The sequence below is a fragment of the Elgaria multicarinata genome, chromosome 12, assembly GCF_023053635.1.
Source record: "Elgaria multicarinata webbii isolate HBS135686 ecotype San Diego chromosome 12, rElgMul1.1.pri, whole genome shotgun sequence".
In the NCBI taxonomy this organism is placed as follows: Eukaryota; Metazoa; Chordata; class Lepidosauria; order Squamata; family Anguidae; genus Elgaria; species Elgaria multicarinata.
In genome coordinates, this window is record NC_086182.1 from 2533942 (window position 1) to 2676925 (window position 142984).

Here is a 142984-nt window from a genome sequence, read left to right on the forward strand (position 1 = left end):
TGGTCAAAATGGATTCCAGGCCAGTATTTATTTATTTATTTATTTATTTATTTATTTAATTACATTTTATATACCGCCCCACAGCCGAAGCTCTCTGGGCGGTTTACAACATTTAAAAATAGTAAACATTAAAAGTATACAATTTAAAAACACACACACACACACACATAAAAACAGTATAAAAACAACAGTATCCATTTAAAAACAACAATTGTGGGGTCCATTAAAAACAAACTTAACGTTGTTAAATGCTGTTAAAATGCTGTTAAAAATGCCTGGGAGAAGAGAAAAGTCTTGACCTGGCGCCGAAAAGATAACAATGTTGGCGCCAGGCGAGCCTCATCGGGGAGATCATTCCACAGTCGGGGGGCCACCACTGAAAAGGCCCTCTCCCTTGTTGCCATCCTCCGAGCTTCCCTTGGAGTAGACACTCGGAGGAGGACCTTAGATGTTGAGCGCAGTGTACGGGTAGGTTCATGCCGGGAGAGGCGTTCCATCAGGTATTGTGGTCCCAAGCCAGTATACAGTAATTCATATATTTAGGTTTGAGGCAAAGTACTTTACTTTGTGAAGTGTGAACTAAATAAGATCATGTGGCTGGACAAAGAAACTTTAGGTCCTCACCACCACCGTCCCTCCCTCATTCCCACAGCAGACCCACATACCAGACTCTTGCTGCATGAGCTGCTTCTGCTGTTCCTGGTCTCAAAACACCTTCCAGTTGGGTGCACCGGAATTGCTTTCCCCACCCCCACCGCCCCTCTACTCTGCGGGCCTGAGGAGGCCAGTCATCCCCTAGCTTGTCATTGAGGGTCCCTTGCCCAAGGGCTTCCGAAACCTGGAACTGGCACGGTGGCCTGGCAGGAATCCTGGGCGCTGAAGCCTCCTGCTTGCTATACCCCACCTTCAGGGGCCCTTAGTTGGCAAACTAAGACCAGTTCCCCAGCAGAGACTTTCGAGCACTTGCTCAGATACCTCTACTGTCCATTTTTGTACGCCCTTCCTGAGCACTGGCAAGCTGTACTACTCCTTGATGGCATGGTTTTCCTAACGTTTAAAGAATTTCTTCGTCTCTCGTACAGTAGTCTTAAATGTTTGAAATGGTTTGCTTTTATATTAAAATTAGTCTTTCCATATATATATATATATATATATATATATATATATATATAGAACATTGTTAGCATTATCTGCACCTCTGTCCTAAATGTGTTGTTTTTTATTTTTAAATTGGGCTCCTTCAATGTTTCCTGCAATGGTTTCTCCTTCCAGAGCTTTTATTAATTTCCTTTACTCTCTTTTGAGAACTGATCATTTAGAGATGTGCAACTGTTCTTCTCATAACTCATTTGCAGAAGTCAAGACCCATTGACTTACCCAAAGAAGCCCCAGGGAAGTGCGTATTGGACCACTGGCCAAATCCAGCCCTCCTGGGGACCCCATCCAGCCCCTGAGGGTACCCTGGATGCCTCCAAGTAGGAGCGGAACCACTGCAATGTAGTACCTCCCACTCACAACTCAGCCAGTCATCCCAGAAGGATACCATGGTCGATGGTATCAAAAGGTGCAGAGAGACCAAGGTGAATCAACAGTCACACTCCCCCTGTGACATTGGTCATCATACAGGGCAACCAAGGCTGTTTCTGTGCCAAAACCAGGCCTGAAACCCAACTGAAATGGATCCCCATAATCAGTCTCATCCAAGAGTGCCTGGAGCTGTCAAGGACCTTGCCCAGGAATGGAACATTTGCTACTGGCCTGTAGTTATTAAGATTTTCTGGGCCCGTGGAAGATTTCTTCAGGAGTGGTCTCACTACTGCCTCTTTCAGGCAGCCTGGGACCACTCCCTCTCACAGAGAGGCATTAATCACGTCCCAGGCCCAACCAGTTGTTCCATCCCTGCTAGCTTTTATTAGCCAAGAGGGGCAAGGATCCAATACGGAGGTGGTCGCACGAACCTGTCCAAGCACCTTGTCAACATCTTTGAGCTGTACCAACTGAAGCTCATCCAAGAATACTGGACAGGACTGTGCTCTAGATACTTCGCCTGATTCATGTGCCATAACACTGGAGACCAGGTCTTAATGGAAGCAGGAGATTTTATTCTGGAAGTGCCTAGCGAATAGATTACAGTGGGCCTCAGATGGTTCTGCAATATCCTTGGGGCCAGCATGTAGTAGCCCCTGAACAACTCTGAAAAGCTCCGCTGTGCAGCAGATTGATGATTCAATAGTGGCAGCAAAATAGGTTTTTTGCCGCCCTCACTGCCCCCGAATATGCCTTTCCATAGGCACTCACCAGTGTTTGGCTGTATCCACTAGGAGTTCGTCTCCACCTGCCCTCAAGCTGTCTCCTATTTTGTTTCATCGCTCTCAGCTCTGGGGTATACCATGGAGTTGTAGGAGCTCTACGCAGGAGAGAGTGCTCAGGAGTAATTGTGTCAACCGCCCGTATCATTTCCGCATTGCACAGATCAACCAGGGTTTTGACAGGAGTGCCTGCCCTATCAGCGGGAAATCTGCCCAGAGCCCTTTGGAAACCATCTGGATCCATTAGTCTCTGGGGGCGGACCACCTTAATGGGCCCCCCACCCTTGCAGAGGGGAAAAGCTGCTATAAGTCTAAGCCTCAGCAGGGTTAAAAGACAGGACACCAAATGTAAAAGACAGGACACCAAAGACAAAAGAATTAGGAGGGTGGGGAGACTGAATGAATAGTAGAGTTGGAAGGGGCCTATAAGGCCATCGAGTCCAACCCCCAACGAAGGGGGAGCGGGGCGGGGCGGGGGGCAAGCAAGACTCCGGCCCCAGTTCTGACGGGTTCTTTCTGGCAGGGAGGGGCGAGACCATGGGTCTCCCCTGCAGGGGCTCCCCCTCCGGGGTCCAGGCTGGTCTCCCCTTGGGGGAGGGTCTGCAGCCCCCGCCCCGCCCTGCCGTGGCCCGATGGCGGAGGCCCGCAGTCCCGGCGGGGCACCGTCAGCGGGAGCTGCCCGTCGCCGTCTCCTCCGGCCGCCGCCTGAGTCCAGGGCGGCCTCCTGCGGGCCGGGCTGCGAAGGGAGCGACGCTGCCCGGGAGAGCCTGGCCGCAGCGCTCCAGGCTGGCAGGCGCCCTGCCTCGGCCGAGCGCTCCTCCGACGGCGCCGCCGCCGCCTCGTCTGCCGCAGCGGCCCCCGGAGCAGCGGGACGTGCCCGAGACGAAGCCGGCGCGTCGCAGCCCGAGAGCGGCTCGCCGGCTTTGGGCGGCTGGCAGCAGGGGCCGTCAGGCAAAGGGACCATTGCGTCATTCCCCCCCCCCCCCCACTGCAGCAGGCCGCCGCCGGAGAGCCCGAGGCAGCCACGATGCCGCCGCCGCCGCCGCCGCCGCCGCCCCGGCCACTTGCTGTTGGGGCAGTCTACCGGAGGGGGGCGCTCGGGGCACGCAGGGAGCCGCCCTTTTGTCGCCGGAACGGGCCCGCCGCTCGCGCAGGTGGCTGCCTCCGCCTCCCGCCCAGCAGCATCCCCGCGACGCGCAGCCCCGCGCAGCTTCCCCGCCCCGCGTGGGTCTCTCCGGGGTGCCTTCCTTGATCGGTGCGCGGAGGAGGGACGGGGCCGGCAGAGGCGTGGAGCAGCCCGGTCACGAGCCATGCGGGGGGCGAGAGGCGCCTCCGCGCTGCCGCTGCTGCTGCGGCTGCCTTGACTGCCGAGCGAGGAGGGACCGGCGGGCGGATCTCGCTGCAGCGGAAGGGAAGCCGCTCCTGGAAGATGCTCTAAGGGTAAGGAGGGATTTCGGGCAGCCTTTACAGGCTTCACATAAGCAAGGCGGCCCGGCGGCCTCTATATTCTTCTTCTTCTTCTTCTTCATCATCATCACCATCATCACCATCATCATCATCATCGTCAGGCCCAGATTGTGGGTTGAATATTTGCACCCCACCACCACCACCGCATTTTGCAGCAAAATATACCTTTGTAGTGCAGGTGTGGGTTCATAAGAGCACCTACGATGCATTAGTGGTGGGATTCTGTTGTTGTTTGTTGTTATTGTTTTCAAATCTGGAAGAAGAATAGATGTTTTTGTACTCCTCTGCATGGTTTCCACCAAACCTGTGTTTTGCAACAGTTGAAAAATGACCACGGTCACCCAGAAAACCGGGTGCTGCAACATGGCAGGAAAATAGAATTAACTTTGGTTATTCCAAAGATGTATGCATATCTGTGCATATCTGTGTATCCATCTATAAACCAAAATATTCCGATCTAGTTTGGATGCTGTAGAAATTCCATGGTGTTTGATCCCTGGGAATTCCTCTTGTTCCCTAAGCAGCTATTCATGCCTAGATGCTTAGCAATAGAGCAAGCTCTTTTCTGTGTGCTTTGAAGTCACTGAAAATGTGGCTGGCTTTTGAATGTGCATTCTGTGCCATCCAAAAGATCTATAACCTCTTTGGTGGCCTCCTCTACCTGCATCCCGGGAAGGAGGACGGTGTCTGCAGGCCGCTCCTTGGTCCCACTTAGCCTGGGCCTGGCCTCCTCTCTCCTGAATATTCATCCCTTTCTTTTGTCTTCTTCCTCTCTAAGCAACACATCCTCTGTGACCAGAAGGGCTGCATGCATTGGCTCACCCTCTCATCCCAGCTTCTCCCCTCCTAGGAGATGTTATGAGTCACAGTCCCTCCCTGCAAGTTAACCTGAACATGCTCAGTACACCAAAGATGTTTTCCCTCATTCCTGAGCTTCACTTTCAAAACAAGCCAATTTCTCTTCCCTGGGGTAGCTGCACCTGGTGGTTGTTATTGTCATCATAATTGTTGTCAGTGCTCAGATTACAGGGGGCCCAGGTCCCCCTACCTTTCATGATGGGCCCCCTCAGATACTGTTTCCAGAATGTTCTTGGGGGTGCTTCGTGCCCCCCATCTCCACCATCTCCCTCTGTGGCTAAGAGCCTGGCTGAGTAGGACAGTCTGGTCTCCACCTCCACATGGCTCTGTTTACTCTGGCACCCCTGTGGTTAGGGGTGGGAAGGGAAGAAGGGTGCCTGCCCAGCCCCAGCCCCCAGCTACTGTTTTCAGAAGGCTATGGGAAAGGCATGATATGACTAAAATTGGAAATGACTCCAGTGGTGGGGCTTGTTGGTTTTAAAGGAGGCTTCCTCTACCTCCTCTCACCCTGGAAATTTAAGCACCTATTCCCCCCCCCCCTCCTCTATATAGCACCATGGCACTTTTCAGAGTAACAGAAGCAAACAAGGGAAGCCTCTGCCCCAAGGAATTTACATTGGAAGGGCCAAACTAGATAGGATGCTAAATGCGTTACGTCAAGTGGCATCTTATTAATGGCTGTTGCAGGTGGTCCCCAACAGTCTTTGGATCATGGCACAAGAGGAGAGGAGTTAACCCTTTCCTTCCCCCATCATGGCTCTAATGCTGCCCCCCCCCCCGGCTGCTTCCAGTTTTGGACAATTCTCTCTCCTTCTGTGGAAGTCAGTGACTGAGAAGTAATCATCACCAGTAAAGGCACAATAAATTATTTGTTATTTCAATTAATAAAAACATATGTTTAAAGGCATTCAAAAGGGAGCCATCATACAACAGTAGAAACTGGTAGGAGAGCATTTAGATCGTGATGATGATGATGATGACAAATAATATCATGGAGCACTGCCATGTTCTGCTTCCTCAGGTGCTGCTCCTACGCCCCACTTGGTGAGACTCTGGGACTGAGCACTCAGCAGTTTTATTAGATGACCCCAAATTCTATATGATGAGATGTTTTTCTTCCTCTTTCTCCATTCACACCACACATAATTGTGCAAATGTCATTCACAGGGGCTCTCAAACTTTCTACCCCCAGGGCCCCCTTGAGGGTGTGTGTGTGTGAGAGAGAGAGGGGAGGGGAGGGAGGGAGAGAGAATAACTGAAGCCCTCCAGGCCTCCCAAAATGGTAGTACAGGGGCAGAGCCGGTCACAAAATGGCAGCTGATGGAGATGGAGTTTGCCATTATCAGCTGATGGTTACTATTATAATTTTACCTCTTTGGAAATTGCTAAGTTCTTTGCCACAGTGATTTCTTTGTGGCAGGGTGTTCCACAAATCAGCTTTCTTCAACTTAAATACAGGCATTAACTCTGGAAGTATCATGACTCCCCATTTCAGGATCCTAAATTAAGGACTTTTTATTTCATATTGTTTTCTTCCTTCCCCTACATGCCTCCCAAATTATTCTTATTCATCTCCTGTTATTTCTTCTCCCCTTCTCCTCTCACACTTGTAACTTCCCACCAGCACACACACGCACACAGCTGGTTTCTTTCATCCCTCCCTGCTGCTGGAGGTATTGGGTGGGCTGCAGCACCGTGGGCCGGGACCCTCACTGGTGGTTTCCAGCCCATGGTTTGAGAAATGCTGCTCTGTCATGTTTACTGACTTGCCTTTACCACTCCAAACGTTGAAACTTTGCCTTACAGTCATTATCTGATCCTTTTCCAGCTCTGGGGAGGAGGGCTTTTTAGGTTGTCATGATGTGTATTACTCACTTTGGAATGTGGTAAGCCAGCCTCACTCCATTTCGGGGATCCTCTTGGTCGTTCTTCTGAGTGGGGCTCTGGGCGCCTGCCCTGACGCTGCTGCTCCATTCCCCCTTTGAATCGGTGAACGTTCAGTGTGTTCTATGGTACAATCTGACTCCGCCCCCACACACACTTCAAACTTGTAAATCTCCCGCAAGAACTGCCTTGATAAGGTCATGGCTTTGGGAAGCCAGGAATGGAATGGATTGGATGTGGATGTCTGAGGGCAGGATTGTGCACTACAGCTACCTGTGACTGGTCAAGCACTGTCCCTGGGGCAGAAGTGAGCTCATCAGGTCCCGTGGGGACTGCTCCGTAATAAACGTGTCAAAGAGCACAGCCGTGGTGACTTATCCTGGACTGAAAGAGAGGCAGGATGGCACCTCGTGCTTTCATAAAGGCTGCCATCCATGCTGGCTCCCATTTTTTGTGAGCCATTGGGCAACACCCCCTCCAATGGTGAGTGTACCTTCTCACCACCATGGTCAGCAGCTCCTCCTCATCCTCTTTCCTGTTTGGGTTCCCATGTGCTGGCTTGACAGGCCCCTGCTGCTCCGCCTTCTCACTGCCACTCTTGTCTGGGCCAGAGCAAGAGGCAGGTGGACAAGCAGGCCTGCCACGGTGGAGAGGAGGAGCCACTCCTGGGGGGTTTTGTCAGTGGGCCTCTCCTGGGGTGGGGCCCCTCAGCAAGTGCCCGACCACAATGACCCTTGATACGCGCCTGGCAGTCCTGTACTCAGTTGCTTTTGGATAAATGTGCATTGGATCAGGCTGCAAGCCTTAATTGTATTCAGTATTTTTAATTGCCACCCCACTCAACTTATAATCCGTTTACTGTATTACCACCCCCTGCTTCAAAATCCAGTGTAGGGGAGGATAAATGAATCCAGCTTATAGCAGGTGAGAAGAACTTTCAGCAATGTGTAGTGGTTAGGGGAGCCAGTGGTCACACCGCCAGATCCATCATCCCTGATGGGAAAGCAGGCGTGGCCTTAGAAAGAGTGGCCCTTTTTCCTTCTATGAAGCGGCGTTAGGATGACCGCTTTGTCTTCAGCTTCTTGGTGTTGGCCCCGGGATTGCACAGAGCAACTTCCTGTGAGGACTGAGGGCTGTTGTTGTGTCGCAACGCCAACATCTGTGTCCACCTGGACCTCTTCTAACTGATTGAATTGCTCTCTTGAAATTGTCAAGAACATTTTTCTGGCTTCCCTCACCTGGCCAGGCCAGCTCCATTTTTTGTCTTGTATGCCATAGACTCCTATTTAGACGATTTCCTCCTTTTCTCTCTCCTGACTTGTCCCTTTTCCCTGAATAAATATTTCTTTATCTCGAAAAGCTTGTCTTAATTGCCTCCTTCGCTATTGTAGGCTTTATGTTCCAATGCCCTACATGGCATAGAAAAGCTGCATCTCGGTTTCCATGGTTATGTCTGGTTTTAAATTCTAGTTGATCCAAGAATGTAATAAACAAGTTTCCAGAATAGTCAGTCAGACAGGTGTCGCTTCTTGCTGCTGCTTTTAAGGTGTGGCTTCTTTATCATGTGCAGTTGCTTGATCCTTTTTATCAAATAACAGAATGAGAATAGAAGTAGAGATCAGTGAATCCTCTGAGGCTCTCCTTGGCTTGGCACAGTGAAAAGGAGAGAGAAAGTCCCAGGATGTAAAAAATAATAATGTTTTATTCCTTCTTGGTTTTTATTCCTTCTTGGCTGCAGATTTTTCTAGGTTTTCCAGAAAAAAATCTGGAAACCAAGAAAAAAATCCCTAGTCACTCCATGCATCAAGTGTCATAAACACCGCCCCTTCCCTTCCCTTCCCCCATCATTGGTGGGAATCCGGCCTGTTCTGGATGGGATTGCACTCCCTCTGAAGGGCCAGATTTGCAGCTTAGGGATGTTCTTGGAGCCAGCATTGCCCCAGGAGGGTCAGATCAGGTGCTGTTGTGTCCAGGGCCAGGCGTGCCTTTGTTCAGCTTCAGCTGGTGTACGAGCTGCATCTCTTCCTGGGGAAGGCAGGTCCAGCCACAGCGATCAATTCCATGGCTTAACCACCTTTCAGTTAGACTGCTGTTATGCACTTTATGTGGACTGCCCTTGGGAAGCATCCAGAAACTACAGCTATGGCAAAATGCAGCAGCCAGACTGTACTCTGGAGTGTGCTTTAGAGACCGTCCTATATCACTGATCTTGAACCAACTGCACTACTTTCCAGTTTGTTTCTGAGCCTGATTCAAAGTGCTGCTTTCACCAATAAAGCCCTACAGTTCTCGGGGCCGAGATATCAGAGAGGCCGCTGTGTCTTTGCCTACAAGCATGCCTATAATCAGTGGTCTTCCTTCCTGTTGTATGTCCTACCTCCAAAACAGACTAGGTTGGTGGGCAGACGAGACAGGGCCTTTTCTGTAGTGGCACCCTAATTTTGGAACTTCTTACTAAATTTTAGACAGCCAGTAAAAACTGCATTGTGTTGCTGGACGTTTGATGGATTTTAATACTGTTCTAGTTTGTTTCAAGAATGTTCTGGTTTGGTTTTTATTCTGTTGTGATTTTATTGTATTGTTGTTTTAAATTGTACATCACTTTGAAGGTCCTAGTGGGACTTATAAAATAATAATAATAATAATAATAATAATAATAATAATGATGATGATGTCTGATTCCATTCCAAGATCTATTTGATCTCACTGCATTAAAAATGTAAAGCTGTAGAATAGTGATTCAAAATTCCTTGAGGTTGGTGGGAAAGTTGAACTTTGATTAAAAATGCATAAAGTTTTTAAAAGGGAAAGTGGGGACAGAGGCTTGGAAAGAGACTGTTTTTCTGACAGAGGGTTATTATGGCTCATTGCTCAACAATCCCACAAAAGCTTTAGGCTGCAGCGCATCCATGCCGTAAGACTAGATCAAGAAAGCGCCATTAATAGCAGAGTAAATAACAAGGAAAATGTGTACCACCATTGCTACACAGGGCGGGTATCTATCTTCATTTCAGTGAACCTGGTAGCTGTCATGGATGTTCAAACTCCATACAGGAATTTGCTCCAAGCCGAAGCCAACGCAGGCGGCGTTCTGGTGCCTTTCTCTCAGCTACATCCGTTTGCTTCATTGCAAAGGTGCTCCTGTCACCATTTCCCAGAACGCCTCCTTGCTTCGGGCAGAACTGTCAATTATTCCTCTAGCCCTGGTTTCCGCTTCACAAAATCAGCAGCACAGTCACAAGAACTTTCACTCAGAGGGGTAAGATGCACACAGGTTGTGTTTGACCTGCTTTAATAAACGTATTGGATCTGAACACTATCACGCTTTCACTGCCAAGTTCGAGAATTGGTATCAGGGCTGTGAGGACCAGCTGGGCCATACAGAAAACTGAAATATCAGGGCTAAAAATTGGGGGTGGGGGGAGGAAGGTACACTGTGGGTCCCATTTCAGACTCCCTCGTGATTCTGCTTCCCTGCTTCTGTATAATACATGAGCTCGTACATCAATATAGAGTGGGAACCTAGGCTAAGGGAATAATGGACATTTCTGCTTGGAGCAAAAAACCATTCCATTATGTGCTAGAGATCTTTTAGAACTGGATTCCTTTGCTATGTGTTTGTACTAAAGCTGTCCTTGTGCAGGGCAGATGCTACCAAACTGCCAGTGTGACAAAACTCCTCATTTGGTGTTGTTTGGGGAGGGATTTCACACCCCTCTTTACATAAGGATTTGGAGACCCGGTCTAAAATAATTTGGGGCTATGCCAGAAGTGATTTGCTGCCACCAGACCCCATGAAACCAGGATGCTGGACTTTTCCAGGGGGTGGGACTTAGAGACCAAGGAGGCTCCGAGGGCCTGATGCGGAATCTGGCCTGTGGGCTGGGGGTTCCACATCCTTCTGTTGTGTCCGGCCTCTGTCCTGGCAAGGGTTTAGTGTTGGGTGCTGGTGAGATCGGGGTTGCATGGTTCTACTGTGGACCAAGGTTTTCGGCAAATCCGGTTTGTCAGAGAGGCAGGAACAAGACAGTGCTACTGGACTGGAACTGGAAGCCAAACAGGCATGTCCATACATTGCTCCAACAGGCAGCAGATCAAGACTGAGCCTATGTAGGGACTCTGCTTCCTTTAGGCTGGTTGGCCCCACCTCCACAATGACTGTGGCCTTTTCTCTTAAAGGTGACTGGTCTGTTTTAGCAGCCTCAGGCTGCTACTAGTAGGGGGTATCTGTGGCATGCTAGCCGCTGCATAGAGGTCCGAGGATGGTAAAGAAACCTCCTCTGGATGTGGGGGGCAGGCAGGGCTGGCGCTGCCATAGAGGCAGCTCAGGTGGCGGCCTAGAGCTCCAAGCAAAGGAGGGCGCCGAACGGCGCGCCCGGAAGCTGCTCTCCTAGAGCGGCTTCCGGGCGCGCTGTTCCGAAGCCGCCGCCCCCCCAACCCCAGCGTCCTGGCTTCGAAGCCAGCGTCCAGCTGGAATCCACTCCTGGATTTGAAGCCAGGACGCTGGGGTTGGGGGGCGGGGCAGCGGCTTCAGAACGGCGCACCTGCCTAGGGCACAAAATAGTCTGGCACCGGCCCTGGGGGCAGGTCCCTGGGATCTTCCTGGGGAACTGGTTCCTGGGAAGGAAGAAACCTTGGGATTCCTTTCTGTACCCCAATCCTCTTCATGAACCATTAATACAAGAGAACGCTCTTCTGAGGACCAGGAGTGGGTTGGACGTGTCTTGTTGGTTTAATCTTTGTACAGTACCTGGAAGAGTTTAGGCTATAAATAATGTTAGCCCCACTTTCTACATGTACAGTCTTTTCAACCTCCCAACGATCCACTCATTACTTGAGTATGTAGGCAGATAGGGTTAGGCCTCATCTAGAGTATTGCATCCAGTTCTGGGCTCCACAATTCAAGAAGGACGCAGACAAGCTGGAGCGTATTCAGAGGAGGGCAACCAGAATGATCAGGGGTCTGGAAACAAAGCCCTATGAGGAGAGACTGAAAGAACTGGGCCTGTTTAGCCTGGAGAAGAGAAGGCTGAGGGGAGACAAGGGAGCACTCTTCAAATACTTGAAAGGTTGTCACACAGAGGAGGGCCAGGATCTCTTCTTGATCAAGTGGGTAGAATAGAGACTGTGTCTGAAAAGCGAATGGGTGTGAGATCAGCAGCTGCCCATCCCCGCTACCAAGGGCACAATGGATTTTTGGCTCATCAGCCTACTCTCAGGGCCAGTTCTAATTTATAGATCACTGGGGTATCAATATGTATCCCAAGTGGTGTTTGTCCATCACAGCCGCCTCTGCCACTCTTAAAATGTCACGTCTGTCTTCACCCTATGGGGCATTTCCACTCCTTCTCCTTTCTGGAAGCAAATGGATATTCTGCAAACATCACCTGCAAACATCTGTACAGATGGGAGGTCTCAGTCTTTCCTGATGAATCAACATTAACAGCTCAGTGGATTTCTCCCCGTGTTTTGACTGGTTCGTGCAGTTGTCAGGATCGGAAGCAGGGGTGGTGATGCGTTCCAGCCATGTCAAAAATGAACAGCCCCACCGTTGATGTGACTGCTACACCCCTTCCATTTGCCCTTTGTCTCCAAAACTCCCAAATTGATTTCCCTGTGCCCCATTGAGCACAATCTCCCACTCCCGCTAATCTGTTTTTATTAGGTCACAATATATGTATCGATTTTTCTTTCTTATATAACTGACATTTCAGAGACAAACTGCAGCTTCACTTGGATGTGTTTGCTATCAAGCAGGGAAAGGGACCGGAGTCAAGGCAGGTCCAAGATGTGTGGGTGCCTGAGGTGGAAACTCCAGATGCCGCCCTTCCCTCAGCCTGGGGAGGGCTCTTGCACAGCTCCCATTCACTTCAGCGGGGCTGGTGCAGAACCTCCTGTGGGAAGGGCCATAGCTAAGTGGTAGAGGCGAGCCCTACTTTGCATGCAGAAGGTTGCAGGTTCAATCCCTGGCATTTCCAGCTGGGGCGGAGAAACTCCTGCCAGAAACCCTAGAGAGCCATCAGTGTTGACCATAATGGGTTAGGTGGACCAAGGGGTGGACTTATTGGACCAGTTCACACAATTGTGGCTGGAGGGAAAAGGCACGGCAGCTTATTTCCCCTGCCACAATGGCTGTTTCCATGCTGGGGGGATTCACATAATTACTCATGGCAGTGCAGATTGTTGTGTCATGCAAACCCATTCTGGGTGGCTTCTTACCATGGGTAACAAGCCACCCCAGAACCATGCAACAGACCATAGTTTCTCTGTAGCTTGTTACCCATGGCAACAAGCCCCCTAGCTGGGTTCGCATGAAAGCTGCACTGCTGAGGGTAATTATGTAAATCCTCCCCTTCCCCAACACACAGCAGTTTGGCCAGGGGAAATAGGCCACTGTGGTTTTATTAGCCACCCTGCAATTGTGCCAACCAGGTCGGTAGCTTCCTGTCTTTCCAGTTGTTTTTGCCACACATCCAAGGTGTTCAACCTGTTCTGGAGGGGGTTGCACTCCCTCTGAAGGAGCGGGTTCGTAGCTTGGGGGTTCTCCTAGAACCATCTCTGTCACTTGAGTCTCAGGTCGCCTCTGTGGCACGGAGCGCCTTCTACCAACTTTGGTGGCCCAGCTACGCCCCTACCTGGACACGGATAGCCTAGCTTCAGTTCTCTATGCTCTGGTAACCTCCAAGTTAGATTGCTGCAACATGCTGTAGGTGGGGCTGCCTTTGAAGACAGTTTGGAAACCGCAGCTTGTGCAGGGCTGGTGCTACCATAGAAGCCACTCAGGCGGCCGCCTAGAGCGCCAAGCTAAGAGGGGCACCGGGCGCAGCGCAGCACTCACGCGCGTTGTTGGCTATGAGCCGGCCCGGCCCGACGATTCAGCTGGACCTGGGCGGGTGAGATGGCGCCCCACGCCCATCCAGCCAATGCGAAGCCAGGGATGGGGTGGCTCCACGTTCGGACTTCTGGAACGCGCCCGGAAGAGAGGGAGAAAGAGAGAGAGAATGTATGGGGTCTTTGAGTGAATGCATGTGTTCAAGTGTGTGTTTGTTTGGAGGGAGTGATGCTGAGTGTGTGTGCTCGCGTGTGTGAGTTGCAGGGGATGATTTGGAGGTGATATTCCTATTAAATAATGCATTTTAGACCCATAGACGTTCCTTTCCAATTTGTTTGCTATAATTGGCATGATGTATTTCTTGCACTTTAAAATAAATTTAGCAGTTTCAAGTTTTGTGCTTCTTATTTTTCCCAGGAAACATATGTTCTTAAAAATCAAAGTTGGCATTTATGTGTGTGTGTGTGAAAGTAGCTCACCTTGCCTAGGGCGCAAAAGAGTCTGGCACCGGCCCTGCCCGTTGCACCCCCGATGATAAGCGTGTCGTCCAAACTCCGCCTCCATATTACTCTCTGTCGGTAAAGGGGCGCCCGCAAGCAAGCAAGCAAGCAAAAGTGCCAGGCTTAACCTATGGAGCCACAGCCAAAGGTGTTGCCAGGGAAGGTCTTGGGAGCTGAAGTCCAGAATGAACCAAAAGGCCAGGGCCGGTGCTACCATAGAGGCCACTCAGGCGGCCGCCTAGAATGCAAAGCTAAGAGGGGCGCCGTGCAGCTCAGCACTCACACATGTTGTTGGCTGTGAGCTGGCCCGGGCCGGCCCGAGGATTCAGCTGGGCCTGGGTGGGCAAGATGGCATCCCACTCAGCTGAAGCGAAGCCAGGCGGGTGGGGTGGGGGTGAGGGCTCCACATTCGGACTTCCGCCCGGAAGCCGCCCTCCCAGAGCTGCTCTAGCCACCCGGAAGCCGCCCTCCCAGAGCCAGGAGGCCGCCGCCAGAAGAAGAAGAAAAAGCATGTGGCGAGCTTGACCCCGGCTCAAGCCAGCCTCTGCCTTACTCCCGAGGAAAGGGCACCAGGTTGCCTCGCCTCTCTCCTCAAACACGATGTCCAGGCAGGCGGGCAAGCGGGACTCTCTCTCCCCTCCCCCAGGAAAGCTAGGGACTTGTGGACTCCTCGCAAGGCAAACTCTCCTGCTTCCCGTTCCTGCGCGCGTTGATCAACGGGACTTGCATCTGAGAAAGCGTTGCACTGGGAGGCACCAGTGCGGCCTGATCCGACTATGCCTCCTTACTTGGAAGCCTTATTCCCCCGAGTAAACGTGCGGAGGGGATTAGGACACCAGGATGCATAGCGGGTTGCGTTCACACGGAAGTAAGTCCCGGTGAATTCCAGATGGCTCAGTCCCAAATCGAAGTGAGCCAGTCCCAGCTCTCCACTCGGTGCACACGTTTGGACTTCCACGCAATTTGGGTGTGTGTGCAAGTACACAAGTACAAGTATTTTGCGCCCTTGCCTTGCCTAGGGCGCAAAATGGTCTGGCACCGGCCCTGAGCTTGTGCAAAATGCAGTGGCCAAATTAATATCAGGAACCAGAAGGTTTGAACATATAAAACCAAATCTGGCCCGCTTGCATTGGCTGCCTGTACATTTCTGAGCCCAATTCAAGGTGGTGGTTTTAACCTATAAAGCCTTACACGGCTCGGGACAACATTACCTGACGGAATGCCTCTCTCGACATGAACCTACCCATACACTACTCTCAACATCTAAGGTCCTCCTCTGGGTGCCTACTCCGAGGGAAGTTTGAAGGATGGCAGCAAGGGAGAGGGGCTTTTCAGTGGTGGCCCCCCAATTATGGAACGATCTCTCTGATGAGGCCTGCCTGGCGCCAACATTGTTAGCTTTTCAGTGCCAGGTCAAGACTTTTCTCCCAGGCATTTAACAGCATATGTTGAATCGATCCTAAATATATCTTTAGGTTTGGCTGAGAGCTCAAAGTTGTTTTTAAATGTATGCTGTCTTTGTATGCTGTCTGTTTTATGTTTTTATGGTTTTAAATTTTATATATCAATTTTTAATGTTTTAATCTCTTTGTAATCTGGCTATGGGGCGGTATATCCTCCTCCTCCAAGTCAAACCTGCTCAACTCTGGTACACAGAATCTGCAGCCTCAGGTGGTAGCTTCTCCTTGCCTCTTAGATGCGCCCTCTCTTTCAGACCCCTGAGGCAATCCACGGTGTCTCCCCCCACCCCTGCAACGCTGAGAGGGCTGACCCAGAAAGAAGCGAGCTAGCAGCAGAGGAGGGGGCTGCCCTGCACCAGGCACCGTCTCCCAGAGAACCGGGCTGGGGCTGTGGGCTGTGTTTACTATCGTGAACTGTCCCTAGCATCTGGAAGGGTTTCTTCGGGTCAGACAGGGCCACACTTACAGCGTTTGAAGGCAGTCAGCCATGTTAGTAGTGCCTTGGCTTTTTTCACAGCCTTCCTCCCCAGCTCCTTTCATGTAAATGGAATAATTGATGGCATACAATCCAGCTGAGCGTGCGCTTGATTTCCAGCCCTGTCCATTTGCTCAGCAGTAAGTATACTGTATACTGTGACTTCGTTCCTTATAAGAAAACACAGGATGCATCTTTAGGGGTTTAAACAGGTGTACGTGAAAAGAACTGAAGTGTGGCCACTCCCTTTTGGCACAGCAGGGCCCCTGCACCTTTCACAGCTGTCTACAAGAGGGAATTTAGCTGACTCCGCTTGTCATTCAGGGGTTAAAATAGGGTGACCCTATGAAAAGGAGGACCGGGCTCCTGTATCTAACAGTTGCATAGAAAAGGGAATTTCAGCAGGTGTTATTGTATGCATATCGCACCTGGTGAAATTTCCTCTTCATCACAACAGTTAAAGCCACAGGAGCTATACTGCAGCTATACTGCAGCTATACTGTGACCAGATTTAAAAAAGGGCAGGGCACCTGCAGCTTTAACTGGTGTGATGAAGAGGGAATTTCACCAGGTTCTCCATATATACAAATGACACCTGCTGAAATTCCCTTTTCAATACAGCTGTTAAAGATACAAGAGCCCTGTCCTCCTTTTCATAGGGTCACCCTAGTTAAAAGGCTGCTTCTTCAGGTGCTCCTGGTCACCCTCTGCTTTGGATAAGGTTGTTGAAGGGGTTTTCTTTTATTTGGAAATACAGATTCTTGGTCCAGTCCTGGGTCTCCAAGACTAGCGAGATGTTGCTGCCTCCAGATATACGAGAACACAGCTGTTTGGAGGATTATTATAACACATCTGGAGGGGGATTACGGGTTGGGGGATCCTTGCTGTAAGTAACTTCAAAAAGGGCTCTTAGAGACTTAACGCGTTATGGTTGCATTAGATTGCTCTAGATGTCAATGTAACAGCAGCCTGCCATGGCGCAATTAGCAGCTGATCACGTTCAGCTCCAGGCCACGGAAAGCTCCACTTGCTGATTTGTCCCCTTGATGAAACCCTTGCAAAAGGGCCAGGATGGGAATTTGGGGGTGGGGGCAGGTTGGCAACCCTGCTCTGCCATCAGTCCCAGGCCAGCCCTAACCCAACCCTGAGCTCCCTTGACAAAGGCTGGCAGATAACGGACTGCTGTTACCGAGTTGCAGCGCTGTGTTTCTTCCTTTGGGCCAGCCTGGTTTGGCAAAGTGGCCAGCTGGGGATAAAGCACACGGCCGGCATGACTCAGCTAAGATGGTTTTGATGCCAATGCCACAGTGACAGACAGGCAGCAAAGCCTTTGGCATTTCCCAAAGGGCTTGGCCAGGGTACCAGTAATGGCTGACAAGTTGCTAAGCTCAAGACACGGACCTTTCCTCCAGGAGGTGCAGCCTAAAGCTTGTCTTTTAGGCTGCCGTAGGGTTGGGTCCAGGTGTAGTTATGCTTAGAGTAGACCCACTGAAATCAATGGAGCAAGTTAGTCACAAGTAATGACTCCCAGTGGTTTAAATCAGTGGTTCCCAAACTTTTTCAGGTCACCACCCCCTTGGTTCCACAAACTCATGCCCAGTACCCACTACCCTACCCTATAAAAATCATTATTCAGTATGGTGGTTTTCAACAACCCACTAAGGAAGATAATAACGATAAAATTCAAACCAGTAACAGTTAATTGAATATTTATTCAAAATCCAAAGCATCCGCCGCAGGCTTGCTGAGGGAGGGAGGGAGCCAGCGTGGCAGGGCACACCGAGCAGGGCATGTCTCTTCATTAGCGTTTTGGTGCTTTTGAATCATTTCAATTCACCGTTAAAAGGACTCTTCTTAAACGGTATTAATACATGTGTGGATTCTTCCCCTATGTGGCTCGGGACCAAACTACCTTCTCCCATAAAAATGTCCTTGGGTTTTAAGACCCTTCTGGCGAGGCGCTTCTCGGAAAAGACCACCTTGAGCGCCCCCCTGCCCCCCTTTGCCTCTTAGCGCCCCCCTGCCGCCCCTTTGCCTCTTACTGCCCCCCTATGCAATCCCACCACCCCCAAGGGGGCGGTACCGCCCACTTTGGGAACCACTGGTTTAAATCCAACCCATCTGTAAAGAACTGGTCACAGGACAGAATTGATGTCTGTAAATAAGTTATAGAAATGTTTTCCTATTTAATGGTGGTGAAGCAGCTTTCCTTCCTGTAGGCCTCTGTGTATCTGAAAGGAGCATCAGGATTGGAAGTTTGCATGCCTGAGAATACATCTGGTGCTTTCAAAGTCCCACCTGTGTTGGCTCATGCGCTGACCAAACGCAACAGCAGACGGTACTCCAGGGCTTTGAGTAGCTTTCTCCTCTTTTCCCCACAACCATTAAAAATGAATGCAGGAACCTTGTTCTCCTTTGCATCTGGCCTCCCTACACATGTGAATCATCTCTTGGTGCCCCAGAGTGTGGCCCTGCATGTTTGAAGCTGCACTCAGAGGCTTTGACACAGATCTTTGGAGAAACTCAGGGCTCTACTGGTCTATATTTAAAGAAGGTTCCAGCCTAGAAGTTCCTCCTTTGCTTGTGTCTCAAGAGAGTGTAGCCTCATCAGACCTTTTCATTACTATAGTCTGAAGTAGAATTGCTTTCCTGTATTTATTTAATTTATTTAAAATATTTCTTGGCCACCTTTCAGGACAGAAGCCCTCCCAAGGTGACCTACAGCAATAAAATTTCTAAAACAGTAGCCACAGTGGAAATAAGAAGTGAAAGTTCCTTGGCCAGCGAAGATAATAAATTGTACTTGATGCTGCAGCGTTCAAATATGCTGTGCTGAAAATGCTGAGTAAGAAGAGAAGATGGAGGCTGCCATGAATAAGATGTCTCCAAATCCCCCCAAGTGGGGTCTCAGTGTTGTCTTGGGGTGTCAGGGGGTGAAGTGGTCTTGGCTCCTTCTGCTTTGACCTGTTGTGAACTCATTGGAAAGTGCTCAGATTACCCTGTACTTGTGCAGTTCCTCTTCATTTCAGCGTGGCTTGTGCAGGAGACCTTCTGAGTGTTTTGTGTGGAACCAATGAGCCTGATAGGTCTGCCTCACATCTGCTTCCTATATTAGTATTCAGCAGGGCCGTCTCTGCCAGGAGAACAGCTCTCAGGCTGTGCAGTGCAGGTCTCGGGCCAACCCTGCCCAGACAGGTACGAGAGCAAGCACTTTTCTTGAGCAATGGATCCATTCACCCAATGATGAATGGGTCCCGCCCCAATAACGTGGTGTCTTTGTTTGGGCTCATTTGTACATCTTGCACAAATGTGTAGGGCAGGAGAATCTGTCCAAAAGGGATAAGGGATATAACTGGGCTTAAATGAAATCATCCAAGTCCCATTTATGTCATGGGTCAGGTCAATATTTATTTATTCATTTATTTATTTAAACACTTATATCCTGCCCTATATCACAGGGATCTCAGGTCAGTGTACAGATAAAATTATATATATAAAATAGAACAATAAATATACATTCTAAAACAAATGAAACCATTAATATGTTAATCTGTTTAGCTACAGCAGTGCTGTGGCATCAGACCATTGCCAGATCATTTGCTGCAGCCTCTGCTGATACACGCTTGCTTTCACACCACTTCTTCCATCGCTGCTTCCTGCTTCGTCCCATTTCATCTGGCCACCCTGGTCTCTTGGCCAGCCTTCCAAGCACTCTCCGATCCCGCCATAGGACAAAGTTACCTCATCTTGACTGAAACACCATGGGGCTTCTTTAGCATTGCCTCTGAGGCCTAAGCTAGACCTAAGGTTTATCCCGGGGTCGTCCCTGCCTGCTCCCAGGATCCCCTGTGTGTCATTTACATGAACAGGGATGACCCCGGGACAATCCTGGGATAAACCTTAGGTCTAGCTAAGGCCAGAGTAGCCCTTTCTTGCCTCAGTTACCAAACCCTTCAAGCTCCTGGAATTAGGAGTGAGCAGTGAAGTGGCCAAGTTTGCTGATGGCGCCAAATTATTTAGGGTGGTTAAACCAAAAAGGGATTGTAAGGAGCTCCAAAAAGATTTCTCCATACTGCAAGAATGGGAAATTCCATGTTGGTCATAACTAGGAAGGGAATTGAGAATAAAATTGCCAACATCATACTGCTGTTATAAAATCTGTGGTGCAACCACAGTTGGAATACTCTGTACAGTTCTGGTCACTGCCGGAAAAAAGGGATATTGTAAAGTTGGAATAAGTACAGAGAAAGGCAACTGAAATGATCAAGGGGCTGGAGCAACTCCCTTATGAGGACAGGTTACAGTGTCTGGGACTTTATAGCTTAGAGAAAAGGTGAGTGAGGGCAGGCATCTCCCACACTAGAGGCCTTCAAGAGGCAGCTGGACTAGCATCTGTCGGGGATGCTTTAGGGTGGATTCCTGCATTGAGCAGGGAGTTGGACTCGATGGCCTTGTAGGCCCCTTCCAACTCTGCTATTCTATGATTCTATGATAGAGGTGTACAAAATTATGTATGATGTGGACAAAATGGTTAGGGAATGGATAGGGAGACTTTCTTCTCCTATAATACAGCCAATTGCATCATCCCATGAAGCTGATTGGTTGGAGATTCAGGACAGACGAAGGAAGGACTTTTTCACACAGCCCAGAGTTAAACTATGGAATTCGCTACAGCAAGATGTGGTGATGGCCACTAACTTGGATGGTTTTAAAAGGGAATTAGACAAATTCGTGGACGATAAGTCTACCAATGGCTACTAGTCTGGAATGGGAGGCAATATGCCTACGTATATTGGTCACTGGTGAACTTGAGCGGGTGAGTGCTGTTAAGCTCCTGTCCTACTGGTGGGCTTTCTATTGGGGCATCTGGTTGTCCACTGTGGGAACAGAATGCCGGACTAGATAGGCCTTTGATCTGATTCAGCAGGGCTCTTCTGATATTCATAAGTTCATTCCCTACCGACACTTCCTTCTGCCTATGTACAGCTGGGACCTTAGCTTTCCAGAACCTCTTTCCTGGCCTCTGCCTGCCCTTGTATGAAGTTTGAGTCCCAGCTAAATGAGACAACCCGTTTCTATCCCAGAAACTGTTATTCTACCATGAGCAACCAGACATTCTGTTTAACTCAGACAAAGAGTGAAGCTTCTTCACCACAAGGGCAATATAAGACAGATTAGAGTAATGGGTTTTTTCACTACTAAAACCTGAATCCCACAAACGTTTGTCTCAGCTGTAGATGTTTAAAGTGGAGTTACTTACTGGCTCAAGTAAGCAAGCTCAGCAATCCTATGCTTGCCACACACAGCATAAATTCATTTCAAGTTTTCATCAGGCTCTGCGTCCCATCTCTTATCTCTCTTTCAGAAAGCTTTTAGCCTGCTGTGTATTAAATTTTGCATAATGAGGCAGGAGAACCCTCTGGGGGCAGAACTGATGGGATTTGCGATAGCCCCTAGGATAAAAGGGGGAGATGCAATATGCATACAGTACATGCTTGAAAGTGAGTGTCATGGAAGAGGAATCTCCAGTAACACAAGCGCTCAGCAAGGTATAAACTAAAAGGGTGCACTTTTTATTGAGTTATGCTCACTGGAAGCCTGGAGGTGTATGTAATAATTCAATTGCCCTGCACTTTGTGTGCAATCGGATATGAAGGAAGGCCCTGCAAGGAGTGGCATCGAGCAGGCTGCTCTTATTCTATCTGATTAAAATATGCCCCATCTGATGGTTCCGTTTCCCTGGCACCGTGCCAGTGGGCTTCAGGGTCTCCTTATTTGCATGAAATGGAGGAGGGTTGCAGCTGCTCCCCTAATCCCTGTCTATATCTTGGCTCTGGTTTCTCCTTTATTAAAGGAAGTCTTGCATCACTAAAGATCTTGGTCGGCTGAAGTCATCTTCAACAACTTCTTTTTCTAACGCTAAAAACACGGAGTGAAGTTAGACAAGAATAAAACAGACAAGATATTGCACTGTGAAGCAATTCATTGTAGCATTTTACACATGTCATGTACGCTCTCTTCATCTGCAGTTATAAAATTAATGCCCGAGAGGAAATACATGAATAACAAGCAGGGTATCCAATTTGCACAACTGTTGTTGTGATGGATGTACTGGTAATGAGCATGGAGCTGCAGACCTTTGTAGAAAAAAAGATGTTGTAGGCTTGAAACATCAGCACTACCAAGACCTTTGCCATCCCATAACAAAGAAGGATATTTTGTTGCACACAATTAAACAGAAATGTTTCTTGTACATTAGAACATCAGAAGAGCCCTGCTGGATCAGACCAAGGGTCCATCTAGTCCAGCACTCTGTTCACACAGTGGCCAACCAGCCATTGGCCAGGGATGAACAAGCAGGACGTGGTGCAACAGCGGTCCTACCCATGTAGGTACACAGTAGCAATGCAGCACCTCAAATCGTGGTTCTTGGGGGGTACCAAGGCATTTGCCATTCCCCTCAAATTATTGTCAGTTCCTGCAAATTTGCACTTCATTTATCAGTTTTCTTGCTTGAAAACCAGGTTTGATAAATTTGGAAAATGAAAGTATTTTCCACAGTGAAAATTATATTTCCAGTACCTAAATGTAAAATAAAATGCACTTCCTAGAAGGTGGTAGGTGAGGTTTATGGAACAGTTCTGTAAAATAGTGCTGCTATACTTTTAAGAGACCACTTTTTGGTTAAGTTTGTTGTGAGTTGTGCGCGCAGGTGGCTGAGCACCTTAGCAAATAGACTGGGATGCCTGCTTTTGACTGATTGTACAGGGCAGCTCCTATGTGTGTGAGTGAATCTGTTTTCATCAGATAATGGCAGGGCATCAACAAAGCAACTCTTAATAGAAATCATTTCCTTGATCTGCAACAGAGACATACAGATGTAGATGAACTAGAAGCAAAAGCTCATTAGCTGGATTTGCAAAGTTTCTTTGCTGCTGTTGTTTACCCTGTGTTTAGTGGAATGGTTTTCTCTAACCATTTTGGTCTACTTTGTATATTAACCTTGTCTCTAATTGATAGATTGCCTTGACAAGCAATCTCTGAAAATGGATGGAATGAATTAAAATTAAATGACTAATTACTTTCAATAAAGCTGACGTAGAAACACTTTGATGGGCAGGAACGATATTCCCTTCTGCTCTCGGGCAGCTCCTGATCATTTCTATAGATTGTGTACAGGAGTGTTGTACACTGTGTTGCAGGAGAACAGTGAATTGTGCCTCAGACCACAATCCATAACATCCGGAGGCAGCTGCCTCATCTCTTCTCCTTTGGGTAGAAGCAGCATACTAGGATCTTGTTACCAAGCAATGAGAGTGTGGTAGTGAGTCAGTCACATTTATATGGAGAAGGGACGTCTCCATGTTGCTTCTCAAGTCTGGTATGGCATTTCCTGAACTGGGAAGTGGTTGAATGAGGGGTTGGAGCTCCTGCTTTCTGAGGGAGGTTCTCAGAAGCTGAAGACCTAGAAGTCTTCCTGTCAGCAGAGAGAGGAGTTGGTCTATGTGGATCATTGTTCTGATCTAGAATGGTCATTCTTTGGTGCACTGTGATTTATTTAATATGGCTTAATAGCACAGCAAGAACATAAGAAGAATTCTGCTGAATCAGACCAAATGTACATCTGGTCCAGCATTCTGTGGCCCTCAGTGGACCCACCACAAGTTCCCAGGAAACCCACAAGCACGGCACAGGGCCAATAGCCCACGTCCGGCTGTATTCCTTGGCATGTAACCTCTGAACATGGCAGTTCCATATAGGTAGCCGCCCCTCCCCACCCCATGAATGGGTCTCATCCCCCTTTCAAGCCCCTTAGGTGAGTGGCCATCACCACATCTTGTGGCTATGGATGAATGATGTGTTCCATGAAGAAGGAGTCGCTTTTGTCTGTCCTGAATCTGTTGCCAATTAATTTTATTGAGTTAGTTCTAGTCCTTAGTCCAGAGGGAGAAAACTTCTCACCATGCATCATTTATAAAATTTCAATCAAAGGTATCGATCAGCAGCAGTTTGCTTTGTGTTTAGTGTATTTCTGTGCACCAATTGCATAGAAAAATGGGCAGGGAGTAGGGTGACCATATGGAAAGGAGGACAGGGCTCCTGTATCATTAACAGTTGCATAGAAAAGGGAATTTCAGCAGGTGTCATTTGTATATATGGGGAACCAAATGAAATTCCCTCTTCATCATAGCAGTTAGAGCTGCAGGAGCTATACTAGAGCGACCAGATTTAAAAGAGGGCAGGGCACCTGCAGCTTTAACTGTTGAGATGAAGAGGAAATTTCACCAGGTTCCCCATATATACAAATGACACCTGCTGAAATTCCCTTTTCAATACAACTGTTAAAGATACAGGAGCCCTGTTCTCCTTTTCATAGGGTCACCCTAGGGTGGGAGTGAGGGGCCAGACCCTCCCCTTCTTGTGCCTGTATTCTGTGTGGGTGGGTGGGGGAAGTGGGGTTCTGCTTATCTCGCCTGTTCACCCTTTTGCCAAAACTGGACACACCCATGCTGTTTCGATGCATTTGTGTCAGTTCCAGGTTCAAACAAAAGAACACCAGAAGAGCCCTGATGCTGGATCAGACCTAGGGTCCACCTAGTGGACACAGTGGCCAACTAGCTGTCAACCAGGGACCCACAAGCAGGACACAGTGTAACGGCACCCTCTCCCTCATGTTCCCCAGAAATTAGTGTACATAGGCTTACGGCCTCTGATACCGGAGGTAGCACATAGCTATCAGAGCTAGTAGCCATTGGAACAGTCATTGTGATGTCTACTTTGTCCCCCAAATAGATCTATATACCCTGAAATATACCTGTAAAAATATAAGCTGCCATATTGTATCCATCCATCACTCTGTGTCTGCTGGAGTAAGGAGGCTCCACGCAGCACTGATTCCTCCTCTGTCTGGCCTGGCAATATATGGATAGTGATCTATTCTGAAGTGTGTGTGTAAAAATGTACCAAGATTCCCTGATGCAGCCTGAGCTATAGCTGAAAGGCATCATGGGAATCAAAAGCAGCAGCACCATTCCCATCCTTGAGCCAAGAGCAACTGGATAAATAAGAGTGTGGTACCCAGGGACAGTGGGGGTGGGGCTGAACTGGGCTGTGTCTGGCAGTGCAAGGAGAGGGCTAGGAGTATTCTGTAAACTGAAGCAGAAAATATGTGTATCTCTTGTTTGCCTCAAGCATCAAAAGTTTGGGCAACACGAGGTTAGTCTATGGGTGTTAGTGTTCCTTTGGCGTGAGGATTAATGTGGATATGATTCTGGTACGGAAGCGAGTGTGCATTTTGAATGGGGATGAATAAAGGTTCACAATCCTTTCCAGCCCCTGTGGCTCTGTCGTATCTCTGGAGATTGGCTCTTGAATCCATGGGCAGGCAGCCTCTCTCGGCCTCTATCAGCTGTCTCCCGCAGATCCAAGGGACTCTTTCAAATGCCAGGATCAATGTGGTGAAAGAAAAGGCCGTTCAAGCGCAAGGCGATGTATCAGAAGGTAATTGTGCCTCTGGAGGCGTGAAACCCACAGGCCTTGCTTTGTGCTTTAAGGCCTCCTGGTGCTGCGACAGCCTCTCCTGTTGAATTGTTACTCCTACGTTACTCTTTTGTTAAACGTGTTGGCACAACAATGTGGCTGACTCCGGAAGATGAGGAGGCAAGGCTATGGGGGCTGATTTGTGTGTGTGTGTCCATCCACGGGAGGAAGGCGCTGCTCAAGAGGTTGTAGCTGCATTCTTACAGAGTTTTAGAACTAGAATGAACCTGCTTCCCAAAATTCTCCTCTGCAGATTTTGATGTTGAATCTTCTTCAGACATTTTCTGAATATCTGAAACTTTGCTGAATATTCACATAATATTTTATATCTTTGTTTTATATCTGCTGATATTTGGTTTTAGTATTTGACAGTACCAATGAGTTTAAAGGATTTGAATTTTGAATTACAATTTTGTATTGAAAATGTGAATTCTGACAAATAGCACAAAATTTGCTGTTTGTTTCAGCTCTGAATAGTAAGAAATTGCATGGACGGAAGGTGCTTGTGCGTGTGTGCGTGCGTGCGCGTGATGCCTGTAGCTTCCACGGCAGTGTGCAGCTAGACTGCAAGCTTCATGTGTCTGCCTATTGGGCAGGTCAGTCCTTGGTACCGAACAGACTTGGACGGACCCTTCAGCTTCAAGCCAAAGGGGCCATTTGGGCAGATTCAGGAAGCAGCGGGTTGCTGGGCAGCCGTCAGGACTCAGGGCAGGGAGCACCCGCTGGGTCTAGCGGCAAGGGCCCTAGAGGGAGGTCGGTGCCATGGGAGATGGGCCTTGCCCCTGGCAGCGGTGGCAGAGAAGGGGGGCTGTGAATTGGAGTGGAGAGTTAGGAGTTATCCAAAGTACCTCACTAGCAGGGGCCTCCCTGGACACTTCTGTCACGTTCAGATATATTTATCATTTGTTATAAATGTACAAACACGTACACAAAAATGCAAAACTACCTTCATAACAAGTATATAAACGCAAAATAGGAAAACTGAGGCAGGCTTTCATATTTGTATCTGAGGCGGAGATTGACAGTTCCCCTTTTCTCCCCTCCCCCGAAAATACTGGAAGGTGAGAAGAAAGAGGCATTGTGTCCTAGATGTATGCTTTGGGGTGGGGCTTCCCTGTTGTCCCTGGCCAATCCAGTTTTGCAAGCTTTGGAAGTACTAGAACACCTGTTTAAGCAGAGGTGACAAGGAAACTAAAAGATGTGTACGAGAAGAGAAATGATCCCTGTGTGTTACCACCTTCAGCATGAAAAAGTATCACCTATATTGAGCTTTGGCTTGAAAGAGTTTCGCTTAAGGCATCAGTCTGCACCTCTTCTAAGTCAGCTCTGTCTCAAAGGTGCAAAAGTAGCTTCCAGGAGCTACGTTATTAAGACTAAACAAAAAGAGTTTCTATGCAGATGCTGTACTTGGCTTCTGGTTTAATCAGCTGCAGGTTGGCACTAATCCATAGCAGGTTCTAAATATAAGTTCCTGAATACATTGGAGTTCTGTTGATGGCTGACAGTGTGAAGATTCACGAACACCACCGTCACATGCACAGAAAAAAGAGACCATGTGCATGAAAATGCTTTTGCTACTCGCTGTTCATGCCGCTGTTTCCATCTCCTTTCTGTTTTGCACATGAAGGAAGAACAGATTGGTTGAGGCATCTTGGTAAATTTTTAATAACTGTCTGGCAAGCAACATGAGGAAAACACAGTTCCAGCCTTCTGCGTATAGAAATCACTCCTTATCCGTGGGTATTTATCAGTATGCCGGTGTCGTCTCCTGCCTCTTTTGGGGTCTGCTGCCTGCTAGCATCCCAGTTCCCACTTACACACCCACCCACCCCACCCCATAAAACCTTGATGATCTCTTTTCATACTTCCCATCTGTGGTCCCATGAACAGGACTGATCTGCTGCTGTTTCAGTAAAGCCCAGGGAAGCTGACAGGAATAAGTGCCTGTAAGAGGCCACCATCTCCCGTGTGCTTTCGAATGTATTTGCTTACTTAAGTCTGGTGAGGTTTTGTCATGCAGTCACCTTGCCTCATTCACAGAATTTTATGGGGGTTCCAGGTAGTGTTCATCTTGTAACCCTCCTGGCTTTCCTCACCATGTCTTCCATCTCTTTTCTTTCCACAAAAAGTTCATTAAGGAAGAAAAGACGGAATGACTTTGAACTGGTAGTACTCGGAGCCCTCCGTCTGGAAGCACCCCCAGTGAGCCTGCCTGGCTTTCTTTGGTAGGCAGGGGTGATGGAGAAATTCCAGCAAGACCAACCACAATTCAGCCTCGCAGGTAGGAACTAGCTGAGTGACACAGAGAAAGGTGATGCAGGCCATGATCCTGAGGCAGAGATTGCCTTATCATGCAACAAGGTGGGGCATGTGGTAGATTGTGGCCATCAGTAATGGCAGAGTGGCAGCCAAGTCCACTTTTAGGGGCCTCAATCTATCAGGGAACATTTATTTATTTGTTTGTTATAAACATTTGTACCCCACCTTCCCATCCAAAATGCTGAAGGCAGCTAACATGATACAACAATAAAATGCAAAGTAATAACAAGATAAGCAAAGGGAGATAAAGGGTTTCAAAAACCAAAAAGCCAGGGATTTAATGTAACAGGTTGGCAGGGCAGGTCTGCTGGAAGGGAAATCTTTCCACAAAGCCAGAAGGTCACCAAAGAGGTGGCAAGGTAGACCTCCCAGCCAAGTGCAATCCAGAGGTTGGCGAGACGTAAAGGAGAACCTCTCCAGAAGAACTGAATGCACAGGCGAGCTCAGATGGGAAGAGGATGTCCTTTAGCCATCCTGTGGCATGGCCGGGTTTGCTGATGTGTCTGTCTGATGACTGCTTGGATGCAGAATGCTGGAATAGATTGACCTTTGATTGATCTAGCAAGGTAGTTCTTATGGTCTGAAGTGAGTACAGAAAGGAAGGCACATTTTCCCTCTTCCTGGTTGAATTGTACTATTAGTTGTCTGGTGATAATATTTTAATGCTCTGCAGTCTCATTTGTTTATATAAAGGGTTAGTCAAGTGTCAGGCTGAATGAATTAAGTTACAAATGAGGTAAAGAATCCCTGAGCAATTAGGGTCTCTTGAATTGCCAGTTTCATCTGGGATGAACAACAATGCAAACAGCAACATCATTATTTCAGGTACTGAATATAATATAAGCACATAGTATTTGATTCAGAGCTGAAATTCTAATTTAACACCACTGAATCCATCTCAGGAATTTCTGATTAAAATATAAGAAGAGCTCCATTGGTTCAATTGGCTGGATGAGGGCCCATAAACTGAAATGGAATCCTGGCAAGACGGAAGCCCTGTAGGTGAGTGGTTCCCGAGCCGGGGAGTGAGGCTCATTGCCTGTTCTGGAGGGGCTGCACCCCCTCTGAAAGATCAGGTTCGTAGTTTGGGGGTACTTCTAAATCCACCTCTGTCGCTGGAGGCCCAAGTGGCCACGGCAGCTCGGAGTGCCTTTTACCAGCTTGGCTGGCTCGCCAGCTAGGGCCTCTCCTGGACAGGGATAGCTTGGCCAAGGTGGGACAGGCATTGGTGACCTCAAGATTGGATTACTGCAATGCTCTCTATGTGGGGCTGCTCTTAAAGCTGCTCTGGAAGCTAGAGGTAGTACAGAATGCCACAGCTCTGCTGTTGTCTGTAGCTGCTCCTTTGCAGCATGTAAACTGCCCAGAGAGCTTCGGCTATTGGGCGGTATAAAAATGCAATAAATAAATAAATCCTCTGCTGAGGGAACTGCACTGGCTGCCTATTTGCTACTGGGCCTGATTTAAGGTTATTGTACTAGTGTACAATACCCTAAACAACTTGGGACCAGGATACCTGAGAGATCACCTTCTCCCCCACTAACCTGCCCGGTCACTGAGGTCATCCGAGGGCATGCTCCTGGTGGTTACACGTGGACCTATCTTCAAATTGGAGTCCACCAGGAGAAAAGCCTTCAGTGTGGTGGCCCCCATCCTATGAAATTCCTTGCCTCTGGAGGTCAGGCAAGCACCAGCTGAAAACGTTGTTCCAGGAAGGCTTCCCTTAATGACCAGCCGCGGTTTATTTTGCACTTTATTTCTTTTAAAAATATATCTTAATGTGTTTTTATTCTGTTTTATTCGATTTTATCTGTTCACAGCTTTGAAATTTTGAATGGGAAGCAGTATATAAATATTGTGAATAAATAAAAGCCAATGCTCTGTAAAGTCCAGCATTCTGCTTTGACATTGGAGCTTGCAAGTAGGGGAGGAAGTCAACAGCCCTCCCCTATTACTGCTTTCTAGCAACATCTGGCACTCCAAGGGCTACTGCCTCTCTTTGAAAAAGTTCTATTTTGCTATAAGGCTGATTGAGTCAAGACTTTAGCATTGCACCAATCATGTGTCATAGGTAGAATGATGCTGTCTGCATTTCACTCGTTGGGAAGCTGAGGTGCACAGAGATTCTTCCGGAAAATGCAGGGCTGGAGAACAGACTCCCTGCTCTTATCACTGTGCCATCATGCCATGGCCTTCCCTTGACAAATACAAAATGCCGGCTGCCTGGGAATCTGCCAGTTTGCCCTGGGGAAGCCATTGCTCTATGAGTGGCAGGCAAAGGAGATGATACAGAGATGGGCTTGCTGGGATCCTTTGCTTGCGTTTCTGATATTGTCTGCAAGACGCAGTCTAAGGAAGTCATGTCGGATATGCTGTGAAGCATCACTGTTGCTTGGTAGCTGATTGACCTATTGCCCAGCTGTGCTGTTGATTTGCCATCAGACAGATGGAAAGTGCTGACCTCCTGTATCACACAGCTTATCTTTCAGTGACCTTATTTCCTTGTGCCAAACCCTTTGCAAGGAACAGTGCCTGTATTGTTCCAAATCTGCTGTTGCACATCTGGAGATTTTAGATGAATTTGGTACTCGCAATATTGCAAACTGGCCAGCCAGATTAGAGTCTGACAGTCATTAAGTTTCTTTTGCAATACAAAATCTATTCATTTTCTCTGCACTGATAGCTCTAGTCATGTGACCCACATAATGTCTTTGTTTTGCTCGTTTGAAGTGCCACTTAAGAACCCTGAAATTATCCACTCCTAACAGAGCAGGGAGGAACAATAACAAGGCACTTCCTCCCTTCAAAAGGTTTTGAGCCAAAATTGAAATAATCCACATAGCCTTGAATAAAAATGCTGCTTGTTCTCAGCAGTTGGGTGATTTTGGATTTTGGACTTAACGGTTTTATGAGCCTCCTCCCCTCCCCTCCCCTCCCCACCCTTGAGATGGCAATGCATATATATGACTTCACTTCATAAGAACATAAGAAGTGTCATGATAGATCAGACCGAGGGTCCATCTAGTCCAACCCTGAGCCAGCCCTACTGCATTTGGGGTTTCTCCTGTTTGTGTGGAACCCTAGACCTCCCACCTCCCAGTCCTGCTATGAAGGTACTACTGCTAAAGTCTCACAGATGGGGTGGGTGGAGGTATGCGGCAGGGTCTTGCTATTTACTGTTTTACTCTGTACAGCACCATGTACACTGATGGTGCTACATAAATAAATAATAATAATAATAATAATAATAATAATAATAATAACCAGCTGATGAGGGACTGTAATTTAGGGTTGAGCAGGCTTTGGGCTTAGAATCAATTGATTTTTATTTTTTTACTAGAACCCTGAGATTCATCAACTAGAGCCAGATGCAAAATAGTGGCTCAGGAAGGTGAACGTATGCTAAGAATTAAGAACAGGGTGCCTTTACGCACATGCTGAGCTCATGGGGATAAATATCTACTCCCAGTTTCCCACCTTTGTTTCAGCAGGGGAAGCCTTTTAGATGTTGCTTTTGTTATTTTATTTATTTATTTATTTATTTTATTACATTTATATACCGCCCCCCAGCCGAAGCTCTCTGGGCAGTTTACAACAATTAAAAATAGTAGACATTAAAAGTATACAAAAAATTTAAAAAACATAAAAACAGTATAAAAACAACAACAGTATCCATTTAAAACAATAATTCTGGGGTCCATTAAAACAAACTTAACGTTATTAAATGCTGTTAAAATGCTGTTAAAATGCTGTTAAAATGCCTGGGAGAAGAGAAAGGTCTTAACCTGGCGCCGAAAAGATAACAACGTTGGCGCCAGGCGAGCCTTATCGGGAAGATCATTCCACAGTCGGGGGGCAACCACTGAGAAGGCCCTCTCCCTTGTTGCCATCCTCCGAGCTTCCCTCGGAGTAGGCACTCGGTTAGTCAGTTGAAAGCCAGAAGGCCTTGCCAATCTACTGCAAATTTCCCCGAGACCTACCAGTAGATCCCAAACTGCCTTCTGCCAGGCCCTGGAACCCATGTGTTGCATTCAAAAGGCCACAAGTTCTATGCTCAGTATTTCCAGGTACAAGGATTTTGGGTACCAGGTCTTGGGAAGACTTTGTAGACCAGCTACTTGACAAAATAGATCATGCTGGACTCATGGTCTGACTCCCTATTACATACTTTCATGTATGAATCATTGATAGTTTGAGACAACCACTGTACAAGAGATGACAGATTCCCTGTTTGGATTTCATTATGGGCTAAGAGGTGTTGATAGAGCACCAGGTTAAAAACAACATCAACCCTGCTGCTGTGTCTTTAGCAGCATCCTGAAATTAAGTAGGCTATCACTGGATCTCTTGACTAGGAAGAGCTTCACCTGCAATTTTGTGTATCAGGCAACTACAGGGCTCTCCCACCCTAGAGGCCTTCAAGAGGCAGCTGGACAACCACCTGTCAGGGATGCTTTAAGGTGGATTCCTGCATTGAGCAGGGGGTTGGATTCAATGGCCTTCTGGGCCATCGAGTCCAACCTACTATCGAGTCCAACTCTACTATTCTATGATTCTATGATTCTACTGTTAAAAGAAAAAACAGCAATGACAAGGCAAAAGAGAAAGAAAAAGAAAGCAAGGGGGTGGCAACTAGGGCTGTGCATGCCCCCCGAACTGCTTCGGATCCCGATCCGGACCTTCCGGATCGGGCCCAATCCAGTTCAGGTTGATCCAGACCCCCAAACCACTCCGGTACCGGATCCGGAGCAAGATCCAGAGGTCCGGATCGATATTTGGACACCATTTTGCCCCCCCTCCCCCCTTACCTGCCTCCGCGGCGAAAGCAGATAAGTGGGAAAGGAGGGACAAAATGGTGTCCAAATAACACCCCCACACACACTTACCTGGCTCCACCACTTGACTGCTGCCCACGCCTAAGGCCGGAAATAGGCCGCTTACCTGGCTCTGAAGCTTCAGAACGGTCCAAATTGATTTGGACCATTCCGAACCACTTCGGGTCGATCCAGACCTCCCACCATCCACTCAGGAGGCCCGGGTCGGCAACTCCACTTCGGGTTCGGGGATCCAAAATGGAATGGAGCACACCCCTAGTGGCAACTAATCCAATGTGATCACTTAGAAATCAAATACATTTTGGTTATCAAGTGGTATCAGCAATTGTTAACCAAGGGCAGGATCAAACCAAAGTCAGGTACTTCTAAGTTGCTTTGAAGTCTATAAGATGCAATGTGCTTGATTTTGCTGGATTGGGCCTTGTGAGAGGGCCTTTAAGAATCCAGTAACCTGAACTAGTCCAGAGTTCATAACCCCTTTTCAGTGAAGCAAACAACTAATTGTATTGCCTTGCTGGTTTCCAGTTAATGGAAGGTCTGTGATTTAGTACCGAGATTCCACTTAAGCCAGAATTTGACCCTAGAACCTCTTCAGGTTGCCAAGGGGTCAGATCTGGAAGAAAGGAAGGTATGCCTCTGAGCATGTTCAAACATCTCTCTCTCTCCATGGAGTAATCGCAGTGCATCCCCCCAAAAAGGCCAGGAGGCAGAAATATGAAATATTTTGGTATCTCCCCCCCCTCACACACACACACTTTTAATTTGTTAATGACCCAGATCTCTTTGGAGACCATTTTTCATCTGAAAAATAATCCCTCTGCCTGCTGCTGCTGGAAATAGGGTGCTTTCTGGGAATGCCTGTCTTAAATGCTGAGTTGCTGGCAAAAATCAGGCAGCATCAGGGAGAAAACAGGGAGATGGAATAATAAGGTTTGAAGAGGTTTATTATAAAGGAGTTCAGTTCTAGGAATTGTGTGTGTGAGAGAGAAACAGAGAGCGAGAACTTCCAAGAAAAATTTAGGCAGTCTTCTGTTGGGAATGCTTTTTAAGTGTAATAAACAGGGCGGGGCAGTGTGTATAAAACAAGCAATTTGTTCCACAGAGCAGCTCAGCTTACAGATGGGCAGAAGCAGCCCTATCATGAAGGTGAGGCACCCCAGTACTTCTGAGTAAACATGGATATGGAAAGACTCAAGCAGCACAGCTCTGTGGTTTGTGGGCAGGGGAAGAGGGGTGTCAGTTTTGTACTTTTGGAACGCCAGGGTGAGAGGTTTCTGTCCCCTCCAAATTTTCCTCCTTGCTCATCCACACAAGAGCCAATTTGGCTATGGGGCCGTATATAAATGTAATAAATAAATAAACCGGAGAGGTAGTAGAAGACATAAGGTTTTGTAGCTTTTCTTTCAGAACAAGTGAGCACATGGAAGCCATGCGCTCTAGGTAAGGTCTAGCTCCAGCAGAGCACATGGCAATGGAAAGAGACACATGATTGATGCTCCATTTAATTGTATTTATTGGTTCCTCTCTCTTGTTTGGCAATTTAGTTAATCCACTTTGAGGCCTGGCTAAAGTGGTCACATCAACTTCAAAAACCAACTGAAGTTTGGTGCCAAGAGTTCAGTCTCTCTGGAGAGGTCAAACAGCAGAAAGTGCAGGGTCAGAGGACCAAAGGGAATGGCAAAATCCGGGTGAGGTGTCATCCCTCCATCTTAAAACAAACACAGAAGAGGGGAAATGGTTTCTTTCATTAAACCAATAAGGGGTTTTAAATGTAAGGTTCTGTGCTGTCACTGACTGGCATCTCTGAAACAAGAGCTGGGGAAAGCAAGATATAAGGTTTTAAAGGAAACAAATAGATATTATTTTATATGGTTTTACACGTTTTTGAAGAGGTGCATCGTTGATTATCTTGTTTGTAAGAGGTTTATTTTTGAGCTGCTTTGAGCCCACCTGAGGAGGGGAAAGTGGGATATAAGTTTTTTAATTCAAAACAAGTCATGGGAAAGTTCATGTTACCATTTTCCACCAATCTACTAAGTTTTGCTCTTCCGGTGCTGCAGAACCAATTTCTGTGTTTTAAAGGGAAAATATCCACTTATACAATCTCTGATTATAGGATGCTCCCAGTGCTACTAATTAGAAGGCATTTGTGCTGCAATTCCATCTTTTTTTCCTTAACAGATTTTCTGCAGTGGGAAAACCTGAAAGTGTTATGAGTGGAAGATGATGTCCCCTGGAACCAATGTAAAATTTCACGAATGAGGCAAGGGGTTGGTGTAATGAAAGGTTTCTCTGGAAACACCCAGCACTCGTTTGTTCTTTTACTTAAATCCTGAGCCAGTGTCCATGATGCATTTACTTATTTAAATGGGGCAGCTGTGTCAGTCTGTAGTATGAAAACACGAAGAGTCTGTGGCACCTTTAAAGGTGTTTTATTATTGAGGCATGAGTTTCATGGGCTGAATTCATTTCGTCAGATGCAGGAATGGATAGAAACAAGATGGAAAAGTCAGTTACAGGCAAGCATTCCATTTACCTGTAGTTCCTCCAAAGGAGATTCCAAAATTAATACATAACTTCCTCCAACTTCCTGCCCCCCCTCCATAGTACTAAAAAGTTAGGGATGATTTTCTGTCCAGCTCCTGATTTTATCAGGGATGAAGGTAGTCTCTGTGTGTAGGTCTGATGGCAGAACTGCATGTGGATTGCACACTTCCCAGCAGCCCCTGTTTGAGAGGGCCGGCGTGTACTGGGATCCTTCCCTTTGGCTTCCTCCCACAAAGGACCTGCAGGAGCCAACAAAACCTTGAAGTCCATGCCTCATTTTCTCAGCAGTCTACAGGCTCCACTGTGCAGTGAACCCTACGCAAAGCTCACTCTCCCCAACACGTCTTCTGTCTCGGGAGCGAGCTTAGAGAGCCAGGTTTGGCCGCGAATGTGTGGTTCATGGCTGAAACCTTTGTGTGATGCAACGGCTTCTCTGGAGCTCATTGTATCTACTTAGATTTGCTTCCTAACCTAGCCTAAGAACTTGGAAAGGTTCATAATAAATCCACTTCTCACTCTAATATTTCTTTTCTTTTAAGTTTCATCTTTAAAATTTCATTTTAAAGGCAGATGAGTAATTATTTTCAAAGTGTCTGTAAAGGAACTAGGGCTAAGGAAAGGACTCATTCCTGCATTGAGCAGGGGGTTGGACTCCATGGCCTTGTAGGCCCCTTCCAACTCTGCTATTCTATGATTCTATGATTCTATATGACTTCTTCACACAAGGCACAATAAACTTGTGGTATTCAGTGCTTTGAGACATTATGATGGCCAGTAGCTTCCAGGCTGTAAAAACAAAACAAAAAATCTTTAGTCAAATTCATGGCAGAAGCAGCAGTGCACAGAAATTGGCCCATGACAGCTAAGTAGAGCCACTGTCCTGCTTCAGAGTAGGCCAAGGTGGGGTAGGTTAAAAGAGCTAGTTTACAAGTCATCTCACGGTCTGGGCCAGCTGGGTGCAGGCAAAGAGCAAGAATCATAGAATCATAGAATAGCAGAGTTGGAAGGGGCCTACAAGGCCATCGAGTCCAACCCCCTGCTCAGTGCAGGAATCCACCCTAAAGCATCCCTGACAGATGCTTGTCCAGGAAAGTGCAACCCACAAACAGGGTCGCAAGGCAGTCCAAGCCAGCAGGGGTCAATCAGAGATGCCAGAGCGAGTTCAAACACAGTCCCAAGGCCGTCCCATGTCTGACACATAAGGTTCCTGTGGAGCATCAAAGATTAGGCAAGCAGGGAACATGCAAGCCACATTCAGAGCTGGTACACAGACATTACAGCAACAATCCCTGCCTAAAATGGAGGTTTATCAGCCTGCGTTCTCAGAGCCCCACTCAAGGCTTAACTGCAATTCTTCTTGCAGAAGCCTTGCTCATGAGAAGGCCTTTACTTCTAAAAGGCCTTCCACTACAAGTGGGCACTCTTTTATCTGGCTACTATTGTAGCCTGCATCTTTAAGTGCTGACCTCTCAGGGACTGAGCTCCCCGCCTTTTAAGGAGGCAGATCTGATGCCATCTCCCCCAAGGTTGCATGGCAGTCTTGTGCATCCTCAGTGTTCTCCAATACCACCTGTTCCTGGGAACATCTGGCTCCAGAGTTTCTAGCTCAGCCTTCCCCAATCTGGTCTGGCCTGTATTTGGGGACGACGACTACTCATGTACGTGAACCAGGGCCAAACATAACCCCTCTCATCCTTCTCCAGTATGTTTCTTCAGTCACATTTAAAATCTCTAAGATGGTAGCTTTTACCTTGTCATATCATCCTGCTTCAGCAGGAGTCAGCATATCGACAGTCTCTTGGGCAGGCACGTCAGGCGTGGGGTCAATTTCAGGCCAAAATTGCTGCTGTTCTTGCTCCTGACACTTTTGTTGACCAGCTAACCATGTCATCTACGACTTGGGATGGCCCCCCTGCGCCATGCCCGCATTCTCGACCTGTGTAAGCGAGTCTTGAAAAAGGGGAACATTGAAAGGTTGTCTTTAATATTTTCATGTTCGATGACAGTCATCCGTTGCCATCAAAATAGCTTCAGCCCAATATCTGATGATGCCATGTAATCCCAAAATACATTTCTCAGATTGCACATCACAGCCATAATGGGTCCAAGAACTGCACTAGCCAGCCCAGCAAGTTGCCCCGTCTGGCCTGTTTCTTAAATGACCATGCTGTGCTCTGATGTGCAGAGAGAATATCGGCTCTCACAGCAAGTGTGGCAATATGTTAGGGTGACCATATGAAAAAGAGGACAGGGCTCCTGTATCTTTAACAGTTGTATTGAAAAGGGAATTTCAGCAGGTGTCATTGGTATATATGGGGAACCTGGTGAAATTTCCTCTTCATCACAACAGTTAAAGCTGCAGGAGCCCTGCCCTCTTTTAAATCTGATCACTCTGGTATAGCTCCTGCACCTTTAACTGTGGTAATGAAGAGGGAATTTCACCAGGTTCCCCATATATACAAATGACACATGCTGAAATTCCCTTTTCTTTGCAACTGTTAAAGATACAGGAGCCCTGTCCTCCTTTTCACATGGTCACCCTACAGTATGTGGCTGCCGTCATCAAGACCAGGCAGCCTGATAATATTCAAGCAGGCCAGAGCAATATTTAAAAGCTGGTGAGAGCAGAAGGCGTCTTCCTAGATGGAGCCCTGATGGGACTACAGTGAGAAAATGAAGAGGCGTCAGCCCAAAGCGGCAATGACTCATGGCCAGGCAAGGGCTGGCTGTGCCTGAATCCAGGCCTGGAAGGCCTCTTCCTAGAGGCCAGCCACAGCGGCCAGAGTGCAGAAGTGATCGCTGTGGTGACCAGGCAAAGCAGGAAGCCAGGTGCTTAGATTATAACAGCCCCAGCCTGCCAATCATCGGGGCTGTTGCTGCTCACCCCTTTCCCCTTCTATGTCTGAGGCCTGAGCACCCACACTCTCAGAACCACCAGGTGCAGCCTGAGGCCATGAGATTCCTGCTTAGACCCCAGGAGTCCCTGAGATGACCGTTGTCCTGCTTCAGAAAAACTCCACGAAAGGCAGCACTGGCTACAACCAGGTCTGCATGTTTGTCCTCTGAACGTTGCCATCTGTGGAAAGGAAGCAAAGTTGCAAATCTTCCCCGCACATAATTTATTCTGGACCTGGTAGTCATTTCCTGGCCACTGGAAATCCAGTTCAGTCCCTGCTCCCCACCCCCACATTTCTCCAGGAATTGCCCACACTCTTGACAACCTTAGAGGCTACTAGCCAGCTCATGGTTGCAGAGGAACAGGCCTAGCCATAAACATGCAGCACAGCAGTCTGCAGGCCTTCCTGATCATTATACACTGTTGGTCCCCCAGGGCTGAAAGAGCAGGAGGAGTCAGGGCAATGGAAGTTGTGTGGGGTAGGTGGGTGGGGGGTGAGACTGGCACAGTGGAAGCCTTTGCCGTCTCATCTCGAGAACTTTCCAGAAGAGACTCGTTGGGTAGCCCTGAGAACAGGTTTGAACTGGTGGCCATCCTGCCAGGCAGATGAAGAGAGCTGTGTGTGGCGTAGCCAGCCAGCCGGCCAGGAAAACGCAGTCCGCCTCTGGAGGAATGTGCACACACAGCTCTGTGTGAAAGGCAGTACAAAACAAAGCATTTGCAGGCACAATTCCTCCTGCCAGTCCTCCATTGTGTGAAACTTTCTAGGGGCTCTGCTGCCTCAAATGGGGTGAGTGGGGGGGGGGGTTTGGCTATCCTGCAATAACCTTGTCTGAAAGTTACATGATTGCTCAACGGGGTGGGTAGGCCTGGCCCATCCTTCCTTCAGAGGAATTTTTATCCCATCCTTCCTCCAGAGTAGCTGATGTAGCTCCTCACTCCTTCCACTTTAGCCTCCATTTTACCACTCTTTGAGGTAGGTTAGGCTGAGAGATGGTGTCTGGTCCTAGACCCTAAGGTTATCCTCAGGGGTCCTTCTCCGCGAGCCCCTGCCAAAGGAAGCGAGGCAGGGGGCTACCAGGAGGAGGGCCTTCTCTGCTGTGGCACCCCGGCTGTGGAATGAGCTCCCTAAGGAGGTTCGCTTGGCACCTACATTATATTCTTTTAGACGCCAGGTGAAGGCCTTTTTATTCTCCCAGTATTTTAACAGTCTATAAATAAATTTTAACCTTGCTGTTTTAAATTTGCATTTTAAATTTGTATTTTTGCATTGCTGCTGTTTTTATCTTGGCTGTGCTTTTATATTGTATTTTATATTATGGTTTTATACTGTTGTTTTGTTTTGAATTGTCTTAATTTTGTGAACCGCCCAGAGAGCTTCAGCTATTGGGTGGTATAGAAATGCAATAAATAAATAAATAAATAAATAGAAATAAATAAGGTCACCCAGCCAGTTTCATTGCCGAAGTGGGGGATTTGAACCTGGGTCTCCCTGGTCTGAGTCTAAGGCCTTTGCTAGACCTACCTTTAAATCTGTGCAGGAGGAGGGGCGAGCCTGCGATTAAGTAGCGCGGGCTGTCACCCCAGTCTAAACATCAGACACGACGGGCTAAAGGAAAGCCCCGCTGCTCCCGCCATTTTTTTTCTTGAAGGGCTGGGTGCTCAAAGTGAGTTTTTTTAAAAAGGTTTCCCTGCTCCCCCCCACCCTGCCCCCGATCTCCCTACCCTCCCACGATCTCCCCCTCTGGCCGCGATCCTGAGGAGCGCTGTGCCCCGTCCGCCGCTTTTTCTGGCTACTCGCGAGTAATTGCGGTAGCCGGGAAAAGCGGCAGAACATCTACACGCCTGCGGTCTCAGGCTCATCCCGAGGCTGCGGGAAATACCGGGCTACAACTGGAGCCCGTTACCCCGGGACAAGGGAGGGTTGACCCCTGCCTGAGCCCGGGATACCCTGTGTGTCATCTGGACGCACAGGGGCAAGCCCGGAGTTCACCCCAGGCTAACCCGTGGTCTAGCAAAGGCCTAACACTCTAACCTAGGGTGACCCTATGAAAAGGAGGACAGGGTTCCTGTATCTTTAACAGTTGCATAGAAAAGGGAATTTCAGCAGATGTCATTTGTATGCATGTTGCACCTGGTGAAATTTCCTCTTCATCACAACAGTTAATGCTGCAGGAGCCCTGCCCTCTTTTAAATCTGATCACTCTGGTATAGCTCCTGCACCTTTAACTGTGGTAATGAAGAGGGAATTTCACCAGGTTCCCCATACTGCAGCTATACTGTGACCAGATTTAAAAGAGGGCAGGGCACCTGCAGCTTTAACTGTTGGATGAAGAGGGAATTTCGCGAGGTTCTCCATATATACAAATGACACCTACTGAAATTCCCTTTTCAATGCAACTGTTAAAGATACAGGAGCCCTGTCCTCCTTTTCATAGGGTCACCCTATCGTCTAACCACTACACTACACTGATTCTTAGAGGGCCAATTGCAGAGGGGCCTTCTAGTCACCACATGGAGCATTTGACAGAGATGATTCTGGCCAAGAACAGGACGTTGCAGCCTCTGTCCCTTAAGTGTACTTGGTTATTCAGCCCAATCTTGTGAAGTGTCTCCTTGCCATTCAGAAAACAAGGGAGTTAATCTCTCATTGCCCCTTTCCATCACAACTGTACGTACCCTGCTCTGGGATCCATGTCTGGGTGAAGGCACGGTTTAGACATTTTAAAATTACATGAATAATAAATCAATCATCTAAGCCAATGGCTAAAAGGCTTCTCTAGCTTCCAACCTACTTTAATCCTACTCAGATCTTTATTTTTAGGTGGATGGTACGTCTGGGTAACTAGGCAACTGGAATGATGCCACTATTTCTTTTAGATTGGGATGTAAACGGAAGCAGTTCCGTTTTGTGAAGGCCGAGAGAACTCTCAATCCAAAGGCAAGGAGCGTTGGAGCCACAGACTGGAGATTCGTTGAAGAAGGAGGTGTTAGATCATATTGTCCAACTTCAGGATCCCCAAGATTGGACACCTGAGGCTCCAGCAGTCCCCCAGCCGTCTACCTAATGCCCTAGAGAGTGACACGAGGACCCGGGATGGGAGTGCAAACGGGAGGGAATACGCTGGAGGGAAAAGCAGCATCCTGTCCTTCCTTGATACGTGTAACTTCCCTTTAAGTCCTTCATCATCCCTTCCTCTTGGGCTTTTCAGATCGAGCCATTTGACTACCCCCAGTGCTGTGTTGGGGGTTTCGTCCTGTATGAAGGACCATCTCCTCCCATAAATATCTGCCTGGACCCTAAGATCATTAAAAATATTGCTTATTTAAAATTGCTTTTAGCGGTCTATATTGTTTTAATTTTTTGTATTAAAATGTTTTAGATGTTTTTATCATGTTGTATTTTTGTATGTTGATGTTTTATAAATGAAATTACAGGTAATAATATCCTGCCCCATCAAATAAAGTGAGGCAGGCAGGTGAAGACCCTTTTTATTCTCCCAGGCATTTTAGGTTCTTCTGTTTTTGTTGCTTTAAATCAATTATTATATTTTTAGCTCTTTACACCACTGCTGGTTTATACTTTGGTTTTATGCTGCATTTTTAAACTTTAAAAGGTTTTATATTGACCCTGACACACTAAGCCATGGTGATTACGCATTTTGAACTAAACATTATGGTTTCTTTGTTTCTTTTTGTTGTGAATATTAACAAAACAGAACAAAAGAAATAGTGAAAAAGAAAAACAAAGAAACACTACATAACAAACATTATGGCTTCCCTTGCTCGGCTTCGTCCATTTTCTTCCGCTGCCCCTTACGCCTGGAACGCTCTTCCAGAACACTTGAGAACTACAAGTTCAATCGCAGCTTTTAAAGCTCAGCTAAAAACTTTCCTTTTTTCTAAAGCTTTTAAAACTTGATTTTGTTCTGACTTTTATACTGTTAGTTTTACTCTACCCTGTGCCTGTTTGGTGCATTCTCTTCCCCTCCTTATTGTTTTATTATGATTTTATTAGAATGTAAGCCTATGCGGCAGGGTTTTGCTATTTTATTGTTTTACTCTGTACATCACAATGTACATTGATGGTGCTATATAAATAAATAAATAATAATAACCAAGACTTAGGGCCTTGCTAGACCTGCCGGCTTACGCCGGCAGGGAGGCGGGGCCGAGGCGCGCTGAAGTTAGCGCGCCTCCCCCAGGCTACCAGACGGCGGACGCGTAGCGACGTCACGTCCCTGCCGGCGTCCGCCATTTTTTTATTATTATTTTAAAGGGGCCGGGTGCGGCCCGAAGAGGGTGGACAAGGTAAGTGGGTTTTTTTTGTTTTTTTTACGGGGGGGGGGGGGGCGAAGGATCACCGGGTGGGTGGCAGGGTGGGTGGCACGGGGGGAGGCCGGGTGCGATCGCGCCGCGCGCCGCCCGAGCTCGGGCAATGCCTGGCATGGGGTGGCATTGCCCGGGCGGCATGCGGCGGATCGCACCTGGCCTCCCCCCGTGCCACCCACCCTGCCACCCACCCTGTGATCCTTCGCCCCCCCCCCCACCGCCGATGTGCCTGGTCCGCGCTGTGCCCGGTCCGCGGCTTTTCGTGGCTCCTCGCGAGTAAGTGAGGAGCCGCGAAAAGCCGCAGAACTCTCCACACTTCCCCCAGCCCCGGCCTGAGGCCGGAGCTGGGGAAAAGGCGCGCCATAAGCGACTTCGCTTATGGCGCGTAAGACCAGGCCTCAGCACGGCCTGTCTCCGGATTCCCGTGTGCGTCATCTGGACGCACAGCAGGGAAGCCGGGACAGAATGCGCGCTAAGGCCTCGTCTAGGAAGGCCCCTGGAGTGTCATGTGAACCATTCCTAACCATGGTGGCTACATAACCACAGCTTAAAAATCCTCATTAACCATGTACTGCCAAAGGGTTAGAAGCCTAACCATGGCTTAGCATGTTGTCTGATAATCTTCTATCCTGTTCATGGGTGTTGTTAGGTCCGGACGCACCAACCCCAAATCTATTTCCCTGTGCCAATGGAACAGGTTTTTTTTCCAGCTTAACTGCCCTGCAGAGGATAATTTTCACGGGGGATTGCAGCGGGGGTGGGAAGTTAATTCTCTCCTTTCCATGTGCTGCGAGAACCCCCCGCCCATCTTTCCCCAGCATGGTAATTCTGCTTGGGGGGAAAGTTTTCATTGGTTTGGGTGCAAATTAATCTAAGAATGTATTTTATTGGAGATCAGCTGGATGAGATATTAATTGGCTGGGTTTGGTGCCTGTGAAATCCTAGTAATTATTTCTACTTGGCTATAAATTAGCATATCCTGATTTTATGCAGGTTTCTGTTCTGTGGGCCTGGGTCCCTAACCTTTTAAGGGCCTAGCAACGACTCAGATCATGGTGCTGCATTTTATGATATTATCTGTTCTAAACTGCTCAGAAAGCTTTGGCTATTGGGCAGCATAGAAATGTAATAAATAAATAAATCGTGCTAACAGCATATGTACAGATATTTCTCTGAAACTGAGAGTGAGAAATTTGCCTTACACTAAACACACACATACAAACACACCTCAAGGATTGTAATTCTGCTCATCAGTCCAGTCTTACAGAGTATGCCTTGCCTGTCCACAGCCCTCCTTGTCAAAGGTGATATCAGAGTAAGGCTGGATTCACACAACACACTAACCCACCCAATGTGGGTTGTTACTGAACTCTGGGTTATTGTGTTGTCTGAATGCAGCACATAGACTGGGTTCACACAACCCACCATGGGTTATTGGGTTGTCTGAACATGACACATTTTTGCAGGGTGGGTTAACATGTTGTCTGAATGCAGTGCATTTTCCACTGGGTGGCTTATTAGCAATGGAGGGTGGTTTATTTTTCCTGAACAAGCCACCTTAAGAACACATGGCTTGTGGGGTTGTTCAGGATGGCTAATGAGCCACACTCTGGAAAATACTGACGTAGCAAAGGAGAAGAAAACAAATCTGACCCGTTGGTCCCCGTACCCCAGGCGTTCTCCTGCAGAAGCTCTGCTGAAGTGGACCGGAGACGTGAAAGAGCCCAAGCTTCACAACAGCACTTTCCAGCAGACTGGACTCTGTGTTGATTCGTGGGATGGGGAGTCCCAAGTGGCGTTTCCACCTCAGGCACCAAAATCATAGGCTAGCCGGGCTACATCTTAGTAATGCAGGAAGAGCTGCTGGGCAGCTGGGCTAGTAAATCCACAACGAGGGCCGCCCAAAAGTGTACTTCCTTGCTATCCCACACATACTTAAAGTAAGTAAACTGTGGCCCAATCAGTTTTTGAATGACCACCTTTGGTTAGAGTTGCTCCCCTGGAGAAGATTCTTTCTTGCCACAGGCAACGGGAAGAGTAGCAGCCTGGAGTCTTGTGTGGGCTCCTTGCTCAATATTCTTCTGCTGAACAGCACCTGAGCTCCCCTGGCTGGAAGTAAGAGCTCCACATGCCCTTGCCTTAGGGCAAGCAAACCTCCAGCCCATGGGATGGATATGCCCAGCGAGCATTCCCCACCTGGCCCACCAGCTTCTTTCCCGGGTTCCCACCCCTTCTACCCAGGCAGAAGGTCCCATCTCTGATCAGCGGCACCCTAACCCTTTCCCCTGCTCAGCCCTGAGAAAGGGAGCCTCTGTCAGCACTGGGCAGGAAAAAGCACCCCTGCTTCCCAGCTGATCTTCACAGGTCAGCTGAGGAGGTGGGTCTGGGAAGTGTGTGTGTGTGAGAGAGAGACACACAGAGAGACAGACAGACAGAGATGTGGGGTGGGGTATATGCCAGCACTGGCCCCGCCCACTGCTGGCATGTGGCCCCTGATGGCCAAAAATGATCCCCCGCCCTTGCCTTGAAATGACATTGCCATCCTGGTTGTAATTACACATTTGTAGCACTAAGGAACAGGAAGAACTGAGAATAGTTGCTGCAATGTGTAATTTACGCTGAGGCTGTCAGCCTGATGGCCTTCCAAAGCTGCAATTGCTCCTGACTCAGGCTGCACCTCGTTCTTCTTTCTGTGATCCTGGATGCGTCTGAAATCCCCCAAGTGCTGCAAAGAGGCATCTTCTGACATTAATTGCCGAATTCCTGGGAGGACGGAGAGGGTTTGGACAATTTGCCATATTGATTGAAAATATTTTCTCAGAGAAACACAAGCATGTATAGCAGAAAGGAAAATACATTAGGATTGAATGCAATTTAATTTCTGACTTTGACCCTCTGGTGCAGCATTTGGGGATAATGGTGTGTGTGGTGTGTGTGTTAGAGGGAAAGGTTGCTGACCTTCAGTACTTGGAGCTTCATGGAGGTCTAAGAGTGGTCCCTGCAGGGTGGAGGACTTCCCTCCACGCGGAAACGCACCACCACCCACCCATCGTAATAGGGATATCTCTAGTAATATTATTAGGGGTTGTGTGTGTGTGTGTGTGTGTGTGTGTGTGTGTGTGTGTGTGTGAGAGAGAGAGAGAGAGAGAGAGAGAGAGAGAGAGGAAAGACTGGAGGAGGGCACCCCTGGGGTATAATGCATCTTGGTGTGTTTTGCACACAGATCCTTATTGAGCTTGACGGGCGGGGGACTCATTATCAGTAGCAGGGGGCAGATTTTGCCCCCACTATGTTATCACCACACAATGCTGTACTTTTCCCTATGGGAATACATGGCAGCCCCACACTCACTCACTCTGTTGGTGCTGTTGTGCTGTACACCGCTTTGAGCATCGGAAAGGTGGCCAATAAATTATGTTAACAAAGGATAATCCATTCATATTGTGTGGCCAGAAGTTGAGAGTTTGGAGCTTCACATCTAATCCCCTCCTCCTCCAAGACTGCTTGCGTTCCATTGCCATGTTAATTTTACCCTTTAGGTATTAGAGAGACGGCCTTCATTTTGCCTTCCCACTTCCTTGCAGGTCCCCCAAAGTCGGCTACCAATCCCAAAATGAGCAGCGAAACCATCCCCGAGGAAGGCTCCTCCCTGCCCACCCAGAGCCAGCATTACTTTGACCGGTTCTCAGAAGATGACCCTGAGTACCTGCGCATCCGGAACATGGCTGCTGATCTGCGCCAGGACTTCAACCTGATGGAACAGAAGAAGAGGGTCACCATGATTCTGCAGAGCCCGGTGAGTGCATCCCACCTTGACGGCAGCTCCCCAGCTGCCAGCTAGCAGCATGGGGCCAGGGTCAGACCTGATGACGGGGTGGTGATGGACAGGGGGAGGCAGCAAGGCAACAGCACCATCTCACGATCGGCAGGGTTCAATGGTGGGGAAGGGCCATCGCTCAGTGGTAGAGCCTCTGCGTGCCAGGCAGAAGGTCCCAGCATCTCCGGGTAGGGCCAGGAAAGACCCGAGCCCCAAATCCTCCGTGAGCTGCTTCCAGTCAGTATCAACAGTAGGATGGACTAAGTAGAAGACAGCTTCCTTTGGGCACTGCACAAGTTCTTAGTCCCGCAGCATTATCTCCTGAAGCAAACCCTTTGTACACCTTGGGATGGTGCTTTTGCAGATGGCTGGGTTAGCATGGCATAACTGAACCAGGAGTACCCCAAAATGGCTCTTTTAAACTTCTTCAAAACACCAATGCCGGTTTCCTAGGAGGCATGGCCAGGGCTGATGGCTGCCCTGCCTCCTTCTGTAATGATGAGTGCGTGGCAATGGCATAAATGGCTGTTGCAGGATTTGGAAGGGCACCAAACAGAAAAGGAAAGAAGTGGAGGACTCCTGCTCTCCCTCTTCCTTGGCTTCTCCTGTCCTATTGCGGCATTTACATCATATAAAGCAGAGGTATGGCAGGAAGGCCCTTGGACAGCACACTGCAAGAGGAGGTGGTGGTTGGTGTCCTCTCCTACAAAGGCAGCTGTTGTCTCAGCAAAGGACTGCAGTCGAGGGAGGCCTGCCAGAGTCTGATCTTCCAGTAGCTCCGCCCCTGCTGGAGGGTGACTGCAGTTCTTAAAGGGCCATTATCTGCTTCTGCTGTCTCATGTCTCTGTGTGGCTGAGGAAGAAGCTGAAGGAGAGTCCTTCTCTGTGTCGGAGATGGATGGGAGGACTTATCTCTTCAGGCTAGGCAGGGATAGAATGGGGTGCCAAGGGCTCCCTCTGAACTGGGGTGAATTTTGACCCATCTGAATCTGAGTCCTCCTTGGGTTGATGCTGGGCCTTGGGAACAGGAGACATGACACGTTCCACATGCCTTTGGTTCCCACATGTCTGCCACAGAAACCCCGCGCATTGCGGAGGATTATGGGGAGCATTACACTGTGCACACAGAATGCCAGGCAGCCTTACTAGTCCTCACTGTTTACCCACATGGACTGGAAATGTGCCCCAGAGCAGGAGCAGGCAGAAGACAGGCTGAGAGATCTCCGAATGATTTGGAATATGTCAGAAAGGGCTTCTGACTCAGTTGCTTAAAAATAACAAGAATAAAAGGCTTTCCCTCACATACTAAATTAGGCTGCTGGAACTAAGAAAGTTTTGGGGAAAGCCAAGAACGTTAGAATCTCCGATGCATGGGAACTCAGATATAGATTGGTGTGAGTAGAAGTGTGTTAGAAGGTGCACTAAAAACAACAAAGAGTATTAGGGCACCCTACAGACTATAAGCTCCATCAGACGAGCGTTTTAGTGCACGCTCATTATTGGGCACTCACGGATTTTCGCGGGTCCCTCTCACGATGTTGCCTGCCTCCCGCATGCCTCCTGCCCCTTCTAGCCTTCTTTGTATGACAAAAAAACACCCCAATAAGTCCGGCTTGTTTTTTGAGATGGAGATTGCCGCTATCCCCTGCTGTGTGCAGGAGAAGAGACGCGATGAAAATGCTCCCTGAATGGGCCATGTGCATTTTTTTTCACTTCTTCTTTCCTCTCCCTTGAGAATGAGGAAGTAATGAGGGACAAACACGCGGGTGGAGAAACGACGGTAAGGAAACGTGATTTTCCTCCATGTGGTGATGCTTTAACAAACACCCTAGTATTGCTAAATTAACTTCTATAGAAAGATAGCCAGTATCACGATTCAATCCAGAGGAGATGGGCTTGAACTTGTAGTTGTAATTCAGTGGGTTCATGCTGGATTCTCCCTTTGAAGTTCTTTTCTCAGGAATGGCCACTTTTCAGGTCTGCAGCAGAGTGTCCTGGGAGGCTGAACATTTCTGAAAATTAAAATGAATACATTGGACATTCTTGAACAAATGAACTTCCAAACAAAGGAACTTGAACAAAGGAACTTCCTGGTCTTTGGGTTTTTTGCTGCAACAGACCAAACATAGCTACCCTTCTGGAAAAGGGGCGCAGTAGGTAATTGTAAAAACCCAAACCAAAGTAGATCCTGTCCACTCATGATCTAGAATACACCCTTTATCCTCATGTGGCTCCACATTGCTGGGAAGATGAGTAATGGTGGACCCATGGTCTTTCGGAGAAGCTGGTCCACCATGAGTGATCTGCAATTCCTTACCTCCCTACCTGCGTGCGTGCGTGCGCACACTCACACACGTTTGGAAACTGCTGATTTATAGTGTTACCTGTTACCTCCTTCTGCTGTTAAGCAGCTGAAGCCCAATGCACTGAGATGGTCCTGCCCTCAGCAGAGCCGGCACGAAATCTGTTCTGTAAGAAGTTCTCAGCAGGAGGGTGGCCAGAAGAGAGGAGGCTCCCTGAGCAGAGGACTACTCAGCTGTGGGAAGCTGGATGATTCACAGTCTCTGCGGTGTTTTCAGTCTTTCAGAGAGGAACTGGAGAGCCTCATCCAAGAGCAAATGAAGAAAGGAAACAACTCCAACATCTGGGCCCTTCGGCAGATTGCAGACTTTATGGCCAGCACGACTCCCTCCGTCTTCCCCACATCGCCCTTGAGTACGTTGGCATCCAGTGAAGATCTGTGGGTCTCTCCCTTGTACTGAAATGTCAGGGGTTCTAAGCAGGTCCTTCCCCCACCCTTTTCCTTGCTTCCATCCCCCCTTCTTCTCTCCTTTCACCCATAAATCTGTGTGAGTCTCACATAAGCACACATGGCCCCACAGCCAGGCCTGGCCACACTCCACCTTTCCTTCTGCCTGGCCTCCCCAGCCCAGCTTTCTCATGGGGTGGGCTCCCTTTTAAATATTGCCTTCATTTCTGTGGATGTATGCATTGCTGTTCTTGATTTCTGTGGATGCATGCAGTGTTCTCCTTAAAGTTGACTATGACTTCCTTGATTTTATGATGTGACACCCACCCACCCACCCCCTCACGAGCCTCCAGGCCTCAATGGGATCCCCACTCCTGGCCCATGGCTGCTCACCCCTGCCACTTCTCCCAGCTGCTTCTGTCTCCTTTGATGTGTTTGGGGGCCAAGGAGGGAGGGTCTTCCTCTTGCTGATGTCTTTGCAACAAGCCCCGCCCAAGTTGCTGTTATTACAATTGTTTCTATCCTGACTTTCAGGATACGAATCCTTCCAAGTCAGCTTGCAGATACATCAGTGGAAACATAGACATCATGTTTGAATACAGCCGTTCTTAAGGATGCTTCCCATGGGGCCATTGATAGTAGAAGGCTAGTAGATAGTCTAGCTGGAGCGGGCCCTGCTGTCTCCTCTGCCGGCTGCCGCCTCTCTCTGTCTCCTGGAATCCTTCCCAGAGATGGACCTGAAGGGAGCGGGGAAAGGCCAGCCGGAGCAGGCCAGCCGAGAGGCAGTGATGGCTAGTCGAGGCAGCAGGCCTTCGGGGTTGGCCCTTCCCATTTTAGGCAGAACATCTCACCCAGGTTCCGTGGCACTGTGATGCTCTGGGGCAATGTGGGTGGGGCACAGCCAAGCGTGGCACGGCAGGGGCTTGGCTAAACATGCTCTTCGCAGCCTCCTCCACTCCGCACACGCTGGCCATGGTTTCCTCTTGTGAGCATGCTTTGCTCATTTGCTCATTCTCTTTCCAGATCTGTTACTGTCCAGTTCTGATACATCTGTGCCACCATTGGGCATGAGAATTGTCTTGCTGGATCAGGCCAAGGAATAGCTCAGGGCTGTCACAAGACCTGGGGGCCTTGGGTGGGGGTGGGGGGTGCGTGCTTCCCAATGTAGTCCATGCCTCTCCCGCCACATTCCACACAAATGACTGAACTACTATCGGGGCTAGGAAGCAGATGCCTGTCGTAGGCTGACCCTACCGGCCTTGGCGCCAGCCACTCGCACCATTTCCTTGACATGGGCAGGGGCAGGACAGCAGTGGAGCGTGCTTGCCCTTGACCCACCTTTGCAGCCCCTAGTTGGGAGAGGGTGTGGAACTGGTGTGTGGGTGGGGGGCTGTGATGAGAGGAGAAGGGGACCTGGATGTCACAGGTGTGTAGGCCACGCCACTGCTGCCTGCCAAGGCGGTGACCCTTGCACGTCAGCTGGAGAGGTGGGGTGGGGATCAGCCCCAGTTCAGGCCTGCTCAGCATTGCATGTCCAGCTGCCACCAGGCAGATGAGAAGGTGACTCTGACACTATCACACAAGATCCTGGAGACCCAAACTAGGAGAGTGACACCGTTGTGTGTGTGTGTGTCTCAGTACTTTATTTTAAAAAATCCAAAGCAGCCTTTGCGAGCTGTGAGTTTAAATGGAAGATATGTATGTGTAAATATATAGGTACACACACACATATATATATATATGTGTGTAAATATATAGCTAACTTTCCCTTGGCAGCTGGTAAAGCTGTGGTTTTGAGTAGAAACAGCAGGAAGAGAAAAGCACGAAGCCGGCCCACTGTTCTCCCACACCAGCAGTGTCCAGAAGTTGCTTTTGGTGTTTTGTAAACACAACAGAACATTGGGGGATAGAAATCACCAGCTGCATGCCTCCTCTGGTTGAGGCCTGACTGTGCCTGAACTGCCCTTAGCAAGAACCCGCCTGTATTCACCAAACCTCCTCCCCACCCCCCAGGATTTTGCACCAGAGTGCAGCAGTTAAAATCTGTGGGTTTTTACACTCCTGCAGGCCTGGAATGATGAACGGCTAGGGGTGAGGTGTTCTCCTAGAGCAAGCGGAGTAGCCGGCTGGCCCAGCTCCAAAGCAGCTTTGCCTTTCTCTCTGTTTCACTCTCTCTTGCAGACCTCTCCACGGTGATGCCCATCAATGACCTCCATGCCACTGACTCTGCGTCCCTGGCCAAAGGAGAGAGGCTCATGCGCTGCAAAGTCGGCAGCGTTTACCGGCTGCTGGAGCTTTACGGCTGGGCTCAGCTCAGCAGCACCTACGTCACGGTGAGGGGTCCCTTCCCTACCTCCCCTGCCTTGCTCAGTGCTAGCTTGGTGCCAGGTCAGAATAAAACCAGACTCCTTGAACTTGGCTTGTTGGTTTGTTTTAAAAAACCCATTCTGCTCCCCTTGGCTCCAGGCAGGCAACTGGCATTAGAACAGGCAGAGTCTGAAAATGACCACTGAATTGGTGGAAGCATTAGGTCGTCATGGGGAAAGCAGGTGGGCCGCCGGCCAGTCCATGGCTGCATTATTGTGGGCATCTTGCTACTAATTCTTGGACGGTGACATGATGCAGGTCAGTACCAGAAGAACCCTGTTGGATCTGACCAAAGGTCCTTTGGCTTTGAGAAACCCACCAGCAGGGCATGAAGACAGTTGCCTGCACCCAACCTGGCTTCCAGAGAATCACCTGTTTCATGGCCCCCTCTAAACCAAAAACAGCGGAGACTGTGGGTTGGACCCACTGAGTTAGTCATGGCTAACTTGTCCCATTGATTTTTGTGGATCGGGCGCCACGCATTAGTAAACCTGGATCCAGCCCTACGTGCATGGCATCGATGGGGGTGGGGTGCCCCACGCCAGGGCTGGAGAGGATGGGAGATGCTGGGCTCTGTTAGCCAGCATCATCGAGCCGGGCTGCCTCCGGTTTAGTCTTCAGGCTGAGGAGGGTCACGTTGGGCAAGCAGCCTGAGCAAATGGCTTCAAGGGCATCTTTTGGGATTCCCTCTTCTCCTTGTGGCTTCCTTCTCTCCTTGGTTTGGGTAGCCGCCAAATGTTTCCCATCATGCCTAGTTCTGGCCTTCGTGCCCGGAGGGAGGAACGTGGCCTCTGCAACACAAGGGGTGAAAACATCAGATCTTTCTTCCTTTCTTTTGCAGCTGAGAGTCAGCAAAGAGCAGGACCATTTCCTGGTTTGCCCTCTGGGCCTTTCCTGCCATGAAGTTACAGCTTCTAGTTTAGTGAGTATAAAGGACTCTTCCATCCATCTTTTGATGAGTTCCCATGTCTCCATTTCCACAAGTGCACACTTGAGGCTTTGGAATCTGTACTGTTTTTACACGTGAGCTGCTGCTGCTGAGGCTTCCCCTTTGGAGAGCGAAACAGCACCTCGTACCATGCTTGGGGCCCCATCCTCCCACCTCTTCCCTTCAGTGACACGCAGGACACTTTGCCTTGATAGAATCACATGGCACAGTCCCACGTGACCATATCACTGGCTGCCCCTGGTAGACAAATGGGCAGTGCACTGACATCCTAATGCAAGGTAATTTGTACCACCAGTTGTGTCGTGGGCTGGGGTGGATGGCAGCCTCGGGTTTCTTGGAACGTGCAGGTCTGCCCTGCGGAAACCCTGCCACGTTTCCATTAGTCTCTGCTTGTTTGTGCCGCAGAGGAAAGGCGTTTGCTGTATTGAGAATGAGCCTCCTGCCCAGCGTAGGTTTTGTATTGGTCTTACTAAAGCCTTTGAAGCCTTGAATGTGGGAAATGACCACTGTGACCAAGCCAGTGGAGCCCTTCACTTAACAAGCCCCTCTCCCTGTTTAGGAGGCATACCCAGATCAGTGACTCACAGAGATGCAACGAGCAGTGCGCCCGAGGGCAGGTTCTGCTGCTGCATGTCTGCACCTGAGTGGAAGCAGGCAAGCCCAGAGGAGTGACTCATACAAGAGGCACCTGCCATGGCACAGGCTCTGAACACCAGACCCGGCCGCAGCTACTCCCTGCTCAAGCCAAGCACCACCGCTTGATACGCCTGAGGCAAGGGATAAAAACCACCTTCCTCCAAACTATGTGGAGAAAGGGGTTTAAAATGGAGAAGGATTTTAATATATATAATAATGCGCTGTGAGTTATATCCGCTTAGGTGAATGATTGTCAGAGTGGGTGTTATATGTGTAAACTTAAGATGATAAATGCCAAACAGACACGTGGGATTTTTGTGGTAGTTAAAAACAAAATAATTAAAATTTATTTTTAAAAGTTCACAAGCTTTGTTTCAAATAAAACCTTTAAAACCTTTTTGAAACCTTTCATCCAATCCTTTTACTCATTCACATACGCACTTTCCTTTTTCTCATACAATCAATCTTGAACTTTCTTTATTCTCAGTATTGATTAATATACATCCACTACGTGCACACCACACTCCAAAGACACCACTCTCTACACTGACCCTCAGATTTCCCAGAACTTAAGTACCCTAAACACAGAGAGCACTAAAGACTTCAAGAGTACCTAAAAGCCTCCCACAATCCCCTCAGTCCTTCCCTTATATATCACTCCTCCCCCTCCCAAGACATTCTAACTCCGCCCACTCAGGCCACAGACTTACAAACTGCAGTCATACATTTGGGAACTGACTTGTGGGGTGTAACGCCACAGCACCTTCCACTGGAGACAGGCCATTCTAGTGGTTGTGAGTTGGACATTCAGTCACAGCAGAGATGATTGGCAGCAGGCAAGCTTAGAGCAGTGACTCATACAGAGAAGCAGCAGGCAGACTCCTCTGTGAGTGGGACTTACAATGGCACAAACGAATTTCTGGCAGCATATGGATGGGTGACCTGCCCCCTCCTCCCCACTGCCAGGCAGTGAAGGAAGCTGCCTTATGAGCATCGCCTTTGCCACGCGACTCATTCTCCATCCATCTAACTGGGGGAGGCCCCCTTCTCGTCCATCTGTATGTCCGCAGCACCCGTTTTCTTTTGCACTGCAGATTAAAGTGAATGTCCTGGGGGAAGTGGTGGAGCAAGGCAGCACCAGCTTCCCGGTGGATGCTCGAGGGTTCAGCCTGCACTCCGCCATCTACGCGGCGAGACCTGACGTGAGATGCATCATCCATCTGCACACCCCAGCCACAGCCGCGGTGAGCAGAGTGCCGTCCATCTCGCTGACAGAGCCTCCCTGCCAGACCACTGGATCGGCCCCGAGGCTGATTTGTAGAAGGGAGGCAGCCCGGCCTCGCCGTTCCCTCGCAGGCACTGCAGGGCCGAGGGAGAGCGGTCAGGGAGGGTCCGGTGGAGCCCACGTTCACCCCATGGGGAGCCACAGGGGAGGCAGGCATCTGACCCGCGTTCAAGCAGAGGTGCCTCTTGAGGTGGTCCAAAGGCCCCCGGCTCTGAGTTTAGGGGAACTCCCTGGCAATGGGAGACCAAGGAGGCAAGAAGGCAGACGGAGCAACGGTAGAAGCAGAACACGGATGTTAAGCAGAAACCACAAAGCAGTGAATGAGGAGGGGCAGAGGAACAGTAACCCAGGGGAGGGGGTGAATCAGAAGGGGTACGGAGGTGTTATGGAAAGGAGCCTCAGACCCATGAATACTGCAGCCCGGGATAAGGCTCCCTGACGCTTGTAGGGAACCCATATAAGGTTAAGCTAGTAGGCCTCAATATGCCAACGCAGCCAATTTTGTTTTACAAGCCCATGATATGTTTCCCCGCCCCCCCTAGTCTTGTACCCATGGAAGGTAGATTCAAACAGCTCCCTAATACTCCATCTCTGCAGTAATGGCCTTTCACGGGGAAGATTTCTTCCCAGCGGCTTCTGTTTCCCACCCAAGATTGAAACACCATCTTGCAGCAAGTTGCCCCCTGCTGAACCCTTCCAAAAGGCCAGGTTATCTTGTGATAAATTGAATCAAAGGAATCCATTCTGAGAGCAGAACTAAAAGATGTAGCCACTCACACGTAGCCCACTCGGAAGAAGTAATCCTGTTTTTGTTGATATTGGCCTACCCTCAAATCACTCCAAATATACATTGCTCCAGCCTGATAACTTTACAATCTTGACCATTTATGGGGCGAAATGTTCTGTGAAACTGGAAAGAACCGTTTCCTTCCCAACGGTCTGGGACGCAGGCCTCCTTTGGGCTGAATCCACTCACTTGGCATCAGAGGCACAGTGCATGGATCACGATGATGACCTTTGCTTCTCCATCCCATCTCTCTCTCTCTCTCTCTCTCTGATCAGGTGTCTGCAATGAAATATGGTCTCTTGCCAATTTCCCATGATGCACTGCTGGCAGGGGACATGGTGTACTTTGACTTCAATGGTGAGATGGAGGAAGAAGCAGACAGAATTGAGTTGCAGAAGTGTCTAGGACCCACCTGCAAGGTTAGGATTGAGAGTTGCTATTCAGGCTGTGATGCCATCTTAGACGGCACCCTGTAGCCCATTGGGCCACCAAATATCTGGGGCTGACTTTGGGATTTAAGACCTCTGAAATGGGGCTTAGGCAAAGTTTTGGAAATCCTTAGACTAGATGCAACATGAGAACAACCGAGAAGCATTTTTAGTACGCCTGCCGTTCGATAGTGTTTGGCCATTTTTATCGCCCTCATCTCCTTGCTGCTCCTTTTGGCAGATCCTAGTGCTGCGGAATCATGGTCTGGTGGCTCTTGGGGACACGGTGGAAGAAGCATTCTACAAGATCTTCCATTTGCAAGCTGCCTGTGAAGTACAGGTGAGCAACAACCTTACTTTTCATCACAATGTATGACGTCATTAGATACAATCATACATAACAAAATGCCCCTACATGTGAAAAGGCTGGTATCATTAATGTGGGAATGCCATCAAAAATGTCCAGTTGTCTCCTCCTACCACCCACCCCTGGTAACATGTAGGAATATTTCCCCATGTTGTGACGTTGTGGGCATGCATTTCCCCACATCGCGTCCCCATTATTTGGTGGGAGGAGGGTTGTGCAAAACGTGATGGCATCACAATCTGCGTCTTCCTCTATATTATGGGAAGTGAGAGGACTCTTTTTGGGAGCACCCCCGTGTCGATTGTATCGTGCAACTTCATCCAAAGACAGGCAGGGTCTTTCTCAGAGTGCCTTATAGGTCACTTCAGTTACTTTTCTTTTACCGAGTGACATTAATAAGTGGTGCTTTCAAAAGGCAGGGGTAAAGCATGTCACTCCAATGGTCTTAAATAAGAAATATCTATTGTGTCAGCTACAGCATGGTTTAATTAACAATAGCTTCTCAGTAGCTTCAACTATAATTATTATCAGGCACACGGGAGGGATGTTTTTATTCTTCACAACATGTAACTAAAGTGTTGCAAGAGGAGCTGGCCTCGTGTAGTTGCACAGAGTGTGAGTTGTGAGGTCCCCTTTAAAATTATTGCTCAGTTGCCCTGAACTTTCGTATTTGTAATATGGGGGGAAGACCAGCTTTTCAATACACAAAAAGTGCTATTTTAGCATCCCCCTCTATAGTGTTTATAGAGGGGGATGTATAGTGTCCTAACTCACCGGGTTCCCAGAAGCCTCTTGCCAAATCTTTTGGCATTTCGTACTGGAAGTTCCTCATAAGGCAGCCGCATCTTGGTCGTTGGAAATGTCCTCCTGGAAACAGACCCTGGAGACAGCCAAGCGGTGTGAAGTGTTCGATGACAGGTGTCAGGATGGGCAAACAAGCCATTTTTGTGATTCTACGGACATGATCTTGAAGTTCAGATCACCTCGCTCCCTGTGTACGATTGTGCTCTCTTTTCATTTACTTTTAATGGTGAAAGCACACATTTTGATGCAGGAAATGCACATTTTTAAGACGTGCACACCCTAATGTGGACTTTCCCCCCATAGACTAAAATGTGAGAATGTGTATTTTTTTTAAAAAATGCACATTTTAAAAAGTGCATATTTTTCTAAAGCCCCCCCCCCCAAAAAGCGTTCACACTCACTTTCATGTCCAGATGTACGACCAAGGCAAATTTAAGTCCAAACCACACCAAAATGAAATTCTCAAGCATGCCTAGACAGGTGTTGAATGTGGGCTCCGCTGTGCCCTCTGCTGGTATTGGTCAGCTACCATATTCTATCAAAGAAGCACGGACACACCTGTGACAAATGGAAACCAGCTGCTATATTCTCTGATACTCTTTTCTTTGCCTGTACAGTCTGTTTACCATTATGTTTCTTTACATTAACCACTACTCTTCAGGGTCCAAAGAACTGGACATAATTGCTAATGCATAATTGCTAATGCAAATCCTTGGTCCACTGAAGCCCATGTATTAGTTGCACATGGGGCTGAACATCTGTTTGCCATTCTTTAGCCCTCCTGATTTACATGTCCCACCTTTGGAGGGGTCGCTCTGTGTTACCTGTTCCCCACAAGAAGACCTTGAACATCACCAGGGCTGGCACCGTAGAATCATAGAATCATAGAATAGTAGAGTTGGAAGGGGCCTATAAGGCCATCGAGTCCAACCCCCTGCTCAATGCAGGAATCCACCCTACACCGTGTTGCATCCTGCTCGGGAACTGGGTCAAGCAAACATTACAACTCTCTGCGCCCTTTGGTAGGGCAGGCACAAAGGGGAGATTTTGTGGTCTCTCCGGACCCTGGAGAAATCCCTGTTTGGAAAAAAGGGTTAAACCCCAACAGCAGCCACTAACAGCTTCAAGCTTGGGTCTGGCACCTGAGTTGCTGGAGAGGGCAGGGCAGAGGCAGGAAGCCATCAGAAGAGTGGCTCTGAGGCCATGCGGAGTTCCTTTCCTTTCCTGTGGTGTGGCTGAAGCCCACTCAGTTGAGGGCAGGCGCCCAGGTCAAGGCAGGTCACGGGCAGCGTTGAACTTTGGCCCTTCTCAGAGGGAGGGGCCCGCAAGCGCAGGATCCCTCGTCCTGCTGGGGCACTTCAGTCTCTGGGAAGCAGGTCACGTTTTTATGGTTAAGTCATCATAGGTGCATGAAGGGTGTGGTTTTCTCCCCCCCCCTTTTTTTTTTAAAAAAAATCCAATCATTCTGATTGTTACATAGGGTGGCCATATGAAAAGGAGGACAGGGCTCCTGTATCTTTAACTGAAAAGGGAATTTCAGCAGGTGTCCTTTGTATATATGGGGAACCTGGTGAAATTCCCTCTTCATCACCACAGTTAAAGCTGCAGGTGCCCTGCCCTCTTTTAAATCTGGCCACTCTAGTATAGCTCCTGCAGCTTTAACTGTGGTGATGAAGAGGGAATTTCACCAGGTTCTCCATATATACAAAGGACACCTGCTGAAATTCCCTTTTCTATGCAACTGTTAAAGATGCAGGAGCCCGGTCCCCCTTTTCATTTGTTGTTGTTTATTCGTTCAGTCGCTTCTGTCTCTTCGTGACTTTATGGACCAGCCCACGCCAGAGCTTTCTGTCGGCCGTTGCCACCCCTAGCTCCCCCAAGGTCAAGTCTGTCATCTCCAGAATATCCTCCCTCCATCTTGCCCTTGGTCGGCCCCTCTTCCTTTTGCCTTCCACTTTCCCTAGCTTCAGCCTCTTCTCCAGGGTATCCTGTCTTCTCATTATGTGGCCAAAGTACGTCAGTTCTGCCTTTAATGCCCTTCCCTAAAGTGAGCAGTCTGGCTCACAAAACAAAACAAGAAAGCAAGGAGCAGCACAGCTTCGTAGAAAATAGACCCAGCTTCTAATTCCTGCAAAATGTGTTTCACCTGATTTTGAAGCTGAACCCCAGAAAAGCCTCAGCCATTGTCTCTTGGGGAGCTTAGAAAAAATGCTATGCACAAGCGCAGCAGGATTTCCCCTCTCTCCTCCTGCCCACCCTTGGCAATCCCCACTCCCCTCTGCAGCGCCGTGGCAGGTGCGACTGGACTGCGTTGGTTCCGCGGAGGGGCCGCAATTGCCGCCTGACTCACTCCCGGGGCTATTGTCCGCCCCTCTGCGCATCAGCCTGCTTCTTCAGCCGGAAGAAACTAGGTCAAGCCACCACGTGCCCAGGCCCAGCGTGGGAGCCCTCTGCAGGTGCAGGGGTGGCGGTGCAGGGCACGCACACCTTCCAGGGCTGCCTCAGTGGTCCTCGAAGGGAACGTGGCTCTCGTGGCATGCCGGCACTCTCCGGCGGGAGCTGCAGCCCGTGGGGCTTCCCGCCAATTTCCTCAGCATTCTCCCCTGCACCTTTGCTTGAGGGATTATTATCCAGATATACTCTCAGTGCTCCGATATTTCCTTGGATAGTCATCAAATCTGATATTCATATTTGACGCCCTGTATTTTACTTCAGTATGTGATATTGGACAGATATCAGTATTTGAAAAGTGATATGTAGCAGCATTTTGTATTAGACAGTTTGGCAGCTGTAGTGCAATAGCATTTCATATTTGACATCCAATGGAATTATGATCTGACAGGAATTTATAGATGACATGCAACGGCATTAGTATTTGACAGCTTATGACGCCTGCTGCCAAACAATCAAGAAATACCAATGAGTCTAAGGGACTCCAATTTCAACATCTAAAATCCAAATTGTGAGTGTGAATTTGAACATTTCAGTGGTGAAGTCAGAAATTATGCAAGGACGCAATCCTGTGGGATGCGCCCTGGGTACTCATACGCCTCCTAACTCACAGGCTTACATGTATCCAGTGCAGAGCAGGAGGCACGTCACGCTCTGCATTCCGGCTAGATGGGTGATTTTTGCCCATCTAGCGGAGGCTTTGGGAAGAGGGAGGGAAGGAGGCTGGGGATCCCTCCTAGCCCCGTGCCATGAAAGGCGTGCCAAGAAATGTTTTTAATAAATAAATGAATGTTGTGAACCTGCTGAGGGGAAGGGTCATTGCTCAGTGGTAGACCACCTGCTTTACGTGCCAAAGGTCCCAGGTTCAATTCAATGTAGGCCATATTGAGCTAAATGGACCAAAGATCTGACCTGTTATAAGTCATCTTCCTATGTTCCTATGATAGAATGGCTGACCTAGGACCAGTTTAGATACATCTGCAGGTTAGCATTCTTCCCTGCTTGGTGTGGGAGCTAGAGCTTGCATCTGGCACATGTGTATGAAATCACATCTGTCCTGGTTACTCTTGAGTGTAGGCCATGTTGTATATAGAATCCTGTCTCTTCATAAAAGGAGAGGGAGCATTGCACAAGTTGAGCCTGGGTGCAGTGCACCTCGGTTACTCCTTCATCACACACAGAGAATGAGGCCTACAATGTTTTGTCGAAATATCAACGAAATACTTTTGAATCGATGTAGGGTGCAATCCTATGGGATGAGCCCAGGCTACTTGTAAGCCTCCGAACGTGGAGGTTTGTGACTATCCAATGCAGACTGGAAGTATCCAATGCAGGACCCATCTAGTGGAGGCTTCGGGGAGGGAAGGAGGCTTGGGACAGCTGGGGATACCTCATAGCCCCACATCTCCAGTCTCCTGCCCTCCCTGCCTCTGGGAATGCCTCCTTTCCCCCATATCCACGCTCCATTCTGCGTGCGTGGAAAGGAAGCAAGGAAACATAATAACCTTATGGCCCCACCCCACCCCGCAACAGGCAGTGTCTAGGAGACATAGGATTGCTCCCCAAATTTCAAATATTTGGGAATATATGTTTCTGTTCTAGTTGTTGCATTCTCTGTTCTTCTGGCTATTCCCCCTAACTGCTAACACTCTATTACAATAGCTGCTGGGATTCTGTGGATTCTGTCTGGCGCTGAGTCCTGTTTGTCACATTTTATGCCTCTGACTGGCCTAGGAATGGATGCTCTTGCTTACAGACGTACCTGTATTTAGGTTGATACTTGCTCCAAGAAAATCCCAAATCCTCCCCAAGAATTTGATTTTCCCTATTCCAATTTAATCATGTAAATGCATAACTTCAAGTAAGCCTGAATATTTTGGAGAAACTTGTTCAACTTACATGAATATGCTACTAAATCTAGTGAAGAAAAGTAGAGGTCTGCTTTTTCCTGTACTCTAACATGGAAATGCCATTAAATGCCTGAAGTAGGTGGGAAACCCCTGTTCTGTTCAGGAAAAATATTACTTTACACAAATGGTCAGCCGGAGCCAGAATCTACTGTCAGAGCACTGACACTGAGGCTGGAAGAGCCATGGGTTTTTAACAGAGGAGTGCAAATATATATATATAATACAATGCTCATCTCTTTTGTCCAACGATCATCGCTGATCAAACAGGGTTTGCAGGGTTTTTTTTAAGCCCTACGAAAAACAGCAAGACCTGTAACAGAGGTGACAGTGGGAGGGGGGTGCAGGCTATGACTGTTCTGTCCACATACCAGCGTGCAACCACACAAGAAAGGCAGTGAGCAGGAGGCCTGGAATGCTGTGTTGTGTTTTCCCCATCTGCTTCTCCAGAACCTCTCTTGTGTTCTGCATCCTCTAGATCTCGGCCTTGTCCAGCGCTGGTGGAGCAGATAATCTCATAGTGCTGGAGCGAGAAAGACACAGGCCCCACGACGTTGGCTCCGTGCGATGGGCTGGCAGCACTTTCGGACCCATGCAGAAGAGCCGCCTGGGAGAGCACGAGTTCGAGGCGCTGATGAGGATGCTGGACAATCTAGTACGTTTGCAAAAAGCCGCCTTTGCAGGTTTCTTGAACATACTGTGTGTTTGTATTCCTTTTGTATTCTCTTTTTGCATCCTTAGCATGCCTTTCGTGGGGCGGAGTTATTCGATCAGATTAGTTTCTGGATCATTTCTGCTAAGTTTAACTATGGATAGTTACAGTTTTATAACTTCAGGCTGCAAAAGAACGTGTCCTCTCCCCCTAAAAAGAAAGAATTAGGCATTTCCAAGCTGCCAGAACTTCTGACAAGCAAGGTCCATTCAGAGATCATATGAATCAACATTGAATGCACAAATCAGATCTGTTAACGGTGAACTCTCAGCAGATTTTAGGGATAGGGAATGGGATGTTCTCTGAGTTATGTACAATGCAATTATATATTTCAGCAACGATGAGGACTAAGGGGTAAATGAAAGCTACGGTTTCCAAAGCTTAAAATCCCATTCCAGGTCATGGATTTTGCATGGGAAAGCTCCCATGCGGAACTGTAGAAAGCAAGCGGACGTAGAGCTTGTCAAGGCGCCTCTTGGATGTGCTTTCAAGGAGAACTCTTTGTCCTTAACAGGGCTACCGGACCGGCTATGCATACCGCTATCCATTTGTCCAGGAGAAGACCAAGCACAAGAGTGAAGTGGAGATCCCTGCCACCGTCACGGCCTTTATCTTTGAAGAGGAGGTGGCTCCCATCTCAACTCTCCGGCAACATGCCCAGAAGCAACAGAAAGAAAAGACCCGTTGGCTAAACACGCCAAACACCTACCTGCGTGTGAATGTCGCTGAGGAAAGCCAAGGCAGCGCAGGCAGCCAGAGAACCAAAACCACAGTAAGGGAAATGCCAGCAGCCATGGCCTCGCGTGCGTGCGTGCGTGCGTGCGTGCGTGCGTGCGTGCGTGCGTGGATCCCTGTCCAGTGCTCCTGCCTAATGGCCCGGTGTTTTCCATTTCAAGAGGAGCAGTGCTTGGGAAGTAGTGGCAAGAGCCCGTTTTGTAACTAGTTCCCCCCTCCCAATTTAATTGCCTGTCATAAAAATTGGGGGCAGCAATAAAACAGGAAGCAGCCAGGTGAGTTAAGCACCTGTGCAAGTTTAGCAACAGGGCAAAGGACCAAGTGCAGGAACTCTCCTTCAGTCCCCCAACGCACCGGCATGAAGGCAGAGCACCAGCAGAGGTGCGAGAGCTGTCCATTGTGTTGCACAGAGTGACACAAACACTACATCTGTTTGTGGGGCAGGAGTTGTGGGTGTTTGTTCAGTGCAAAGAGATCCTGGCAATTAGGGGACGGGTAGTTCCTTTGAGGCCAAGCTCGTGGCCCTGGAGAAGCCGAGGGAGATAAGAGAGAGCGCCCAGGAGGTGAGGGAGATGCCCCACTCCCAGGCCAGCAGCTCCTTTGTCCTCGCTGGAAATGGTGACCCCAAGAAAGGAGGATGACGTTTTGAGGAAGGGAGGGACCATCTTTTTAGAAGGGTCTATTCCTTAGGTGATGAACTAAGATCCTCTTCAGGGGGCGGGGGGTTCCATGGCTTTAAAGGGGGAACATGCACATTCCTGAAGTATGAGCTCATTAATGGCTACTAGTTGTAGTGGCTAGAAATTACCTCCACTAGCCTTTTGCACCAGGCTCCAGTTGGTGGATTCTAGTAAAAAACCAAGTAGACCATGCAAGCCTGAGGTATGCCTAGACTAACAGAGCTGAGTTGTCCATCAGAATTCAGAACTGATAAATTCAGAATTCATCAAAGCTAGTGGGATGCTTTCATGCAGAGATGTAGTACAAGGAAATAATAGCCAGAGACTGCAGGAGGTTTTTTATAGTGGACCCAGCACTCGGCTGGGGCCTCCTCTGGACTTGGAGCACACGCTGGAGCTTGCTGCCTCCTCCTCCTCTCCAGTAGGGCTGAGGAATGGAAGGCCTCAGGATTTAGCATGGGTCCTTCATTGCCTCTGCTCCTGCAGTCCTGGGGGTGGGGGTGGCAGAAGGACCAGAGCAGTGGTGGAGGTTGAGGGACAACAGTGGGGCCCCCAATGTCACAGCCTCCTGGGGCAGGGTGTCATCTGGGGTGGCAGCCTCAGGCCCTCCATCAAGGGTGTTAATTCCCCCATGGTTCCATTCTGAGCTGGGCCCACAGTGAGGTCCTCTTCCTCCTCCTCCTGCTCCTCCTCCTCCTCAGAGGAGACCTTGTCAGGTTTGGGATCCAGGCGCAGGTGAGCCCTGGTTGATATGCAGGGGTTTCTTGGCACACAGCAAACGAGTTCCCTGAAGGTAAAAGTTTGAAATGCTGCTTTAACTCTTTGAAGCCAATTGACATGTTCCAAGTATTGGATGATTCAGAAATGCAGAGAACAACATGATTCTGTTACATGACAATCACCAGGAAATAGCTGATAGGCTTATGACCTCCCTGTATGCTTCCCGTGGTGGTAAATTATACAAGTTGACAATCCAGGATGGGTTTAGTCATCCTTGACCAACACATTGAAAGATCATGTGAGTAACCATTATCATGACGACATCTGTAAAGCCCTTGTGGCTGGTTGTGAAGGAATGAAACTGGTTGCTTCGTGGCTGCTTTCGTTCTTAGTTGCAAAAGGATTGCTTTCTTACCAGACGATTCAAAATGTTAGCCCAGGAAACTAAAACTTAAGGGAGTGGGGAGGAACCCAGCCTTTGTGATGGGAATTTGAAACTTAGCAAAACTCTGCTGCCCTTCTTATTGATTAAGAAGTTCTGAGAGTTAGAATGATGTAGGAGTAATGGGATGGTTGGAGAGTTCAGAAGAGAAAAAAGCTACAAACAGGAAGAAGCCAGGATGGAGAGGGTGCAGAGGACCCTCACTCCAGGGCCAAAAGATGCTGAGCTGAAAGCAAGAAGGATGAAAGCTGCATCAGCAGTGGGATAGGATATGCTGACAGGGATTTCATGGAGAGCAAGGTTATCAGTGGTTGCTTGTCACGATGGCGATATGCTACCTCCGGTATCAGAGCCCATGTGCACTAGTTGCTGGGGAACATGGGTGGGAGAGTGCTGTTCAACCTACGTCCTGCTTGTAGGCTTCGCGTTGGGGCATCTGACTTTGTGAACAAAATGCTGGACAAGATCAGCCTTGGTCGGATCCTGCCTGGCTCTTCTTATATCACTTTATTGCTAGATCTCAGCTAAAGTAGGGACTGGTTTAGATGGATGCATTTTCCCCTGTATTTTTCATATAATAATTTCTCTTACGGATATTTTTTAAAAACTGTTTAAGTGCTGCTTTTCAAACCCTTTTAAAAAATCTACATTTATTGGTCTCATTACTTGATTTTTACCCATGCCTCATTGCCTTACCACACTGTCAGTAAATAAGATAGAGGGGTTAAAAGGCGGTTCTGGTGTAATCAGCAGTGGGGAACCGCAACAAGGCTTAATATAGCTGGTTCGTTTGCCTCCACTCCCCCTTGCGGTGCAGGCTACACTGGGAATTGAGCTGAATTAGTCTGGTGCGCCTGGACTGTTTCCTCAGGACTTATGAAAATGCTGAATTCAGCTTCCTAGCTGGTCCCCATGTCCTTCGGTTCACTCTTAAAGGAAGCCCCCTTTGCCCTTCTTATAACGTCCTCTGTTTTGTCCTCCTGCTACACAGTGGATGAAAGCTGACGAGGTAGAAAAATCCAGTAGTGGAACACCAATCCGAATTGAAAACCCAAACCAATTTGTGCCTCTCTATACGGATCCACAAGAAGTTCTGGAAATGAGGAACAAGGTACTAGGCCTGTTTGAGTCTCTTTGCCTGCTTGCTTCTCTCAGTTGCTCGGGGGGAACTTCCCATCGGAATGGCTGTGCCTGCTCTAGCAGCTTATTTGGGGTTTTATACCAGTTCAGCTGTTGTGGCAACCCTGGGAGCTGTGGCTCGGTGAAAGAGTGCTGAGAATTCCCTCCCCTCACAGAACTACAATTTGGAGAGCTGGTGTGGTGTGGTGTGGTGTGGTGTGGTGTGGTGTGGTGTGGGTGAAGCAGGGAGAGCCATGCTCATGCCCCACCCAGCCATGAAACTCATTCCATTGGTTGGCCAGTCCATCTCTCTCAGCCTGTGCAACCTCACAAGCAGGCTGCCTTTGGAGGAAAGGATGGGATAGAAATATAACTGATAACGATAAATCAAACCAATTCTCTGGAGAGGGGGATTCTTTATGAAGCCAGCTCCACGTCCGTAGGGCAGGTGCATGCCTCTCAGGCCTCCCGTTCTCTGCAGAGACAGCACTGCACCACCCAAGCAGCCGCGGCACACGGCCCTGTGCGTGACGCAAGAGTCGCCCTCTGCGAAAGGACCCCCCCCTCTCAGGCCAAACCCAACTGCTTCATTGCAACTATGGCCACCCCGGGTGACGGCATGGGTTGCTCGTGCAGTCAGGTTGGCCCTTGTTCTCCATCTGGTGATGGGATGCTTCAGCCACAGTCGGACAACTTGTCCTGCCATTAGAGCAAGAAAGAGCAAATGCACTCGTTTTCCTGCTGCTATTTGCTTTCCTCTCTCCCACACTAGAGGCCTTCAAGAGGCAGCTGGACAGCCATCTGTCAGATATGCTTTAGGGTGGATTCCTGCACTGAGCAGGGGGCTGGACTGGATGGCCTTTGTAGGGCCCTACCAACTCTACTATTCTATGATTCTTGATCTGAGAGTGAGTTGCCTACAGGCGGAGAAACACCCAGTTCCCTCTGCCTCTGTGTTTGCAGGCAACAGGCAAGAACAGCTCAACAAGTGCTGCTTATGGCTTTTCAAATGTGTCTCTCTACCCTGATGTTTTGGGGGTTGCATTTTCCACACACTGTTCTTTGCCCAGCTGCATCTTGGAAGGAGGCAGGCAGCTGTCAGGCTGCAGGCAGATGGTGTGCAGAGGCAGGTCTGGGCAACCTCCCCTCAGTGACGAGATGCCCAGAGGGAGGAAGTCAGCAGCCTTGGGAGCCTTTATGCTTGCAGGGGGCACCGGAGTGGCCCTCCCACACCACCTGACTTTCCAGGCCAGGTGGGGCTTGAGCTGTTACGTGACGTGAGTGTCCCTTTGGAAATAGCCTGCAGCTCCAGCCAGATATCACAGTGATGCAGAGCCTGATCCACAGGGCTCCCAATTGAAGGCACGGGGGGACACACACCGCAGCACCTGATAGTCCCCCTGGACGGCACCAAGAGTTTTGAGTGAGGCTCACTCTCCTTCAAGGGGGGCAGCCCCTCCCCACAGACACATTTCTCCCTTCCTTGCAGATTCGTGAGCAAAACCGCCAGGATGTGAAGTCAGCAGGGCCCCAGTCCCAGCTGCTTGCCAGCGTGATCGCGGAGAAAAGCAGAAGCCCGGTACTTCTCATGGCAGGACTCACCAGCAGGGGGAGGCCGGGGTCCGAAGCCCCCTGGGTGGCCAGGAGTCGTGCACCAGCTCTCAGCTGAATCTGCCTCATGGGGCTGTTGGGAGGAGGGATGGAGGGCCACCCCGTGTCTGCGGGCGGGAGGGAGGGAGGGAGGGATACAAATGTCTCCCATTCTTGAAATCAGTGGGTCCAAAGCACCTTCATGCTCCCAGGTTGCCTTGTCTCTGCCCGGGGGGTCCTCCCCCCGCTAACACTGTGCACATCTACCGCTGCAGTCTACTGAGAGCCACTTGGCAGACGGAGAGATGAAAGACGAATCGGGCAAAGAGGTTCCCCCTGAGCCGGAGACACCAAACCCCTTCAGCCAGCTAACAGACCAGGAACTGGAGGAGTATAAGAAAGAGGTGGAGAGAAAGAAGTTGGGTCTTGACGGTGAGTGTCCTGGGACAGGTGCACCTGGCTTGATTGCTACTGAGGACTGGGAACTTGAGAAAACTGGGGGACTGCAGCCAATTTCAGTATTAGCAACTAAATCTCTCCATGAAACAGGGATCACCAGACCTCTGTTGGTAGACCCACCTTGAGTCATCAGCTTATATCGAGGCGAGAAAGCAATATTAGCCATAGAAGGGGTGGTGGTGGAGTGGAGGGGTGGAGAGTCGGGCTCTTGCTGCTGTTGCTGTTTTTAAAGTTGAAGATGGTATGACAGAGCCTTCATTGCCAGCCGGGCACGTTTCCTTTGTCCCGCTCTCGATCAACCAGTCCTGCCCATGTCAGGGCCACAGTGAACATTTGCAAGACCAGTTCAGCCAGAGGCAATGGTAGGGCAAGGAAAAAAGGAGCATGCACACCGCCCGCAACAACCTGCCAAACCGAGGGTCCTTGGGCAGGGTCTCAGCCTCTGCATCACCACTCCGCTCTGGCCCAGGGAGATCAGCCAAGGAGGCCCCTTCCACAGGGAGCCCCAGTTCTGTCTGCCATGGTGAGTGTTCCAGCGCCTTCCGGCAAGCATGACCCGGAGAGCCTCAGCCTCACTGCCCAGCTTGGAAAGGAGCCATACCGAGCCCCAGGTTGCATTTTGGCTCATCACCCAGGGCCCAAACGGTGGAGCCCTGCTCTTGCAGCCATAGGCCAGAGCGAACCAGGTGATCCTCCGACCTCAATGGATGCCTCTGGCTCAGGATTGCTCCCTGGTCTGAGAAGCCCAAAGAGCTGTTTCTGCCTGGAATCACCTGGAATTACCTTTAACCTGGAGCGACAGTTATCCGTCTCTGCCCTTGTATTCCTTTCCTAGCTGCAGGACTTGGATATGCAGGGGAATATTTGTATCATGCTAGTAAGAACGAAACACTGCTAGCATTTAGGGGTGCTTCCAGACAAGGCTTTTACAATGGAATTGCCCTGCCTCATTCATAGAATTTTAGGAGGGTCAAGACAATGAGCTTTTCTACACGCAGGGAAACTCCAGTGCCTTATCGTGGCTTTCATCCTCGCAGTAATCCCACCATTGCGATGTACTCCTTTGCACATGACCACGTAATTTATTCCCTTCTTGGAAAGACCCTATTTGTTTTAATGAGACAGTGCCATCTAGTGGCATAGAGCCCCATCTGGATAATACCACATTACCTTTGGTTTTTTTAAGTGCATGATTTCCAGGGGATAGTGCAGGATGTCATGTAATGGACCCACAAACTTCCATGCATGCTCTAAATAGCTCATTTAGAGAATCTAAAATACTTGGCTTAGCAATGCTAAAAGTGAGAAGGATCTTGGAATTGTGGAAGATCACAAGCTGAATATGAGCCAACAGTGTGATGTGGCTGCAAAAAAAGCAAATGCTATTTCGCGCTGCATTAATAGAAGTATAGCTTCCAAGTCGTGCGAGGTACTGGTTCCTCTCTATTCGGCCCTGGTTAGGCTTCATCTTGAGTATTGTGTCAAGAAGGACGTAGACAAGCTGGAGCGTGTTCAGAGGAGGGCAACCAGGATGATCAGGGGTCTGGAAACAAAGCCCTATGAAGAGAGACTGAAAGAACTGGGCATGTTTAGCCTGGAGAAGAGAAGGCTGAGGGGAGACATGAGAGCACTCTTCAAATACTTAAAAGGTTGTCACACAGAGGAGGGCCAGGATCTCTTCTCTTCAGTAAACATGCTAGTTAGAAATATCAGAGTGTGCCCTGCTTAGACATTTATCACAGATGATTTTGTTTTGTTTTTTGCTATTAATCTTTGTGTCTCTTTCTTCCTTTTGTTTTCTCCCAGGTGAGAAGGACACCAGTCTGGAGGAAGAGGTGACTTCCACTGTTGAATCTACGGTTACCCTCACAGAACAGAGTCCCACAAAGCCTGTGTTAAAAAGCCCACCCATGTCACCCTCCAAGTCTTCAGAAGGTAAGGCAAGCATTTATAGAATCCAGGTGGTCAGTGTATGTATCTACTTCTTGGCACAATTTCTGGAACTCACTGCCACAAGAGGAGGCATGGCCATGGGCTTAGATGGATTGTAATAGGATGAGGAACATCCATTGGGGAGGAGGGGGGGCTCTATCCATAGATGTGAGCCATGACAGCTCAGTGCAACCTCTGTGTTCAGAGACAATGAGAGAGTCTGAGGACCAGGTGCTGGCCACAAACCACAGGGGTAGCTTTCTCCATCAGGGCCTGCTTGTGGGCTTTCCACTGGGGCCTCTGGCTGACCGCTGCTGGAAACACAACGCTGCGCCAGGTGGCCCCATCCAGCAGCCAGGCTCTTCTTACGATGGCCACCTGGCAGAGCTCCAGCAGCCGGTGTCATCGCTTCATAGGGACACACGTTTGATAGAACGTACGGACAGACACGAGGCCGGGGGTGGGCAGCTGCGGAGGGCGGGGTGGTGGCACTGGGTCCCCTCGAACCCTCTGGGGGCTGCACCCCTCTGCCCCGCAGCCACTGCCACAACCGGAAGTGGCTGGCGCCTGCATTCCCAGGCAGCACGAGACAGAGGGGGGCGCACCACGGAGGTCACGAAATACCCCCCTCAGTGGACTACATGTAGCTAGCCCATGTGGTGCACGAAGCCCAACCCTGCGCTAGACAATTAAATGAAATGTTTCTTGGCTGATTGACTAGGAGGTAAAGAGCAAAAGAAGCCACTGTGCCAGGGTCCAGCTGGCACCTCCCCTAGCAATGGCCCACTTCTCTCTATTTTCAGGGGGAACTTGTCACATTTAGGGGCAAACTCCATGTTACGTTGCTGTCTTGCTTAAGGGAGCCCTGGCAGCCCCTGGGCGCAGGGTGGCCGGCATCGCAGGAGGGATGGGAGCAAGTGCTGATAGTTGCTCTCGGCCAGAGTCTCCCTCACGCCTGCTAGCTCTGCACATGCGCACTTCTAGACTCACATTTGTAAAGCAAACCTGGGCCTGGATTGCCAGCCTAGGGGAAAGCCAGCAGACGGAAGGAAGGAAGCCATTGGCGGGGCAAGGGTTAAGCGCTGCCACCCTTTCCCCAGTGCGGATCACCTCGCCTCAAGGGTTCGAGCGAACAGTAGCAAGTAGTGTGTAAGGTGTCGTTTGCCCCTTGGAGAGGGAACTGTGGCACTCGAAAAGGCCCTCGCTGCCCGTGAGACGAACGGGCCTCCGTGTGGCCAGTGGGGGCGGCGTCTGTGCGTGTTTTCCATTGTCTCCTTGTGCCTCATTGTGTTTGGCGTCTTTGTCTCCACCATGTCTCCCTTTCTCTTTCCATGTGTTGCTTTCATCAAAGGAGTTACCTCTGATTCTGAATACTTGTCACTTTAGTAAGTATAGAGAGGCCGTTTCCTCCATTTTCAGCTTCCCACATGGGGCGGGGGGAGGGATACCTCAAGCCAGCTCCGTTTCAGGACGGAGCCAGTCTCTCTGATGGCCCCCCTTTTTTGTGGGAGCTGCGAAACGTTCGCGCCAGATGATCTCAGCCAAGCCACACCGAGGCAGCCCATTGCTCTGGGGCCGCAGAGCCCTCGCTTTGCATGCCGAAAGCCTCCGGCGCTCCAGCTCAAAGGCTCTTGAGCAGCAGGCCTGGGGCAGGTCTCAGCCAGGGACCTGTGGCAAGGGGCTGCTACGTAGACCGTGGCTCAGTGGCCCAGTGGCCATCTCAGTTTGCTTCTGCTTCAGAGCCCTTTTAGTGCTGCTAAGGCATCGTTGTTCACACCTAACTGGAAGCGGAATTAACCAGAGGTTCCACAAGAGCATTTAATCCAGGGCCAGATGATGGCTGCCCTAGAATGTTTCCTCACTTTCCCAGCAACATCATTTTAAAATTTCCTCTGTGGACGGTCGACCCGTGTTGTTGCTTCCTGCAGAGCACAAATGGGAGATGAGTGATGAACAGACTATTAATTGCCCTTGAACGGCCTCTCTTAATTGCCCCAATTGGTGAGGAAGCTTTAATTACTAGTGTCATTTCAGTGGGGGATTCTCCCCCTTTTCGCTATGGTATATTGCTACAAAGAAAATAAAAAGAAAGCTACTTCAAGGGCTCCTCATCACAAGCCTGTAGACAGGGATTGCGGCCGAATTCTGTATTGAACTGGACTGAATACCGGCGTATGATGCGGCTCTGCTCCGTATTAAGACTGCTTGAAATGGATTGATGGAAGCAGCCCCACCACGGAGCCGTGCCGGAATCCTTGCGTAACCATGGGAGCTCCCTGCATCATTTGAAGTGTGCTTATTAGTGCAGTGTCCTTCGCAATATATTGCAAAATGTTTTTGTGATATATTAAATGCAGCATGTTCTAGAAAATCCATGCAAGAGCTGGCACAGAATTGTAGCGAAGAGACCAAGCTATGAACCAGGAAGTCTCTGCTCAAATCTTGCATCTGCGGTAGCGCAGGGTCTGGGCTGCAGAACCTCTTTCAGCCTGAGGGACAAGTTCCATTCTGGAGAAGCGTTTGGTGGGTGGGGTGCATTCCAGTGATGGGCGTGGCCAAAGGGAAAGGGGTGGAGCTAAAGGCAGAGGGGCGGGGCAACATCTCGACATATTTTCGCTTAAAGCTCTTCCCGCCAGTAGCGGAGCCGTAGGTGAGGCACGGCAGCCTTTTAGAACCGGGGTATGGGATGGACGGACTGCACAACAGCCAGGAAACCACCAAAGGGTCAATGGTTGGGGGAACAGGGTAGGGCCGTCTAGGGAACCCCAGCAGGCTGAATTGTGACCCCAGGAAGCCTGGATTTGGCCCCCGGGGTTCTGCACCCCTGCTTAGGTAAACCATGCCTCTTAGCCTCAGCCATGCCCCATCTGCACTGGAGTACTAACCCTACCTTACAGGGTTGCTGAAAACACATTAAACCTGTAGAGCACTGTTTAAGTGGTAAGTGCTATTATTTCCTGTTCTTAATTTTGCTGAATGCATCTTGGTTATCCATCCCTCAGATTATATGCTTTCGTGACCCACCTGTTCAAGCCTGTTCTATATTATATTTTCATCCCATGATGCTAGTTTGATGAGACATACATAGAATCATGGAATAGTAGAGTTGGAAGGGGCCTCTAAGGCCATCAAGTCCAACGCCCTACTCACTGCAGGAATCTGCCTCAAAGTATCCTTGGCAGATGGTTGTCCAGCTGCATCTTGAAGGCCTCTAGTGTGAGAGAGCCCACAACCTCCCTAGGTCATTAGTTCAGCCGGAATCTGGCTTCCTGTAACTTGAGCCCATGATTCTTTCCCATCACAACAACCCTGTGAGGTAGGTTAGGCTGAAAAACAGACCCCAAGATCACCTAGTAAGCTTCCTGCCTGAGCAGAAATTTGATCCCAGATCTCCTCCATGTACATTCACTAGTTGAGCAGCTGTGCCACATTGCTCCCAATGAAACCCCAGACTGTGTCTTAGCAAATTTTCACATTTCACGTCTTTTTCTTTCGGAAAGGTGGGACAAAAACAGACAGTGGCCAAGCGCCCCCCGATCCTGCCACGGGAGACAAGAAGGCTGAGCCCGAGGCGGTGGTGGTGAATGGAAAAGAGGATGACCAGAACATCGAGGAGGTCCTCAGCAAAGGAATCAGCCAGATGACCACCAATACAGACACCGACACCAACAAGGACAAAATGGAGTCAGTCACCAGTGGGCCTGTGTCTCCGGAAGGCTCGCCGTCCAAGTCTCCTTCCAAGAAGAAAAAGAAATTCCGGGCCCCCTCCTTCCTGAAAAAGAGCAAAAAGAAAGAGAAGGCGGAGTCTTGAGCTATCCCACCCCCTGCCTCTTCTCCCCTCTCCTTCTCCTCTTCTTCCTCCTCCTCCTCCTCCTCCTGCTCCACTCGCCTTCCGTTGCTCCCTCGACTCGCGCTGTGAAGTCCTGGGAGCCTTGCGATGGCATCTCTTTGGACAAGGTCGAAAACGAGGGGCTTGAGGGGCTCCGGAATGGCTTTGCTCTTGGAATCCATTTGTTTGGCGATTTGGGAAGACGGCGAGGAGGGCTTTCTGGGAATTTGTAAAAGCTTCCTGCCAACCCAAGGATCCGACCAAGCTGAAGAATGATATCCCGGCTGCCCTGCGCAGTGGAGCGGGGCCTTGTCGCTTCACGTCCATCGCTTCAAATGAGTCTTTCTCACTGCATGAATGCTCCAAGCCATTGAAGTTCCATGGTGGCGTTTGCCATGGGCTGCTTGATGCACACAGGTGGTCACTGTTAGGAATGGTTTTGTATGCTGGGATGGGTGCCAATCAACTCCAACCAAGGAGTCGGAGGCCCCTAGAAGGAGATCTGGACTGGGGTGGTTTTTGGTTTTGGTTTTTTGGTTCTATTCACCGCCGATGGAAATCGCTCTGAACTTCAAAAGCATTTTGCCGCTTTTGCAACAGGGCAGCTGTTGGAGAAGCCTGTGAAATTTCTGAGTCGTGAATCTGACCCGGGGACCGGTCAGGCACCTTGAAGCTCCTTTCTGTGCAGAAGGGTAACACCAAATGTCTTCGGGGAATTGGGTGTTGCAGCGTAAAGCGGCACAGGACTGGCCCCTCCTACATCAGCGGGTCTGGCGTGGACAGAGACGTGGCAGATTATGGGTGCAATTAAAGGTGGCAGGAGGGAAGAGAACAGCTCTCACCCCTGGAGTGCAATCCACTGGAGAGTTCTCCTTAGAAATTCCCATTGAAATGAACATGAGAGAAGCAGGAGCATCACCATGCTCTTGTTTATCTCCCATTCTTTTCAATGGGGCTTGCACAAGGGAACTTCCTGAAGGATTCTGCCATGTATTTATTAGCACTGGGGGATACCACTTGGGTTTTTGGACCAGCCCAGCATCTCAGTCCTGGTCATGATCCAGACCAACAGATGGAGTTATTTTTCTTGCTTTGAGAACCACGTGTTGATTCTGAAATAAAAAAAAACTTAATTTTTTTTATTGTACACCACCCACCGCCACAGCCACCCCCACCCCCCACCCCACATCCCTCCTCAGTGGTAGAGCCCGTGCTTTGCATTCAATGGCTCCAGGCTCATTCCCTGGCATCTCCCTGGGGAAAAGGTCCCCTGGTTCCAGGGCTGAGAAAGGACTTTTCTGGAAGCCTCAGAGAGCTACTGCCAGTCAGAGGAGGGACTTTGGGGCTAGACCTGCCCAGTATCAGACAGCGGCGTAGGTTTGTATGTTCACCATTTGACAACCCAGAGCCCCAGCTGCAGGGCTCCTGCCACCCACTCCCCTTTGAATCTGAAATGCCTCTCTGGCACGCTGCTGTGAAACTGCGTGAATCCCTTCTAGGCTGCCATCAAAAGGAAAATGCATTGCCCCCCATACATACATACACACACACACACACACACACACACACACACACACACACACCCGAAAGGCAGGTGTCAGAGTGGGAAAGAAATAAGATTCTCTAAAGTTCCACCTGCATTACGTTTAAAATATAACTCCATTTCAGTCACGTAAGTGCTATTTTGTTAGTCTGGAATATTAAAAACCCACACACTGCCAATAATATAACTTGTGTAATAGTAATGAATAATACTTATGCTACGATGGAAAACTTACAAAAATAATTTTTCACTTACTGCACTATTAAGGAATATTGTCACACTTAAGGTATTTTCACAAGTGATTATAACATTTGCTGCAACTGTATATTGCTTAAAAGAGCTCTTTGATCGGACTGCATATTCCACGTAGAAGTGGGCCCTCTGCTTTCTCTGTTGCGTTAACGTTGAGAAGTGATGTGATAAAGACTAGAAGTGATTTTAGCATCACCTGTAATAGATGCATGGCTGGAACAGAGACAGGTGTGGGTTTTCAGCTGATGTTAGACCTGCTGGTACTTTCCTTGGCTGTCTGATTGGTTGGCTCCAGGGCAGCACAGGCTGGCTGGGGGACACCCATGGAGGCCATCTGGGGAACTGACCCCCAAACCCCAGACAAAGACATTGGGTGCTCGCTGTTTACCGTAGACAGTCTAGATCAACCTTCCCCAACCTAGCGCCCTCCAGATGGGTTGGACTGTACATTGCTGGCTGGGGGATGCTGGCCGTTAGATCGTCACTATCATTTATTGCGTTTCTATACCGCCCTATAGCCGAACCTCTCTGGGGGGGTTACAACAATTCATAAAAATACAAAATGCAACATAATAAAAATAGTCTAAGATTTTAACACAGAAAAACTAAAACAATGTAAACAGTTAAAAAGAATTTAAATAAACGATGATTTTCTTAATAGATCTGTTCTAAAACAGCCGACATAGATGCCTCATCATATACCATTACATGCCAGGGAGAAGAGGGCGGCCTTTACCTGCCGCTGAAAAGTTGACAGTTGTAGTCCGATTCATCTGGAGGTTGCCGGTTTGGGGAAGGCTGGTCCAGGCATCGCACACATAGACACCGGCACACATCAGGGCCCTAGAGGATCTGGCAGAAGCTGCTTCTGGAGGGATGGTCAGGACTGAGGGGATGTTGGTGAGGGAAGAGGGGAGGGGCTTCGCATTTCCCCCCAACACCAGAACTGACCACCCCCTCCCCGACACACACATGCCCCAGGAGACCAGGAGGAACCCTGCAGGAAGAAAGCAACGTGGGGTGGTTTGGAGCCATCAGATGGGGGAGCAGGGGAGACCGATTTGCTGAGCCTGATCAAACCTGTGTGCAATATTTAGCTTGGTGCTTAACTAGTACTATGGCCATGCAATGGTTTTTCTTTTGAGTAAACAGCAGAAAGCCCAGAAAAGAACATGGGGGGGATTTAACTCTTGCCCCCCTCCAGGTTGTGGCCCCGGTCAAGTACCCGCTCTTTGCATCCATTGAAAAGCACCCCTTCGTACTTCCACAGGCAGGGAGAGGCCTTTTGTTACCCTTCCAAGAGTTAGAAGGGTTTTCAAAAAGGTGACACGTAGCATGATTTAACCTGCAATCCTACATCCACTTACCTGTGAGTAAGCCCCACTGAATGCAATGGTACTTACTTCTGAGTAGGCATGTATAGATTGCACTGTGACTTGGACAATTTGCCTGGCAGAGTGATCCGCTCTCAGTTTCTATGGCTCGCCTTCTCTGTCTTTTACTAGCTAAGGAAGCCCAGTTATGGCCTTTTACTCACTTGACAAACACACTGCCTGCAAATCCCGAAGCCAGCCCTGTTTTATTCTGATGACCTTTCGCTATGCTTTGTGTCGTAGGCCAGAGCTTATGCTAGGCTGCTTTCCCTGTTCGGATCTTCGCCTTACTCCAGAACACAACTGGAGTAATGAAACACAACTGTCCATTGCTGAGCTCATTCTAATTTTAAATTAGGCAGTGAAGAGACCCACACAGCAAAGGCACTCTCACTCGTTTTGAGCACTCGTGGTAGGCAGCCAATGTGGCCCCATATACACTTTCCTTGGTGCTCACCAAGACACCCTCCGCCTCCCAATCTTAATTTAATTTTTCTTACTGGCAGGTGGGATTATTTCAAAGTGAACTGGGAGCTGTACTTGCTGTCATCTTGATATAACATGGAGGCCTCTGGGGAGATGACGTGTCCTTGGTGAGCAGCTAGGCCTACCCATGGCAGCCATTTTCTGATTGTGCCAAGGACAGTTCCTCAAATTTCCAAATGTGCCCCAAAGGTTGCCTAGCCCTGCATTATGTTAATATTTCTCCAGAGTGTACTGATGGTGTACGGTCTGCTCCTGTGCGAGTTTACTGGAAGCAAGTCCCATAGAGAGGATTTTTTTTTAGGCCTAGAAATTAGTCTGATCCAATGAAGTTGATGGCTGGAAGTTCAGCACTGACAAAAGGAAGTTCTTTTTTGCACAGTAGATAATTGACTTATCCCACACGAAGTGTGATGGTGCCCTCTACGTTAGATGGCCTTTTTCAAGGACTGTAGTTCTAATCGCTATGGTAGCTAAAGGGAACCTCCCTGTCCAGAGATTTCTCCAAGTACCACATACTGAGGACACCACTTTCATGTCCTGCTGGTCAATTTCTTATGATGCATCTGGCTGACCACTGCTGGAAGCAGAATGTTGGCTGGACAGGTCCACATTGGCCTCATCCAGCATGGCATGTCTTAACGTTCTTATGAAATGGGACCTACTTTCAAAGTAAACATACAAAAGATTGCAGCTATAGGTTGAATGTCTACATCAAAGTTTTGTTCAAGACACATTGAAATGGGCAAGAACTGCTTACACCGGAGTAGCTCAGGTCTCAAGGGGTCTATACACAGCAATTAACACCCTCTAAATCAGTGGTTCCCAAACTTTTTCAGGTAACCGCCCCCTTGGTTCCACAAACTCATGCCCACTACCCACTACCCTACCCTATAAAAATCAATATTCAGAATAGTGGTTTTCAACGACCCACTAAGGAAGATAATAATGATAAAATTCAAACCAGTAACGGTTAATTGAATATTTATTCAAAATCCAAAGCACCCGCCGCAGGCTTGCTGAGGGAGGGAGGGAAAAGAGAGCGAACGCCTCTGTTTTGCAGCCAGCGTGGCGGGGCACACCGAGCAGGGTATGTCTCTTCATTAGCGTTTTGGTGCTTTTGAATCATTTCAATTCACCGTTAAAAGGACTCTTCTTAAACGGTATTAATACATGTGTGGATTCTTCTCCTATATGGCTCGGGACCAAACTACCTTCTCCCATAAAAATGTCCCTGGGTTTTAAGACCTTCTGGAGAAGCGCTTCTCGGAAAAGACCACCTTGAGCGCCCCCCTGCCCCCCTTTGCCTCTTAGCGCCCCTCCTATGCAATCCCACCGCCCCCAAGGGGGTGGTACCGCCCACTTTGGGAACCACTGCTCTAAAGGGAAACATCTGAACCAGAAAAGAGGCCTTCTTTTCTCCCATCCACACATCGGCAGGCAGGCAGGGGGGCTATCAGTACAGTTGGTGGTAAAATAACCGAGCCCGCTCTTAACTCATTGTAGGAGTGGTTTCATTCTCCTTGTACCTCAAAATGATATTGGTGCTTTGCACAGAGACTCGTTTCTCTTGTAACAAGGACCAAATTCCCTCTTTTTCTCATTGGGAGATAGAGGAGGAGAGGGAATCCAGTGTAGAACACGCAAACAGCAACTTTTATAAATAATAAGTGACTGGAGATGTCCAGCATCTCTGGTTTGTGGTGCTTCTACAGACTAGCTAATTGTATTAAACACTGTTTATTATATACATGTGGTTTACTTCACATGCAGGAGATCCATTTGGGGAGAGGGGGAGGGCTGTTGCATCACTCACTTCCACATACACTTCATGTTTCGGAGCACATTCCTCAGGAGCCATTATATTTCCGGCTAACTCACTGGTCCTACATGCTGGGTGACACCATTGATCAATGAAATGGCCTTAGCTGTGCGTGCCAGACACAGACCTCTTGCTTCATAGAAAGGGGCAGGAGAGTTTGCCTGGCTGACGAGTTGATAAGCTTGCTATAGTTATTACTAGGTATTTTTGAAGGCCCCCAAAATGCTCTTAAATACATTGTTATTTCCTTTCTTTTTTGCAATGTATACCCAGGAACAGACTTTTAAGCCTCACTAAGAAACTTGTCTCTGCTTTTAGTGAAATGGCATCTTCAGACAGCAGATGACAGACAGATCTTACCCTTGGGGGCGTAACAGAGCACATGCTTTGCATGCAAAAAGCCCCAATTTCAATCCCCAGCATCTCCAAGTGGGTCTGTAAAAGACCCCACCTGAACCTTGGAGAGCCATTGCTGCTTGTGAGTGTAGATAATACGGAGCTAGCTGGCCCGATCATCTGTCTAAGGCTGCTTCCTGTGTTCCAAGAGTCAAGGCGAACCCTGGCATATCTTGTGTTCCTTCCATGGGAGCTTGAGCAAGAGAATGTTCCACTGGATTTTATCCCTGACAATTAGTGGGATGACGGACGTCCTTTGGATTCTCTGCCTCTGGCTCCAAAATGTCTTCAACCAGTCCTGCATGCAGCTTAAATGCTTCCATACTGGTTGGAAGCCAATAGCCTTTTCATACAGCTGTTAACCTGACTATTCAATACCCCCCCTGACTGTTTTGTCTTTTTTACTATCATTATTAAATGAAGGTAAAGTGAATGCTGGTAAGAGGCCGTGGAAGGGGTGGGGTGTCTGTCTACAAAAGTGTTTGATGCTGTGCTGCGCACATTTCAAGGAAGGTGTAGGTCCTTTGCTGCAGCACTGGCTGCAATCAATGGTCTAGCAACTGCACTAGCAGAGCTGTAGCTGGCTGTGGCAGGAGCAGGTGCACAATCCGAAGCTGGAGGTCAGTGGAGACTGAGGCCAAGGGACAAGGCTGAAGGTTCAAATGCTGTCCAGGAGGAGCAGACACTGCGGGTTGAACAGGTTCAGAGCAGCAGTAGTGAAAGGGCACCCATAAAGTTCTACATTTCAAAAGGTCCAAAGCTTTCGGGGAGGGCTTGGCAACTGTTCTTTGAATATTGTTGGCAGAGATGTGGAAATGCATAATTTAGGCGTAGTCCTGCATGCATGAGAATCATGTCCTGAAAGAAAGCCCATTGCAGCAAAACAAAAAACATGGAGTCCTGTGGCATCAGCTTTCAATGCACCAGAGTCCACAGGGTCAGATGTATGTATGTATGTATGTATTTGAAGTCTTTTTATGTCACCCCCTCAGCCAACAAGGCTCCCAGAGTGGCTCGTCAATGAAACGAGAGCCGCTGCCCACCAGCTTCCAATCTAAAATGTATGAATTGCTCACACTAACCATATAGATAGGGTGGAGGAAGGAAAACAACATTTACAATGTGTACGGCAACAGACTGCAGTTGCTAAGCCGAGGGGGAATGGTACTCTGTGCATATTCAGATTCCTCCCTCCTTTATTGTCCTATATTACTTTCTATTTGGCTCTTTAAAGAAAGGACAGGAAAAGGTGGTATGAAATGGACTAAAGGGGGAGGGGGGAGCCAGCACCTACAAGGGATTCCCCCCTCCAACTTATACCATTTGGTAGCAGGCTTGTGAACCAAGGAGAAGACACAGCACGGGAAGTGTACAAAACCAAAGTTGGAGGTTCAGGCTAAAGTCTAGCAGCGGGTGCAGCATGAGAACCAGGAACAGGTGACACAACGGTTTGAGACCCAGCTGCATCATAGCTCCCCTGGACCTGGAGTCTCGCTGCTTCCCCGTGTTTCCGCCACTTGCCCTCTAAATAGCGCAATTTCAATACATCATCCCCGAGGCAGAGAATCTGGCCAGAAAGCACAACCCGAAAGACCGCTTGCCTACAACACGTATAGATGTGAGAATCCCAGCTGTGGGCACAAGCCACAATCGTGCAGCCGCATTCCCTTCATTTTGATGGGTGTCTGCCCTGGACCCTTTCCAGATGGGCTGTGCCCCAGTTATCTGGGATGAACAAGCTCTCAAATAATCAAAAATCCTCTGAGTCTTCCTTGTTCTCTTTTTATTTTATGTTTGGAAGAGAATCACTTAAGTTAGTGGGGAACAAAGACCCCCAAGCCTCACTCTGTAATTACACAATATTAACTTAGTAATTATTCATTTATAAGTGTGCATCTGTTCACAGAAGCATTTATTCCATGTAAGCAGCAAGACATAGTAAGCAAGTGTGTAATTATTTTGAAATAACCTATAATTATTGCCATACTTATGCAGCTGATCAATGGGTACTCATTCCCTCAAGAGCAATCGTGATTTTCCTAGGGTGAAACAGTGGCAGAAATGTGATGGAGCTGACCTTTTCCTGGGAGCTGAGAGTGGAGGATGTTGGGGACAAGACATTTCATAATAAGGGGTTATCAGGCAGTCCAATATGGCAAGGCCATGCCTGGTTACTTTGTAAAAAGAGGTATTTTGGCTCTTGCCTCTCCACTGAAGCTCAGAAAAGTAGGAATACCCATCAAAAGTAGGAATGCTTCCTTGTAGCTAACTAGAGCTTAAGGTCAGGGCTGGTGCAACTCCCTTATGAGGAAAGGTTACAACTTTGGGGGCTTTTTAGCTTCAGGATGACGGAGGTGTGTAAAATGATGCCAGGTGTGGAGGATGTAGATAAGGAGTTTGTTTTCTCTCTCTCTCTCTCTCTCTCTCTCTCTCTCTCTCTCTCTCTCTCTCTCTCTCTCTCACACACACACACACACACACACACACACTAGAGCCCAATGGGTTCACCCATGAAGCTGATTGGTGGGAGACTCAGGACAGATGAAAGGACTTCTTCACAAAATGCATAGTTAAACCGTGTAATTCACTACCGCAAGATGTAGTGATGGCCACCAACATGGACAGCTTTAAAAGAGCATTAGACAAATTCATGGAGGCTATAAATGGCTGCTAGTCATGATGGCTATATATATATATACTACCCCCAGTATCAGAGACACAATGCCTTTGAATATCAATTGCTGGGGAACACGAGCAGGAACTCCTCTCCTGCAGTGGGCTTCCCACGGGCAACTTGTCTATTGCAGGAACCAAATGCTGGGCTAGATAAATCTTGCATGGTACTTTCTTAAGCACTTCCCTGACCCTCATTGCCTCCCATATTTCAACCAACCACCAACAATAACCACTTAAATGCTGTCTGAACTTGATGCAGAGGTGGTATAGTTAAAAACATCTTGACTGTTAATCTGGGAGATTGCAAGGGGACAATTGCTGGAGGGAGGCAGTCTTGGAAATAACCAGGCCACAAGCCACAATTAGGTCAGAAAACCAGCACTTTGCCCACCAAGGAGCCAGTGCAGGTAGTTTAGGGACGGTGTACCATACGCTCAGCAAACCCACCCCAGTCAGGAATTCCGAGGTGCTACATGTCTGCATTCAATGTCACATTTCATATTTGCAAAGTGCAATTGCAGAATACACACAACCTTGGGTAAAGACAACCATCTCAACAGTTACATGTAATCTTAGAGTGTGCATATAGTGCAAGGTTCCTGGAACAGCAAGGAAATGGGACAAAAGCAGCCATGAATTTGCTAAAATGATGGTAGATGGCCAATGGAGATACATACAGGTTTGAAATTCCAACTGATCTCAGATCTCACTTTGATTGGTAAAGCTGCATCACACCTTGAAGCAGACATTTCTCACCCTGGGGCTCCCCAGTTCACTCCCTGGGATTTTACCAAGCAGGTCTCAGCAAACCACAAGGCGCTGATGTTAGAGGGAACTCAGATCATAGTTGACACTGGTCCTTAGCAAGGTTGCCCTGGGGATAAACCTGTGTGAAGGGCCCATGAAGCCAAGCTCTAGATCTCTCAGTAGCAAAAGGAGTGGAACTGAGAGTTGCAGAAGTTAGTGAGCAGCACACTCTGGCCGAGACAAGAGGTAAAACACTGCAAGTCTCTTACTTGCCCAGATCAGCCGGAAGCAAATGTAATAATAATAATGCTCTGTGTATCAGTTGGGCTGCTAAAACTTAAATGTCTTGTGTCTGACAATCGTTGCTTCAAAGTGCTATTTAATGTTGCCCTCTGTAAATAAAGCCCCCGTGTTTGGCCTTTGACTGATATTGTGAAGTCTACCTTTGAGGTTCTTCTGAAAATAATCACTCTCTTGCAATGTAAGACTCCTCTTTGCATTACGACACAAACGCCTATATTTTTCTTTCTGTAAGTTGCCATTTTTTTCAATGATTGAGCAAATTAGACTGGCAACTGGTTTGTTAATGGTTGGTTTTCCTTTGCAATTTTATATCTTCCTTTTTGTATTGTACTTTGGTTTTCAATCTTTGAATACTTGCCGTTTTCAAAAGAATTTGATGAGTCCTTCCAAATGGTGCGTTTTGCCACTGTGCTGATGCTGCATGTCTCTACCTACAGACAACTGTATGCGCTCTTCTTCTTGACCTAATGGACCGGATGGTGCTCAGCTGGGTTGTAAAGGTCTAGGCCAAGCAAGATACTACTAAATGTGCAGATCCAAGACTCCTTAAAAAGCTTTTGTCTCCTTTGATTGCTCGGAACACAAAACAAAAATAGCAGATACAAATAAATTTCACCAGAACACTGAAACTGTTTTTGGACAACTCTGTTTTAAAATGAGCCAGCACAAGGGATCTACAAAGCTCAAAAATCAGGGCCAAAAAAATCTGACTGTTTTGAAGCCACCACTAGGAGTGGACTCCATGCTCATTACATTGTTGGTTCTTACGTTATCAGGGTGGGCATGGGCAGGCCTGGTCTACTGAGTTATTTGAAAGGTCTGCACATTTAACCATTGCCTTGTGCTAGGTTAATTGGGGGGGGGGGGACACCAAATATGGGTTCTACTGGAAAATGGGGAACATTTCCAAGCCCTTTTTCCTTGACAATATACTCCATTAAGAATATAAGAGCCATGCTAGAAGAAGTTAAAGGCCTATGTAGTTTCCACACTGGCCAACCAGATGCCCCACTGGGAAGCCCACTAGTAGGATATTAGCGCAACATCATCCCACTCACGTTCCCCAGAAACTGGCATACAGAGGCATACAACCTCTGATGAGGTAATATATAGCCCTTATGGCACAATAACTGGCACTGGGAGGTATACTAGCTCTGAAACTGGAAGTAATATATAGCCATTATGACTAGTAGTCTTTTCCTTCATGAACTGGTCTAATCCCCTTTTTAAAGCCACAAGTTGGTGGCCACCATCACATCTTGTGGTAGTGAATCCCATGGTTTAATTATGTGTTGTATGAAGAAATACTTCCTTTTCTCTATCCTAAATCTATCATTCAGTTTTGTTGGATGATCCCACTGGGATCTAGTATTATGGAAAACAAAGAAAGACCTATCGCTATCCATATTCTCCACACCATGCATGATTTTATACATCTCTTTCATAAACCTCCTATTAAAAGTTCCACCCCTTTGACTCCCCTGCCCCACTTCATAGCAGTTGCCCCTTGATCATTTTGCTTGCCCTTTTCTCAACCTTCTCCAGATCTATAATAAACTCTTTGAGGTGTGTGTCCAGAACTCTACACAGTATTCTAAGGGTAGTTGCACCATAGATTAGTATTAAGGCATTATGATACTGGCAGTTTTTTCTATTTCTTTCCGAAAGATCCCTAACAGAGAAATTGATTTTTTTCACAGCAGGGTTAACAATTTCATCAAGCTATCCAATCAGTCATCAATTCAGGCTTCATCAGTGTATTGTGAAACTAGCATTTTTATCCAGATCTGCATTACTTTACACTTGCTTACCTGGAATCACAATTGCCATTTTGATGTCCATTCTCTCAGTTTGGAGAGTTCCATTTGGACCTGTTTGCAATCCTTTTTTCCTTTAACCACCCTAAATAATTTGGTGCCATCAGCAAACATGGCCACCTCACTTCATCCTAACACCAGGTCATTTATGAACAAGTTAAAAAGGACTAGTTCCAATACAGATCCTTAGGGGCCCCCTCTTTCATCCCTCATTTACAAGCATTGACCGTTTATTTCTACTCTCTGCTTTCTGTTCTTGAACCAATTACTGCTCCGTAAGAGAACTGCTTACCTCTTGATTGCTGCATTTGCTCAGTTTTTGGTCTTTGTCAAAAGCATTTTTAAAGTCCAAGTAAGCAATGTCTACCAGACCACATACTTGTTGACAGAATTACCCTTGCCAAAGCCATATTGATTCTTCTTTAGCAAGACATGTCCCTCCATAATATAGTGTCATATAGAATCATAGCTGGAAGGGGCCTACAAGGCCATCGAGTCCAACCCCCTGCTCAATGCAGGATATGCTTGATCAGTTTGTCTTTAAATAACACTTTCCACCAATTTACTTGGAGCAGATGTTAAACTAACAGCCAGTAATTTCATGAATCACCTTGGTTATATTTTGTGACTTGATGTCTAGATGTCTGTGCATTAGACCATGTGCTTGTGCTATTGGCTCGGCACAGATTTCTAGTTTTGTGCTTGTGGCACACTGCATAATCTGTTTTATAGTAGATTGATAACCATGGCATCATATCATCTGAGTTGGCCTACCTTCTTGAGTCAGAATTCTACCCATGGTTAGCGTAGATTTGGTCTGTTGACCAGGACAGCTGTATGCAACCTACAGCTCCAGCCATTCAAATCTGGCTCTTGTGCCCAGTGAAAGAAGCTGAGCTGTTTTGAAACCTGGGTGAGGGATCCCTGAGAAAAGATCACACAGACAAGAAGGATATAACCATAATAACTGAAAAGCTTAAAAAAGAAACACCCAACAACCAACCCCCCATTTAAAGAGCACTGAATACTTGGAGGCTTCCTTTTGTGCAAGCATGGACAGGATCGGGCTGTACAGCTGCAACCCTAAATGTTGTTGTTTATTCGTTCAGTCGCTTCCGACTCTTCATGACTTCATGGACCAGACCACGCCAGAGCTTTCTGTCGGCCGTCGCCACCCCCAGCTCCCCCAAGGTCAAGTCCGTCACCTCCAGAATATCCTTCATCCATCTTGCCCTTGGTCGGCCCCTCTTCCTTTTGCCTTCCACTTTCCCTAGCATCAGCCTCTTCTCCAGGGTATCCTGTCTTCTCATTATGTGGCCAAAGTACGTCAGTTTTGCCTTTAATACCATTCCCTCAAGTGAGCAGTCTGGCTTGATTTCCTGGAGTATGGACTGGTTTGATCTTCTTGCGGTTCAAGGCACTCTCAGGATTTTCCTCCAACACCACAGTTCAAAAGCATCTATCTTCCTTCGCTCAGCTTTCCTTATGGTCCAGCTCTCGCAGCCATAGGTTCCTACGGGGATTACCATTGCTTTAACTATGCGGCCCTTTGTTGTCAGTGTGGTGTCTCTGCTCTTAACTATTTTATCAAGATTTGTCATTGCTCTCCTCCCAAGAAGTCAACGTCTTCTGATTTCCTGGCTGCAGTCAGCGTGTGCAGTAATCTTTGCGCCCAGAAATACAAAGTCTGTCACTGCCTCCATGTTTTCTCCCTCTATTTGCCAGTTATCAATCAAGCTGGTTGCCATAATCTTGGTTTTTTTGAGTCCGTGGGTTTACTTGTGAGTAAAGGCGCCGGGGCTTGCACTCTCGCTGGTCCCTGGACCCAGTGCGGCTGCAGCCCTGCGCTCGTCTCTCTGAGAGCCAGCCCCACGGGGCTGAGCGGCGTTTACCGGGGAGTAAGGCTGCGTCCCAGGGTCACGGGGTGGGCGCGCAGCGGCCACGATGATCCCTCCTGCCTCTCAAGCGGAGAGCAGCGAGCCGCCAGCAGGAGGCGGGCCCTCGTCGTGCCGCGGCCGGCGATTGGTCAGCCGCAGGCCCTCGGAGAATCAGGGCCGCCCAATCCTAGCCGGTGTGTTCCCAGCCGGAGCGCAAGAGGGGACGGACGAACTCGCCGGAAGTCTCCGGGGGGCGGACGCAGGACGCACTGCGGGAGGCGGCGGCGGCAGCGACGAGATGGGCCGGAGCCGCTCTAGGTCCCCTCCCCGAAGGGGTGAGTATCCCACGGAGCCCCCCTCCCAGCCCCACTGGAGCCACTGAGGAGGCCGGCGAGCGGGCGGGCCTGTGTTCAGATCCTCCCTCAGCCCTGCCGCCCCCTTCCTGCTTCCAGGCCTTTGGCTTCGCCCCTTCCAGAAATTCTGGCCCCAGCGGAGGCGGCCAAGCTGAAGGCCGTGGAGCTGCGCTGGCTCTCGGGGTGGGGAGCAGCATGGGGCAGACTTCTCCAACCGGGTGCCCTCCAGCTGCCTCGGGGGTTGCTGCGACCCCCACCATTCTGTGTGGAATAGTAGTGTGACCCTATGGAAAGGAGGACAGGGCTCCTGTATCTTTAACAGTTGCATAGAAAAGGGAATTTCAGCAGGAGTCATTTGCATGCATGTCGCACCTGGTGAAATTCCCTCTTCATCACAACATTTAAAGCTGCAGGAGCTATACTAGAGTGAGCAGTTTTAAAAGAGGGCAGGGCACCTGCAGCTTTAACTGTTGTGATGAAGAGGGATTTCACCAGGTTCTCCATATATACAAGTGACACCTGCTGAAATTCCCTTTTCAATGCAACTGTTAAAGATACAGGAGCCCTGTCCTCCTTTCCATAGGGTCAGCCTTGGAATAGAGAACACAAGAGGAGCCCTAAAGCGGGATCAGACCAAGGGCCCATGTAGTCCAGCACCCTGTTCACACAGTGGCCAACCAGCTGCTGAGCAGGAACCTACAAGCAGGACAAGGGCACCCATGTTCCCCAGCAACTGGAGAATGTAGGCATACTGCCTCTGATACTGAAGATAGCACATCGCCATCAGTTCTAGGAAATTATCTAACCCCTTTTAAAGCCATCACTGGGGGTAGCGAATAGAGGAAGTGGGCAGAGAGACTTTCCAGCAGGGCAGCACCTGCATTTTGTCTATTGCAGCAAAAAATCACAAAGAGTCTTGATGTACCTTTAAGACAAACACCTTTATCCTGGCATAAGCTTTGGTGGATTGCAGGCATTGCATGACACACCTGATGAAGTGGTCCATGAAAGCTTATGCCAGGAAAATGGTGCTCTTCTTTAACAAGACTCTTGCTTTGCGCCATCTAGCCAATGCAAGTGATTGGCTGAAAATTTAGGACAGATAAAGGGAATGAATTCTTTGTGCTCAAGATGAGGTGATGGTTTTAAAAGGAATTGGACAGATTCATGGCAGATAAGTCCTACCAGAGGCTACTAACTGTAGCAGCTAGATGAATCCACCAAGTCCATGCTTATGGAAAACAGGAGGCTGGACTAGATGGGCCTTTGACCTGATCCAGCAGGGCTCTTATGGGCCTGGTTCAGACAACACACTAAACCGTGCTGCTTAACCACAAAATGGTGAAGGGCATTCCATTAACCATTTTGCGGTTAAGCAGCATAGTTTAGTGTGTTGTCTGAACCAGGCCATGTTCTCTCTCGGCTGGCTTCCCCCACAGCTGATTTGAGATTTTTATTATTTATTTAATTAATTTCTATACTGCCCAATAGCCAAAGCTCTCTGGACCGTTCACAACAATTCAAAGATAATAAAATACAGCATAAAAACACAGTAAGATTATAAGTCATTTAAATGCAGGACCTTGGCACTTCCATAATGGCATTTTCTAGAGCATCATATAAAGGTGACCTTTCTCTCCTCCCTGAATTAAAGCTAACCACTGCCATGATAGTTGAATTATAGGAGATGCAGAGGCATTAGCTACTGTGTTTAGAAGGTTATAAGAGGGCTGTCAGCATGATTTGGCTCAAATTGGAAGGAGTCCGGGGGTGGCCTTTCCTTCCATAACCTGAGTACTGGTTGCCAGCCTCAAATGTTTGTTGCTCTGAGTTTTTTAGATGAAAAGGGTTGAAGGATATAGAATGCAATAAATAATACACTTCCAATGTTGGAAAAAACTGCCTCCCTGCTCCTTCCTTGCATGTACATTGCTTAACTTTATAGCTAAAACACTATCTGGGACCAACTATGTATGCCACTCTAAGTTTCATGGAAGAAGGGTAAGATGAAAACATAGAATCAAAATTGTAATAAATGGAGGAAAACACTATTTCACCTTTTAACTTCCTGTGAAGGCTTAAATATTTTACACAAGAGTTCCATTTGGTTTATAACTATTGTAGTTATTGGTAGCTAGATACAATATATTATTATTAACGAGTTTTATGCTTTAATTAGTAATCAATTGAAAGCTTATTGGTGTAAACTACTCTGGGGAGCTGAGCTTGGAAGTCACATTGGTTTATTTTTGAACCCCTTTGGCTATAGTGGGTTACTGCAAGAGGAATATCCATACTCACAGAAATGCAAGGGGGTTGTAACTAAGCCTGGTTGTTTTGTTTTTTAAAAAAATTCAAGAACGTCGTCGTTCCAGATCCACCTCACGTGAGAGGGAGAGAAGGAGGCGGGAGCGGTCAAGGTCTCGAGAGAGAGACAGGAGGAGAAGTCGTTCCCGTTCCCCACATAGGCGACGATCCAGGTGAGGAGGTGGCATCAGATAGTAGCACTAAGTTTCTGGTTAACCTGTTCTGTAAGTACCATCCTTGTTGAAGGCAGTGTATGTGAGAACCGAGCAGGCTTACTGCTCTTGCTATTAGCAAGGAAAAGATGACGGATTACGAGTGTTTAGCTTTATTCAAAATGTGTCGTCCCCCTAAGCTACAAAAATTCACAAGCAAGTGGACTGCTTTATCTAAGGAAATGATCAGGGTTGTATGAAGGCTCTCCTGTGTTTCCCTGGCAGCTATTTACACTTGAAAGAAAAGATGGAGGGAAGGTCATTTGCCTCTCCCAGCTATGGTTTCCTATAGGATGGGACAGTAGCATCTAGTGTTGGCAGTTAAATTATTTCTGTCCCTTCCTCCTTATGGCAGTTTTAACCCTTTTGACTGCTTTCCCCCCAACCTCCTGCAATAGTTTTGTTGTGGTGTTTGACAATAAAGATAAATACATGTTCAGGGCTAGTGATGGATGGTTTCTAGGCAGCTATAAAATCCTAGATGAATATGCAGGGGAAAGCCATGCCCCTGGGTGTGAGTTGTGAATAAAATAAGCTGAGGGGCTTGCCTTCCCCATAGGACGACACCCATCTTCCTCGTAGATAATTTCCCTTCATTATCCCTGGGCAATGTTTCATAGCGTCCCTGTCCCTATGATCTGTTCTAAACCCTATTTGTGTACTAGATTGTGATTCATCTGAGCAGCAGCTGTTTGGTACCTTTGCTACTGAGCTACTGTACTATTAGTAAATAAATGCTAAATGGCTGTGTCGTGGGATAAAGGGTTCAACTCACATGAGCAAGACCTGGGTTCAAATCCCTGCTCTGCTGTGGTGGTCACTGAGATGACTTTGGGCCAATAGCATATTATGCAGTCTAACCTAGCTCTCAAGGCTATTGTGAGAATAGAACGTGATAACCGAGTATATGCGGCCCCAGGCCCCCTGCTTAAGGGCTGGATACTCATGTGATGGATAAAGTAGTCTGGCCCTTTTCTCACTTGTCACATCCCTATGTAAGAGGAAGAAAAACTAAATAGTTGTGATTCTCGGTGAGGATAAATTGATCTATACTCCTAATATGTGATTATTACTGTTTTTGCATCTCATTTTTAATCCCACCCCCATTATCCCAAAACATGCATGTGCTTCTCTTTTTGTGTGTGTCTTATAAACTGATAAGTGCAGCTCCTAATGTCCTTCACCATCAAAGTAAAACTTGCTCTGATTTGACATTCTAGATCTCCACGGCGGCATAGATCCAGTTCCTCTTCTCCTTCCCGACAGAAAGAAAGGAGGGATGATGAAAAGAAAGAGAACAAAGATGCCAAAGGCAAAGAGCGCCAGATCACAGGTAATAAAAGGGAGTTGCAGTGTTGCAACCCAAGGTGGAAGAAGCCTTGCCATGATGCACCTTGTTAACTTCGGCTCTGTGGTCTGGATTATGCAGATTTACTTAGGGAGAGAGTAGCACTGTGAGAAGGATCCTGTTTTGGGGCAAGGTATATTAGATGGCAATTTTCTGGTTTTATAGGTAGTGCATACCTACCTCTTTTATTGAGAGCCAACAGATAATGTCAAAATCCATATTAGTGTAAAACCCTTATTAGGCCGACCAAAAATTTACAAAAAAATGTGGAAGCTTTTTTGATCTCCAGATCTCTACATCAGACAAGATGTAACAAAAAGCAGGTTTGCAGGGAGCAGGTATGATAAGGGAGACAAATGAAAACCCTGATTTGATGGTGAAGTCACAGCAGATAGTGGACAGTATTCAATGGGGCACTTAAGCCCTTGCCAGTTCTCCTACACCCCCCACCTCTTGCACAACCTCAATCTAGGATTTCCAGGCAACCTGAAATGTATGGGAACACTTACTTCTGGAAGGAGGCAAATTGGCCGAGTCACGAAATGGAGCTCCACCGATCTGCCTTCTTCCAGAAATGAGTGCTTCTGCTCATTTCAGGGCTTTCTCTAGGAAGCCCCAAATCTCACTTGCTTAATTGGGGGCCCCTGCTTTTGCGACTGAATTGGTGGGACCCACCACTTGCACAGCAGAATCAGCGGGGGCGTACGTGCCCTTGTGTATTGACTTGAGTCTAAGGAGCTTTCCACATCATCTTTTGTCTGGCACAATAACGTGCACTTGTTTCAAAGACGTCTCTCCCCGCACCCACCCACTCCGCACCCCAGCGCATTTTCCAAGCACTCGTCCAACAACATTTTTGATGGAATCACATTGGGACCTTTAGGGGTTGCTTTTATTGAGGAGTCCTTTTATATAATAAGGGTCGGTCTTTGTTTTGGGTTATTGATTGGTTGTCTCTTCAAAATAAAGATAAAAGAATAACAAATATAAACTGTTAACAATAAAAGACAAAACAGACGATAAAAGCAGCATAAAGGGGGACAGGAGCAGGCAGAAGAAACATCGGGGCTTGCTCCAGTTAGACCAGTTAGACCTCCCCCCACTGGAGGGCTAACTGACACCTTGACCCTGTGGGGAAGAAGAAAGAGCAAGGGGGCAGCTCTTGAGCAAAGGGTTGGCCTTATAGGCCCCTTCCAACTCTATGGCCTTATAGGCCCCTTCCAACTCTACTATTCTATGATTCTGTGACAGGAGCAGGCAGAGGAAGCATCAGGGCCTGCTCCTGTTCGACTCCCCTCCTTCAAGACCAGGACAATCCCATCAGCCCTTTTGCTGGTCTGCTTAATTTCTCTCTGTCTCTCTCTTTTCCCCTCTTCCCTCTGCAACTTCTTTTCCTTGTGTGTCGCGTCTTTTTTTAGATTGTAAGCCTGAGGGCAGGGACTGTCTTCTTTGCTAATTGATTGTAAGCTGCTTCAGGAGCCTTTTTGGCTGAGGAGTAGGATTAAAAATACAATAAATAAATAAATAAAAATTAAAGACAGTTGTTTAAAGAGTTCTTTGGTGGCATAAAAAAAGCCAGAGTAAATGCTGGGTGAGCGGAAAGCATTCCATCACCACCAGAGAAAATCTTTGCTCATGTCCGTTAACCAAAGCTTTCAAGAGGAATTGTTTTCTTAGCAGCTTCTGTGTTAATCATAGAACAATGAAAAGCAGAAAATAAGGTGCTATATTTCCAGATTAGCCGTGTAGCTGGATTGTTAGATATAGAACACTTCATAAAGTGGAATGGAAAAGTAGCTCTTTTTCAGTTCTTCAGGGATAACACAGGACTTAGGTACATTTGATAATGGATTAGTATGGTTTATAAAACTTTTTGCATCCAGAAGGAAAATGCCATAACAGTAGGAGATTGTAATGGTCTAGGAACTGAGGACCTCTATTGAACCCATTGCTTGTAGTTTGTACAAATTAAACTTTTAAACACTTTTTTAAAAGCTTTCTATTTCAGATGTCTGAAAATTCCACATCTTCTGATTTATAGGCCTGCTTTGTATGAAATGGCAACCTAGAGTATGGGTTGAGTATAGCTTGTCATTGAATCATGGGGTGTTGAATCATAGGGTGTTGTTTTGCGCGAACCCTGCACTACTGTTTAATCCATCCTCATAAGAACATAAGGTCCATCTACACTGGCTGCCAATTAGTTTCCGGGCTAAGTACAAAGTGTTGGTTATTACCTTTAAAGCCCTACATGGTTTGGGTCCAGGCTACCTGTGGGATCGCCTTCTCCCATACAATCTGCCCCGCACACTCAGGTCCTCTGGGAAGAATTTACTCCAGTCAGCAAAAACTAGGCTGACAACCGTTACCCCGAGGACCTTCTCTGCTGCTGTTCCCAGACTGCGGAATGGCCCGCTGGGAGAGATCCGCCAGCTTGATCATCTTTCTGAATTTAAAAAAGCTACAAAGACGGATTTCTTCCGGCAGGCCTACCCCATTGAATTTTAAGATGCCTTTTAATAATTTGCTGCCTTTTAATAATGTATTAGTTTTATATGTTTTTAATCAATTATATGTATTTTATGGCGTTTTGTATTTGTGTTGTACCTCACCTCAATCCAGAGGGAAAGGTGGGTAAGAAATAAATATATTATTATTATCTAGTCCAGCATTCTGGTCACCCAGTGGACAGCCAGTTGCCCACAGAAAACACACAAGCAGGACATGAGTGCAACAACACGCTCCTACCCATGTTCCCCAGCAACTGGGGAACGTAGGCATACTGCCTCTGCTACTGGAGAAGGCATCATGAAGATATCCATCATGATTATTAGCCTTCTTCTCCATGAATTTGTTTAATCCTTTCTTTAAAGCTACCCAAATTGGTGGCCATCGCTACATCTTGTGGTAGCGAATTCCATGCTTTAACTCTGCGCTGTGTGAGGAAGTCCTTCCTTTCATCTGTCCAAAATCCCTCACGAATCAGCTTCATGGGATGATCCCATTGGGTTCTAGTATGATGAGAGAGGGAGAAATGTCTCCCTATCCACTTTCAACTCCACCCATAGTCAGCCTGTACTCTGGGTTGTCATTATGTGCAAATTAGGTCAATGTCTGGTCTTAGAAAGTGAAAAAGAAATGCTGCTTTATGACGGTTCAGTGCAATTCTTGATTCTACTTCTCCCTCCATTGGAAAGTGCAGTAAGGTTCTTTTACTTGCCTCCTTTTCTTCTTATCTTCCTGTTGTGTCTTGGTTTCTTTTTGCAGAAGAAGATTTGGAGGGCAAGACAGAAGAAGAAATTGAAATGATGAAAATGATGGGATTTGCATCCTTTGACACAACAAAGGCAAGTGGTCTCTTTTGCAGCCTGTAATCCCAGGGTGTGAAACCTCAGGCCCAGGGGCCAAATCTGGACCTTCAGCGGGCCCCATCCAGCTTTCCAGGGTTCCCATGGCTTCCGTGCCCCCTTCCCACAGTCCCAGCCCTTCCCCCAACCACCACTAGTTCTGTGGATCCCCAGCTTTCGTGCAGTATGTGTCCCCACTTTTCAACCCCCCCCCATCGTACAAGGTTGAAATGCTTCTCTTAAGGCTTTAATTACTGGCAGGAAGAGCTTTAAATTCAAACAGGCTCGTCTTTTAGCCTTTTTGCTTTGGCCTGCTCACCAAGAGCTTCTCCAAAATGGAATTTGGCCCTCAAGCTGAAAGGGGCTCCCCCCAGCCCTGCCTTAAACCAGTAGCAGCAAGTGGTCTACTGCTGTGCCAGCAATGCAAAAGCAGGGCCGTGGGGTGCCACAATTCTGTAGGGCACAGAAAACTGACACAGTGTGGTTAGTGGGGGTAGAGTTCAACTTTCCTGGGTCTCTGATTTTATATATAACAACAACAACACATTTCTAGCCATTGTTGTTGCAAAAAGATGCTTGGATGTGTTTGAACAAGACCTGCTGAGAAGCTAGAAAGGGGGCTGAATGAGATTCCACATGCCTGGAGGGCAGTGGGGTACCATGCCCCGTGTATCTCCATGAGTAGCAAGAACAAACTGTTGAAAGTAGAAAAAAGGAGGGGAGGGAGAATGAATTGTGCAAACGAAGAAGTTAACCAGCATTTCTTTGACAGAATAGTAGAGTTGGAAGGGGCCTATAAGGCCATTGAGTCCAACCCCCTGCTCAATTCAGGAGTCTACCTTAAAGCATCCCTGACAGATTGCTGTCCTGTTCTGTAACTTGGTACAGGCTACAAAACTTAGCTTACATATGCACAGATCTTTTTTTAATGTAGAGTATACACAGTGCAGAAGAATTTCAGTTACATATCTGCGAACTATAGTTGAAATGAGGTTTTTACTGGTACAGTCACGCTGGAAATATTGGGGCTGTTTGCATGATACTGGGGCTGTTTAAGCCACGGTGAGTCTCAGCTCCCACCATCCTGATTAATCAGCCCTCTAGTGTGGGTCGTTTTGTCATGCAAACCTGGTTAGTGAAGGGTTAAACAGCACTCACATAAACCTAGAACAGGCCACGGCTTGTTTAACCTTTGCATAACCCTCACTAGCTGGGTTTGCATGATACAACAACCCATGCTGAGGTTGAATATTTAGAATGGCACTTGTGGGTGCCACAGCTCAGCCACGAGGCATTGTGTATGAACTCTGTTGCTAACTAGCTGTCCCATTCTATGCAAGCATGTACATGCAAATAGCTGGGTGGCAGAATTGTCCACTTAGATAATCATGTCTCCTCTGGAACAAGTTAGTGGCTAGTTGGCTTTGGATTCTACCATGTCTTTATCTGCTTGAAGCTGCAAAAGAAAGGGGGAAAGCATCTGATGGTAATTAGAGGTACATTCTCCTGAAATGTGGTATTTCCATTTAGGTGTTACGGGCAATAGATGTTAAATTTCACCTTAATGAATTACTCTAATTTTATTCAATTATTATGCATTGTACAACGAGCTTATAGTCAACAAATACAATAACAATCAACTATTCAAACAAAAATTATAAAAAAACAAACTGTTTCCATTCTTATTTAAATTATATGAACAGTAGAATGTTCTTACAGCACCGTTCATTTAATTAGATCCCTCCAGAATGACGTTTGGGATAACGGAGGCTTATCAGCCACAATCCTTTGTTGGTAAAGGCCATGAAGGGAAACCGCCCCTCTCAGAACTCTGCTATGGTGGGTCAGCCTCTCTGAAAGTGCAGTTTTCCAGATATTGGTGAACCACCCCTGCGTCGTGCAATCAGCACCAGTTTTCCAATATTGTACTATTTCTAGGTGTGCTGCTAGCAACGAAAACAGAATTACCTCACAGTGTGGCAAATTGCCTCTTACATCCATTAGAGACAACAGTGCTAAGAGTAACAATATCTGAAATCACCCCAAATAATTTGGACCAGAAGTGTTGAATCTGGAGACATTCCTGCCACATATGGATCAGCGTCCCAACATTCCCACATCCCTTCCAGCAAAGTGACAACAGGGAAGGGTCATCTGATGAAGTCTGGCTGGAGTGAAGTGCCAGTTGAAAATTGTCTTAATTGTCAACTCTTTCAAATTAGCAGAGATAGTCTTAAAAGGTAGTTTGGTCCAACTGTCATTGTCTATTTGGCATCGCAGATCAGTTTCCCAGATTGTCTTTAAGCTTTGTGTGTCACCTGTCATTGATTCAAGAAGTGTGTTATAAATGATACATAAGAGTCTTTTCATGTTCTCTGTGATTTGAAGACACAAAGATTCAAAGTTTTAAAGACCTTGTGAACAAATACAAGGTAGTGGTAATTGCTGCATCTTGAATTCACAAGTTAACTTATGCTTGTATGATAATGCCATCCCTGTGGCATGCAGATGATACAAACCATACTGTAGGTTCAAGTCAGAGAGAAGGAAGTTTCTAGCAAGATTAACCAAACCATTCCAGGACAAGGCCCTGATATTGCCTTGTACACCAGCCCAACTAGACTGATGACTTTAGAACTGCGCTCTCTGAGACCTCAGTGAGAAGACCGTAAGTGGCAGACCGTGTCCCAGACATTCTCTCCCACAACATTTCTGCAATGGGTTGGGGGTGTGGGAGAGTCATTCTGTTGCTGTTGTTATGCAATTGCAAAACACAGATCCTCACCAGTCACCCAAAGATCTACCAGTAGATCCCAATCTGTGTTTTGCCTGCTCCTGCTAGAATCTCCTACAATGCAAAGGGGTTCTATATTTGACACACAGGGATTCTTTGACAGCACATTGGTGTGGGAGGAGTTCCCAGAAGATAGGTAGCTTGGAAACTGTTGATCTAGCTTCTCATGGAATTATTGTGATGAGATCTTTCCATAGACAGCCAAAAGCAGAAGTGTAAAAATCAGAGAGGAGGGACACTGCTAGACATGAGAAGCAAACTGTGACTGGCTCTCTTGAGGATGGCCAATTTAGTTACACTTACATCCTGCCTTTCCTCCAAGGCTTGTTGGCCTGTATCCTCACTTCCCTTCTGTGAATGGCCTTTCCCACCTTCCACTTCTTCAGCTCTCCTGTGCACCCTTGACATCAACTTGTAGGGGATGCAGATGGAGGAGGGAATTGGTGGAAATTTCCCGCTCCCTTACATGAATAGAGGAGTAACTTCAGATCCAAGCTGCTGAGGCCTGGTGTCTCTGTATCTCTTGTAACCTGAAGATGACTTTGGGTTTCTCGTTCTCTTGCAGGGCAAGAAAGTGGATGGCTCTGTAAATGCCTATGCTATAAATGTCTCGCAGAAGAGGAAATACAGGTTGGCATTACTTCCACTTGGACAGATTGGTCCTGAGAACGGGAGCTCTGTGATCCCACCCCCGTGTTGAAGAGAGCACTTCACCCGGCATTACTCGATCCATAAAAATATTTGCAAAGAAAACTCTGTGTTCCTTCATATTCCTTTTGTTGTTGAAACAAAAGAACAGATTCCCCTTTGTGAAGTGATTCACACTAAATACGTATGACTTCACTTGCTCTAGAAATCCGTGTATGCCAGGGATTCCCAAACCTTATGGTGAGCTGCCTTGAGGGGGAGTGGAGTCCCCCAAATACCAATAAAACAACCAAAATTTAATAATGTGGGAGAGCAGAAAATTATCCAGGTCAACCTCTGGTGGTTCCCACTCTTTCAGGATTAACTTGTGTAATGCCAATTAGTCTGCCACAATCTGAGTTCCTGTTAGTTGGGATGTTAGATCTGTATGTTTCTATTCTTACAAGTGTGACATGCAACCAACTGTTGCAGCGTGGAGTGCTCTTGGTCAGGGTTCCAGCCAGGCCCCTTTCTAGGATACTCCATTCACTTCCCCTCCCACTCCACAGTCTTATTGGCTTCAACTTTTCTAGAATGAAAGCAATTTTCTAACTCCGATGGCTGCAAATATGAGCAATGCCTAGAGAAACTTGAGAAAGATATTGAGAATATCTGGGGTGGGGGTCCTCAGTGTAGTTTGTTGCTAATGTTTGCTTTCTGTCGTTGCAGGCAGTACATGAACAGGAAAGGTGGATTCAATAGACCTCTGGACTTCATTGCCTGATATTTGCACGTGAAAGACGACTTCCCTCTAGTCGCTTAATTGTCTTAGCCACAGGTGTTGCTGTTAAGAGGATCCCAACTTCTTCCCACACAAAATGGGCATCTTCTTTGTGGAGAGTCCATGAAAGTGACATTGCCTATAGGGGGTGAGATGGTGAGATGTTTTTGCTCAAATGTGTGTGGGTGTTTTTTTACACAAATTTATTTCCTTTTGTGTTGCTGTGTTTCACTTTCATAGGTTTCTGGTTTAAAATATTGTCAGTAAATTAAAATAGAAAAATGTATGTTGTCTCCTTGAACACACTTGAAATAGGACATTTGTCTAAAAGTTAGAATGTAAAATTATTTGATCTGTGTTGCTGAGGTTCCCGAAATATGGAAAGAGCAATTAATTTTTGAAATTGTTGGTTTTGTTTCTGGAAGAAAATTGTTTCTCGGCCCACCAATGTTTAATCCATAAACTTCCTCACCTTCTGTATTCCAAAATCCCATTATGAGGTTTTTAATGGAAGGGGGGGCGTTGTTCTGCGTTGTTTTGCTTCTATCCAGCGGAAGGGCCCCAAAGCAGCTTGTGAACAAGTTAATGCAGCTTTGAATGGGCTTCACTTGTCAGCTTGCATGGTATTTTTTTCCTAGTGGCTCTCTGAGAGAAATTAACACCCTTTTTTGCACTTAATGTGCATAATTTTGCATACTGATCTGTTACTTTTTGGGGGGGGGCAGAAATTTGGGGGATTTCCCCCCCAAATGTGAAGTGCAGACAACGTTAATCATAACTTTGCCTGAGACATGGTAGTAAGGCGACTGTCAAAACTTTATTTATTACATTTTTATACTTCCCAATAGTTCATAATTATTCACAATTTCAGCCCAAGGACTGACTGCATTTTCAAAGAAGGGGGCAGAAGGCACATTCGGGGGGGGGGCAGAAAGCAAGGGATTGGGGCCAAAATACCAGCATATTTTAGTTTAAAGCTCTTGTTGCCAATCACCAAGCCTTAAGAGAGGCATTTCAACCTTTTAGAGTGGGGGGAAAATGTGCAGAAGCTGGGAAGCCCCCAGGCAGTTGATGCTTGGAGAAAGGGGGCGTGAGCATCTGGGGCACCTCAGAGGGAGACCCCAGGCAAGCTGCATTTGGCCCAAGGGCCGGAGGTCCAACAACCCTTCAGTAAGCTGATAGTGATTGGAGGCCCCAGTCATGCATAGAGGAGCATAAATGTTCCTCCAGTGGGTCCAACCAAAGATGTGTCTAGTCCAACATCTGTCTGACCCACCAGATGCCTCTTGGAATGCCACAAGCAGGTAAGGTTATTAACAGCCACCCCTTGCCCAGAATAGCTATTGTCTGTTGTCCCTGAGCATAATTGTGGTAGCCATTGATTTAACCTCTTTGATTTCATCTAACTCCTCTTAAAGCTGTGTAAACTACATCTTTTTCACCCTCGGAGGAATTAATACCGCAGGAGCCCAACTTCTGTGGTGGCTTAGTCCTTGCTAGTTGTGTTGAATGTTACCACTGGAGATGAGGGAATCTGGGAACACTTCAGATGGAGAGGAGAGCGCTTGTCCTGTTGTTGATGTATCTGCTTCTTCTGTCTCATGTGGCCGTTGCCGGCAAGGAGTGATAGTTGCTGTTACGAAGTTGCCATTTCTAAGGACTAGTGACAACAACAAAGTAACTTTGAGGTGGTGCAAGGACAACAAAATGTCTGACAGGTCCCTGATCCAATGGACATAAACCAGGCACAAAACAAACCGGAGTGGCACCGTAGGACATCAGTGGATTGTGTAACATGTTTGTGGTAGTGCCATCTTGAGAAGGCTTTTTTTCCTGTCTTTGGCCAATCTTGGCACAGAGCTGAACACCAGGATATTCAATTATTTTCTTTCAAAGTGATAGCTAAACTTTACCCTTTAATACTGCAATGTTAGATGTATTTAATTGAGACAAAGCCCGATTGAATTTAATTCTGCGTAAAGGTTGGGCTGCAGCAGTTGTTGTAGAGTGTTCAGCAGCAGGACAGCCATTACATTTTCCTTCCACAACTAATTTGACAGAGGTACAATCCAGATTAAAATCACATGCTCAACTTCCTTTGACCTAGAATGGAAATGGGATTTATTCCTCCTACACAGAAGTAATGTACACTCCTAAAATAACAGGATATTGCTAGCACACAGTCTGAATGGGTGTTTATTGCATAAGTTTATCCCATAGACAAATCTGAAGCAAAGTCTGTGGAACAATCAAATATGGGGATATATGGATATATGGAGACTGATATACGGAGGTTAGTTTTGGGGAGCTGATGGAGCATGATTAAGCTAATCTAAAAATGGGAAATTGGTAAATACCCTTGAAGGGTATTTTGTGTAGCTGTTCCTACTTTAATTAAAACATCTCAGATCCTTTCCCCCTTTTTTATATTGGTTCATATATATTTTCTTGCATTACTCTGAGTTTAGGATTAGAAGCAGCAATCCATGGTGAAAATCAAGTTTTGAACTGGGATGAACTAGATTAATTTGTATAAGGGTTGACAACTACCTGGAAGCTTTTAAGGCTGCAACCTGATGCACGCATTTGAGAAAGCCCGATTGAACAAGTGGGACTTAGCACCCATAGGGTTATGCTGTGATTGAAACAAAGGTGTATTCTCTTTCCTGATTTTATATGCGGAGTGAGTTCACTGGGAGTTACTGTGCAATAAAAGTTGCATAGGATTGCAACCTTAATTTCAAGCAAAATCCCCGTTTTTAACACACATGCTGTGAAACAGGGCAGGGCTCTGAGCCAGAGAAATGTTGCCATCTGTTGTAGGTGCCCAGTAGAGTTTTGGATATGTATCTCTTTAGCAGTTACCTACACCATCTAATACCACCTGGCAAAATGTTTCTTTCAAATAAAGCAGCCCTAATATGGTGTTCTTGTGTTCAGGAGCGGAGCACAAAGTGGCTCGCACGCACCTAAAATGTTTTCCAGGGGTTAGAGTAACACTACATGTGCTACCTGTTCATACATTTTTAAAAAGTGGGATGGGGGGGTGTTGGCCGTAAGAAAAATTATGAAAGTTTGGGCCAATCAAACTGTCAAAATAATAGTGTAGGTTCTGAGATCTCCAGAACCTTTATCGGGCTAGCTGATAAACAAAGCAAGGGGAGAGAGGAACGCTGGCTGATACTGAAGTCATGCCCAACACTGCTACCTTTTGCTGTTTGTGTGATGATAAATACTGAATATAATTCAATAGCAGGGTCCTGCACTGGAGGAAGAGGATTTTATACCACCTAAAGATGTTTAGCCTCTGCGAGTACGTCCCCTCCAACTACTAGGTAAAGCTACTTCATTTGGCTTCCCTTTACCTTTTTTTTTTTTTTGATTGAGAGCCCATCCTTAAACTATCTCATTTTGTTAATAAAAAAGTTTTCATTTTCTTCGCCTTTTGTTTCCCATGAACTGAGGAACCTGTGCATTTCACTTAAAGATGTAGAGATAGATCTAGGTAATAGCTGGATGTCATATTTTTAAAAATGGGAGATCATAGAGTCAGCCATTTGTCTGTGTGCATGCATACAGTGAAATCTGCGTAGCACTAGCAGAGCCCAATTTCAATGTCTGCTACCATCACATGGCTGCACCATTCCTCCCTGCACAATCCCCTTGCTGTGTCTACCATTCTAGCTTATTCTGTAGAACTACAAAGCTTGCACCCTCTTAGGGTGGCCTAATAGAGAGGCCTCATCCTGTTACGGATTAAGTTTTACAGACTCCTGCTAGGTTGGGAGCATCGAAGTCAGCCTTCCTCAACCTGGGGTGCTCCAGATGTGTTGGACTGCATCTCCCAGAATGCCCAGCTGCCTGGGGCATTCTGGGAGTTGTAGTCCAACACATCTGGAGCGCCCCAGGTTGAGGAAGGCTGATCTAAGTTAAAGCTGGTTGAAGACCGAACAAGAACTTCTGTGTGTCAGTAAGCTGCTTCTACTCCTGCTGCCTTCAGCTTTGGGAACAGCAGCAGTGGTGGCTGTATAATGCCAAATTAGATGTTGGTGCCTCGTTTTGCAGTTCCACGCTCAGGAATTCTTGCAACTCTTGGAGCGTTTGGTGGCTGGGCCTTTATCGTTGCCAAGCTCCAGCGCGGACAACAGGCCGCTTGCAGTTCGGGCTCGCCCTTCTCGCGAGGGGCTCGTGGCTCCTAGCTGGCTCCCCCCTCCCTGCGTTCTCCGCCTGGTGCTGCAGGCGAGGCTGAACAAGGCCCTGCCAGGCCCAGGGTTTCCCCTCCCCGTCCTGGTGCTCAGGCCTGTTCCTCCCCCAACAGCCCAGCCTAATTGTCCGGCCAGAATGGCAGAAACACGTGGACAGTGGGCGGGGCGAAACGCTAACAGCAACACAATAATAGGTGGGTCCGGGATGCGCTGGCCAATCCAACCAGGCCAAAAATACGGATTAGCCCTATCAGAACCATTTTAGGGCGTTGCTTTGAAAACCCTGACCAATGGGACCCTAGCGTAGGCGAAAGGGGCGGCATCGCGGAACTGTCACGGGGGCGTGCTTCTAAGGCTTGCCCAATCAGAACGGTGATACACGGGGGCCGGGTTTTAGGACAGCTGAGCCAACCGACGGTATAAAACCTCGGGAGAGACGAAGGGCGGGCTAATGAACAAAGGAGGCCAATGACAAGGCATCACCGCGGGCGGGGCGGGGCGTGTTGTTTTCCTGTCTCTCGGGGAGCCAATCACACCATGGCGGGGGCGGAGACGGGTCGTCGCTACCCAATCCGCGCCGCGCTGAGGAGGCACTGGGTTCAGCTGCGGTTGAAGCGGGGGAGGGTTTGGTTGCGTCGAGTCTGTCAGGCTGAGGTGGGGTAAACACACACTCGCGCTGTGGCCGCTGGAGGAGGCGGACGAAGAGGCGCCCTGGCTGTTGCTGCGGCCGAGCGGCTCCGGAGCAGGGACGAAGCAGCCGGCGGGACCGACGCGAGCGGGAAGGGGGCAAAATGGCGACTGCCGCCCAGGTGCGCGAGAACATCCAGATGCTGCTGGAGGCGGCCGAGTTCCTGGAGCGGAGAGAGCGAGGTAGGCGCCGGGGGGGGGAAGGGGGCGGCGGCGGCGGCGACCTCTGTGCCCGGCCCCCGGTCTCCTCCTCCTCCTCCTCACCCCCGGTCTCCTCCTAGCCCCGCCGGGCGCCTCCGCCTGAGGCGACGGAAGAGAGCGCCCCGCGCCGCCGGCTTCTGGCCCCCGGCCGCGTCCTTCCCCACCTCCGTCCCGCTCGCTGGCCCTGGCCGAGGGGGCCGCCGGAGCGGGCCTGTGTTCCTGCCCCCCTCCGCGGCGGGCCTCGCGTGGGCCGGCTGGCTGGCTGGCGAGGGCGCCCCTCCCCGCTGCTGTTTCCGAGCCACGTCCGCCTTGCGTCCCCTTTCTCTTCTGCTGCCCCGAAGCCCCTCCCGAGGCGGCTGGTGGCGCTCGGATCCTGAAGCGAAACAATGCGCCGCTGGAGCGGAGCGGAGAAGCCGCAGCCCGCCTCCTGCGCGAGGAGGCCGAAAACAAGTCCCCGAAAGCGCCGGAGGGGGAGGGGGCGGCAGGGGTGGCCGGGGGCGCGACGCTTCCTCCTCCTCCTCCTCCTCCGCAGATTTCCTTTCTTTGGAGCCTGCTCGAGAGGAGGAGGAGGAGGAGGACGCGGCGGCGGCCCAGAGGCTCCCTTTCTCCCAGCCCCGCTGGCATCGGCCTGGTCAAGGAGCGAGGCGGGGACGGGGTCTGCTCTCACCCCCGTAGGTTGCAAAACCGGGCCCAGTGCAGGACGGGACCCACACGCCCCCTTCTCGTGCAAGAAGCGAGCTCTCCCTGCTTGCTCCGTGGGGTGCACAGCGATCGATGCCCTGCTTTTGTTCTCTCCCCCGCGCCTCCACTTCTATTTATTTATTTATTTATTTATTTAAAGCGTTTTTATAGTGCCGCTTCACCATTTCTGGCATCGAGGCGCTTTACAATAACCTATAAAACAATTCCATTAAAAACCCTCAACCCACATTAAAACAATTCCATTTAAAACCCTCACCCTCAAACCATTAAAAGCCCTCGGGCCCCCAATTTAAACCACCCCCTCCCCGGGCTCTCGTGAAAATAAAAACGCCTTACAAAGGCGTTTGAAGCCATTGAAAGTGGGAGCCTGTTCTATCCTCAACCGTTGCCCTGGGTGGCGAAAAAACAGGCCTCCTGTGGTTATAAATGCCGTAGATCAAGTGCTCTGTAAAGCCATATAAATGCCAGGCAACGTGGCCCTTTCTCTCACTGCTGTGTAGCAGCCGGATTCTGCAGGAATTCCCCAGGGTTGTAACCTGACGTCTAAAATAGGCCTTATCTCTTCTGCATTTCCTCCAACAGACACCTGCCTCCCCCGGGCAGGGCAGGGGCAAGTGTCTATGGCCGTGCCAGGGTTTTTTTATTCAGTACAGTTGCATAATCTCTCCCCCCCCAACCCTCTGCATCCTCTGTAGGTATTTTTCCTATGTCAAACAAATACTGGCCAATTCACACCTCCCCCCACCTCTTGTCAGACTAACTGGTCCAGCAGCAGCATAATTAGAATCTGTCAGATGTTCAAAAAAAAACCTCATATGCAATATTTTAGTAATCCTTACAGCAGCCTTGTGAGGTAAGGCAGTGGCAGTGTTGCCATATTAAACATGAGGGTGCTGAGACAAAGAGAATATGGGCTTGCCTGAGGCTATATACTGAGTTAATGACTGAGAGGCATTTTGAAAGTGGGGCTAGCGCTCATGACTTGTATAATGATTCTGTGGGTAGGAATATTTAAAAGAATGTGTTCTGTATTTCTGTGTTAAAACATTGAGCCAGGGGGTTGGACTCAATGGCCTTATAGGCCCCTTCCAACTCTACTACTCCATGATTCTGTGATTCAGATGACTCTGCCAATACACTTATGATACTTCTTTTTAGGCAAAGGTTAATAATGAAACAAATGTTTGGTGTGTTTTCCTTCCAGAAGCTGAGCATGGCTATGCTTCTATGTTACCTTACAGCACCAAGGACAGAGATGTCTTAAAACGAAGAAACAAGTCCAAGAAATACAGCAGTAGTAGCAGGTAATGGAAAATGTGATGCTCTACCTGTATTGTCCTGCTTTTGTAGGGTCAGCATGGGAAAAGGCCATTTTCAGGACAATCATAGCAGTAACCTGTGTATGTTACTAGTCTTTATTAAAGGGTTGGTTTCTATAGATCATGTTGTGGTGTCAAAGTTCTCATGTTCACTAGGTTCCTCATGCATGGTAGTTTCACTTTTATTTCTTGTTAGTTTCATATTTGTCTCTTAAATGACATACTGGAATGTTACAATTGAAATGTCAGATTAAATGTCTTATCAAAAATATTTTGGGAAAGCATAACCTATTTCTCCTGCTGAGGTTTGATTGAATCCCTTAAATATGTGCTCCACTCTAAGAATCTTGAGATACCCTTCTCAAAAAAGGCACCTGGTCACTCCAAATATTCAAATTAATTTGTTAGAAATGTTCGTAGTTATTATATCCATATCCCAATGCATGGTTAGATTTCTGAAAGCCAGTTTTAAAAAAGAAATCAGGAGGGTGTTGGTGTTTTAAAAAATGGATCTTCATTGCTTGTACCTTATCTAAAGCCAACAAGAACTGGAAGCACATTAAAGCTGTAATTGTAAACACACTTTTACTAAAGAGTAAACTGTTTTGACAAAATGGGATTTACTTTGGTGTAAACATGTTTGGAATCCTCTTGCACAAGAACTACTAGCATATGTTGCTCTACCTTTTTGCAAAAAAAATATCTATGCCTGTTGCACAAAATGACTGCTTTTTAATAGGTTATTTATATTACATATTCAAAACTTCTTGGAAAGGTGTATTATGGACATTTTATATCCTACTCTTAAAGGCAAAACAGTGCTAAGAGTGGTTTGCAGCTTGTTAAATCAACAATTAACATATACACATATCAAAGTAAAACAGGCAGTGATGGCAGGTAAAATAAGCTTAAAATAAGGATCAATGTACTTATTCCCCCACTTCCCAGGTCAAATGCCTGGTAGAATAAAATGTATTGAAAATTCTTTAGATCATTGCTGAACACTTGCCTCTTTTTCATTTTTAATTAAAGCATGAGTGGGCAGCCTTTTTTCTCTTGAGGGCTGCATTCCTTTGTGGGTAATCTTTTGAATGGTGAGCAGGCCATATTGGTGGTAAGTGAGGCCAGAGCCAAAGATGGATGGGTCACCTCTTTTTTCTTTCTGCCAACTCCCCCCCCCCCACTCCCTTCCCATGCAATGGGCTGACAAGGGAGGGATAGATCACTCTTGCCAAGGATCTGAACTGCTTGCATACAGGGGACTTTTGAAATTAGGCTGTGGGCTGCATGAAATTAGGTTGAGGGCTCTAGCTTGCTCAGCCCTGTAGAGACAGGTGAACCTGATAAACTCTTGGGGGTCTTCTGGAACAGAATAAAGTTACTGGGATTTACTTTATCCAAATTAAGTAGCTAAAGTGAGAAGCAATTTCAGAAGTCCTAGTTGGAAGTATGGTCATTTTTTAAAGCTAGTAGATTTAAGTGTTAGCTCGCTAATACTTGTTCATGTTCTCTGTTTACATATCTGGGGACAAACTATTTTCAGGCTTATGAGATGGCCAAGAATCAGGAAGTACCCAGTTGAAACTTTGTCCTTAAATCACCCTGTTGTGTCAGAGGTTAGTGGTCTTGAGATGAGTACATGATGTTCTGACATTTGGAGAGTGGCATGGAAAGTGGAGTTTCAGTATGAAGCCCCTTCTCTCCCTCACTCCCTCTTGTTAATTTGAACCTTACATGAGTTGCAATTCTTCAGGGAAGTGTATAATCCTCACTGCATGTGTACAAAATGGTGTCAAAACAAGCAAAAGCACAGGTTCAAATATGGATCTAGACTGGGTGTTTTTGCTGAGTAACTAATGCAATTGAATGTGTATATTGATTGTGTTGCATAGATCTGGAATCTTTCAGAGTAGAATAGAATCATGTACATTTTTTAAATGAAATTCGTAAATTCTTTCTTCAAGGTGGGCGACGCTGTCCACATTAGTTCCTTGGTGTAGTGGAGAGAATTAGCTGCTCTTGCTGAGGTTTCCCACCAGTAAATCCTTTTTTGCCTGGTTTTAACAAGAATGTGTGGTCACATTTGGGGTGAGCATGCCATTCTATTCAGCTGCTAGGCTCAGTGATTGTATGATAAGATATATGTTAATGCTCATGGAATCCTGGTCACTCTCATTTAGCGGGTGTTGCTGATGTGTATGTAGTAATGCAAATGAGCATATACAAGCTTGACAGAGGTTTCTAATTCACAAGAAAACATTTCAGTCTTGCCTGTAGGCACAACAGTGGGAGTCTTAAAAGGCATTTGGCCCATCGGAAAAAAATGTCATCTGTTTACCCATTCTAAATTCGTGCAACATGTTTGGGTTCTACACTGCTCTTCATGAATACACCACATGTTTTGGAGACTGCTCTTATCCCATATATGTTAAATGGAATCATGGGCATCACGAGAGTGAGTAATTCAAAGAACTAGCATGTGACATACTTTAGTTTAGGTTGCACTTTCAGTTTTAAATACATGTTGAAGTTAAGCTGGGAGTCCACAGAATAGTTCTTTCTCATCCTTACAATCAAAGTTTGCAAGGACATTAGGAAGAAGGCTTGAATAAATCTTCAAACTAGTCCAAGCAGTTGCTGGCTTAATCTATGTTCTGGGAAATTGTTAGATTAAAAAAGAACCCAAGTCTTACTGGACTTGTACTATTCTTGTATGAATATTTACTTGCAAAACAGGTGATGGCAAAGTATACAGAAGATTATTTTGCCTCACCTTTCAGCAAAACAGAGAACCTTTATGAGGAGTAAAGATCCATGTGAAGGGCAGATGTAATTGCATACAAATCATAATGCAGTTGTAGCACCTAATTTGAAGACTCCTGTGCAGGAGCCCTGTTCTTAACAGTGACTTGATATCCAGCAGTTTCCTTAAAGTCTTGTAATGGTGAGCAGCTAGTAGAACTCCTGTATTTGTAGACTTTACAACAGCATGTTAACTCCATGACTGTCAACTGAAAATGGTTAAACTAATCTGTCTCTCTCTCCCTGCTTCTCTTAAGATCAACTCACAATGAAATGGAGAAGAACAGGTGAGTTTTCAAAAAGTCATTGTAAATTATAATTAATCCCAGAAGTAGCCGTGCCCTCTTCTTAACTTTTAGAGGACCTTGTTGAAGTGAATTAAAGCAGTGGTGTTTTAGCTAAAGAGTTCAGTTTGGGGAAGCTGGTTTTTCTGGGTGGTGACTTCCAGTATGCAGAATTACACATGCTTGTGTGTGGCAAGAATGGCTAAGTAGAAAGGCTTCATACCAGTGCAATGTCTAGCTGTAATCCATTGGGAATCACTCATTGAAATGAGCATACTTCTGCCCAGAAAATGGTCTTCTTCAGCCTTTTGATGCTTAAGTACCTTTAGATAATTAGGGACTATCACCTCAAAGTCAAGTTTGGATAGCCAATGTATGTCATGAAACTATCCATCCTGATATTGAGAGTCCTCTAGAGAACAAGGACCAGAAAGTTCTGAGGGAAAAATATGGGTGGGTGGGAATAATAGTTGCACCTTAACAGCTTTACTCCTTCTTGGTCTTCAGGAGGAGACTAATGCCCAAGAGGTGTTTGCTTAGTTCATTCCAACCACATGTACTAGCAACCTTTGTATTATGTTGCTAATCTAGTGAGGTTTTTAATTTTCCAACTGGCATACTTCACTTCAAAAGACTTGCACCACAGGGAATAGTTCATGGTTTGCCTATTGACGTTCCCTTTGAGTACAGTTCTCTGACTATCAAAAGAATGTGGGAGGTATCACATGAGGCCTTGCCAAGATGAGGCTTAGGTTAACTGTTTTAGGTCCAGTTTGACATTCCTACGTGTGATTGGGTTCACCCAGGTAGAGCATCTGGAGGTCTGCTGAAGACTTGGTTTACATTGCTCATTTTCAGGAAGCTTAATTGGCATGTTCTTGAGGTGGTGGGTGAATATATTGGAACGGCTAGGTAGTGGATATTTATCTTCGGCTTACCATGTGATGGGTACAAATACTTGTATTTCTATTGACGTTGCTTGAGGCTGGAATGTAAGCTTAGTGTATATGTTTATGGGGAGATGATTCTTGACATGACCTGTTCTGAGGCTTTTTAATAGGCTTGTTAAACATTTAGAAGTTGGCTACATATCTCTTGTAGAAATCAGAGCTTAATTTGAGATGTTACATATGATGAGTTCATGGTTATGAAAAGAAGTTAGCAAAGCCTAGAGAATACGGAACCACTTAACTTCATGGAGGTTAATGTTCATGGAGCACTTCATACAAAAAATATTCTTCAGCAACTATTAGCAAACCGCCTCCCAAAACATTTCCAAAGTAATTACAATAAGTAAAGCAGGAAAATTTAACTGGTTTAACCAATAAATCTCATGATACAATAAAATGGCTTCAGAGCTGCAGTTCAAAATGATATAGGCATGATGTAGTCATATTTTCCCTTCCAAACAATACTCTCTAGGTCACTGTCTCTGATTTTAAGGCATGCTCCTTGCTCACTTAGTATCAGCACTCCAAACTGAGTTGAGTTTAGAGATAGTTTGCCTGCTAAGAGTACTATTCTGCTGCATCAGGTACCAGAAGAAAATAGACGATTAGGTTGCACTCCATTTGACATTAATACTCAATATTTGCCCAGTGACAGACAGCTACACAAAGCCTGTGTTTGAGGTCTAATAATACTCTTGTACAGTGCCTTTAGTAAATATATTTTTGTTTAGAATTGCAAGCTTTAATTGATCAACTAATCCATGATAGCAAGTTTTAATTGATGCAACCAGGGTTTTCATTTACCCTAACGTTATTTCTACTACCCAATTGGAATATATTAAAAGTGCCTCTGAACACAGGCAGAGTGCCAAATGCAGCCAGTTCTCCTCTTTCCAAATTAAAAAAAAAAGGATGTAAGGAACAAATGACATATCTTCACAGGCCTTTGTCCCAGGACTTCTTTCTTTGCTGACAACCTTGCAAGTATACTGTATGCAACTAAAGAACAGTCTCCTTCGCCAACCCAGCCTTGACTTTTCCCAATCATGGCCCTCACAAAATACTTCAGCCATGCATGCACACACAACTCTTTTTTACTTGGGTACCCAACTTTACACAAGGCTTCATTTGTGCCTAGGGAAAGCCGAGCAGAAATCTCTTTTCAATACCTGCATAAAAAAGGCCTGTAAACATTGATCCTTCCTTCCACAGAAGTCTACTCTAGGTTTTTCTGTTAAACTGTTGCATCAGCTCTGTCCTTCACACCGTATTCTTTAAAAACATGTATTTATTTTTAATCAGTCTCAGGAAGGAGGGATGGTTGGCTTGAGTTGGTATAAAACTCTATTTTTTCTGATATCCATAGGAGAAAAAAGAAGGGTTCTGCTGAAGTGGAAAGGCTAGGGAGAGTGAAAAAGGCACATACAGAAGTGGGCAGTAACAAAGTTTAAAAACGAAACCAGTTCCCACTCAGTCATTTAAACGGAGGACTGCAGGGACCTTGCAGCTTTAAGGACCATGGCAGAAGCTAGAGTGGCAGGACGATTACCTGCTCAGTAGGGCAAGTGCCATTTTTTGGAAAGGCAAAATACCACAGCCACTAGTTGGATACTGATTCCCAGACTTAAATTCATGGTTGCCATGGTTACTGTGGCAACATTTGTGGGCACCTGAGTACAGCTGTGAGTTAAAGTTATGTTTTTCCAGATTGCATTTGGTTCCAGTGTGTTACTGGCATTGAGAATAAAAACAAAGCTGCCTTTTCTTCCAAGCAACGAGGGGTAACTTTTCATTAAATTGTAACTTACCATGTCAATATCTCAAGGGCATAATGAAGTTTTAGTAAAAAGCAAATTATTAAAATGTAATCCAGTGTAACAAGCCATGATAAATACAATCCTTATTAGTAAATGGAAATAAGGCTTAAATGTGATTGTTAAAAGGCACTCAGTTAACCTTAGGATATGTCAGCAAATTTCTGTCTATCCTGGCCTAAAATGTTTCTAGTAAACATTAGCATTTGGTGCTTGAAATTGACACAAACAGGAGAAGGCCATTGTTCCATGGTAGAGCCTTTGCATGCACAAGATCACAGGTTCAGTCCCTCACATCTCCAGTTAAGAGGATCTCAGATAGAAGGATTGGGAAAGAATCTGTGTATGAGATCTTACAAAGTAGCTGCTGGTCAAAATAGGCAGCAATGGGCTAGGTGGACCAATGTTCTGTCTAGAACATTCAAATGTTTTACCATAATGTCTACGGAAAACGACTATTAACAGAGAGAGGACTAGCACCACTTCGTGTAACGGCTGCTTGCAGAACACTAAAACTAAACACATGGCTTCTTACTTGGAGACTCTCAAGCAACTGGGGGCCATAAGGCAAAGTGACAAGCAAGTAATCATTTCCTTTCTAGTTCAGGGTTGCAGAACCTCTTTCAGCTGGAGAATCTCTCGAGGGCCATATTCCAGTGGTGGGTGGTGCTGAAGGCAAAGGGGGCGGGGCCAAAACTGCCAGCACATTTTACCTGAAAGCTCTTATTGCCTGTAGCTAAGCCTTAGGAGAGGCATTTCAGCCTTTTAAAATGCAGAGGGGGGAATTACACACAAGCTGGGGAACTACAAAGTGAACCCAAGTGGGCTGGATTTGGCCCCTGGGCCTGAGGGTTCCCCACCCTGCTTTAGTTAAAATGCTGGTCATCACTCATCATCACTCACCTACAAACTTTCCTGTATGACTAGATGAGGTAGCACTGAAGTAGCTTTTTAATTAAAACGTGAGAACATTGTCTAGAGTTGAATGGCTTCCTGGTGCATTGAAGCTCATATTTTGAGATGGGACTTTGTATGCTGATGGCATCTGTTATGCCAAAGTACATTTAGAACAGTTCTCCTTTCCTCAGTTGGGCAACTTTTAAAAGATGCTGTAATCAAAATGGACTGAGACAGTTATGAACTTTATTCCCAACTTACTTCTAAGCTTCATATTAATCTGCCCTAATACCTTAATGGTATATTGCAGAAGTGTCCATAATAAACATCTCCAAATTGTTGATCTTGCAGTGTTAACATATGTGAATCTTGGTTAACAGACGTGCTCATCTGCGGTTGTGTCTGGAGAAGCTTAAAGGGCTGGTGCCCCTGGGACCGGAATCCAGTAGACATACTACGCTGAGTTTACTAACAAAAGCGAAATTGCACATAAAGGTGAGTTGAGTCTGACATTCTCATGGAGTATTTTGCACCCCATGTAAAAAGCTCATTATTTTGAAATATGTACTTAGATTTTTTCTTTTTCAAATATATAACAAAAGTGTAATAGGAGTTTCAAATTTTACCTTCCCAAAGAACATTGTTACCCCATTGATGAAGATATTTGGAGTAGGTTTCTATCTACCACACCATTGTTATAGTAGGGGGAAGAAAAAAATGTTGTCATAATATTTAAGTTAACATAGCTGCCACGTTGGAAGAATACATGCAGACATTAAACCTTGGCAGACACTTGAAGTAGACAGGTAGGTGGCAAAGATAATACCTATCCACCTCTGGAAAAAGGTCAACATGCTTTTAAAGGCGGCCTTCAAATTGCTTGGAAAATTATATTAGGCACCTTTCAGATGTGAGTGGTGACAAATGGAAATAGCTGGTATCATAGCTAGAAAATGGATAACAGGTAAAGCTAATAAGTTCCCCTTAAGCTAGTTTCATTGTCCTGAAGAACTCGTGCTAATTTTTAAGTTTGGCACCCAATTGTGTGTTTTCTTCAACAGAAACTTGAAGACTATGACAGAAAAGCAGTACACCAAATAGATCAGTTGCAACGAGAACAGCGGCACCTGAAAAGGCAGTTGGAGAAACTGGGCATTGAGCGAATAAGAATGGACAGTGTAGGGTCAACAGTTTCTTCTGAGCGATCAGATTCAGACAGAGGTAGGTCGTGGGTGTTATGGGAGTTGAGCCCCTGCTTTCATGCCCAAATATTACTTGCTCTGTTAGGGAGCAAATGCTGTCTGTTTTACCCAAGTGACATTGCATTTGTGTTGCAGAAGAAATTGATGTGGATGTGGAAAGCACAGACTATCTAACGGGTGACCTGGACTGGAGCAGCAGCAGTCCAAGTGATTCAGATGAAAGAGGAAGCCTGCAGAGTGTCTGCAGCGATGAGGGGTATTCAAGCGCCGGCATTAAGAGAATAAAGCTGCAGAACAATCTTAAGGCCTGTCTCAGTCTATAAGGAGCCAGTCGCCTTTTCCTCATCCATTGCTGTTTCCTTGTTGGATCCTACTAGGTAGTATGTTGGACCGTCCCACAATTCTCTTGCACGTAAACTTCTTGTACCACCAACATTACCAAAATCTGCTTTGCCTAAGTCTGAAAACAGTGCATAGGGTTGTGGGTTACAAGCTACTCTCTGGAGCACACATCTGATGGCATCCACTAGCTTCTCTTTTCTGTCAGTAAACTCATCTCTATGAGACTGAACATTCCAATCAAATTTCTAAGAACCCAAGAATATTGTTGCAGTAATAGCAACAAACACTTTTTGCCTGTGCTGCTATTGCTTAACATTCTAGAAGAACCTTTTCACCATGAGGTGGGAAGATGGGAGATCATAAAGTAAGGTGTTTGGAAACTGTAGCCAGACTAGCCACTATTCCTCAAATGTGACCTCTATAGGAGAAATTCTGCTTTCTTGTCATTCAGAGCTGAAAATTGGCATTGACAGATATACAAAGCATTGTAAGTTTCTGCTAGGGAATTATGCAGTGGAACTTCCCAACCACTGAAGTGTCCCAAGCAAATGCAGTTGTAACATAGCCGTCTCTGAGGCACTCCTGCCAGCATGGAATCAAAGCTCCCTTTGGATTTGAAATGCTGAGCCACCCTTCTCAGTAAGTCCCACAGAGCTAGGTTTGAGATTGGCAATGGAGAGATTAAAATGAAGTTTGGCAGAAATATTTCAGGAATAGAATTGTGCTGGAGCGGGTTGGAGGGGGTGTGTTTTTTCTTTTCACTTTTAGCTGATTACCCTATTAGGGTGCCTTCGCTCAAACACATCTCTATACCTTTGTGTCAAAAGACCAAATACTACTCCTGTGCAATCTTTATTATAATGTCTTTGCATCGACAGCAACGTTGACCTTTTGTTCCTAGCAGCTTTTGTAGCTGCTAATTCCTGCTTCTTGTCTCTGGGACAATTATTTCTACCTCAGAGAGATGAACAAAGCTGATCTCAATCCCTTTAGCACAAAAGAATTATGCCTCATTTGTATACTTGGTTCTAGTCCAATTTGTTTACTTAAAAATTCAGCAATAACCGAGTGACGAAGTTAGCTGTGCTAGCTTTGAGTTAATGACTGAGGAGACGGCATTAAAGTAATTCTGTGGTGCCCTCTTAGCATTCTAGCACTTCCTTGCCTGTTTAAATTATTTGGTAGCCCTCTGAAAGTGGCTTCAGTGGGGATTTTGGGTTTTGACCATCAGGCTTTCCTCTTTTCTGCCCCCCCTTTCGCACAGTCTTGGGTGTCCCATGTCAACAGCATTCTTCACGTAACCTATATAGAGCACACACAAATGTACATAACATGTGGTCTATAAATAGTATTTATTCATTTTTATATATAAAGTTAATGTAATATGAACTTGTGCTTTTATAGATGTTTAGGAAACTTTATATGTCATGGTCTACTAACTGAGATGTCCTTAGTCTCCTTCTTTTTCCTTTGAACATTAATATTGTCCGTCCCCACCCAACCCCCTTGGCCAACTCCTAATGGCTTTTAATTTTGATTTTCCATATGCAGCTATAGCTGCCACCCAGCACTTAGAGGACACCTGAGAGCCAGTTAAGCAACTTAATGTCACTTCACTTTAAAAGGGCTGTGTAGCTTATTTAGCTTCTAATTCAGGCTTACTTGCAGGTTATGGCGGAGCTGCCAAAATCCACTGTCAAAGTTCTAAACAACATAAAAATACATTTTGATTTTTTCCCCTCAAGAAGCTTGAAGCTATCTCTGGATAAATGTTTTAGATGGGAAGTGGGGCTAGTGGATTGCTAAAGATCTCCAAAGTTATTTCTTTTGAGTGTGCTATCTTTTTTTTTTTTTTAAAAAAAAATGCAGCTGGAATTTTCAGATGTCCAGCAGACTTGCACTGAACTCCTACTTGTCGGAGGCCACCTTGCATTTATAAGCTGGCTTTGAGTCCAAGCAGAAAAACTTCAGACCTGTGAACTTCAAAGAAGTTGAGTAGCTGCACTCTGAGATCCTTTGTTCCGACATGTTTTTGCCCAAGACCTTTGAGCTTCTGTTTTATTAATGAGTTGCATAAACTATCTCACATATTCAACTCCATGTTGCCACCTTAAGGTTCAAAGTAACTTCAGATTTTGGGGGCATTTTGGTGGGGTAAATTTAAACTACAAATTTGTGTACTTTACTTTAGAAGTAATGAGTCTTAAGGATTCAGTCTAATGTGTTTTTTAATTGATGTGCCTTTTATGACTTAATTATAACTGGGCACAGTCCACCTGACTTCTCCTGGGTACTGCCCCTTCTCTTCCTCCTTCCCTAACAATATCTAAACAAGTGGAAGTAGCAGACACATCCATGGTTGTATGCAGCTGCTTTCATTTTAGTGGACTTTGAACAGGAGAAATTCCTAGTGGATTGTGCCCATCCTCTTTTTTTTTTTTTTTTAGTAAAATACTGTGGGATTTTATTCTATTTTATTTTGATGTCCCTATTGTGAATCAGTAATTAATCTTTGCACTGTCTGGATGTGGTCCTTGGATGGTACAGAAAATAGTGAACTTTGCAAGTCATGCACTAATGTCAAAACTAACCTAAAGAGGTATGTGGTGTTTCAGAAACATCTAGATAAGTAAAATAAATTGTCCTGTGGGCTCCAGGGACATCTTTTAATGTCTTGGCTAGGACTAGTCTTGGCAGCTCCAAACTTCTGTGGTCCTCTTTGCTATTCACCCAGCCCACCCCTCAGATAGCTGTACCTACTTCAAGTCTGGAGAAATAGCCCCAATTGTCTATGTGGCCTCCAGTAATGTCCAACCTCCTGCCCACAACTTTAGTGAGGTTTGCATAGCAAAGGTGCGATGCATAACCACACAAATTTTCCTTTCTAACCACATGAGCTGAAGTTTCATACACTGCCAGAGTGGCATGGGAGCAGCTATGGAAGTAGCAGCAACCATGGCGCTTCGGTAATGTGTAAACTGGGCCATAGAAGTGTAACATTCTGGTCCAGCCAGCCTTTCTCTCGAATTCACTGATCCACCAGCATTATTATTCAATAAGCTTCAGAAAATTAATTTTGTAGGTTGTTAAAAGGGAGCTGGGGTTGTTTCTGTGCCTGCGTTTGCAGCTGGAAGTCGTGTGTATGCTTAAAAAGGTCACAATGCTGTTGCACTTGGTAACTTTCTGTGCACACAGTAGATAGGGAGCACACTTGATTGGAAATGGAAATCCAAAATTTGTGCTCTTATTGATCAGAAATAAATATGGGTGTCAGAGTGACAGTCTGAAGTATCTTAAAAGTATTGTCTGTACCTGATGAACCTTTTTCCTGAGTGTTGAACACCCAGATCTTTTATTATGGTATTGTCTTTGTTTTGTTTTTTAATAAAGCGGAGCTTTCAAGGTGCTGAACTTTTTTCCAGGGTTGGTTTTTGATCCAAATTCAGAGCACTTATTTGAGATGTACAATTAGGTGCCACAAACTTTTCCAGCCTCTTGCAAGATTCCAGAGCTCTGGGCATTAGCAGTCTGCGTGCTGCCAAATGCCATTTTAGCACTTTGTTCTCACAATAGGGCCCTTCTCTCGTTCCCCCAAACCCCCATCTGTCTTGTTTCTCTCCAGAATTAAATATCTGCAATAGCAAACACAGCCAGAAAGAGGAAGCCCTGTGTTCTCTGGGAGGGAGGGGTGAATGGGGCTGGGGGAGGGATTTTAAGTGCTCACTGCCTAATTAGAGTAAACAGGCATCTGGTGTAAAGTGTAGCAATATATTGGGACTCAGAGTCCTCATTTTGCCCCCTTGGTAACAATTTTCAGGTTTTGACACTTACTGTATTGGGATGAATTCTGCTTTTTATATCTAGTTATGCATTTGCTCCCCTGCTGACATATATTGTGTTCTTTCTCTCTTGCTGCATTCATCTGAGAGAGATTTTTTTTTTTTGCTTTCAGTTGATGCAAGTGGTTGGTTTCACTATGGCCATCTGAAGCTCTTTGAACAGCTATGTGAATCAGTTATGCTTTTGGTTTGGAGGGAAAGCTGTCCCAAATTACTGAGCAAACAAAATCTTTTATGCTCCTATGTCTGTGTACCAAGACTTACTTTAGCAAACTTGTTTGTTTTGAATATTATAATCTGGTTGAACGACACGTAAGAGTCAGCTTGTCCCTGGCTGTCATCTGCTGGAGGGCTTAGTTATGCTTGCTGAAACATAGCTGTTCCCTTCTTAGGTGCCCAAAGATTTGACCCACCTGGAGGAGTTTGGCTTTATGTTTGTGCAGTTCTTTTTGATTGACCTAGGAACTTTCATCAAATAGGTGCTCTTGACAACACTTGCTGTTTTGAACTCTTGAGTTTAGTTTTGGAGTCTTCCAAATAAAAATGAAGCCTAAACAGGAGAGCAGCAGACAGGGGGAAATAGAAATTCAGTTTCCAGATGTTCAGTTCCTAATGTAAATACCACGTTATTGCAAATCCTGTGTCAAGACCATATAATGGTGCTTTTTATTACAGTTAGCACATGCATTTTTAGAAACTACATGTTTTAGACAACCTTGCTGTGTATATGTATACTTCTGTATTGTTCAACTGTTAGAAAATAAATTATTTCATTATTAAAGAGTGTTCTAGTATTAGTGTTCTCCTTGAAAAGAAGTTCTTATTCATTTGTGAAAGGTATTCAAGTCATATTAGATCTTAATTCTGACTAGTTTAATCTCAAAAGTAGTACCTCACAAGAGCCTGTTTTTCTACTTCAGCAGAGCCAGTAGGTTCTGCTACAGAAAATGAAGGTTCTAGAGCAGGGTGGGCCCTCCAGATATTGTGAACTGCAATTCCCATCATCCCTCACCATTGGCTGTACCGGCTTTCACAGCCTTCCCCCTTCTCCCTTGACCTATCTTGATTCCTGTGTTCAATTTTTGCCTGTTCTCTGGATATCAGGATTGCCATAGAACAGACACTAACCTTAATCATCCTGTCCTCTATGCACTCGGGCAAACGTTTTCCGTCGCTCCTTCGTTATGAAAGTTTTATTCCTCAGTTTCTGTCAAAAACCAATCTCAGGTATGTGCAGCAATCCCCACCAGTAGACGCTTCTGGCTGGAATTCCAGCAGATGACAGAACTAAAGGAAACCAGGGCCTCCCGACACCTTTTTTCCCTTGCTGTACTCGTGGGGGCAGGGAAGTGTGACTCAGGCGGTGGAGGGCATCTGCTGGGCTGGCTTCTGACCTGGAGTGGGAGGTGTGGCCCAGTGAGCAAAGGGTTAAGGACGCTGCCCACCAAAGACTCCCTTGCAAGTGCGCCCTTAGGGATGTAAGAAATTTGTTTGTTTGCTTTAAATCGGGATTTATCTAGTTTTCACCTTCCCGATGAAACTGACTCAGACACAATCTGGGGTCAAAGTCTATACATATTATAGTGTTGAGGAAAGTGCAGAAAAGGGCAACGCAAATGATTCAGGGGCTGGAGCATCTCCCCTGTGAGGGAAGGTTGCAGCAGCTGGGATTGTTTAGCTTGGAAAAAAGGAGGCTAACGGGAGACATGATAGAGGTGTACAAAACTATGCATGGTGTGGAGAATGTGGATAAGGAGACATGTTTCTCCTCCCATAATACTACAACTCAGGGTCATCCCACGAAGCTGTTTGGTGGGAGATTCAGGGCAGATAAAAGAAGGTACTTCTTCACACAGCACAGAGTTAAACTATGGAATTCACTACCATGTAGAGATGGACACTAATTTGGATGGCTTTAAAAGGAGGTTCAATAAATTCCTGAAAGAAAAGGGTCTCGATGGCTACTAGTGCTGATGGCTTTGTGCTGTCTCTCAGTAAGCCCATGTGCACCAGTTGCTGGGGAACGTGGGTGGAAAGGTGCTGTTCCACTCGTGTCCTGCTTTTGGCTGCCTGGTCATCAGCTGCTTGGCCACAGTGAACAGAACTAGATGGACCCATGGTCTGATCCAGCAGGGCTCTTTTTATGTTGTTTTGTCCTCCCAAGTTGCTTTTTTCCTCAACTAAAGCTCCTCAATCACTGTAGCTTTTCATCGTAAGGGAAATTCTCACCCCCTGAACACTTTGGTTGCCCCTTGCTGCACCTTTTCATGCTCTGCAGGAACCTCCTTAATACCTCAGGCTCTAAAAGAGCAGGGTTGTGAGGCCCAGGTTCTGGGCTGTAGAGTGTATTTTTGCTGCTACTCTGCTTGTAGCCAAGGATCTGGGGTGGAATTTTTTTCCTGCTGCTATATTTTCCCCATTTTTAAAAATGCATTAATTAATAACACAATGAATAGATACAATACAAAATTAAATCAAAGTTGTAATTGTTTTCAGGTAACTATCCCATGTCTTATATTTGCATGGCTCTGGAGACATGCTGAAATTAGTATACTAACAGTTCCATTGTTAATTTTTGCTAAAAATCTAAACACCGTAAGGGAAATGTATACTATTGAGTTGATCTGCCTTAAAAAAGTATTGCAATAACATTTTTTAAATTAATTTGTTTTATTATAACCACATTAACAGATACATCCTATGAATGTTACTCAGAAGTAAGTGCTACTCTGTTCAGTGGAACTTTTAACGATTAAAGTATGCCTGGAATCCAAGCGGCAGCACACAGTTGGGTCTAGTGGCCATTTTAATTTCCCACAATGCTACACAACAACCGAGCCTTACGCTGTTCAGAACGCTAAACCAGGAAAAATATTAAATGGGGGATGAGGGGTAGGATAGGCACCAGCAGAAGTGCTGTGGACCCACTAGATGTTGGGTATTGACACCGCACCATCAGGGCCCTCAAGCATGTTGAGATAGGACTTTGTGCGCTATGAGAAATAATTGAGGGTTTCTCTGCCAGCCCAAATCCCCCAAGAGGAGGCTGCTTGCTGCATCTCTGTATGATTCCCTGTTCTGACCTCAGCTCCTTCCAAACTGGATTCAGCGGTAGGTGGGCAGCTAGATGGACCTTGGTCTGATCCAGCATGACTTCTGTTCTCTGCTGTGTCACTTTAACTGGCACGGCTGAATAATTCAATTGCTTCTTAGGCAGCAGTTCCACAGTATAAACTGCCTGTGGAAGAAGAGGGCTTTTGTATCTCTGAAATTCCTACAGAAGTGGAGTGGGCTCCTCAGAAAGCTAATCACTCTCATGCTTGCATCCTCTTTAAAAGAAAAGAAAGAAGTCAACAGTGGGGATCCAGGGGTGAAGGACGAGGGCTTCCAGGGTGCTCGTCTGCCAGAAGTGTGGCCCCTCTGGCCTTTGGGTGCTCCACCAGGTCAATTGTGCCATTCAACACAAAGACAGAGGGGCCACCAGAATCAGCAACTCATGTGCAGGTCTGGTTGGGTCAAGGAGAGCAACAGACAGAAGAGTTGCCATCAAAGGGCAGCTTTGAACACTCCCCCCCCCCCCAAAAAAAAAACCTCTTGGGTCTGTGTTCTCCCAATGCTGCGCAGGGAAGTCAGAACTGACCTGTGCAGACAGGCAAATGTCAAAGGAGCCCTGAGGCTGGATCAGGCCAAGGGTCCATCTAGTCCAGCACTCTGTTCACACAGTGGCCAACCATCTGCCCACGGGAAACCCACAAGCAGGACCGGAGTTCAACAGCACCCTCTCGCCCATGTTCCACAGCAACTGGTGCACATAGGCTTACTGCAGCATTGGTGGGGTGTTGTGTCTGAAACCAGCTTCTCTTTCTGTTACCAATATTTACAAATCTGCCTTGTGTGACCGTCCTGCTGCTGTGTTCCTCTGGGCTGCTCATGAACTCCACCAATCCTAGCGCTTCTGTAAGGCGGCTGGCAGGGTTTCCCCCTCTAGTTCTTTTGTTGCAAGAGGAGTTGTGCGCCTTGAACTCTTGCCCACGACTCTTGGCTGCTGGCAGCCCCCCCTTTTTTTTCCATTGCAAAAGCCCAAGCAAAGCTCAAGGATTTGGCAGGCGTGGCAAGGAACCATGCCAGTTTCAGAGTGGCAGCTTGGCCAGAGAGTGGTTAGTGTAGCTTGGTTCTGTTTTGTTAAGGAAAAGGAAGGGAGCCATCGCAGGTTCTTCTGAGGAGTGCTTAAGGCCCGATCCACAGACCCATGTGAAGAAGTCGGTTGCCCACCAGCCTCTGTTCATCTCACCCGGCTGCATTCGTGTGCTTTATGCTTTACCGCAGCAGTGGGCAACTTGTGACCCTCCAGATGTTTTGGCCTACAATGCCCATCATCCCTCACCATTGGCTGTGGGGCCGAGGGCCCAGGGGCTTCGACTTCTCAATTTCTAGGGAGAGGGTATGGGGCTAAATCTGGGAAAGGGGGTGGTGGTGGCTTGTTTACATTTATGTATCTATTTCTATTACTGGAAACCATCAAAAACGGATCCCAGAGTGTTTAAAGCCACATATTAAAATAATCAGTACTCAACAAAAATACTACATTTTAATTATATTATGATAGTTTACACACTACCGCACCATCCATAATCCTGTACAATATACCATCCAGGATGAAGCCCAAAGTAAAGAAACAAACAAACTGTTTTTATGAATTAAAACAAATATACTGTAGCTAACCAGAGGGAGCATTGAAGGGCAGATAACTAAACAAAGCACCAAGGAGAAGAAATGCATTCAGGCTGTGCAGTGCTGCCAGCCAGGCTGTGAGCTTACTGATGCTACCTGCTTGGCCGTTGCCCGCTCTGGGAAATCCGGGGGCTTGAGCTCCGCTGCCCCTCTGTAGTTTACACCCCTGCTACGGCTGATGGGAGTCACCGGCCGAAACTCCTGCAGGCTGTACAGAGCAGCACACACCAAAGGCAGCGTCCCGCTCCAAGCAACGTCGAAGTTATATGTCTGTTTTTGACTTCCAGGCCCTGCAACACACCGTTGCAAAGTATCCTCATCCTTCTAATAGGATGCCTCCTGTTCAGGGCTCCAGCCTCTCCTCTTTCAAAGGAATCCATTCCATTCTATTCCTCCACCACCCTCTTTCTGTTTTACTTTTTCCAGCTCATGTTCAATATTCTGTAGCTACTGAGTGTGTTCAGTCCCCTTATTGGACTGCTTTGGGCCCTCTTAGTTTTTTTCAGGGTTTGTGTTACAATGTGGGTTTTTGTGGTGGTGGGGAGACACTCCTTGGAACCTCCTCCCCTCCCCAAGCTGGCTGATAATTCCCTGTTTCTCAGCGGGCTTGTTTCAGTTCCCTTTGCTCAGCACCTAAATTCACTACTAAATGGAGTGATATAGTAGTAATTCCTCCTGTGCCCAAGTGAACCTGCATGTGGACTCTGCAGGTGGGAAGGCTCCTTTGCCACACACAGCCCCGGCCTATGAATAGCTCACAACTATTCAGCGTCAGCCACCTGGGCCATGATAACAGTGATGAATCAGGAAAGCAGATTGTGAGAAGGAAGTGTGCGGCGGCAGCGGCAGCCCCAAGTGTGAAGCACGGAGCCAAAAGGGACACAGCAAGGGAGATGCCAGCAGAGGCGCAGCTCGGAAAAACTCTCTTTGGTCAGAGGTAGCTCAACCTTTCGAAGAGGTTAATTTCGGGGTGGAGCAGCCACTGCAAACAAAACTGAGCTGCATGTGGGCGTCCAGGATAAAGGCAGCTCATGCTTGCTGGAGGCCCCCTCCCTTACAGGCCACAGAAAACAGCCCCAACACATCAATCCAGACGTAGCGACTCTAATTTTAAACCAGGACCTGTTTGTCCTGCAAAGGCTCTGGGCTGTGTTCAATTAGTGGAGTGTATTTTGGCATTTGCAGAGAAGCTTTCCATGTAACCCCATGTCTGCTCAATTAGGCTGGAGGCCTAAGTAGCCACCTTGGGCAGTGCAATTTGAGGGCCACCCGCCAAGCCAGGTGCACCCGGGTGACAGCACATGCTGTGCACAAGAACTGACTGCCTCCAACATGGCTGGCTCAGTGTGAGACCAGCGTGTCATGCACCACAGAATACTCTGTGCTAGCAGGAAGGAAGTTCTGGTGCACACTCTTGGGTGGCACAGTGATACTATGGAAAAACCGTGAGCCAGCTTGCGCACACACTTTTGGGATAATTGAACAGGCTGTCAAACTAAAAAAATGCAGCTGTTAGGTGAGTGTGAGTGATCCTGAAAAGCAAGTCCCATAACCTTCTGTAATCACTCCAACCCTGAAAGGGAGATCTATGCGTACAACAGATCGCATGCATGCATTTAATGTATGCATGTACGTATTGAATGTACTTATTTACCCCCTTCCTGGGTAGAAAGTTCTGTCAAGGCAGTTTTCAAAATTAAAAATATGAACAAGTAAAAAATAACAATTATATATAAAAGGAGTAATTGCCTAATCAGCAGAAAGCTGTCACCTTAGTCTTGCACTACTGGGATGAATAGGGTCTCCGTTATGAAAGGGGCAGAGGGGGGTTGAATTTAGCCCCCCCCCAAAGTTGCATTGCTCCTTATTTATCTATTTCTAGTCTGTTTATGCTGCTCCTCGGCCATAAAGGCGCCCAAAGCAGATTTCAATCAATCAGTAAAGGGAGGGTAAGAAGAAGGGGGGAAATCAAGTAGTTTTTCAGCAGGCCTGGTGGGGTTGGGGCCCTGCTCTGGCTCTCCTCTCTGGGTGGGGGTGCCCAAGTGGAACAGGCCATGATGTTCCCCAGCCTGCCCTGGTCTCCCTCCTTCCCACAATCCTTCTTCTTCCCCACAGTGGATGTCAGTTTGCCCTTGGGGGCAGGGAGAGCGAGACCTAATCTAGAACTGCTTGGACCAGTTGCTCTCCCCCCCCCCCCCGCATTTTCGGTTGTACAGTGGCTTTGATCCGGCCCTCGTTCATCTTCTTGCACATGACTGGTGGTGCCAGGTGGAAGGGCGCGCCTCCTTCCTCATTGTCGTGAGCCCTATTCACACATTACTCACATCAATGGAGTATTTGTGGCAAAAAGATCCATGCGCCGTACTGCGATCCCAGCAACATCACAGCAGGACAGGCACAACGTTGTGTAATTTCTGCCCAGGGAATCCAAAATCCACCATGTCCAGAGTGGATTAAAACCTTCGTGTGATAAGGGGCTCAGTTCCAATCCAAAAGCCACACCTCTCCTCTCACCTCTGTCGCTGTCATGGTCGACGTAAAGTCCCAGCGGAGGCTCTGGGTGCAATTTAGAACCCTGATTATAAATTGTGCAGCAGCCTCCCCAGGTGCAGGGGCCTCCTTCCCCCTCCCCCGCCACACTTTGGAGGCTATGGCGAACAAGGTAACAATGAGGAGTGGGGGTGAGCGGAGTGGTGCCACTTTTGGGGCAGAGGGGCTAAGAGAATTATTTCCTTTAATAAAGATAACATTCTTTTATTTATTCGTTACATTTCTATGCTACCTAACAACCAAAGCTCTCTGGGTAGTTCACAGCAATTAAAACCATAAAATACAAGATAAGAATAAGATACAATATAAAAGCTTAGAAGTTTAAAACTACTGTATAAAACTGAGAAGCAATACAAAGATTTAAAATACAGTACCAGATTTGAAACCGAAACAGAAAGACTGAAATGGCTGGGAAAGTAGCAAGGTCTTCACCCGGTGTCAGAAAGAGTGCAGCCTGGGCGCCAGGTGAGCCTCTCTGGGAAACTCATTCCACAACCCTATTATTATTATTATTATTATTATTATTATTATTATTATTATTTATTTATTTATTTATATAGCACCATCAATGTACATGGTGCTGTACAGAGTAAAACAGTAAATAGCAAGACCCTGCCGCATAGGCTTACAATCTAATAAAATCATAGTAAAACAATAAGGAGGGGAAGAGAATGCAAACAGGTACAGGGTAGGGTAAGCAGGCACAGGGTAGGGAAAAACTAACAGTAGAAAGTAACAGTAGAAGTCTGCACAACACAGAAGAGGCCCTCTTTGGAATTGCCACCCACCCCACTTCCTTTGGTGGAGCTCCTGGATATAAGGACTGTTGAGGATGATCGTGGGGTCCAGGCAAGTATGTACATGGTCCTTCAGGTAACCTGACCCCAAGCCATTTAGGGCTTTGAATGTTAATACCAGCACTTTGAATCAGGCAGCCAGTGCAGATGGAAAAGGACTGGCATACTATGATCACATTGGCCAGTCCCCTTAATAATCTCGCTACAATATTTTGGACCAGCTGAAGTTTCTGGACCATTTTTCAAAGGCAGCCCACGTATAATACACTGCAGCAATCCAGACGAGTGATTATCAGAGCATGGATAACTTTAGCTAAGACTATCTCTGTCCAGATAAGGGCATAGTTGGTAAAAGATGCTCTGTGCCACTTAGTCCACCTGTGCCTCTAGTCATAATGCTGGATCCAAGGCCAGCTGTAAACGATGAACCTGACTCTTTAGGGGGAGTGTAACCCCCTCCAGAAAAGGTTGAACATCACCTAGCCGGGCAGACCAACCACCCGCTAACAGTACTTCTGTCTTGTCTGGATTGAGTCTCAGTTTGTTGGCCCTCGTCCAGTCCATTACTGTGCCCAGACACTGATTCAGAACAGCTACTGCCTCACCTGGATCTGACGAAAAGGAGAGGTATTGCTGAGTGTTATCCACATATCGATGTTTCAGCCCACAACTCCAGATAACCTCCCCCAGTAGTTTCATGTACATGCTGAACTGCATGGGGAATAGAATAGAACCCCGTGGAACCCGATAGCATAGCTGCCACAAGACAGAGCAACAACCCCCAGCACCACCTTTTGGAATCGGCCATCCAAGTAGGAATGGAACCACTGCAACACAGTGCCTCCAACCCCCAGCCCAGACAACCTATCATGAAGGGAACCATGGTCAATGATAATGAAAGCTGCTGAGATATGCAGGAAAATCAACAGAGTCACACTCCCCCTGTCCCTCTCCTAACAAAGGTCATCCTGCAGAGTGACCAAGGTAGTTTCCATTCCAAAACCAGGAATAATCCCTAGATAATCCCTTTCATTCAAGAGTGCCTGGAGTTGACTGGCAACCACCTGCCTAAACACCTTGCCCAGGAAGGGGATGTTGGCTGCTGTCCTATAGGTGTTACGATCATCCGGGTCAGGCTTCTTTTAGAAGTGGCCTAATTGCTGCCTCTTTTAAAAAGGCCGGCACCATTCCCTCCCTCAAGGAGGAATTTATGACCTCCTGGACCCAGCCAGACATCCCTTCTCTATTAGATTTAATAAGCCATAAAAGGCTAGGGTCAAGAGCACAGGTAGTTGACTGGATGTGGCCAAGCAGTGGGGCTGCATCCTCGACCTCAACCACTGAAACCCATCCAAAGAATTGTGGTGTCCAATTCGTGACAGAGTTGAATGACTTTATTGTGAAAATGCCATGTAAATGGGTCACAATATGCTGCTGAGGCTTCTACCATTTCTCTCCCTGGCCCAGATTGTGTCAGACCATGAACTTCTAGGAAACATAGAGTGACCATACAACCGGATTTGCCCGGATTTGTCCAGGTTTTTGATGGCAAATCCAGGAGGGGAGGGGAAATCCGGATTTTTTACAAAGAGCAGCTCTAAAGGGAATTAACAAAAATGCTTGTAACTCCATCATTTTTTAAAGATAAAGACATGAAACTTGGCACAATGGTAGCTCTTAGGAAGGGCTTTAGTCATACCAAATTTGAAACAGATCCGTTCATCCATTGATTTTTTAGGAATTTTTTAAAAATTGAGGTTTTAAAATTATTATTTTTGAAATTGTCATTTTTAAAGATAAGGAGATGAAACTTTGTACCATGATAGGATTTAGGTAGAGCTTTAGCCACACCAAATTTGAAACAGATCCGTTCATCCATTGATTTTTTAGGATTTTTTTAAAAAATGAGGTTTTAAAATTATTATTTTTTAAACTGTCATTTTTAAAGATAAAGAGCTGAAAGTTGGCACCATGATAGCTTTTAGGTAGAGCTTTAGCCATACCAAATTTGAAACAGATCTGGGGCCAGTAGCAAACCCTGTTAACAACAACAGGAGCTTGCAATGAGTGAAGATACAGTCAGAAAAGATATTTGAGGGAAGGAGAGAATGTAACACACAGAGTATAGCAAAAGCTTCAAAGTACAGCAAAACCTACAAAAGTAGGAGTGAGTGAAGTTAATTTCAGATACATTGAATCTCTCACTTGTTCTTTATTTCAGCGATTTTAACATTTAAGATGTTATGTAGAACAGATTTGTCTTAAATGTGTGCTGTAAAATCAGACCTGTGACCAAGGCTATGTTCGGGTGGGCACGCCCCCTTGGTACTGGACACACCCCCTTGGGAGGCGACCATGTTGTCCTCCTTTTTGGTTTCCAAAATATGGTCAACCTACTGAGAAGTTATTATTATTATTATTATTATTTATTTATATAGCACCATCAATGTACATGGTGCTGTACAGATAACACAGTAAATAGCAGGACCCTGCCGCGTAGGCTTACAATCTAATAAGTTGTAGTAAACAATAAAGAGGGAAGGAGAATGCGAACAGGCACAGGGAAGTGTAAACAGGCACCGGGTAGGGTGAAGCTAAACAGTATAGAGTCAGAACAAACTCAATATTTGAAGGCTATAGGGAAAAGAAAAGTTTTTAGCTGAGTTTTAAAAGCAGTGATTGAGTTTGTAGTTCTCAAGTGTTCTGGAAGAGCGTTCCAGGCGTAAGGGGCAGCCGAAGAAAAAGGACGAAGCCGAGTAAGGGAAGTGGAGGTCCTTGGGCAGGCGAGAAGCATGGCATCAGAGGAGCGGAGAGCACGAGCGGGGCGATAGTGTGAGATGGGAGAGGAGAGATAGGCAGGAGCTAGACCGTGAAGAGCTTTGAAGGTCAGCAGGAGAAGTTTATATTGGATTCTGGAGTGAGTTGGAAGCCAATGTAGAGATTTCAGAAGTGGAGTGACATGGTCAGAGTGACGGGCCAAGAAGATGATCTTAGCGGCAGAGTGGTGGACAGAGACCAGCGGACTGATGTGAGACGAAGGAAGGCCAGAGAGAAGGAGGTTGCAGTAGTCCAACCGAGAGATAACCAGTGCGTGAACGAGAGTCTTGGCAGAAGAGACAGACAAAAATGGTCGAATCCTGGCAATATTATACAGGAAGAAACGACAGGATTTAGCTACTGCCTCGATGTGAGGAGTAAAGGAGAGCGAGGAGTCAAATATAAAGCCAAGACTACGAGCTTCCGTGACCCGAGTAAGCGTGACATCGTTGACAGTAAGAGAGAATGAGAGGTGAGGAGAAGGTTTAGGAGGAAAAACAAGCAATTCAGTCTTTGCCATGTTAAGTTTCAAACGACGATGAAGCAGCCAGGCTGAGATATCTGAGAGACATGCCGAGATACGATCATGAACATCAGGAGAAAGTTCCGGAGATGAGAGATATAATTGTGTATCGTCGGCATACAGGTGATATTGGAGGCCGTGAGATTGGATAAGCTTACCCAAGGGCAGCATGTATAGAGAGAACAACAACGGGCCAAGCACCGAGCCTTGCGGAACCCCAACTGAAAGGGGAAAAGAGGAGGACGAGCTGCCATTAGCCGACACGCTGAAAGAGTGACCCTCTAGATAGGTGGCGAACCAGTTATAGACAGAGCCACAGAGTCCAAGGTCATGGAGGGAATCTAAGAGAAGATCGTGATCAACCGTGTCAAAGGCTGCGGTTAGATCAAGGAGAATAAGAACGGAATAATGGCCTTTAGACTTGGCAGTAAGAAGATCATTGGTGATCTTGGTAAGGGCTGTTTCAGTGGAATGCAAAGGACGGAAGCCAGATTGAAAGGGATCCAGAGCAGAGTTATTAGAGAGAAAGTCAAGACAACGAGAGTAGACCAGACGTTCCAGGATCTTTGAGACAAAGGGCAAGAGAGAGACAGGTCGGTAGTTAGACAGGGATAGTCGATCAAGAGTGGGTTTTTTGAGAATGGGAGAGACTGTAGCATGTTTAAAAGCAGAAGGAAATGAACCAGAGGACAGAGAAGAATTAATGATGTGAAGCAAGGACGGGAGGATAGCGGGGATAAGATTAATAAAGACGCGAGAGGGAATCGGATCACGGGAACAATGGGGATGGAAAATGGTTCCTTTTTGACACCCTCACCGCCCCAGAGTAGGCTTGAGAATGAGCTCTAACCTGTGTGCAGTCACAGAATCATAGAATAGTAGAGTTGCAAGGGGCCTATAAGGCCATCGAGTCCAACCCCCTGCTCAATGCAGGAATCCACCCTAAAGTATACTACTTTATACTACTTTATATTTAGTCTGACCCGTCCTCCTCTCGCTTCATTGCCCTCAGCTCAGCTGTATATCATGGAGCTCTCTGGGCTCTGCTCAAAGGGAGAGGGTACTTTGGGCATGATCAGCCAACTGCCTGAGTCATCTCTGCATGCCACGGAGCAACCTGGGCTTTGACAGGAGCACCAACCATACCAGGCCTCTGGAATCCATTGGAGTCCATTGGCTCCTGTGGGCAGACACCCGCACACACACACACACACACTTGCAGAGGGGAAAGGCCACTGGGAGTCTAAACCACGATAGGAAGTGATCCAACCATGACAATGGGATAGATATGGGGGGGCACTGTCATGTCACCATCCTCCTGCCCAGTTCACAAAAACAAATCAAGTGTTGTACACATGTTGGGCCAATGACGTATTGAGACAGCCCCATGGATGTAATGACCTGGATCTGGCAGCCTCAGCATGGAAGGTGAGATCCTCCAGGACCATCATCAACACCAAATCTTAGACCACCTCTGTCAGTTGAGGGTAGCAGGGTGGGCAGTACATCAGTCCCAGGTACCCAACACAAGGTGCAGACACTGAAGATTGGCACTTGGATGGACAGGGAGCCTAGAGAAGGAGATCGAATTCCTATAGACTGCTGCCAAAAAGAAAAGAAAGCCAGAGTTGGTGCTGCACCGAGTACCCAGGAGGGCACAGCTGGGAGTGTCTGACCCCTCCCAATTCCCTCACCCAGGTCGCAGTAATACATGCAGGCTGGCCCTCTCATCCGCAATTAAAACATGGATGAGGGAGATTTTATTTTACCTGGCATGCAGCAGCAGCAGCAGGCCTGAGGGCACGCTGATAAGGCCACTAGGAATCATCTTATCAGAGGAAGAACCAGAAGACGGGATAGGCGTGAGGTGTCTGGCCCCTCTTCTCCTCAAGTAGCCTATTTTTTTGGTATTCATCAGCTTAGTCTGGGAACGGGTTGAGCTGAGGGTGTTTAAGCTATCAATCAAGAGCCAACGTTTGCTAGAGCAAGGAGATGCTTCCTAGAACTCCTGAGCAGTTTGGCAGTGCTCCTTGCCACGGGGTGACCTGCCCCTTGGCCCATCACCTCAAGCTAGTGCTGCTTCATCTACTTATCCAGCACCCAGCCCGCCTCAGGCTTCCCACGCATTTATGGGCATCTCTGATTGGTCATGTGGAGCATTTCTCTCCTCCAAGAAGCGACTGGGCCAGCTTCTCCAGAGGAGACTTCCCCAGTACACGTAGCAGAGGCGAGATGGCTTTGCAGATCTCTGGGTGATTTGTAGTAGAGTAGTCTCTGGCTGCTATTAAATCACTCCAAATGATTTAATAGCAGCAAGTAAAATAAAATACACTCCTCCCTGCTATGACTGGACTTGTGTTAATCACTTGCCTCTCAACTTGTAAAATATGAGTATTCTTGGGATGCCTTTGACCAAGTCTTTGTGCAATTCTACAACCAATCTACTGTCCATAACTCAGAGGTTGATTTGTACGTGTGTGCACAGCCCATCCCAATGAATGGCTCATGGGATGCAGTAGGTGATGGGCTCCACTGAAAAGTAGATCCTGCAACCTGGAGGTCTGCCCACTTCTTGCCATACCCACCTATACCAAGTCCATATGTTCCGAAAGGCCTGTGGTGGGTGTGCTCTTTCAGTCTCTCCTCATAGGGCTTTGTTTCCAGACCCCTGATCATCCTGGTTGCCCTCCTCGGAACACGCTGCAGCTTGTCTGCGTCCTTCTTGAAGTATGGAGCCCAGAACTGGATGCAATACTCAAGATGAGGCCTAACCAGTGCAGAATAGAGGGGAACCAGCAACTCACACGATTTGGAAGCTCTACTTCTATTAATGCAGCCCAAAATAGCATTTGCCTTTCTTGTAGCCACATCACACTGTTGGCTCATATTCAGCTTAATATTCAATTGTTGATCTACAACAATTCCAAGATCCTTCTCGCTTGTAGTATGGCTAGTATTAGGGCTGTGCATGGATCCCTCGATCCGCTCTGGATCCCGATCCGCAACTCTCTCTCTCACACACACACACACACTGTTGTAATTCCTAAATGGACAACCTTTTTGTTCTACAAGGCCTGAGGGGGTAGGAGGAAATGAATCTGAGGCCAAAGGAGAGACTCTGTGTTTTGTGTGGCAGAGAGAGAGAGATCTACTGGTCAGCGGAGAGGAAGCAGGGTTTTCTCAGAGTTGGGTTGTTGTTGGCTTCAACACCATGTAAATAAACCTTCATGATTTATTTATTAATAGCCGAAGCTCTCTGGGCGGTTCACAAAAATTAAAACTATAATAAAACAACCAACAGGTTAAAAACACAAATACAAAATACAATATAAAAAGCACAACCAGGATAAAACCACGCAGCAAAATTGATATAAGATTAAAATACAGAGTTAGAACTGTAAAATTTAAATTTAAGTTAAATTTAAAATTTAAATTTAAATTTAAATTAAGTGTTAAAATACTGAGAAAATAAAAAGGTCTTCAGCTGGCGATGAAAAGAGTACAGTGTAGGCGCCAGGCGGACTTCTCTGGGGAGCTCATTCCACAGCCGGGGTGCCACAGCAGAGAAGGCCCTCTTCCTGGTAGCCACCTGCCTCACTTCCTTTGGCAGGGGCTCACGGAGAAGGACCCCTGTGGGTGATCTTAAGGTCTGGGCAGGTACATATGGGAGGAGGCATTCCTTCAAATAACCTGGCCCCAAACCGTTTAGGGCTTTGAATGTCAATACCAGCACTTTGAATCGGGCCCAGACTGGCAGCCAATGAAGTTGTAAAAGGACTGGCGTAAGAAGCACCATAAGTCTCCAGTGTCCTCCTTCTAGGAAACTGCAGTCTGAGTGAGCGCTGAAGCTGCTTCAAGTTCACCCCCCCCCCCAGGACTGGGGTGCAGGAGTGTAACAATATGAATTTGTTCACTTGTTCATTAATATTCTTGGATTATAATAGTCTTGGCATTTATATAGCCCTTTGTCCCAGGTGCTTCATCTCAGTAATCCTTACAACACACCTGTAAGGTAGGCCAGTATTATCATCCCCGTCTGAGGCTGAGAGAGCAATGGCCTGCCTAGGGCCACTTAGCAAGTACAGTACGTGGAGAGGAGACATTTCCGCCCGGGGCTCAGTTGACGCACTTCACCCTGTCCTATGAAGCAGAGCGTAGGAATGAAGGGTCGGTCGTCACGATGGAGGCAGGTGAGAGGTGGGGTCCTCCAAGGGTCTGGCTTGGGGACACAGTGGTCTCAGTCGTTTGTGAATGGCCTGGAGTTGGGGAGAGCAGTGAGGTGCCCAAATGTGCTTTTGGCACCACATTTTTGTGGGTGGTTAGAAGAAAAAGGGAGAGCACGGCGCTCCAAAGGCGTCTTTCCCAAACGGGGGCATGCCTGCTGCCCACTCTGGTAAACCTAGTGACCCCCTAGGAAGGAGCCTGCCTCCCCCGCCCCGCTTTATCACCTGATTTGAGATGCCTCCAAAGGCAGATTGACCAATCAGTATGAATCAGCTACCAGATTTCGTCGTGCAACTTGCGGTCTCTCCGTGGTTACCAGGAAACATGGGGGGGGGGCAGTGCGGGTGAACCACATTGCCTAGGTCGTCTTTGCAAGAGCAGGAAAACCGCCATTTCTTCTCCGCATGAATCACATTTGCCAGATCTAGATGGCTAAGCAGATATTTCTTTTAAAGGTGGCTTATTACTGGATAACAGCAGTTGGGCCAGCTCGAACTGAGCTTGGGGAGGCATGCACGGACTTAGGAAGCTTTCTTACACTGAGCTTCGGCTATGGGGTGGTATATAACAGTAATAAATAAATAAATAAATAAAATAAACAAATACGTATTGTCTACTGCTCCTACTCTGACTGGCAGCCGGTGGCTCCCCAGAGGGACTTTGCAGAGCTCTCGCTGGAGATCTTTTTCAACTGGGGGGGCTGGGAGTGGGACTTGGGACCTAGCAGGTGTGTGGCCACTGGACCGTGGGCCTCCCCAGGACAGCAGGCGCTTCAGGAGTGCCGGTGAAGCAGAGAGCGACCCGTGAATTATGGCCCGTGGCTGGCGCTGCCACATCGCAAAGGGTCCTGGGCACGCCTCCTCTTGCACGGGACGGTGCTGTCGTAAATCACCCCTGTGCTGTTTGCCATTTTTATAGCAATTACTCACAAAGAAGGTAGGGCCAGAAGAGCTTCCTTGTTTCTTTTCTGTTTTGGGGAAACCACCCAAAGTGTAAAGTCTGCATTTGCACAAAACTCCCTGAACCAATTCATCTGAAACTTGGCAAGCTTGATACCCTCAGAAGGGGCAACTATGTCTGCAATAGTCATCCAGTTCTGCCAAGAAATAAAAATCTTATTGGCAGATTCACGTAAAAAACAAAACAAAGGCCAGACCTATATCAATTTTTGCTGTGTGGTTTTATCCTGGTCGTGCTTTTTATATTGTATTTTGTATTTGTGTTTTTAAATTGTTGACTGTTTTATTATGCTCTTCATGGTTTTAATTTTTGTGAAACGCCCAGAGAGCTTCGGCTATTGGGCGGTATAGAAATGAAATAAATAAAATAAATAAAAATTAAAATAAAATCCACACCAAGCAGGATATTGCACCATGAAAGTGGTATGAAAGCGGTACGTGGTCTGTGTCAATGGGCCCCAACAGATGTCAGGGCACTTCAATACCACCATAAATCAGTAGTGTGGCTCTTGCCTCTTATATACCACTTTCATACTATTATTTATTTATTTATTTATTTATTTATATAGCACCATCAATGTACATGGTGCTGTACAGAGTAAAACAGTAAATAGCAAGACCCTGCCGCATAGGCTTACATTCTAATAAAATCATAATAAAACAATAAGGAGGGGAAGAGAATGCAAACAGGCACAGAGTAGGGTAAACAGGCACTGGGTAGGGTAAAACTAACAGTATAAAGTCAGAACAAAATCAAGTTTTAAAAGCTTTAGGAAAAAGAAAAGTTTTTAGCTGAGCTTTAAAAGCTGCGATTGAACTTGTAGTTCTCAAATATTCTGGAAGAGCGTTCCAGGCGTAAGGGGCAGCAGAAGAAAATGGACGAAGCCGAGCAAGGGAAGTAGAGACCCTTGGGCAGGCGAGAAACATGGCATCAGAGGAGCGAAGAGCACGAGCGGGGCAATAGTGTGAGATGAGAGAGGAGAGATAATGCTATCATAGTGCTATATCCTGCTTGGTGTAGATCTGGCCCAAATGTAAAAAACATCTAGCACAACACCCATGCCCCCACCCACCCCTGCACCTATCTGTCTGAAATTTGGCAGGTGCCATTCCATTACAAGGGGCTTCTATGCCTGTGAAAGTCACCGAATTCTGTCACACAGCAAAAATCATATAGTTGTTTGTTGTTTTCCCTTGATAGTCAACAGGAGCAGGATATTTTGGATTTCCAAATCAAGATTCAAATTTGGCCCCAAGTCAAATTGGGCAGCCTCTGAATTAGTTTAGTTAAATTATGGACCTCACTACCACAGGATGTAGTGATGGCCACCAATTTGGATGGCTTTAAAAGGGGGTTGGATAAATTCCTGGAGGTGAAGGTTATCAATGGCTACTAGCTCTGATGGTCGTGTGCTATCTCCAGTATTTGAGGCAGTAAGCCTGTGTGCACCAGTTGCTGGGGAACATGGACGGGAGGGTGCTGTTGCACCATGTCCTGCTTGTTCATCCCTGGCCGATGGCTGGTTGGCCACGGTGTGAACAGAATGCTAGGGCGGTTCCACACACCGTTCTGAAAGCGCCCCGAAGCTCCTTGAGGGCGCCCCGAAAACGGTAGTGTAGCATGTACCTTAATCGTCGTCAGAAGGCGTGCTTTGGCGGCGTTCTGTGCTCCAGGCTCCTTTTCCCATCGCCAAACTGCAGCCAACCAGCTGCTTCCCTCTTGAAAAGCTGCATTTTCTGAGTCTTTTCTGATTACTTTTTACCCCGGGACCGCGCAGGGGCTGCCGCCGCCGCCACCCCTTTCCTCACCCGTCCGCTGGGAAGAGAGCGGACGGGCGAGGAAAGGGGCGGCGGCGGCGGCCCTTGCGCGGGTCCCAGGGACCCTACCCCTTGACTCTTCCCTCCCACGACCCAGCGGACGGGCGAGGAAAGGGGGTGGCGGCGGCGGCAGCCCCTGCGCGGTCCTGGGGTAAAAAGTAATCAGAAAAGACTCAGAAAATGCAGCTTTTCAAGGGGGAAGCAGCTGGTTGGCTGCAGTTTGGCGATGGGAAAAGGAGCCTGGAGCACAGAACGCCGCCAAAGCACGCCTCCTCCTCCGTCTCTTCTGACGACGATTAAGGTACATGCTACACTACCGTTTTCGGGGCACCCTCAAGGAGCTTCAGGGCGCTTTCAGAACGGTGTGTGGAACCGCCCCTGGACTAGATGGCCCCTCGGCCTGATCCAACCTCAGGGCTTTTCTTAGGTTCTAAATTTGAGGCATATTGGACTGTTTTCCAAAGCACCACATTGGGGCCCAAACTGAATCTTGTGGTCAGTGGACACCCCTACTTTCAACCATCCCAGTTCTGTTCTCCCCTCAAAATTGCTATCAGAGAATTACACAGCCCTTTGGCGGGCTGTACATGTGGGGCCAGATGATTAAGCCAGCCCTGAGTTTCAGTTTCCTGATTTAGATGTCGATGGCCTCCCCCACCTCTGACTTCGCCCTCAGATGAACTCTTGCCGTCACCAGCCAGACAGTGAGGAATTCAGGGGCTTGTTCTTTTGAGCACACATGATACTGTGAAAATGAGCTTAGAGGACAAGGCGCCACACCTTGCAAACAGTCATTGCAACACTGCAGGGAGAGACTCGAAGCCAGTTTGTCAGGAGCAACTTCTAGCCTGTCCTCAACAAAATCTATAAATCGGCCACCACAATAACACGGATAGTCCTTATGGTCCCAGAGAACCACATGTAGTGCCAGTGTATGCGGTCTGTTTCAAGCATCTTGTACTTAGAGGTACACTGCTTTTGAATATGGAGGTTTTATTTTACTATCAGGGGTAAAGAGCCGTTGACAGAGCTTTCCTCCATGACTCTGCCTGTTCCTTTGAAAAAGCTGTCTTGGTGGAGGTGAGGGCTTCCAGGCTGCTAAGGCCATCAGCCAAAAGACACTGTGCAGCTCTTGACATCTTTTCCTCCTGAACAGATTTTCTTTGTTTGTGGGAGCGGCCCATTATATGGGCAAAGAAGGAGGCTTCCTGGCACAGGGCTCCTCGTGCTCCCAGGCAAAAGAGAGGGCGGCGCTGGTCTCTCTTCCCTTCCTAATTGGATTTCTGTAGTAAGAAAAAAGGGAGAAGCAGCGTGGCGGAGGGTGGGGTGGGGACACACAAATGGAAGGTGTTGTCCCCTGGAGCCCCTCCCCCATAAGCGTCCGTGAACGAGGGAGGGGGGTTTCAACATGTTCAACGTCTGGCCTGCAAGCACGGTGAGTCAGTGGCCCTCCCCACTAGGGTGACCATATTTTGGAAACCAAAAAGGAGGACAACATGGTTGCCTCCCAAGGGGGCGTGTCCAGTACCAAGGGGGCGTGCCCACCCGAACATAGCCTTGGTCACAGGTCTGATTTTACAGCACACATTTAAGACAAATCTGTTCTACGTAACATCTTAATGTTAAAATCGCTGAAATAAAGAACAAGTGAGAGATTCAATGTATCTGAAATTAACTTCACTCACTCCTACTTTTGTAGGTTTTGCTATACTTTGAAGCTTTTGCTATACTCTGTGTGTTACATTCTCTCCTTCCCTCAAATATCTTTTCTGACTGTATCTTCACTCATTGCAAGCTGCTGTTGTTGTTAACAGGGTTTGCTACTGGCCCCAGATCTGTTTCAAATTTGGTATGGCTAAAGCTCTACCTAAAAGCTATCATGGTGCCAACTTTCAGCTCTTTATCTTTAAAAATGACAGTTTTAAAAATAATAATTTTAAAACCTCAATTTTTAAAAAAATCCTAAAAAATCAATGGATGAACGGATCTGTTTCAAATTTGGTATGACTAAAGCCCTTCCTAAGAGCTACCATTGTGCCAAGTTTCATGTCTTTATCTTTAAAAAATGATGGAGTTACAAGCATTTTTGTTAATTCCCTTTAGAGCTGCTCTTTGTAAAAAATCTGGATTTCCCCTTCCCTCCCGGATTTGCCATCAAAAACCTGGACAAATCCGGGCAAATCCGGTCATATGGTCACTCTACTGTTTCCTAGAAGTTCATGGTCCGACACAATCTGGGCCAGGGAGAGAAATGGTAGAAGCCTCAGCAGCATATTGTGACCCATTTACATGGCATTTTCACAATAAAGTCATTCAACTCTGTCACGAATTGGACACCACAATTCTTTGGATGGGTTTCAGTGGTTGAGGTCAAGGATGCAGCCCCGGTCATATGGTCACCCTACTCCCCACAGCTGTGGGTGCCAGGTGGCGCTACTCTGGGCATTATGTGAACATGATGTTATGTCCTGAACGAACTTAGCTGGGTGGCATTGCTGAGCTCCCGAGCATTACGAGAAATGGAGAGACGTTTCTCTGTTCTCCACACCGTTCTCATTTTACAAACTGCACCAGAACTCCCACAAACAAACAAAACATCGCCAGATTCTTTCGCCTCCCCACCCTGATGCCCTCCAGATGTGTTGTACCACCTCTCCCATGATCCTGAGCCAGCCATTGCTGCTGTCGCTGGAGATTGTAGTCCAACACCCCTAGAGGGCCTCAGGTTGGGCCAGGTGCTGTTCTGGGCAAGGCCGAGGCCTGCAGCAGCCCTGCTGTCACCGGGTGGGAGCCACTTTTCGCGGGGATGGTGGGGAAAGCCTTCCCTGTACCTCCTCTCTGGGAGCTTCGAGCATTATGGAGCAACTCCATCTCGTTTCCCCCCTTAATGGATTTCCTGCAGTAACGAACGAGATGGAACAAGCGGCAGGAAAATGTGGGAGGCTTCAGAGGGGACGGTGTCATTGTCTGGCCTCCGTGAAGGAGGCAGGCCCAGGACACCCTAAAGGCCTCAGCTGGCAACACCCTCTCTCTCTGCCTTGTACACATCCAGGCCAAGGAGACCATCACCCATTTTTCCTTTAGCTTCCCTTTTCTGAGGGTACCAACAAGAATGAAGGGAAGACTGAACGTGCCGGATGGTGGCCCCACTGGTGAAGAGGACACCGTGTAAGAGCCTCCGTTGTGGAGCGCTGGATTTACTGAACAGCCTTCATGCTGGAGGACTTCTCTTCTCTTGCTCTATAACCATTTCCATTTTGACACCCAGTCCGGGAAGGGGGGGGGAATCTTGCCTTAAAGCTTCCAGATGTTGTGGCCTACAAGTCCCATCATGCCTCACCATTGGCTCTGCTGGCTAGGGGTGATGGGAGTTGTCAGCCAAACAAGGTGGAGGGCCACAAGGCACCCAGCCCTGCTTTAAAGCCATGGCCGGTGGCTGCCCTGTCTCTCGGTGGGATGCCCGTTGCCCAGGCCCATCTCAGGAAAGCCACTTCCTGTCTTGGGGCCTGAAGAACCAGTGAACCCCAGGCTCTGCCCGGCTGCCCACTGGATTCCACTCTGGCTCCACCAAGTCTCCTTTGCCCAAGCTGGCCTTTGTTCTGCCCTGAGTTGGCAAGACTCTCTTCTGGCTCCACCCGAACCCTGCTGGATTCTTTCATGTCCCACCAACTCTGGCCCTGACCCTGCCCAGGTGAGCAGGATTCTTTCCTTGCCAGGGCTCAGCTCCTGGCCTGCCCCTAGAATGGCTCCAGCAGCTGGCTGCACTGTTCTGGCTGCCTTCGCAAGACAATAAGGGGCAGCAGGCAGCCTGGATGGAGGCACCCCCCATGTGAGCTGATGAGCAGGAGATGGTGCATGCACAGCGCACATTTTCTCCCATGCATGTGACAATTGGTTGTATGTGGGGGGGTCATCAACCAAGACTGGAAATGGCCCCCCAGAGGGCTGAGCAGCAGAAAGCACGATGTGATACAACCCTGAGACCTAGGGCGTTACTAGACGAGGCTCTAGCGCGCGTTACCTTCCGCAGTCACGTCGAGGCTTCCAGATGACGTTCACGAGGATCCGCCGTTATCCTGCGGTGAAGCCTCTTTCTCCCGACTTTAAAAAAGTGAGTTCTGGTGCGCCTTTTCCTGCCGCCCCGCAGTAATTAGGAATACGTGTGGGAGGATGTGAGGTCACTGCGGTCCACACTGGGCAGGAAAAGGCATGCTAAGGGGGAGTGGTCAGCAGCTTCGGTCAAGCCGCCTCCGCCATTTGCGGCAGTCCGCCAGCTGGGGCAGCGCGGCGGAGCGGCTTTTTTTTTTTATTCCCCCAGTGACAGTTTGCGCAGGAACGGAAGACCGCAAAAGTGGCTGGTGACTCCTTGCGGTGGGCAGCTACCGTGGCTGCATAATGGCGGTGCTGTACGCTGCCTGTTAGTGTGGGTACCAGGCTGGCAGAGGGCAGAGCTGTTTGTAGGCTGCTGCCATGGCTACGGCCAGATGTGGGTTGGCTCCTTGGGATGGGGCACAGGGCACAGAGGCGGTCATCGCCGCCGACACCTCAGAGGCATGATGGGAGATGTAGGCACAGAGTGCCCATGCAGACGATTGACCTCGGGTCATATTACGCCCGCCACGACCCCCATCAGGAAGTGAGCGCATCAATGTTCACCCTCAACAGCACCAGCAGCACTTCAGCTGGCACTGCCACTGCCGCCGCCACCGCCAGCTCTGGCGCCGGGGCCGGCAGCGGCATCGCTGACGGCTGCGCAAGTTTGCGGTCTTTCGGACTTGCGCAAACCGTGCAGCGAGTGAAAAAAAAAGCCGCGGCAATCAGGCCGGTGTGGCTGCGCAACCGTGCTCGCGGCAGCAGCAGCACAACCGGCGCAAACTTCCGCCACAAATCGAAGGCAGGTGTGGATCATGAGGCGTCACGGCTGAACGGGAAAATCCGCTTTCACCGCTCCTCAACGACGGAACACCTGGTAGACACCGCAAGTATCCCTGGTTATAAGCCCCAGTCCCCATTATCTGTAGCAATGTCATCATTAGTTTAGCTAAATGACATTGTCTGCATCCCTTCTAAAACTCAGGCAGGCCCAAGACACCCTAAAAGCCTCATCTCGCGGCACCCTCTCTCGCACGCACATCCAGGCCAATAAGCCAATAAAACATTTTTCTATTTTGCTTCCCTTTTCTAAAAGTACCAACAGGGATGAAGGGCAGGCTGAAAGAGCCACATCAAAGCACTGAAAAAACAAATACCTTGCACCCAGACAATTGCATGTTCTGCACTAAGAAAAGCCAAATATAGCCCAGCTCAACACATTTTGCAAATGTATGTGATTTCCCTTCATTTGAATAATGCATCCTGCACTTTTTACTCTCTGCATAATCTGTTCTGTGATGGGATAGAGAAGCTACGCCGGCTCTCCCCTCCCAGCTGCTGGGAATGTGATTCAGTCATCCTTTGGGATCCCATCATGCCTTGCCTGCATCCCTCTGCACGCTGCATCAAGGCAGAAGCCCCTTTCTTTCTTTCTTTCTTTCTTTCTTTCTTTCTTTCTTTCTTTCTTTCTTTCTTTCTTTCTTTCTTCCTTCCTTCCTTCCTTTCTTTCTTTCTTTCTTTCTTTCTTAATGAAAGAGTCTCAAGAAGCTAAATTCTGCACCCAAGACCACATTCTGCCATTTGTTCCTGGGCTATCACACAATTGCAGAAGACAAGAAGCCCTGGCTATTGTTGATAGATGCTTCCTCTGCTCCATATTTATCTATTTGCAATCCAGTCTCTAAGTAGGCATTTTAATACAAATGTAACTAACTCTTGCACTTTTCAACCAATATGTGAATTGAAACTTCAGTTCTCCTTCACAATTTGCATTTCTCCAAATTTTGCAATGAAGTTCCAATAAAAAAAATGCATGCCACAAAACTGTGTATATTAGGGGTAAAGTGCACACAAAAATGCATTTATGTGAAATAATGTTCAAAAATTAGGAGAATTGCTTGCAAAAATGTGTTTTGCCAAAAATGAAAGAATTGCATATATTAAGAGAAATGCACACAAATAGGTGTATGAATTTTCATGTCGATGCGATTGACTACCCAAAGGAATACACAATGGATGGGTGCAAACTCTGGCTGTGGTTGCTTATTGAGGAGAAAAACATTCTACCCATGTTCAGAGGCAGACTTTTCCCAGCAGGCATGAAAGAGAAAAATGGCAAAAGGAAAAATCCTAGGTACTTCTATGACGTGAAGTGAAGGGAGAGCTATAAGGCCTGGCTCAGATCAAATGCAAAGGTTCAGAAAGTCTCTCCAAGTTTTCTGCACAGCTGAGGGACTCGGGCGTCAGCACCTGTTTTGAATTGGGCAAGTGCTTTGAAGTCTTCTGGCAAAAGGTGCTCCGGAAGTGAGTCGCGCTGTTGTGATGTCTATTTATGGCAGCACAACAAGCTGCCATGCTCACGTTTCAAAATCAAATAGCAGAGAAGGTCGCAATGGGGATCACATGAGCCTGTCAGGCAGGAAGCGAAGCCCAGGTGAGCGCGACAGGCGCGTACCTGCCCCTTGATTGGATGCCAAACTGGGGAGATGCCTCCTCTGCATGTTTTGAGAGAGGCGTTGAAGCTGTCCTTATGGACTCATTTTTCATCATGGAGTGCCCCCCCCCGACTTTGGGAGCAGGCTCCCACGCCCCCAGGTGCAGCTCTTCTCCTCACCTGCCCAGGTCTGTCTCCCTCCTGCCTCACTGCATTCAGTGCCCGCCTGGAGCACGGTGGTGTCTACCTGCCTTCTGCCAGTGGCTCCGTTCCCCTCCATGTGGGTCTGCGGCTGCAGCCCAACAGGAGCCCACTCATGCACCTGTCTCATCCTGAGGGATGCCAGCTTTCCATTCCAAAGATACCTGCCCTTTTGCTGGGGCCAACAGGTCGCACCTTAGCATCAGGTGATCCTTGTTTTTGGTTTGTTTTTTACCGACTACTAGACAACATGGTGTTTGAGTAGATGGTAAGGCAGTGACCGGCTGGCATCTTGCCATGGCTGAATTCCTCATGGCCGGGCTTTTCCCCAGCAGACCCCTCTTTCCTTGGGTGAAAGGTGGGAGGGTTTTAGGGTCCCACATCTCAGCAGGGATTGGGCCGCCACCGCTCTCTTCGAAGCCAGCGGCATCTGGATGAAGGTGCCGCCTGTCCAGCGAACCACCAGGACCTGCCCCTGCTGAGGAGCTGTGCCCATGGACCCCCTTGCCCCACCTTCC

The 142984-nt window shown here is 47.4% G+C and overlaps 3 protein-coding genes across 4 annotated transcripts; all 3 read left to right on the forward strand.

The window, feature by feature from the left end:
* Positions 1 to 45867: 45867 nt before the first annotated feature.
* ADD2 (adducin 2) lies at positions 45868 to 73060 on the forward strand. The gene is made up of 14 exons (XM_063139535.1): positions 45868 to 46050; positions 48650 to 48785; positions 51001 to 51152; positions 52028 to 52108; positions 53866 to 54015; positions 55119 to 55262; positions 55513 to 55611; positions 61279 to 61455; positions 62027 to 62284; positions 65081 to 65200; positions 66698 to 66787; positions 67074 to 67230; positions 69064 to 69192; positions 72690 to 73060. The coding sequence occupies exons 1-14, from the start codon at positions 45868 to 45870 to the stop codon at positions 72998 to 73000; spliced, it is 2187 nt and encodes a 728-aa protein (XP_062995605.1). The 3' UTR covers positions 73001 to 73060.
* Positions 73061 to 86553: 13493 nt separating this feature from the next.
* On the forward strand, positions 86554 to 98362 carry SNRNP27 (small nuclear ribonucleoprotein U4/U6.U5 subunit 27). The gene is made up of 6 exons (XM_063138910.1): positions 86554 to 86642; positions 89020 to 89140; positions 90400 to 90512; positions 93795 to 93874; positions 97234 to 97298; positions 98025 to 98362. The coding sequence occupies exons 1-6, from the start codon at positions 86606 to 86608 to the stop codon at positions 98077 to 98079; spliced, it is 471 nt and encodes a 156-aa protein (XP_062994980.1). The 5' UTR covers positions 86554 to 86605; the 3' UTR covers positions 98080 to 98362.
* Positions 98363 to 103030: 4668 nt separating this feature from the next.
* MXD1 (MAX dimerization protein 1) lies at positions 103031 to 118101 on the forward strand. Of its 2 annotated transcripts, none has more exons than XM_063139545.1 (6): positions 103031 to 103151; positions 105076 to 105175; positions 108250 to 108279; positions 112318 to 112432; positions 112999 to 113158; positions 113275 to 118101. In XM_063139545.1, exons 1-6 carry the CDS (start codon positions 103073 to 103075, stop codon positions 113460 to 113462), a joined length of 672 nt encoding a protein of 223 aa, XP_062995615.1. In that variant the 5' UTR covers positions 103031 to 103072; the 3' UTR covers positions 113463 to 118101. The 2 variants fall into 2 exon arrangements, with proteins under 2 accessions (XP_062995615.1, XP_062995616.1); XM_063139546.1 differs by having other exon boundaries at positions 113278 to 118101.
* The last annotated feature ends 24883 nt before the right edge of the window (positions 118102 to 142984 follow it).

Coding starts and splice junctions, on each gene's coding strand:
- MXD1 (XM_063139545.1), top strand. CDS start 103,073: ATGGCGACTGCCGCCCAGGTGCGCGAGAACATCCAGATGCTGCTGGAG. Junction 103,152..105,075: donor CCTGGAGCGGAGAGAGCGAG/GTAGGCGCCGGG, acceptor TTTTCCTTCCAG/AAGCTGAGCATGGCTATGCT. Junction 105,176..108,249: donor AAATACAGCAGTAGTAGCAG/GTAATGGAAAAT, acceptor GCTTCTCTTAAG/ATCAACTCACAATGAAATGG.
- ADD2 (XM_063139535.1), top strand. CDS start 45,868: ATGAGCAGCGAAACCATCCCCGAGGAAGGCTCCTCCCTGCCCACCCAG. Junction 46,051..48,649: donor CCATGATTCTGCAGAGCCCG/GTGAGTGCATCC, acceptor CGGTGTTTTCAG/TCTTTCAGAGAGGAACTGGA. Junction 65,201..66,697: donor TTCTGGAAATGAGGAACAAG/GTACTAGGCCTG, acceptor CCTTCCTTGCAG/ATTCGTGAGCAAAACCGCCA.
- SNRNP27 (XM_063138910.1), top strand. CDS start 86,606: ATGGGCCGGAGCCGCTCTAGGTCCCCTCCCCGAAGGG. Junction 93,875..97,233: donor CATCCTTTGACACAACAAAG/GCAAGTGGTCTC, acceptor GTTCTCTTGCAG/GGCAAGAAAGTGGATGGCTC. Junction 97,299..98,024: donor TCGCAGAAGAGGAAATACAG/GTTGGCATTACT, acceptor CTGTCGTTGCAG/GCAGTACATGAACAGGAAAG.